Genomic DNA, 144,179 nt, shown 5'->3' with positions numbered 1-144,179 from the left:
GTGTAGCACATCTATTTTAATCCATTTCATGCTAAGCATTTTGATGACTGTAGCTCTTGGACCACATGAGAGAGTGAGAAAGTCAGAGGCTGTCCATCATGCACCGCAATAGTGTATGTCCATATCATGTCCCCATATCCTGTTATGTGCCTCTGTATTTTATACTCAACGATATATCCCAGTGTCAGGACACGAGGGCAGATAGACCTTTGATCTAAGGAAGAGTGACTTTAACTCGCGGTCCATGGCACCTCCAGAAAACAGGTGGAGGCGCAGCTGCGGAGCTGCGCCCCTTCCTCCAGCCCACTGCCTCCACCAGCCATCATCCCCTCTGCCTGTGCTGCCTCCTCCAGAGAAATTCCCCAGTGGAAAGCTGCTCCCCTAGACGACCACCCTCTTCCTCCACCTTCCCCTCCCCAGAAGGGAATCACCTTTGTCCCCACTGCAAGGCAGTGTCTGGGGGTGCTGCTGCTGGCACTGGAAGCTGGTAAAAGTTGGAATGCCTTTCTGCTGACAAAAATCTCCCTCTCGTCCCTCATCCAGGGCGTTGGTGGGGCTGCAAATTAACTGGCCAAGACTGAGTAAAGAAAACCTACAGCCAGCACCTCGCCTGTGTTTGCAGGCTTGTTTATGCCACAGCGCTGTGCAAAGAACTGCTTGAAACCTACTGGTAAGGTCTAGCCCTGGAGTAGGCTTTCAAATATCTAATTATCTCTTTTCAACCTCCTTCTAAAATACTTCATTCCTAAATTATGAAGAGGTTTAATAACAGCTTTCAGCTTCATTAACTGTTTTATATACCTGGAATTAAGAAAGAAAGCAAAAATCTTGATTAATCTTCCAGCAGCATTGTCTAACACAGCATAGGGTTTATGTCCGTGTTAAAGCATTTTTAAGAAGTCAGTTTTTTACAGTGCAACAAAAGACTTACATGAAGTCGATGTCTAGTATGTGAAAATAGAGAAGAAAATATCCCATGTGTTCCTCATATTGCTCATTCTTAAAAAATTTCAGAGTAGCAATTTGGCTCATGAGCGCAGTAATAATTTCAGTTAAAGGAGAACCTTTTAAAATTACCTGAAAACTGCAGTTTTGGTGTAATGCATTTTAAACATTTCTATCCACAGTCAGAATTAAACCTAATAGCCATTTTGTGTAAGAAAACAATTCTTCTTCTGATGTGGGAATGACTTTAGCTGAGTTTGTGTAGTGTTTTAAAGCACAGCAGCACAAGTGATTGTCACATACGTGACTTCTAAAGCTTCTTGTTGCCACCTGTCACCCCTCCATTTCCAGATGTTCAGCACAGCCTGGATTCCTTCTCAAATAGTGTGGTTTACATGAAGAAATATGAACCTTTTGTACTCAAAAGCCTCACTCAAGTCAACATGCATTTTGGGTGCTCAAGGAACGGAAAATGAGCAAATTATGCGCTGCCATTTACCATTTAGCAAAGTGGCCGATCCCTTTAGGATCAGGGTTGACTTTCAAGGACATTCACCACACTATTAATGCTGTATGTGAACCAGATCAGATTTTAAGACGTTTTCTTTGACAAGAAAATGAAGATTAGAGTAGCAAGATGTCAAAATGCATGAATTGTGAATTATCGTTAAATATTCCAGTGAAGCGACGTGAATAAAGACAAGGGCGCCTTGCTACTAAAAATAACCTCTTGTTTTCAACATTGATCTGCAGCTCTAATGAGTGTTCAGCAGTTTTTTAGTCTATCAATTTTTAATTCTAGCAGGTTGTGCCAACCTCAGATAAGAAAGACGCACTCTGACTTTTAGACATTTTTTTTTCCTAACTTAGCTATGTTTGATTTTGGAAACAAAGTATTTCCCCAAAACCAAAGGCAGACCAAAGGCAAGCTATCACCTTGGTGTTATGCAAAGCATGAAATCACATTGCAGAAAGAAGAGCCCCAGGGAGCTAAAAAAGTGCTTAGTGTCAGGACCACTTCAAACAGTGTGGGATCTTCATCTTGCTGTATTATACAAGTGGGCTTTCACATGTAAATCTCTGCTACAATTAAATTAATATTCTCGAGCTTAATTCTGATCCATTCTCCTTTGCTTAATAAAGGACTAATTCCAATGAAGCCAAAGGAATTACACGCACGTAATTGAACTCAGAATCAGGCTCCATGCATGGTTTAGGATGGTTTTTAGGTTTGGGGGGTTCTTCAGAGCCTGCCCTCCCAAACTCCTCCCTGCTTTCTCAGAAGCTCTAGCAACATTCAAAAAGGGCTTAAAGTGAACTTGCCAATGGGCAAACAAATATTTGTACTTGTACTCTATGGGGGAGAGAGGGAACCTGTTCACTTGGGAGCTAGGAATATGCTGAATGTCACAGCTCATAGTTATACAATTCTTGTCCTGCATTCTGTGGCATGTAGCAGCTGTTCAAAGCTCCCAAAAAGTTGTAAGAAATTCACTCTTACCAGTCTTGTTTTTTTGTTGTTTTTTTTTTGTTTGTTTGTTTGTTTGTTTTTTACAGTGTACCACTTTTCCAGCACCCGTGTTCTAGTTGAGTAAATAAACAAGACAAAATGGCTTTAGAGAAATTAACTTAATAGATGTGATTATATGTAATTATACATAATATTGACTAGATTTAATTCCAGAGCATAGCAATCTTAGAAAAAGAAGTCCTCTTATTGTCCGCATGACCAGTTCAAGAGGAGAACAACAGGGAGATAGCCCAGCTCATTCTGGAGAAGCGTGTATTCACCTAGTGGTCAAAGGACATCTTCTGCTTCCAAAAACCTATTCAGACCCGCCACAATCACAATGACAGCAGTTATGGAGATTTTAATGATGAATAGAACTTATTCCCAGAGTCCATTGGGAATTATAGATCTTCAGAGGTCAAACTGGTCAACAGACACCTGTATCTAAGCAAATGAGTGAAGCCTTTATCCTGTGTTGTATGTCTACAGCTACACCTGTGCAAGAATCTTAGCTGTCCTAGGGGGTCTCAGATTGCACTAGACCCATATATTTAGACATCTGAACCCACTCTAGATTTCCTTTGACTATAAAGACTGCTTAAGCACTTCAAGCTCTGGTAGATACCTATGTGCAAACACATAAATGTAGTTATGTCAGTCTTTATCTGAATCCATCCCATTTCTGTCAACTTCTACGCAGAATAATGTTAACTACTCTGTACCTGAGTGACTTATATTTCTAGTGCTGACATAAAAATGAAAGCTGCAGTTGAATGCTTTTAAAGAAAACACAAATTAACTTATTTTCAGCTCTTCTACCTCCATTTATGATCAAATGAGGACCTTCAAATACGAGAATTGTGGTGGTATTTCTTCCAGACACAAATTTAGAGTAGGCAGGTGTAGCTTGGGTAGTTGCTGAGGTGATCCTCTGGCACCTGTTACTAATTGTTCAGGTTGCAATTGGATAAGGCCCCCATATGCTGCACAGACCTCCTGTGAATCCCATTCTAGGTCCTGTTGCATTCCCTGGGCCAGGCAATTCGATGTTGAATGCTCTTGAACCTAATTTTTCAGGCATCTAGCTCTATCCCTCTCAAAGAAGGGCCTAACTTGGCAAAATCCTTTAGGACATCTGCATTATACCTTTTGGTGCCACATCACACGATATTGACCCAACCATCTGCTAGGATGCAGCATGATGTGCCGCAGCTTAAAGAGGAACTAAGTCAGGAGAACAATGACCTGTCCTGTAGGTTGTGAGACCGTTACAAGAGGTGAGACCTTTACTTCAGTCACTGGAAAGGTAGCAGTCGCTGAGTAGAAATGGAGGTAATATTTCTGTGTACTTTTGGAGAAATGGGGTACGGAGCTCTCAGCTTTCTTTACAGGAGAGGGCAGAGGAGGTGCTCTCCCTTCACCCCATCTTCACTTCACCGCTTATCTCTCCCTCAGGAATTTCATCCACTTAAACATTTGAGAAAATAATATATAAGCTGTTGTCTTTAGTATTTACTTCTTGCCACTGCCAAGTGTTTTTAATACCATCTTGCTGTTTGGAGCGTGCTAAGGATATCATTCAGCCCTAATCAAATAACCACAAGCTTCCCAGATGCAGAAAACTAAAATTCAGTGATTTCAGACCATCTACAGAAACAGCAACAAAATATGAATTTCTTATTATCGAAATGATTGATTTTATCTGATTGTCACTTCCCTGCATGTTAATTTTGATCCGGTTGGGAAAGTGAGTGGTTACTGAGGCTATTAAGCAAACATTCCCTGAATCAAAACAATAGGCTAATTACTTCTTGAAGCATATGGGTTTTATTATGCATGAATTAGTTACTAATTCACCCATCCTGCATTTTAATATTCAGCTAGCAAGCACAGATTGGTTTTACAGAAACTTTTATGTTTTCCAAATGTGAGACCTTTGCTACTTACTGAAGGGTTCTAAACAGTAGATAAATATTTCATGAGACTGTGGGAAAAGCATCTTGTTTTACATTTTTTAAAGAAAATTGTTTATCGAGAAGTGGAATAAAACTGGGAACTGAACCATGTTCTCCTCAAACCCAGCCTGGAGCCTAGGGGTAAAAAAAAGGAGAACTTGCTTTAATACATAGTATAATTTGCTGTTGTCAGAATTTAAAGAGCTGCACAAGCCTCAAGCCAGCTCACTCCGACTGCTCCCCCCTGCAGAGAAGGGCAGGCAATCAGCAGTGACTCAGAGGGTGCCTGTGAAAGAAATGAGCCGTGTCTGTAACCAAGAGGAAGAGGAGGAGGAAGAGGTAGGAGGTTACAGGGAATCCTGTCTCTTTACATCTCGGAGAGGAAACTGGAGCTAAGGGGCTCCAAAAATCCAAGAAGCTGGGTCTGGTGAAGCAGGGGAAGGAATGACTTGGAGTGACAACCCCCACTTGCTTTTACATGAAATATTTCATTTGGTGCTGGAGAAAGTAACTGTAAATTTTCTTGCCGTTGTCACATAAAAGCATGACAGCAACGGTAAAGGGCAGGAGATTAATAAATGCTGACTTTTTGTAGGGACACAAGCTTCCCAAAACCTCCTGCTGCAGTTCTTCCCTGGAAAACAGGTAATTCCAGAAACAGCTCCGCACCAATAGAAAATGCAGCTGGTTTCTCCAGCTACCTCCAGTAACCCCCATGGGGGGTAAAAGGCAGGAGATGACCACCCCTGGGGCCAGAGGTGGGCTGGTGACACAGGTCCCTCCCAGCCACACGTGTGGAGGCAGCTCAGCCTGCTCGCGTAGGGCTTCTTGTTCTTCTGCATCGTGGGGCATGGAAGAATGAGACGCAATGAACCCAAATACAGAATCAGGATACAGCCAGCTAACTTGGGAAACCTGACAGTAATATTTCGTCCCCATTATGGTGCCTTGAAGATCATTAATAAAATTTCATTATTTAGAATAACTGTGCTTTGTACCGTGTGTTCCTCAAGAGGTGTTTTAAATCTTAGCAGTGTATCTCTTTATCAAAGTGGTGTTGAAATCTCTTCAAGTCTCTTTGCTGAGTTTCTAGTTACAGATTTTCAGGGACTGTGAACAGTGTCATGCTTCTGTATCATCTCCTTAGAACAGGATGCTTAATAAATCACAACTGGAAGAACTGAGCACTTGTTAATAAGCTGTAAAAATTAGTAGGGAGCGGGACCTCTCAATCATCTGTGCCCTCATAACTTTACTGCACTCAGAATCACCTTTTGTATTTTTTTTTCCTGAAGTTCAATGGAAGATTGTGGAAGTCCTTAAAAGACTGCAGGGACTGGCGAGAAGGATGTGCCCAGGGTGACTGGCACACACTGTTATCTGACCAAGGCTGGGTGAAATAACATCCACCCAGATATTTTTGGAGGGGGAGCAGAGAACGGAGCTGCCCGAGGAACAGACTGTGTCCCGTTCAGTCTCACGTTGGTGTAACTTCTCCTTCGGGTGTTGTCACGGGGATAACCTTGGCCAGCTCCAAGCACACAGATCTCAGCCTGAGATCTACAGAAGATGCTGCCTGCAGCAGAAACTGGCCTGCAGCCCCTTCCCTCAGCCTGTTGGGGAAAGAAAAAATGGGTTGTGTAGAGCAGGATGTCTTACTGTGCTCTGCAGATCACACCACCTCTGGGTCCATCGCCTTTGGATGAAGGTACACAAGAAGTTCCGTGTCAGCAGGGGATGCCACCTTTCTAGCATTCACAAATTGTTCTGAACTGGAATAAAGGAGAGCATTTTTAAATTTCCCAATAATAAATTGTAAAATACTGTATTTGGGATCAGTGGAAAAAATATTCTAAATATATCCCTTCAAATTTTATATTGCAAGAAATACGCTACATACTTAATAGGAAATATGTGTACGTTACTTAAATGAATATTTAAATCTAGAAGTCCGGATTGCAGCCTAGTAGCTGAATGTATTGATAAAGTCATAATGAAGTATTTTGGTTTCTCATTGGAAATATTAGAGAAATGGGTTTACTCCCATAGAATATTTTTGTCAGTTAAACTGTGTTTTTCGTTGCAAGCTGGTTCTTCAAGAATTCTCAAGCAGCTTTATCTATGGCAAAAGGTACATATGGATTAGAGATACTGCTGATGGCCTGAATTTCTCTCCTATATAAACTCATTTCCTGTACCAGGCTGCATTTGAAAAGAAACTTTTATTTCACAATATAAAATAATAGAGAAAAACTTCAGATTAAGAGAGATTATTTTACTGCTAGAGCTGTTAGAAAATAGATTGATGTGTTGTCAGAGTGAAAAAGAGACCCAGAGAGTGAAAGCTAGGGCTGAAAATGTCAGACTTAAAATAAACCTAACCAGGCAAGCTGAATTTCAAATTGTTCCATAATGCTACAATGACACTCTGAGCAATAATTAAGTTCTCTATTGTTTGCATTCAGAGAAGAATCTTTTAATATCCTGCAATTTATCACTCTAAAACTGAATAGCAATATAATTCTCTTCATTTTAAATAGAGCTGTAATTGTTAAAGAAATGGTAAAATGCATTAGGAATTCACTCCAAACTGCCAGCATCATTATTCTTGGGACAGGATTTGGTAATTTGTTGATGGGATGTTGAGATTACAGCATTAGAAGGCAAATTCTGAAGGATTGCTAAACAAACTCTTCCCAGTGAGCAGAACAGGGACCCTCAGGCCTCTCGATGGAGGTCTTGGGGTCTCTTTGCTCCATCTCCTTCAGACACAGAGCGTTTCAGGGTGAGGGTCTGCTCTCGCTTACACTTGTGGAATATTGTGCTTATTTTAGTGGGGTTATCCCAAGCATGTGCTGGTGTAACTAGGAGCAGAACTGGGCCCTTGCAGCCCGCTTAAGATAAACCATAATCTTTTTTAGCACAGGATTCAGTGAGCTGGAGACGAGAAACTTTGCTTTCCTCATGGAGGAAGAAGAACATAGAAAAACTGAACTTCTCACAGTGAAGCAGCAAATAACTGCTTTGCCTTGTCACCCTGTCGCCCTGCTCTGTCCCTCAGCCCACACGGGCCATCACTCATCCGAGTGCCAGTGTCACAGATCTGGTGGGGTAACCACATTCATCTGCTGGGGCAAGCCTGAGATGGTGGTCCTCGAGGGACTTACCAGAAACTCTAATTAATGAGACCAGAGGTGCTGTTCCCTATTATTCCTCTTTCTCATTATTGTGCCTTAAAACATGAAAAGCATCCCTATTTGTTACAAATCTCCTCCTGCTCCTGGCTAATCATACAGTTTAAGGCTGCGAGCAGCACAGGTGGATAAGAAGAACTTCCACCCTGTACATCTGCAGTACCACAGGTTTCTGTATTCCAGTGCTCGCAGAAACTTGGCTATCCTACTGGCTTCAGAAGCTGATTTATTACTTTCTCAGAAAGAAAAGCGACATAGTTAAGAATGCACAGTAATTTGCTGCTCTTACAATCAATCAGCCGCAGCCAGCAGTGGCTGTTGTATTGACAGGGTGAAAACACGAGCCCGCTGCTGCACCAGCCCCGGGATTTCTTGCTGCGATCTCATCAGCCTGGAGACAGGCGTGAACATTGCCAGCCAAAGTCCCTGTGGAGCTCCCGCAGATCCAGCAAAGAGTAGCTGGTAACTCAAAAGGCCAGCAAAGAAGTCTTTAACGCTTTCTTAGTAGCCTTCAGGGATGCTGTCCTTGCTCAGATGAGCTGGAGCTTGAAACCTCCAAAAACCTTGCAAAAAAAAAAATGGGCAGCTGGGAGCTGGTGATAAGAAGGGATTGACTTTAGAGGGACCGAGAGAAGGGAACATTTTATTGTGAGTGACTTACAGAAAGCCTTGGGGAGAGGGAACAGGTTTTCTGCTGTTTTTTTTTATCCCAGAGGGTGTGAGTTGAGACAGTGCAATGCAGCATCGCCTGGTCACCATCACTGGGAGTCCTTGGTCCCCAGGACCACAGATACCTTGGTCCTGAGGACCACAGACACAATACTTCCCAATGCTCCTCCATCCCAAGGGGACATCTGAAACAAATGCCTTGCTTGTTGCAGTGGGGACCACCCCATCACATCTTCCAGCTCACTGAGACTGAGTTGTGTTAGCATGAACAGTCACTTAGTATCTAACATAGGTCACAAATGTGTTAACCATCTAGCCCAAACCATAATATCAGATAACCTAAGTGGGCTGCCCTCAGATGATCGGCTTAAACCATAAAGATATTTTTAACCAGGACACTTTCTGCCAACTGCCCTATAGTACTCAACATTGTTTCATGGCTATCTTCTCTTAACCTTCCTTCCTAACACAGATCTTGTAAAGTCCCTTTCAAAATGGGGTATGACGTCTTTTCCTTCACTTATACTCGATCCTCTAAGCAATGCTAGAGGCCACTGCTTACCCCTAAGGTCAACAGACGCAGTTAGTTGGCATCCATGTAATTAAAAAAACACACTGTGACCGCATCCCAGTTGCCTACAGGGAGAAGCCCCTGGTTCATGATGCCTTTCAGACCACACCCAGAAATCCTTTGGAGGAATTCTAGCTGGCCTGTGATTATTCACACCGCATTTTTATTATTTTGTTATTAATTTTGTAGTCTGGAAGTAGCCTTCTGTAATTCAGACAGACTGCACCTGGTGCACACCTGTGCAACCTTCACACTCAGTGGTAGTTTTGGTACAAAAGTACTAAGAACAACTCTGGTAAGGGATCATTTAGTATATTTGAAAGTTTTAAGCAATTAAAAATATGGACTATAAAACCCTTTGCACCTCATGTTTTCAGCATGAGTCTCATGAAATCTATAGCAGTTACCCTATACTGTCCTTATTCTTAAATGAGCTTACTGAGAAATAGCAGTCTTAGAGTCACCTTTCTGTGTGATGAGAAGCAGTTGAACACAGAGACCACTACTTCTGACAAATCTGGAGAATGAGTTGTCTCTATGCAGGCTAGAAACAGTAGTCTCCTATGCCAGCATGGCTTCTCTTTTTCTCACCTCTGGGTTTTCCCAAATATTATAGTGCATTCTCAAGGAATTTTATTTTTAAAAAATGGAAAATTCAGGGGAGATATCCTGTTGTGTTTTTTTGTTTGTTTGTTTGTTTGTTTGTTTTTTTTTCTTGGTTTAGTTTCTTGCTGGATTTGTAATAGTTATCGGTTAATGCATAATATTCTCTGAATAGGTACCAAGGCACCATGGTGACGTTTGTGACATGAGACCCTAGATAAGGAAAACGAATTTGAAGCTGTGACAGACTGAAAGGTCTGTTAATCTGCAGGAAAATTATATCCTTGCAAAAATATCGTAAGTGCAACATTCTTGCTACAGGGATAACATCACCCCTACATGATCCTGTAGGATAGTTAAAAACCTTCAGGGCAGACATACTTCTCAGTTCAGCCTCAGCTTTTAGAATATTTGCATATAATAACAAAATAGTTGCAAGTGAATTCTTAACAAAATTCCTGATCAGTGCCGCAACTGCCTTTGTATTATCTCAGAACAATCTCCCCCAAAGCAGACATCCTCATTTACAAGTACAGAAGACATTTCTCTAAACCGCAGCAACTTGAATGCATCATCTCATTCATCTCTGTATTCCTGATAAATGAAGTCTAGACTACCATTCAGGGGGTGGGGGAGAAGCTGCCTCATGTAATTAGCTGTATTTAAAAAGTGATTGTAGACATTGGGACTAGGCAGCAGGAAAAGGCTCTTACTCAGGCTGTGCAATAAAGGGCAATCACATTTCTGAAACATTTGAGCTTCTTGTCTCGAACTTCATGAATCAGCTTTTTCATTACAACCACCAGGGAGACCGATGGAAATTTGCTATTCTGAGCGGCTCACTTCTTTGCTTTGCACTGAATCGGACACCCCCCAAAGATATGTGCTTAATTTGATTAGATACCAAATGAGGCTTCAGGTTTTGCCCACGCAGGTGGTGACAGAGCCAGCGGATTTTAACCACAGTTTAAAAGGGGGCTCGACTCAGCTCTGCTGGATTAGTACCCGCTAATGGGGGATGTGGTTTTGTCAGGAGCATTTAGATTCACCACATGATGTTTGCTTCAAATCCAGCCAGGCCTATTTTACAGATTCTTTCTGTCTTCATGAAAACTACGCTGGCTGTGTTGAAACCGAGAGGTCTGAATATTCAAAACCATTTCCCCGGGCTGTGAGTGAGGGGCTCCTTGGCAGGAATGAAAGGCACAGTCTAGCAGCCACACTCTTTAGAAGTTTCGAATCTAAATGATCCTCCAGTTTCTAAGAGTGCTTTCATGCAGAGCCACACAAGAAAATATTTTGTAAAGGAGGACAGGGATACAAAAAAACAAAAACAAAAACAACAACAACAAAAAAAAAAAAACAAGTAACCTACCACAGTGTTCATGCTACTTTTAGTAAGTAGAAGTGTGACCCTGCAAGGGTTGGATTCTGCTCTCAGCCTTATTTCCCTCCCACCATGAAATGCTATGAATCCTGTGATGATCTTCCCAATTCCTCTCCTAACCTCGGTTCCTCTAACTTAAAAGGAATGCTTCCACTAACTTCAATGGAGCCATTAAAGAGAACAATATAATAAGTGAAAGTGAGGCTTCAAAGTCTGAATTTAATTTACTATCTTAATAACTTTGCTTTACTGTGGAAACCAAGGGCGAAGATCCCAGTCTATTACATAAAATCTGCCCTTAGCATTTCTATGCCAAATCAAAATCTATCAGGCCAGTTTAATCAATGAAAAACAGACTGATGGGATGGTTAAAACAAATAACTTGCAGGCATTCATCTTTACAACTCAGAGAAATGTAAATGTACAATGGTAAGTGTCTGGTGAATGTTTTGACAAATATTCTGGAAGGAAAGGTAAAACAGGAAAAGAGACAGCAAAATGTGGTACAAATAATAATAATAATAATAATAGTAATACCATATGCAAATGTTTACTGCTGGACTTTAGACAAGGCCGACCCTTAAAAGACAGCTTCTTGATATCAGTGTTATTTGAAAGTCTTTAGCATATCCCTTAAGAGGTCTTTTTTTTAAAAAAAAAATAAGTATGTGTATTGCACAAATCCCTAGGAGAGCTGAAAAACAGCAATGTCTGGAGTAAGTTATTAAAATAATTTTATTGTCTGTGCCTTGTGATGTCTTACTGCTGGCCTGAAGCCCCAGGTATCTCAGCAGCTTTAAACACCTTCTGTAAGGTGCTGCAGCCACTTCAGGGGTCCAGCAGGCTACCAGCTATGGTATTTGCTCCTGAGGCAATACAAGAGCTCACTTCACATTAGCTTAACTGAGGGTGCTAAAACTTTCCAGGATGTAAAACAAAACACTGGCAGACTCCAAGTAAATTGCACTGTCTGTGCTGATAAGCAGGCAGATTTTGCTAAGTGCGTGGTCCCCACAGCCGGATTGCCAGCACTCCTAAAGTACAGCGGCCGTGTAAGGAGCTGTGCAGAGGGAAGTACTAGGGGGGACGAAGCAGGGCTGGTTTGCTCCTCCTCCCATGTTCTTTGAAGCTGCAGAAGCTGTCCCCGGGGTCACCAAAGCCAGAAGATATTGTCTCACAAGATGAGAAAGTCAGTCTTTGTGTTCCTTGGGAAAGAGACATTTGATTCAAGTGACTAGCGGGGCATGTATTCCTGAACCACTTGGGATATAGCTGATGTTCTTACCCGTTTTGGTAACACCCTGTTCAGGGGACAATCAGATAAAACTCAGCAATATGCTGTAAAAGCCTTCACAGAAAGCTTCACTACAAACTCCCAGGTCTCAAAGGAGCACTTGTTATCAATCCTGCTCCAGCAAGGAGCTCGGTGTAACTGAAAGGGCCACCAGGGGAAGACCTGGCAGCCTATGGGAACAAACATAGGGGTTTTACCCAGCTCTCACACAGGGATGGAGTTATTCAAAGGACATGTAGATGTGGTGCTTAGGGACATGGCTCAGTGGTAAACTTGGCAATGCTAGGTTAACTGTTGGGCTTGATGGTCTTAGAGATCTTTTCCAACCTAAACGATTCTACGATTATATGAACTATTTCCACCATTTCTCCGCTGGCACAGCTCTGTAGGGACTTGCATATTTGCCCTTGTGTCTTGGAGTCTTGGAGCCTGCCCTCATATCTGCATCGATTGGAAACCATTAGCTCAAATCCAAAGGGAAAAAAAAATCTTCTACATATCTGTGAGATACAAGGAAACATATATACTGTACGGTTTGCTTGTTTCATATGTCATTCTGCCACATAGTCGGCTCAAAGACCTGGTAGGAAATAGAAGCAGAAAAAAACAGGTACAAGACATCTCTAAATAAGTCACTCTGAGGCAGAGAACAGCAACTAGACCATTGGTTAGAAAGATACTATTTTCAGCTGCCAGCTATAATTAAACTACTCACTTTCCTGAGGCAGAAGATCACAAGCTTCCTCTACAGAAAAAGGTTTTGGTTTTTAATTAAGTTGCCAAGGAGCTGCTCTCACAGAGAAGTCTGAGAAATATTGAGCTTGTGGGATTGGCGTGAGGCAGTTAGAGACGTCCATGTTTCATGAGAAAAGCTATAAATTTTAACAAGGACTTAAATAAGCAGTCTTTCAGATATTTCACAGGACCCCAGAGCACTGAGGTGGGCAGGGACCTGAGGAGGCCCCGGCCCAGCCCCTGCTCCAGCAGGGCCACCCAGAGCAGGGTGCCCAGCACCACGTCCAGGCGGCTTCTGAAGGCCTCCAGGGAGGAGACCCCACCGCCTCTCTGGGCAGCCTGTAAATCTATTTTTAACCTCTTTTCCTCTGCTTGCTGTGGACAAATAAGCAGCACAGACATTCGAGTAGCGATGCTTTGAATTCCTGTAATCTGCTGTTAGTCATTCTCTCCCTTAGAGCATTTTCACACCTTGTCCAGACGAAGCGAGGCCCATCACCCGTAGGAGCCTGCCATGGCACACACATGGGGCAGGACCCCACGGCAGCCAAAGCGGCCTGGAAGGAAAATCATGGTATTTCAGCCAGGAGAAGCATGAGCAAAAGTCTGCCCCTGGGCAGGGCCTGTCCCACTGGGACCAGCTCTTCCAGTGCATCACCCACCACCTGCAGCAGCCACCCTACGTCTCCCCGCCACCTCTTCTCACCATTGCCTGCCGCCACCACGGGCAAGTTACTACAGTGCTGTCATGACTGTCATGACTGTGCTGCAACACCACGCATGATGATCAGGAGCCCCTGAATGCCCCTGGGCAGTAAGTAACATAAAGCAAGGCCACAGTCCGCATTGCTGCGTTTGGGCAGGATGCCACGTGTAAACAGGGAGGGAGAAGGAAGACACGAAGACAAATACTACTGCACAGATCCACTGTCACGGGCTGCTGCCAACGTAATGCTATTTTCACTCTCTCCCCCCACTCCCACCCTTCATTATTTACTCTGATTTTATTGTTCATATCTATAATTGCACTGTTCTCCAAAGCATTTGTCTAACAGCCATTAAGCTAAACAAAGTCGTGTTATCGCATCGCAGTGTTGGTGCCTTGAGCAGAGCTCTGCAGCAAGTTCAAAGATGGGCTCCCTTATGCCCCAGCAATTCTTCCTTTTCCAGTAATGTTTAAAGTATATAATTATGTGCCAGATAACGAGTTACCTTATTTGACATTTGAGAAATGCCAGCATTATGCTTCCTTCCGTGCTCCTGCAAGGCAGGAGGCATTTCTGTGAAAGGCTGAAGGGGAGCTTGGTGCTGCTGCGGCCTGGGGGGCCGCTGGCATCGCCCCTGAAGGCTGCTCCAAGCCTCCTGCATGGCACGGGGGGCAAGGGGGACGCTGGAAGCGTGTTGCAGGGTTGTTAGTAGGCTCTGCTTGGGGAGGGGCAGAGCACAGAGGCTTACCTCCCTAGAGGGTGGGTTGGCACAAGGTATGGAGCACACACCAAAATGAAACTGGGGCATTTCTGTTAGGGATTATCAAATTTTTATTTATTTATTTATTTATTTTTCCCTAAGCAAAGACACCATATTGCATTTCCAGCAAGAACAAAAATGTTTCCCCTAAGTATTTCCAAGAACTCCCTTGTTTTTCCAAGGAAGCATACATTGCTAAAAAATATGCTGTCTTCCAAATCCCAAATAAAACTTTATCCTTTACCATAATTCAGTCAGTCTTTCTGCTTCATTTTTCCCTCTTAAATCCTTTCACGTCCCTTCCAGTCCCCACCATCTTGTACCTGTATTATTCCAACTAAAGTTGCCAAAAGTGATGAGAGCAGTCAGTACATCCAGTAGTCCTGTATGGGACAGGGGCAAGGAGAGCATTTTATGTTCTTACTGTAGGTACCCTGAGTTCTTGACCAGATCAGCCCATAGGCACCTTGTGGCTGGGAAAAGCCAAAATGTGGACCTTGCAGTTCAGACATAATTATGAGGCTTGATGTGGTTTTGTTTTTATTAGAACTTAAACCTCCAGAGAGAGCAACATTTGTATCTCATTATTTCTCTCCTTTCCTATCTCATCCCCGTACGTACAGGTTTCCTTCTATGGCAGTGCTGTCAATCACCAGGAAAAGAGAAAAAAAAAAAACAACACTGCAGAAAGAAAAGACATTAATTTTTCTGTAAACCTTTACTCACAACTCGCTTCCCCTTGGCACTCTGGTGAGAAGTGAGACAGCTTGAATTATCTAATTGCCCATGCATTCCTTCCTGCTTGTGTATTTTTAATACTTTCTATCTCTAAATAAAACTCCAAAGAAATTCAGCATACAGAGCGCGTCCAGTAGCCATCTGATTTTTAGTGCTCTATTTCTGAAGACTCTTTTCTGCCTCATGGATTTTTAAATACACATTGGCGTTGAGTGTCTGGAAAAAAAGATGACAGCTAGAACCCCCTAAGTAACCATTTGCTGCCAGACACAGAAACCTTGTGCAGAGCTTGTACAGTGGTGCCCTGCACCCACCAACCCTAAACAGCCAGGGAATTAAGTGGCATTCCCTGGGCTAGGGCTCATTTACAAAGAAGGAAAACTAACCACATTTAAATCCTTAAAAATGAGAGGACTGCCTGGGTCAGTTGAAATGCCCCCATCACCCAGCATCTTATCTTCACCATTGACAGCCAGTGATGGGTGGATGGGATTGAGGAAGATGAGGTGTGTATACATCAGATATTCTTTCAGAATCTGTTTGTGGGCTTCCCGAGCCAGAGGCTGTGTCCAGATGATTCATGTTTAATAGTCCCTGGTGGAGCTTTCCTCCACAAATGTGCATAATTCATCTGGAACTGACTTCTTGCTGCTTCCACGACATCCACCAGCCATGGCTTCCACAGCTCCAGCTGTGTCGTAGGAAGATGCCTCTGTGAGAGCTACCCAAAAAAGTCACAGGAGGGACTACTAATTCTTGTAGCGTACATTTTGCCTCCCTGCACTTGCATCTTTCCATTTTCTACCTCCATTACATCCTTTCTGAGACCAAGGGAACACAGCCGGGTGCAGCCAGTGTTTGGGATGCAGGGACATCACCGACTCACAGCAGCTCACTGACCAGCTCAGGTGTGTTCTCACTTTTTTCCCAGTAATCCCTAATGCTCCCTTTGCCCCTGAACCTGGGTACGAGCCCTCTCCTGAGAGCTAGCAGCTAAGTGAGAGCCGCTCACTGCGTACTTGTAGCCAGGGCAATTTCCTCCCCTGCACGTGCCTTACCATTATTGACACCAGTTTTAACCTACCATTCCTTACCAGGCCAGCCACTTCCTGGAAGAAAGCCCTTTTCTATTTGAGATGGAGGCACCAGTTCTATGGATGCTTTCGCAACCCACACTGGAGGATGCCTGGCTGCTGTAAGCTGTTTACATCCCTGCAAAGTGGTGAGTGGCTCACAGAGGGGACACCCAGCCAAGGGCATCCCTGCAAGAGCTCCAGGAGCAGAGTATAACCCCGTGCTTTCGAAGAAGTGAAATAAAGACAGAAGTAGCTGCACTTCTCTGCTGCACTAGAATGAATAATAGCCAGGTGAATTTTGTTTTGCACGTTAGTTAAATTATTTTAAAAAAAAAAAGTCACTGTAAGATATAATGCAATACGTAGGAGAACTAGCAAGGGGAAAAGAAAACATTTCTGTGAGCAAATATAAATCCTGGGAACTGCAGACCCTGGCAGCTATAATGGCAGTAAATTTTTAAGATGGTTTTAGAAGGTAGATTCTCTACATGTAAAAGTCAGGTTCTGTTTAATTATTAAGGTCTCTGTGGAGTAATGAGAAAATGGAGGGAACAACCAGATATTTAACAGTGCATAGGCGCTGGGACATAAAACATATGCAGTAAAATAAACTTAACCCTATGCATGTGTGTATGAGCACTTGTGTGTGTGCTCACATGCATTAGCAAGTCTATCAAGACTACGTTCATATCCTACAAAGAAAGCATTTCACTTTATAACTTGTGCTGGCAATGTACTTTCCTATCATTATTGTTCAGCACTCAGGCACTCCTGGGCAAGGAAATTAATAGTGAGGCAGACAACAGACCATACCCAGGCACGCATGTAAATAAGCCTTATACTATTCATACATAAGGAAACGTGTGTTACAGCAAAATGTACTTAGTCTGAGCCACCAGAATTTAAATTTAACAACATTCGTGTCTTGATGACCACAGGTAAATACCTTTTTTTCTATATAGCATGTAAAAGTATAAGGAATATTAGCTCAGAATGACGTTTAATAACGGATCCATGTTACAGCTCCAGAAGGCAATTTTGTGCATGCAGTTGAATATAAAAAGACTAATGCCATAATTTACTTAACATACAGGACTCCATTTGCAGCACCATTTGTCTGTACTGTATGAGCTTGTGTTTTGTTTCTGAGGTTGACATCAAAGGAGTTGGAAGTAAAATGCTGTAGTGCATTTCTTTCTGCTTTTTCACAGTACTGCTCTGTTCCTATGAAGTTAAGTACTATAAAAATTTTAATCTGATTATAATTAATTATATTATTTTGATTCTAAATGCCGTTATACAAATATTTATATGGAAAAATTCAAAATGAGAATAAACAAAATGGCTGATTTTGTTCAGAATTGAATTTGGTCTCTTTCTGGCAAAATAAATTGATATTTTTCATTTTTTCTTGTTTTTTCCCTTTTGTTTGGGTATTCATTTCATTTTTTTCAATAGAAAAATAGTCTAGTTACAGCCTATTCTAGCTATTTTTGTTAAACATAGATACTCATTTGACTAGATCTAAATAACTTGCTGAACTAAGTAAAAGACCGGAGATTTAAGGAAATTGTCTCCCTGAATTTAATTAGACATGCAGGCTTCCTCTGGAGGTCTTCAGAGACATCCTCCTCTCCACTAAGTGCTTTCTGGGGTGGCTTCACTAGACATCTATGTTTTAGGTGCAATTTAAATGCCCAAATTATACAGGGCACTCAAAGTCCACAGTAACCAAGAGGCCCAGTATTAATAACACGGAAACGTAGTACACCAGTAGAGATGACTGTGTAGCAGCACTTGGCCTCACGCCATGGCATTTTTTGGACCTACTGGTAGAAACGCAGTCTGTATATAATCCTGCGCTGACATTCCTGAAGGGACACTGGTTCATGGGATATCTGCAGATCCAAAACCCATTTTTCTCTTCGTTTTGGAACTGTGTCTGCTGTTTGCAATAGTCATACCTCCCTGGATTTCCATGAATTTCTGCATGAATTCAAAGATTCAAAGTCTGGGTGCCTAGTTGGCACCCTGTGCTTGGCCACTGGAAAGAAAAAAAAAAAGGGGAAAAATAAAAGAAAAAATGAAACAAACAAAAAACAAACAACACACACACACACAAAACCTAAAAAACCCTCCACGCAGCAGGACCTCTAGTTATTGTGCTAATCAAAGCCAGCACTGTCAAAGGACCTGCTGAAAGGAGACTTACGTACACATCAAGCCTGCCCCAATTAAAAAATTGCTCATTGCCTAATTCATTAAACAGTAGGAAGTAGAAACGAAGCTTTAAATTTAGCAGAGATACTACTGCTAATTATTAACCACAGTCTCTCATTAAGCAGTTGTCTGTCATTCTGATGAACAATATGAACAAAAGAGGATAAAATATAATCTACTAATCAAATCGTAATCTAATCATATCCAATCGAACAAGCATGTGGTCATTTTCTCAGAAGATCAACTGGTGGCTTTATCTTGCAATTGCTAATTAAGTGGGGCTTTATGGCTCGAAAATAACATGAATTATTTCCGTATCACATTCCTTACTGTCACAAATAAGGAAGGAAGAGTACTCGGCACTTGAACAGAAAGCACTGCAGCAGGATGTAACTCAGTTTGCTGTCTTTGTGCTCCTTTATATGATAAAGGACAATTATCTTCACAGGAGCAAATCTTGCCACGTGGCTCTGTCTGGACTGTTCTCGCAGCCCTGGAAGTTACTCTGTGTAGATGTTACACAATTCATTGCTCAATGGGCTGGCTTCAAAAGCGAATTTGAGCCACTCTTATCTGCCATACTCATCAAACACAAAAAACCAGATCAATATCCAATTGCTCCATCTACGTAGGTAGCAGGATGTTTCAAAACCTCTCACGGTTGTATTGAGCTCTGTGATTTCTCCCTGTGAACATAGAGGTAAATGCTGTCTTTGTGAACCTCAGGGTAATAGTTGAAGGCAAAGTTTGCACTTATCACCAAAATCAACTCTTTCACAAGGAAATGTAGGGCTTTTTTTTTCTTTTTTCTTTTTCTTTTTCTTTTTTTTTTATTTTTTTATTTTTCTTTTTTTTCTTTTTTTTTTTTTTTCTTTTTTTCTTTTTCTTTTTTCTTTTTTATTTTTTTTTCCCCTCTGTAGGACTTGAATCAAACTGAATCCAATGGATCAGTCTTTTCTGTTGTTATTTCAGTTTTTCTACTTAGCTGTGCAAATCTTAGGTGGTTACTGGGGAAAAATTACACTTTTTGATCGCTGTGAAATCCTGCCTTGGCTCGGCTAAACTCAAAGGATTCCTAGCAAAGGGCATTCAAATTTGGGCTTCCATCTAAACATCTGTTGATGACTGCTGTCTTCCTCTTAAGCCCATTACCACTGTGGAAATGAAATACAGAAAGTCCTAGCACAACAAACCATGCAAGGGTAAAAATGGCAGGATTTAACTGATGCAGTTGTAGATGTTTGAAAGTTAGGTGCCTACATGTGAACTAGTCAGCCATGCTCACTTCCCAGTCAGTTGCAGAGGGTAATTCATTTGACCTTAATTGATATGCAGATATCATCATCATTTGATATGAAGATACCTTAAATTGAGAGAAACTGCTTTCTGGAGGAGCCTGTTTGTGTCCAATGAATATAAAGAGGGTCTCAGTTAGTTTTGACTTAGATAGCCATCTTTCAGGCAGATAACTAAGCAGAGATAAATGCTAACTTGTATCTGCCATTCATGGCATAAAGATAATATCATTTATTGATATCATCCGCAGAATGTAAGAAGTCACCGGTCTGGGTTTCAAGCGTGTACATTATTTTCTAGGATCCCTCCGATCGGGTCCTTGGCACTTGACAGAAGTGAGCTTCACTCGATTGTTTGTTACATTGCAGCACCAGTGAAATTCACCAACATTCGAATCTGGGTTTCACAATATTTTGGAATTTTAACAGGTAGCTTAAAAAAAAAAAAAAATCTATCCTGTACTGTTTTGTTTTACAATTCTGAGCTCACCACAATTCAACATTTCCTGGAGATAATTAAGGGTTATCCTTTTTCTTTGCTCCAGAGGTTCATTTTAAGACAGATCCAAAAAAAAATGTTTAAAAGAGCACTGAAGATGTTCTTTTCCAAAGCAGATTGTTAATTAACCTTCCCCTTTTCAAAGCTTGTTAAAAATTGCACTGCTCTTTATGCTAATTATTCATCTCTTAACCTGCCATTTAATTCTGTGCCCTTGGCCTTGGGATTGAAACCTTCATCCTCCCTTGGCTTGCAGATGGATCAAAGGGCTGGTCCTTCAGTCCTTTATATCTCCCTCCTAGACCTGGCTACCAGGAAGATTCTGAAAGCTTCTATGAGCTGTCAGCATTTTCCCTTGTTACTGCCCCTCTCCTTTATTATCAGTGAACTTCAAATGTTTATTAGTGTATCACCTTAATTTGTATTAGATTTTTTGATCCTAATTACCATAGCAACCTAGTACAAAGCTATCCAAGAGGTAACATATTCACCTTGTCAGGAAAGTTCCATGTAGTTAAAGAACTTAAAATGAAAGAATTTGTCTTCAATTACCTATTACAAAAAGATTAATCTTGGATGTTGCATTCCAAAATTAAGATATTCCTACTCCTTTGCTCTAACCCGTTAGGAGTATGAAAGGCCTTCCTGGTCTTCCTGGTCTGTTTCAATAAAAAGGCAACATCAGCTGTAGAAGACAAGTGAACATGACCCCGTTAAATCTTAAAGTGTGCACACGAAGTCCAGTTTCCTGGAACACACTGGAAACAGTACAACACGGCACCCACGGGAGACTTCCCTTCAAATTTAGTCCTCCACGTCCCTCTGTTAAATGCTTGAAATTGTTCCCCTTGCTGTATGCCCTCTTCATCTGGCACAGCTGAAGCTGGAAGGTCTCGTCACCACTGGATTTATACACGGCCCTGAAGAAACAGTGCAGCCTGACCACATTAGCTTGCGATTGACTTTACGATGCTGCCCACAGCCTTGGGAAGTAGCTTCTTTTTGTCTTTGATGGTCAATAGATAATGGGATATTTAACTATGTTTTCCATTTAGCCTGAAAGTGTTACCACAGTTCTTCAGCTTTCATAACTTTTCAATAAAATCGTATTTGACTTAAATAGGCAGTCTTTCGGACATTTCACAGGACCCCAGAGCACTGAGGTGGGCAGGGACCTGAGGAGGCCCCGGCCCAGCCCCTGCTCCAGCAGGGCCACCCAGAGCAGGGTGCCCAGCACCACGTCCAGGCGGCTTCTGAAGGCCTCCAAGGAGGAAGACTAAAAGACAGTCATCCTGACTTTCTGCTTGGCCTCGGTGGCCCTACTTATAATTTAACACAATAACCACTGGGTTTTTGCTCATAAAGGAAGGCAATTACCTGGACAAATGTGGCTGTCCCTCCATCTGAAATAGCTGCTCGTGCTGCTGTAGCCAAGGGAGAGGCACGCAGAAGTTCTGTGCTGTGATTCACCAGATATACTTTAGGCATCTGCATTAAGATGATATGAATCACATCTCAAAACTGCCTGTTTCTCACCACAGAGCTGAGAGTTGCTTAAATGTGATTTAAATGTATATTTGTAGGCATCTACGCTTGGCCAGACGAAAGCCTTGTAGAGGTAACATCTACACTAATGATGTAAGTAGTGTTGGGGCCCCTTTTCTGGGCCTGCAGCCAACCAGTGTGAGTGGACCAAGTAAATGCTCTCTGAGCCTCCAGGAAAGGCTGGTGATGTACAAAATGCCCACTGGAAAAAGTCCCCAGCCTGCGATTGCTCCTCAGTTGCTCTCCTGAGTGGTTTGGGGGATTGCTAGCTGTATGGGACCAAAACCATGTCAAGGGCTTTTCTAGCAAGTTAACAGTACGGACAATCAAGTTCCCAGTCCTTGGTCCACCTCTTGGCACTCTTTAATTTACTTGATGTACCCTGAGTGTCCCAGTCAGTCTTTTACACAATTAACCTGATATTGTGTTTCTCCTTCTGCTTTAAGTTCTAAGAGTTATGATCAGGAAATTTTAACATATGCATCTTTTTTTTTTTTTTCCCCCCTCGGGACATCTAGAAACTTCCAGAATCCTGCCTTCTCACAGACTGTACTGCTTTGTTGAACTGCTCAGCTGTTAAAGGACATCTCTCTTTATCTAGAATTAAATGTTTATTTGTGCCTGGAGAGAATGAGGTGCACATACAGACACAGGGCATTACTCTTTGATGGCCTTTCCACGCAACACCAAATCATCGCCTGTGGCAGATATTATGTGTTCTCCAAGACAGGAACCAGAGCTCCCTGTCCACACAAACCTGTCACTGCTCACCCTATCTGCAATGAGTCCTTCCAGCCCGTTGTACAAGGAACAGCTTCCACAGAAGGGGCTCAACAGCCTTCTTTTCATCCAGAAATGCACAGCTCAATGGCTGCAGCTTGTCTTCATGGGATGTAGGTTTCAAGCTCCTCAGGCAAAGAAAAAGATTGAATAAATAAGTTTCCCATATCCTGTTTTATTGCAGTGTGCGACCTAGCACTTTGGTTGGCCAGAGGTCTGTAGGGTATCTGTTAAATCTGCTGAATTACTGGATCTATTGACAGGCCATGGGCATGAGATAAACACTACGCTGCCCTGTAAAACCAAGGCTATTCCAGCATGCACAGAAGAACTCCAGGCAGCTGGTTGCAGTACTGTAGATAACTGAGTTGCCTGTGGAGCTCAAGCACCAGCATCTCTGGTAGCACCCACATGGGTTTTTTGAGGATTTAGGCTGTTGATTCTTAAGATTCGTTATTTTTACATAGAAAGGTCTAAGTCATCTGCAGAACACAGTTTGATGCAGCTGTGAACTGATATTGGAGTGAACTTTACAGCAACACAGTTAATTTTTTGAAGGAGGCTAAGGTAGACCAGAAGCATGAAGAAGAAATGGGAACATCACACAACCCACCCACCTATCCAGTATCATTTCCCCCTGCTCATGATGGTGTGCAGGGCCCACAAGGACATGCCAAACCTTAACGATGTATTTAGAACCATGGCATCTCTGCCTGCAAGCAGTTACTTGGCTATGCCTTGAGGGTGCAGGTGATTCTGGCCCACTGTTTAGAAAACATGGTGTTAGAATATCTATTACAGTGCTTGATATTTGTATAGCTTGACGTTTGCAAGCAAGATAATTTGCACATAACAGACATCTTGGTGCAAAGAAATATTTCATTTAAAATAGAAATAGAAATCAGTTCTCTTAATTCAAAAACATTCAATTCTCATACCTTCACAGCCACATTGATAACTTTAGTTCTTGCCTGAATTGTGGTGTATCAGTCACCGTTATGTGCCCTGAGCTCTGCAGGGATAAAATCATTTTTTTACTTGCTGGCTATTCTTGGATATGACTTTTTTCCGTTTTTTTGTGTATGCCTTTTACTTTACTCACTGGTAAGTGCAAGTAGCATGCTGTATCTTTATTCATTCGACAAAAAGGCTTTACTTTAAACAAAGAAATTCCTATTTATCATACATGTTTGGCATGTGCAGACTTACCTTCCCTTCAAATGAAGCTAAATGCTGAGCTCAGAGATGGTCAGTAAAGTTCATTCACTGTCATAGATCCTGAGCTCCAGGGGCTCAAGGAAAAGTCAGCATTGCACATGTGCTATAGAATAACACTGATGCAACCAAAACATTTGTTATAACCAGTCATGTAACCATGTGCTGAAATCTGTGTTGCAGCTGAAAAAAAAAAATAAGAGCTATCTCCCATGCTTTTTTTTTTTTTTAAAAAAAAAAAGACTTGACATGAATCCAGTTGTGCTCTTATCTTAATGGGAATGCTCAGTCTGTGCAGTGAAATATGGGAATGGTGCCAGAGATAGGACTCTACGTTGAATCCTTGCTGCCTTTGCACACAGTTTTTGCAGCTTTGCTGTGAGTTTAGGAATAGAACCAACTGACCGGGATGGTATATACTCCAGAACAGTCAGGATGTGAAGCAGGAATGGAAAAAGATGTACTTCTGTTTGGTTTTAGTGCCCCTGACCACAGAGGTAAGCCATGGTCAGAGCACGGTTCATGGTCCCACTCCACCTGCAGTGACCAAGCACTGGGCTGCCCAACAGGGACTCCTAGACAGCTCCTCTCACAAGGTCTGTGTGCCTTGTTATTCCTTTTCCCATTCAACACCCCTTTTCACCACCCTTGTACCTCTCTTTGTCTACCTCAGCTTTCTCACAATAAACCCATCCCTAAATGCTTTTTTTGTTGTCCCCATTTTGCTGTATTTTTACCCAAATCTATGTTGATGCCATTACGTAGGTCACCTTGGACCTCCATAGCAGCATTACTGACATGCTTCCCTGGGCACTGCTGGACTTGCAAGATTTTGTTCTGCAAAAGGCCCCCAGCACTCCCTCGTGTGTCCCTCCACTTATCTGTGACGTTTGGCTATTTCTCACATAGCCACCTGTGAAATCCAGCTTTCCCTCACGGTGCAATCCTTAACTTTTGGCAGGCTTTCACGTTGTTAACTGTTACCATGCAGCATTTAGCACATCACACCCTGCAGTTCTCCGCATCCTGCTCAAGGAGCCTCATCTCAGGCCAAGGTCTGGTCGGTGACCTGCAGTCCTAAAAAACCACTTTACTCACAGAAAGGTAAGCTCATCTTGGGCCAGGAGCAGCTGATTATTTTTTACTGAATATTATTTGGTATTTATTTCTTTTACTATGAAATTCCAAGGCTCTCTCTTCTAGGAAATAGCAATATTCTATTCTATTCCTCTTCAAACGATGTGAAGTCCTTTGCTAATTAATAGGTGAACTTCGTCCCTGGGAGGATGACCAGTGTAGTGGCCAAGCACGAAGGAGCTGGTAACATTGTCACAGCAGATATTTCACTGAAGTCTGTAATTAAAGCAGAAAAAAATCCCTTTAGTTCATACTTTTATGCTTAAACTTTGACTCCATGTCTCCTACAGAAACTCTTCGGGGAACTATTAAATTGTCTGTATCATATTTTTAGAAAAATATTCCCCCAGCTATTGCTAGGGAACAATTTTAATTTCTCCATCTTGGATTTTAGTCTCAGCTTTAAGGATTTCTCCTATCCACCTGCAGCCCAGGCTACATGCATCCTTAGACCACTTCTCCAAATCGAGATGAGCTTAAAGCACACACAAGAATGTGACCTTCTTACATTTACCTGCCAGGAATCCTAAAGAAATTTTTCTATGCCAGGAAAAGCTCAGATTTGGGAAGCATTCTCTTTCTGGCAGGGCAGAGCAGCAAGCTAACAGTCTTCACTGTTCTGAAACCTCTCCTTCCACACCAAGTTCTCCCACGCTGCCCTCCTGCTTGGCATCAGGGGCTTAAGAAGGGAAGAGTCGGGATTTATCCTCCACCTCATTAGACACAACTCATTTGCCCGATTCACTGGCTTATTGTGGGTGCAGACTCTGTATCTGCACACAAGACTTGCACTGGTCTCTCTTAGGAGGAATGGAAAATAGGACTAAGGCAGGGGGATGGAGGCAGTGGCTGTCTCCAAGCCAGCCAAGCTGCTGGCTCCCGTGCCCACCTGTCCCCTCTGGAGAGCTCCCTTCCCCAGCTCCTCACAGCGTGTGCAGGATGAAGTGGGATTGAATGACAGCTCTTTATTTTCCCGTCTTTAGAGCCTGCATTAATGAGATATGCAGATTAGCACACTAAAGTTAATTATTTTTTGACACAAACTAGGGAAGATGAATCACTGATGATTAAAGCGAGTTTAAAGTCTCTCTTTGCATGGCTTATGTAAACCAAAGGGGAAGCGGCAGCGTCTCACAGCTCTGGCGGGGCCTGAAACACCCCTGAGGGAGCAAGGGTAGGTGTTTCCATGGGCAGGTTTCACAGCCATCAAAATTTCAGTTCTCCACAGCAGAAGGTTTCCAAAACTGAGCAGTTTGCCATATGTGGGCAAAGTATCTGGAGAAGCTAATATTAAACAGAATGGGCAGGAACCCACTTGCACAGGCTTCATCTACCTGAAGGTTAGATGTTGCGTTCACCCAGGTTCTTGGTGTGCTCAAGGAATAGAAATATGCACCTCACCTGACCTATCTAGATATCTGTCTTGGTATGAAATCAGTAGTCATCTCTCTTTCTTAGCTACAAAGGCACCCTGCATCTTGTACGTAACTTTGTCATGGAGGTCAGGCAAATGACTCCCGTAATAGATGGTTATTTTTCTGCATTTTTTCCTCTGGGCTTTTCTAATCAGAAAGAAAAGCACCTAAATAAATGGTTTTAAAAAATGGGTTTGGATCAAGTATTTCTGGAAAATAAAGTTATTGGTTTTCTGGAAGGGAAAGTTTCACCTTGAAATTTTGCTTTGCCTCCTGGCTCCAGAAGCCATGTAAGTGTACCTACAGGGAGTAAACAAGCTATGCTGAAACCTGTCAGACTGTTTATTTGAATAAGTTAAGCTAGAGGCACTTGATTTTCTGGAGTGGCTTCATTATTAGAAGAATCCATGATGCAATGCTGTCCCAACTAGTACTTTCATGGATAATCCTTGGGTATGCTTTTGGAGTAAATACAAGCCAGGCATCAATCCAGATGCAAACAACATTTTTCAGAAGCTAAAGAGCTCCATAGTGTGGTAGTGGCCACAGCAGGCCAATTGGCCTGAAGGCCAAAAAGGGATCCAGATTTTGCTCAACTTACTGACAGAGGTATAACAGCAGTGCATCAACAACCCAAAGCAATGGAAACCAAAGAGTCGCAAGCTTCCCTCAGCAGTTCTGGCATAATTATATTGAACTTCATCAATTTAGTCGTAAAATGGGGAAAATTTGACTTATATGCTTAAGGATAAAAATACGATATGAAACTAACCATAAATTATTCCCCTCTTTATCTGTCTTGTGAAGTCTAAGCTCTGGATTTTGCATTCCCTGCTGGTGTTACTATTTCCACGTGCAGCAGTGTAAGGAAAACAACCCGATTTCTTTCTGAGCGGTTTAACAGAAGTATCCCGGGCAGGTTACCATGAGAGCAAAGAGCCAGGTTGCAACCCCGGAGCTGCACAGAATCAGATGTTCAAATATAGGCTCTAGCAAGAGTGGCACTTGTACAAATTATACATTGCCTCTTAATCATACGTATGTGTGGACAGACCTTTCATTCATCTCACTGACTTGTGGGGCCAGCTGGTATGTTCTTATTGTTTATTTCTTATGAGGCACCTCCAGAGGCTAAGGCCGTCAATTTTAAACTTAGGGATAGCAGACAGACATTGAAATCCACCATCTGCCTCCTGTATTGCTGCACCATCAGTGTGATTTCAGCAGCTTTAGCTGTACAAGAGCTGTGAAAAACAGACCTCTCCTTTATGCCCTGAAGCCTTGGCACCGGAGCCCCCCTGACCTGGGCACAGCAGGCCTGGAGGCTCACCTAAAACCATAGCAGTGGCAAACTGAGGGACCAAATCCCACTCACAGTGCAGCAGCCCGTTTGCAGCCGAGCAGCATTCTGGCAGGCAGCTCTGCAGGAAAGAATCTCTGTGCTGACATCTGATGAGACTTCTGAAAACCAGCGTTTTCTTTCTCTGCTGAGCATTAAAGATCACAAAGCTCTTCAAAACGAGGGTATGCTCAGCTGTAATTTGTCAGGTTTTCTCCTCTGCCCTGTTGAAGGGCGGCATACGGATGGCTGCTGACCTGAGAACTGTATGGCTATGGAGTTCTGTTAAGCCCAAAGGTGAATACAGGCCAATAAACGCAAAATAACCATTTTGTGATCAGCCATGGTATTCAGGTCTCAAGCAGTGAAATGTCCTGCAAGTTTCCTTCAAGACTGTGCTCCAATCAGTATCAGGGAAAACCAGCTGAGTACATAAATATTCTCTCTACATCCCCCCCAAGTAACTCACAAAAGCAAAGAAGAGCACTGTGTTCCTCAAACTTCACATTTCACAGTGGCAATACGGATCAGTCCTGGTAATTACATGCACATGAACCTTCCTACATGGTTAGTGTCTCCTTTGAATAGAGCAGAGACGTTCTGAAGCAGTCACTGACGAGCACATTCATTTTCATGAGTCTTCCTTTTGAATCTCTTAGCATCCATACAGGGCCCTGCTCGTGAAACAAATGTTCTTCCACATTCAAGAAATCACTTGCTACAATTTTTAGCAACGTTGTAAGGACATGTTCTAACATTCCCCTTCATTATCACGTTGTCAACCTCCGAAATTAACATTCAAGATCTTATTTCTCTGTCCTAGACCGAGCTGACAGAACTCATGGGTTTTAATTTGAAACATCGCCCTCTTCTCTGCAATTAAGTTAATTTCCCTAAGTTGGGTGAAAAGGAGAATGTCACCACTCACTCTTACTCTACTATCTCCGTTTCCCTTACACCTGGCGACACAGCACTAACATTTGCCTGTTAGTGGAGTGTCCCCATCAAGTATCAATGACCTTACGTGACACTGATGGTATTAAGATTAGTAACAGGAACTTTAAGGTGGGTTCCAGTGGAGAAAGAAGGGAAATGTCTGGATATGAGTGCACCAGAATGAGTGGAAGAAGTGGAGGTGTAAGAATGGCAGGTGATGGTGGCACCTCAGTTAGAGCACCATCAAGATCATCGAGTATTTACTACCATCAGCTTGTGTACACTTCACCCTTGGGTTGGGTTGGTTCTTGGGATAGAGCCTACTTTGAGTCTAATGCAAAGATTCAAGCCTTTTAAAAGGTGATGGTGAGAAGTTGAGGAACAGGAACTTCCATTTAAGCATAAGAAAAAAGTTTTTAACTGAAAGGGTGGTCAGACATGGTGGTTGTGGGGTCTCCACTCAAAACCCAACTAGACAAGGTCTTAAGCAACCTGTTTTGGTTAATCCTGCTTTGAGCAGGGGTAGGGAACTAGGCAGCCTCCAGAGGTCCTTTCCAGCCTCAAGCATTCTGTGATTCTAATGGGGCTGGATCCTTAAAATCCCCCCTCAAGGAGACAAAGGACCATGAGTAAATTCTAAGGACTGAGGTGAATCACGGTGGTGTGGCAAAAGATCAAAATCACCATCAGCACCTGTGTGCAGAAAAGCTTATCCAAAATTATCAAATGTTTACCAGCCTAAGGAGAACACAGGAATCGTAATGAATACTCAGTAACCGGAGTCCTCTCTGCATTTTTTTTTTCACCACAAAGATTCTGGACCATGTCTTGGAATTCTTTCCACCACAAGGAATCGTGTCCACCTGATCCATGAGATCACCTTCTCGGTGCCCGAATGCTGGACAGGGTACTAGGACACCTGTGTCCTGGTGCTTGAGACCACACGGGTATGAGGATGGGAGCAATTGTTTTATTTTGTAAATATTTTTGTAAATATAGAAAACCTTTCCCTCCATATTTACAATAGTGTTCCTACAGTGTTGCAGTGTTGTTTCCTGCAATGATATGATGCAATAAGAGGCAGTGTGATCTTTTTCTTCTACAGGAGCACTGCAGAATTCAGTGCATGAAATGTGTCATTTGCTCAGCTGGGATGAATTAATAGCATTTAACTCTTGACCTTTGTTCGTTTTTAAACTACGGTTGTCTGCTCGTCTAAAAGAGATGGACTGGCTCAGACGGGAATTTATTTGCAGAAGCTCTAGGAACTTTATTTTAACCCAGGTCAGTTTAGACTAGCAGAAGGAAACCTTCTTGCCCTCAAGTTACATCTACATTTACTTAAGACTACCCAGTAAAAAAAAAAAAATATGACTCACTAGGTCTGATCTTGCCTCTATGACTTTCCAGTTGAACGTCAGCAAACCCTGTGCAACTTATGTTAGCACGGTAGCTCAGTTCTGCTTTTGGTGTCTTTGATCAAGATGTTGAGGACTGTAGGATTCACTCCCCTTCACCCCCTTTCAGTCTTCTCCTCCTCCCTTGATCTCGGCTCCCCAGCACACCTCCCCTGCACGAACAAACAAGCCTGTCTGGGCAGAGCCCCAGCTCTACAGACACAAACTCAAAGCAAAGGCAAGCAGCACCATCTGCCAGCTGCTCCGGAGCACTGCAAGGAGCAATCCTGCGGCAGCAGTGGGTGACGAAAGATCATTTACCCCCCCACACACTCCCCACTCGCCTATAATGTCCTGCGTTAAAGATACCGGCTCTTGTGCCATTGATTCAGTGAATAACTCAAACGAATCAAGAATTTTTTAGGTGAAATACACAAAACTACAATGTATTTTTTCCAGGAAAAATTAAAATAAAAAATAAAATAAAAAATAAAATAAAATAAAATAAAATAAAATAAAATAAAATAAAATAAAATAAAATAAATAAAATAAAATAAAATAAAATAAAATAAAATAAAATAAAATAAAATAAAATAAAATAAAATAAAATTAAAATCAAATCATATGCTAGTTTAATTTAAAAACTTTTGGGGAAAATGTCTCAACCCCCACTTGACCATAGATAATCAATATGCCCTTGTCCCAAATGGTCCCCTAATTTCTCTCCCAGAGAATAGCTCTAAAAAAGAGCATGGGGGAGTCAGTAGTCCATCCTTTTCTTCCCTCCCTCCCTTTGCCCAGATACATCCCTTCTGCTGTGTGTATCTGGATGAAGCTGTTCCCCTAAACAGGTGGAGCTGGATAGAGATTTTCCTTTTTTTTTTTTTTTCCTATTTATTTTTATTTATTTACTGGGAAGCAATGCATCTTCTAGTAGCACACAAACAGGTCAGTTAGGAAAACAGACACCAGGACTCTTCTGGACTTGACCTAAGTCACCATCACAACCACCACCACCCCCAGGAAAGCAGAAAAAGAGAGAGTTCTCCAGACCTTTGTCTGACAAAAAATATAAACACGCCACAGATCTTATCTGCCAGAAATGCCTCTCCTCAGCCTGCTTCTCTGTACAGTAAAGATAATTAGCTTTCTCCGGAATGGCATCTTTTAATTAGTGACAATGGGAGGCCGAGTCAGAGGAAAAGATAAGTTGCTCTGCATGCAGCCTTGTAAACTCAGGCACAGCAAACACGTGGCAGAGCAAGGGCTAGGAGCCAGCAGGATCCAACCACTAACACAAGGAAAACACATTCCTTGTCAAGATGCTTAATACAGATTTCACATAGTTCTTCTCCATACTCCTAAATACCATCAGTTTAGTCCAGACAGAGTACCAGCTGGTGTCTGGAGATAAGATGCTTTGATTTCTTGCTTGTAGCTTGTTGTCACTCAAATGAGAAACTGCAGAACGTACAAGGCAAATGAACCAATAGTTGAAAAATAAAGGGCATCACTCCAGGGAAAGCCTGGATGCCACCTCTTAAACCAGGAGTTATAGGCAGGGAGCAGCACTATCAGTTAGGACCTTAGGGTTTCTAGTCATATAGGATTCACTACTGGAATATTAAATAAAACAGAGTAGCAGAAAATACCCGTGGGTATCTGGGACAATTAGCTTCTGGTTCATCAAACCAGCAGCCTGGGCAGCTGCAACACCCAAGACCCTGAAGCTTTCATCGTGGCTCTGAGTTCTCTTCCTCCCCTCTCATGAGTCTTTTTGCACTGGAAGAGTTCAGGTGAAACTGGTTGCTGTTTCATGTTAGTATCTTTCTTGATAAATTCTGTATCTGTAATGTGTTTGCCACAGTAGCAAACACGCAGTTGTTTTACAGTATGTTGCGCCTATTTGTTTGTACTACCCCACTCACTTAGCCAAAGATCTGCATTTATGTCTCTTTATAATGATGGGTGGTGTAATAAAGACAGGGATTGCAGTGTGACCTGTGCATTCGAGTAAAATATAGTTCTAATGCTAGAAATGCTATTACTTTATCTATTTTGAGGTCCAAAGAAATTGTTATTTCCTTATGCTGATCAGTGTAGTTATTTATTGCCTGATTCTTGAATAGATTTCTAAACCTATTTCAGATGCAGACTGGCTGCTGGTAAGATATTGAAAAGATATTTGATAACACACAATCATCCAATTCAATGGAAGCTAAATACATCTTGCCTTTAAAAGCCTCCTGCTTTCCAAGGACCCAAGCAGTCTGCTATTCTTAGTGCTGGTCACTGCTGCTGGCTTGTTTTTCAGAGCATCTGAACGTGGAGCAAGGACACTTGACTTGAAATAAAGACAGCAAAGTAATAAATACACTGCCTTGCTGCTAAAGGGTGATCTGCCTCTCACCTTGCCTTTTAAATGCCTCTCCAGCCTGCTAACAGCACTTTGTTTCAGGTCACCAACTTTCATGCACGGTCCTGTGACATTCAGACACTAGCAAAGGCACCGAGCTGGCTGAATGCTGATATAAGGAGTAATAACAGCACATTGAAAAGAAAATCAATCTGCCAATGAATAGCATATACACACTGAGCTGGAGTGGTACACAAAGATGAGCTTCACACAGGTAGAGTGTGAGGACAGAAAATCAGGCAGGCTAGATTACTTATAGCAACTCTCTGAAAGGGAAACCCAAATCACAGCTAGGCAGTCCCCATCAGGGTGTACAAGTGACATTGTATTTCATCACCAATGCCCTCAGTGGCAGTAGACCACTGCCCTTTTTCACTGCCAGGAGAGGTACAAAACAAGCCATCTTTACAGCAACAGTCATGCCGTGAGACATACTTGCTTTTCTAAGTCACAATTCCCTAAATTTTCCCAGTTTTAAATACATACAAGAAGGCAATACTTGGTCTTGCAGTTTCTAAAAAAGAAAATAAAAATAAAAATAAAAATCAAGCATTCCTGAATTGAAGCTTCCATTTAGAGCTGTCAGTGTTTCTATGTCCTATTTGGTTTGCCTCTTAGAAAGAGGCTGTCGGGCAGCACTGGTCATGCCTCTACACCTGTTCCTCAAATATATATGCTTCATAAATGCATCAACATGCCTGCATCTTGCCTCGCTGTTTCTGGTCTGATAGGACAACTCAGCCAAAGTGTCATCCTTCTGGTGACTCCCAAGGCTCCAGTGCTCATTTCCACATTGATTTTACTGGAAAATTCTTCGGTTTGGGCATCTAACAAAGTACATTTTGGTCCTGATTCGACCATTCCCTCTATATGGGATGTAACCAAGAGCAGAACTTACCTAGCAATACCAGTGTGGATCCTCACTAGAACTTTTAAAACAGTAGTTAAATATTTTTTTTTTTTGGTCATTCTCTTATAATCCTGCAATTGAGAGTGCAATGCAGGAGAAGCAATGTAACAAGGAGGTTCCATATAGCAGGTAACAAGTAACAAGCTAGTATATACCACAATTTATTACTGCATGTATGAAGATTATATGTGTGTGTGTACATTTTTATGGTTTTTAATTTATTTTTAAATGCTTTACATAGCACTCATGCAGACATGAGCCTGCCCTATAGCTCTCACTATAAGCTCACAAATCTTACGGCAAATGAGGCTACGAGCAAAATAGAGTGCATAGGAGAAAGTCACAAGATACTTTATGAGACAAATAACTTTTCTTCTATTTTCCAACATATAACATTTACATATTCTCATTTTATTACCTCATTTATCTCAGTATTAGCTGCATAATGAGTGACCTGTACTATTGTGGTCTGTTGGTTTGTTGTTTTTTTTCAAGTTTGTTAACTTTTGCAAATTCTCTGAAACTCAACAAGTATGCACATCCATTCAAGTCTACTCTAATGTTTTCTTGTCAGAGATTCACCAGCTAAAATGATTTAGAAGCACTGATTTCAACACAAATTTAGGTGTTCTTTGGCCAGTGGTCAACCTAATCTTGGGTGTTGAGAGAAAGAGTCAGCCCCATGCAGCTGAGGCAGGGTAGAAGAGTTTATGTAGCTGACAATTTGTTACAACAAAGGAGTTGCCATCCATAATTATTTTCTTAATGTTTAGGTGCATTACAGAGCTCTTGTGCCTTTCTGCCTTCAGGGGGATCCCAGGGGTGTCCCCAGGCTCACAGGCTCACAGACAGGCATGCAGCAACACAAGCTGAGCGCAAAGAGCTTGTAGGAAATCATTACAAAGGTCTTAGTAGCGAGCACTGCTGCTTTCTATTGTACAATGGTCTTGTTAGCACTGAAAGATGCCACCAAAAAGGACATATTCCACTCCAGTCTGTCAAGGACATACGGGCATATGCGGATTGAGAGATGGCACAGTGGCATCTAGTGGGTATTCGTTGTACTAGCTGGCACCCGGCCATAATCTGTTCATATTTAGTCTCTCCCCTAGCTCTCCTTCTGCATTCATATACACCAGCAAAAAAAGCCATCCATCACCTGCATATTTGTACTACAGATTTTTTTTTTTTTGGCATTTGTTTTCGTCTACCTACTCAGTGTTTATTCATTATTTAGGAAATAGGTAATTCCACTTCATCTTTCTAAACCTCCACCACTTTGGTGCCATTCTCTACAACAGTTTAAATATATTGGCATTTCTTAGCAAAGTAATTCCAATTTTTCATCACGGTACAAATAAATGCAGGTTTATATATCATTCAGCTAGCAGAGGAGTTTTTGTTTCCCATTAGCACCTCAGGCTAAGAAATTACGAACACTTGGTGGTAAGTGCCCTGCATGAGCTTTTGCCACTTCCATTCCCCAAATAATCACCTTCTTAATGAAAGATGGATAAGCATTTCAGAATGCAAAAACAGCAATATGAAAACAGGTCAAAAAGCCATCAAGCTCTCTATCTAGGAAGAAGATAATAAAACCAAAAAATAGATCCATTTTCCCAGCACAGTCTCACCCCCCATCATTATGTGGTTAGGGGACTTTCCAAGACAGAGTTTATGGCCAACTAGTCGGGAAGGAATTTTCTTTCCATGACTTTGTCCAGTCACTTTTTTAATCCATTCAAATTTTTACCATTTTTAGAACCTCCCCAAAGAACCATTTTTGTTGTTGTTTTAAAGGGGTGGGTGCGTCATCAGACATCTGGGTAGCAGAGGCTTCATAGCTCCGGGGATGGACCTCTTGCGGGCACAACCCACCACACAAGGATCTGGAGAAGGCCAAAGGAAATCCTTCCGAAGGATACTGCAGTCATGCTGCTTCTCATGTGGCCTAGCTGAATAGTTGGTGACTTTCTACAGCGGTGTGTGTCATTTGCTATCCAGCTCTTTTGTTATCAGGATATACCCTAAGAAAGGAAACATCTGGCACTGGAAAATATGATTCATCTTGCTGTTATGCATAAAGAATAAACCTTATGCTTGTGCACCATGTAACGTGAGGATAGGAAGCTAGCATGACCAGGTCAGACTATGCGCATTAAATTTTCAATGCCATTTTCAGAGTCCAGGAGTGGTTATAAAATGGCTGTGTGACAGGCTAATCCCAAATAAGTTATGGTACAGAGAAAGAACATGGCAGGTCCTGTTGAGGGCCCAGATGACCATAACAGGACAGACTTCGGAGAAGAAGGCCTGGATCTGAAAAGGTGAATGCTCCATTTAAATAATAGAAGAGGAAAGGTGGCTGATCCCAGCTGTGGCAGGGATATGGCTAAAAAATATCTGCTTTAGGATAATGTTGAGGCCTGGTAACTGATTTCCCATGAGAAAGGTGAACTAGCATATTAAAGAGGTTTTCCTCCTTGTGATGGCCTCAGCGTGATCAAGGCAAAAGGTCTCCAGACCTGAGGATCACAGAATCACAGAATCATCTAGGTTGGAAGAGACCTCCAAGATCACCTAGTCCAACCTCAGGATGTCAAAGGGAAGGCTCCCAAGGCACATCCACACCTCCCTGCTGGGTAGGGTCCCACAGAGAGCACTGGTGCCCTGTGCCAGCTGTTGGCATGACACTGCTGCAGGCTCTCAGCAAGCCACAGGGAACGTGGCCTGGACACACACTGTGGAGAGATTCCCTGCAAGGGACCCCAAACCTACAAGTCCTGGCTGAAGCCCTCACAAGGCCATTTAAGGGTTTGCCCCATGTCTCATTAATTAAACCCAGGAAAGTTACCATGGCATGATGGTCCAACCCATACTGCTCACAGCTCTGTTTTTGATGTGGATTCAGGCGAGGCCAGCCAGAGTCTGAGGTAGGAACAAGACCTCTGGGTGGATTGTGTGTGGTCATTGCCCTCTGCATGCCTTCTCCCAGTTCACAAGGACAGGCAGGTGGGAGAGCGGGGAGCAGCAGGCTCGCTAAAGGATGTTCATATGAGGCTTTTATTGGGATACGTGCAGGGTTTAGTGCTTGTTCAAAAATCAGAAAGGGGGTTGGACTCCAGCAGATACACTGGCTTCACCTTGCTCCTGGGAGAGGAGGAAGGGTCTGTCCTGTAATGACACACATATTCAACTCACAAAGTGAGCTCATGTCCTGTGTACCTAATCCTGGGACCTGTTGAATCTCTGAACAGCAGATGCTGGAGCCTGGAATATTTGTAGGGCTACACCCACCAGTTAGTGAAGGCCCCTCAACACTTTTGCTGCCTCCATGTCTTCCCCTCCTTCTTTAAACGTGGTTAGTTCTGGTCATGTGTATTAAATTATCCCAGTAAAAGGCTTTCTTCCAACTTCCAAACCCTTGTCTCAGTCTCATCCTAAGCAGAAAATTAGCCTCATTAAGTAGACAAGAGCTTGTCTTAAGCTCCATCCGTTGTTCCTGCTGAGGCCTAGTGGCAGCTCTCTCACCTCTGTTGGAAGCAAAGCCAGCCGCTTCAGGGAGCAACCTTATCCCTACCTCTTTTTTCTAGCTCTAAGGCTTCCCCTGTTTTTTTTCTGTCTCCAATAAAAGCTTCTGTCTAGTAATTAAAGGCCACCAAGATTAAAAGCATGTTAATAGCACAAATGAAAAATGCTCCTTTGGGTGAGCTTTGCTTTACTGCGAACTGCATTCCAGGAGCCCTCAACTATGTCTCAGATTTGGAGTTAGGAGGCACCCAAAACTTGTAAAGCCAGAATCCCTGCACTTTATACTCCTGCATATCTGCCAGTGCAGTAACCAGGTGAGATCCCTGGGATACAAGAATATTTCTCACATTTTTTATCATTAATCCTCCTGCTATCCGGTCTGTACAAGTGCTACATGGACATCGCAAGGAGGGAGGACAAAACATCCATGCATCACAGCTGGGGCTTAGCTTGTAAAGCTCTGTAAAAAGGATCTGCACTAAACAATCTGTCTGGTATTGGCTTGGCAACAACAGGGTTATGCAAAACTGGGAAATGACAAAGAGGATTCACTGATACGTAGCACCCAGGCTTGTATTACGTGGTTACTTGCTTCAGTGATCTCTAGATGAGATTTTGCATAAACCAAAACCAAGATAGAAAGGCAGAACTGTTAGTAAAATCTGCCTTTCCGTGTCAGTAAAGTTCAGGTTTTCTCCCATGACCAGGAGTGGTCAGACCACAGCACAGTAACCCTGGCAAAGACATCTAGGTCTGCAAGCATTTTTACTACCCTAGACTGGAAAAACCTCATGGTTTTACAGTGGACCTTTAAAAGCTCTTAACAGCTCAAAATCAGAGGGCTTTTAACTTCATCCCACTTCTACCATACTGATCCCTGAAATCAGACTGAGATCATTTTACACTAAGCTCATAGCTCATCCACAATGGCTGAAGAGACTTTCACAAATTTCAAACACTTTTTAGGCAGGGAGGTGCATAAAATTGAGCTGGTAACCCAGCTTCTCAGCACTTCAGATACAAGCGTTCTCTAGGTCATTTTTGGGGGGGAAGTGTGTTCATTTGGGTGATGTACACTCAGATCATGTACCTCAGCACACAGCTGCAGCCTGTGGACACACAGAGAACATAAGCCAGGTCTCCCAGTCAGGAGCCTTGTGAATTTCTTCAAACACTGTGTTTAATTTCTCAGGTAACTGATTTCAGGTTTTGTATCAGCTGGCTCCTGCACCCCTGGATGCATCCATGAGGCCTCACAGACTCAGGTGTGGAACAGTGGCTGATATATCACCGTGCTGACCTAGGAAACCAGCAAAGTCCCTTCTAACCCTGCCCCTGTAATTATGGATATATTTTTTAAATATAGGCCCAATAACTTGCCTCATGAACCTCTGCAGACAAAGTATCTTTCCATTATTCACCTTTTTATGTAGCCATGAATCACATCAGCTTTATTGCCAGCAGTATCACAGTAGAAATTCATGCTGCAATGGAGAAACAGCACTGAAATCTCTTTCAGAGACACCGTTCAAGTACTGGAGAGTGTTCTGTCTTCACTGAGGTAGAAAAGCCTCATGCAAACTAAAACCCTAAATGTACTGTGTCTGAATGCAGCTGATTCATCAAAGAGCCTGCACCCTTGTCCTGTTTTCATCAGTATTTACCACTTTACTAATATTTGTGTTAATGCAGGCATTTTCAGCGCTACCTTATGTGTAATTCCAGAATACAGATAAAAATGTTGAAAAGCTGATGGTGTTTTGCTGGTGTATTGTTTCCTAAACTCACAAGGAATTTACCAAGTCTGTAAAGATATGTGTTAAAAGTTTTTTTTTTTATTTGGCAATAGGTACTTCAACACGTGCTTCTTAAGTGCTATAGAAATGTCAGCCATTCAACTTACTGTTGAACGAATGAAATACAGACATTCAACTTACTGTCACATGATGCTGATAAAAAATCAAATGTACTACCTCTATACAGTACCTTTTAGAGACAAAAGAGACCTTGGTTAGAGCCAAACCAAAAAAAAAAAATATATCAATTTTCTCTGACAATACCTATGTACCATAAAACTATCCTTTAATTATTTCCTTTTCTTTTTTTTTTTTTGAAAATTTTGCCTGGAGCTAATGTCACACTAACAGCTTAGTAGTGCCCCAAAGCGTCATATTTATTTTTTTAATCACACTGGTGGAAATGTATGAAGAACTTAAAAGAAATACTTCTCCCTTGGTAGGATGGATGGTCTGCAGAGCAGCTCGTTTGATTTATGTACCGGTGAAGTGACTGCAGAAGGCTGCTACTTTCACTTATTAGCCAGCATCTCATGTAAAGAAAAGACATTTTGCTGCCAATATAAAAAACTGCCCTAAAATGAATGGCTTTTTCACACAGATTCGGAGTAATAAAAATAAGAGGTGAGGTATGTGTTAACTTAAGAAACAGGAATCATCACTAACATGCATCTGCCTGCTCTGCAGGCTGCTCTTACACGGTTGAAAATGCCAAGATGCCAATATTATGCAGCTATTCTGATTAAAAGTGCTTTTACATCATGCATTCCTCTTCCTCCATATCTGAAACAACTTGATTTTGACAATGGCTCTCTGTTCTCACCACTGTGCTAAGTTTCATACTCTTAAAAAGCAGGACTTGATAGCATTGAGAAGTGCTACTTGTGTCACAGGCATGCGGATGTGGAAAAAATTTAGACCACTTCAGATACAACTTCTGATACTTACTATTTCAATGGCACATTAAGTTTAGCTACTACTACACTAGAAATCCACAGCTCACTTAATGGCTGAATCTTAGCTCTGCAGAAGCCTTTGTCTGGATCTATGCCCACCAACAACATTGCCTCAAGCTACATACCCTCCTGTGGTGTGCAATCATTAGGGAAAAAACATTCAGCTTTGTCAGTCAGTTGTTTCCAGAGCTTCTGAACTGGGATGCTGATTTTTCATACAAACTAGCTATATTAATATCATGCTGCTGGACTTAAATTTTTCATGTCTCTGTTGGATGCAGACAGGCTATGCAGGCTAAAACAGTGCTCTTGTCAGCAAGAACCAGCCTTCTCCTTCCCTGCTTTTCTTTCTGTTGGCCTACAGCAGATTGTGATGGATACGCTCAATGTCTGCACTTGACATAAATCTTGCTTAGGTTATGAAACACAGTAGGCCTCTGTGTGACTGTTCCTTAACCTGGATAGCTCATTAATAACAGAGCACCTGGTGAATGCTCATAGCCATGACCACAAACAAAGGGGGGCACAGCCCTAGAGTAAGTGACCATTGAAATCCCTGATGGGGAAATAATGAATTGCATGAGGTCAAGAGGAATATAAGTTTGACTACAAGCCAAACATTTTACCGTGTAAATATGCCAGTGAAAGAAAGCCTAATTTGAAGTCTCCCTGCTGAAGCAGTGGGCTGCAGTGATCTCCCCTTGGGCAGGGATGCCTCTCAAAATTACCCCTTGAGGTTGAGAGATCCTTACTAACCACGTACGTTGACGAATGAAACTTTAATTTTTAAAGCTGCCCGATTTATGCCAAGATTTAGCAACTTGAACATGCAGTAGACTAATCACTGTGATTCTTGTCATCGTAACGAATTAATATCAACCTACTTACTATAATAAACAGAATTACTACTATATCATTAATCAGCTGTTTATTTTCATCAGCTTTAGAATCATTAAGGCTGGAAAAGACCTCCAAGATCATCTGCTCCAACCATCACCCTACCACCAATGTCACCCACTAAATCATGTCCCTAAGCACAACGTCCAACTTTTCCTTGAATACCCCAGGGACGGAGACGCCACCACCTCCCTGGGCAACCCCTTCCAGTGCCTGACTGCTCTTTCTGAAATGACTCCTAATTTCCAACCTAAACCTCCCCTGGTACAACTTAAGTGTTGAATATTGCCTGCAGGTAGAGCTAGATGAATTTCTACTTTTACACACAAGCTTGCGGCTTGCAGAGAACATTTTGTTGAATCTGCTTTTTGCAGCAAAGCCACTTGGGCTCCCCATTCGGGGACTGGACTAGATGATCTTTCAAGGTCCCTTCCAATCCCTAATATTCTCTGATTCGTGAGATTTAGCCTCACCGCGAGGCTCTACAAAGGGGACAAAAGCTGCTGCCTTAGAGCCTCGCGTGGGCTCTAACCCATGCCAAGACCCACGCCCACTCTCCCAGCTCTGTAAAGGAGAGGCTGCCCCACCACAGGGCGCTGAGCGGACATTTCCCCTCAGCCCAGCCTCGCCTCCCCCCCTCACCCCAGCTCCTCCCGACGCGGCCTCCCCCTATTGGCTGCGCCGAGTGCGCCCGCGCCCGCTCCGCCAATGAGCGGCGGCCACGGCGGGGACAGGCGCGGGGGGGCGGGGCTTGCCGTGAGGAGTGGCGGCGGCGGAGGGAGCAGGGGGCAGCCATGGGGGCGCGCGCCGCGGGCCGCCTCTGGTGGGGTAGGAGCCGCGCGCCGGGGGCGGGCGGGAAGGCGCTGAGGGGAGTGGGGGGGGGGGCCGCCATTTTGTGCGCCCCCCGCCGCCATTTCGGGGAGCCCCCGGCCGCCATTTCGGGGGCCCCGGGCGGTCTGAGGGGGGCTCCGGCCGCCATTACGGGGGCTCCAGGTGGTGGTGGGAGTCCGGGGAGGGGTTGGGGGCGTGATAGGAGCCCAGGCAGCAGCAAAAAAAAAAGAGTGTTTTAATTATTTTATTCTACTTTTAAAAGCCACTCTCGTTTCCAGTAACTTTTTTTTTTTTTTTTTGTGCGTGTAAGCGTGTTATCTTATTTTTGGATTTTTTATTTCTAACTTGCCTGGTTGGCCTGAGTTGGGATACGGTGCCATAAGGACAGTAGAAAATTAATACATGGAAGCCACAGGGGGGAGTCGCAGGGGAGCTGCTCTTCCTCTCCCACTCCCTCTGTTGCTGGGCTGGATAAATCGCTAAATCCTCTCAGTGGTCCCCACTGCAGCCCTACATGCAAGAGCTGAAGGTAATGCTGAGCGGGTGAGGAGAGGCTCTTGCTCCACTAGAGTGAATTTGGGCCTCAGGAGGTGTGGGTGTCCTAAGGAGGGAGTTTGCAAAGACACCCCCCAGCAAAAGCTTTCCTGCCCAGCTCCTCTGGCTTGGAACTTGGCTTTTCAATGGGAACGAGTAATAGCACTGTGGAGCCGCCTTCATTGGTTTCACAATGCTCCTGGCTGTGTAGTTTGCTTACGTTAGAGAGCAACTTCTGAAATTAGATTTTCTGAGGCTAGTTGTCCCCGTAAGAACCAAGCAGTCAGAGGTTTGCATTTTCCTGGCTTAAAGGGTTGTAGGAAAATAATACTTTTACTTTCTAAAGATGAATTAAACCGTGCATGTTTCACAATAGAATGGGAAATTACATTGTTGGTTCATGAGTCATAGTTAAAATAAAAATCAAAACACAGTGGTATGCGACTAGGTAAATTTCACCATGCTCTATCTTCTGTAAGTTCTCTTTGGGGTATTTTTTGCATGAGGTAGAACTTCTCTATTTGAAGTGCCTGGGAACTGACAGAAATGGCTGGGTGAGCTCTGTTCGGTCTCTGAGTGTATTCTGCCATGGATCTCTTGGGTGATGACAAAATATGCTGGGTTAAATTTAATCATCTCTTTCCATTGTGGGAAGAGCTTCTGTTGAGAATGGCTGTGGCATTCAAGTAGCATTATTGCATCCTTGTTTTCTTATTCTGCCCCAGCGGCAGTTGTTACTGTAGGTCACCGTAACATGCTGTGACAGCCACATACTGCCCTAGAAGCCGCTTGATCTGTGCTGATGAAGTGCTGCTTGTGTGTGGGCAAACTGAAGGGACAGAGCCAATCTAACATGGAAATCCGGTGGTGGAAACCAGCTGGGATCACCCTAATAGAGGGCTAGAAGATCCTGTTGGGGGGGGCGTGGATCACTCAATAAGGTGCTGGTTTGCAGTGGGGTGATTCAGTCCTGACCTCTGGCTGAGCAACCTGAAAGATGTTTTTTCTTTCTGCTTCCCTCATCTGCAGACATGTAATGAAACTGTCTTTTCTCGAGCAGGACTGTTAAAGCGTAGGTGATGCTGTGCAGTCTGCGTGCCATGTGCTGCAGAGCTTTGCAGCGCTGAACCATATCTTCCTCACACGTTCAGTCTTGCAGAGAGACAAGGTGCAGCTCGCCATGCGAGTTATTAACCACTTGCAAACTAGCCAACTATTTTTTCATTAGTTCCGACTTCAGTGTCTGAGCTTTTACTCCCCTGAGACTTTGGTGGATTAAGAAAATCTTCTGCTTTATGGACTTTGTTACAAAGATGCTTGTCTTTCAGAAAGTCAGGTCTTAATCCTCTGACAAGGTAGAAGGAAGGATTGTGAAGCTTTACATGGAAAGTCTCAAGTAATAATAAGATAGAGAAGTGACCAGAAGCAAGAAATGTTTTAACAGAAACCTATATCCTTGTGCCTTTTCAATAGCTTGTTTTTTAAGAGTGCTGAAAGTGTTTGAGCTGTTAACCAGAGAGATTTAGCTGTTGCTCTCCAGCCTATTGCTAGAGAGACAAATCAATGCTAGATTAGGATCCTTGTGAGCAAGAGTGAAGGTAGATGCACTACCAGTGTATCAGGGTCTGTCCTAAAATCAGTGTAACTGCACTAACTCCTGCATTAAGTGGTCCTATGAAAGATGTGTTTGGTAGCGCAGTCCACTGAGTGCCTGTTGTGCAAGAGATGTAGGCAGTTGGCTTAGGAGGTCCTGTGAGAAAACTGAGAAGGAATTCTAGCTGATCTTGGGTGTCCACGTGGAAGTCCTGCCTGTCTGGAACCAGCAGAAGTTAGGGTTGCAGCTTTGACCGAATGTTCTCTAGACATCCTCAGCTTAGCAGGAGTCCACCTTGCTGTAGGCACAGAGAATGTATTACATGATCCTATTTAACTGGGGGCGGGAGGGGAGACTGCATATGTTGCCTTAATTTCTGTTTCGTCTGGTGAAGCTGGAGTTCCTCACCCTTTTTTTTTTTTTTTTCTGCTGACGTGAAAGCTTGCTTAGGGGAGGGGAGATGATTTAGCCATGGAAACAGGAGTGCCATAAATGGTCTGTGGGAATGCTGATTGCTTTGCTTTTTGTTCTAGGCACAGTGAGCTGCACGTTATTCCTGGCAGTTAACGGCCTATATTCGGCCAGTGATGATGTGATAGAGCTAACACCAACCAACTTCAACAAGGAGGTCATTCAGAGTGACAGCTTGTGGCTCGTTGAGTTCTACGCCCCATGGTGAGAATTACAGCTGTGTACTTGCTCTTATCTTGGAGGAGCACTGCAGGAATCTGGTGCTGATCAGGGTTTCTTTCATTCATTGGCAGTCCAAGTATCAACTTGGTGGCGTCATGACTAGAAAATAGTTGTAGTTGGGGTTCCTTTTTCAAATGTCTTCACTAGAGAAAAAGGGAGGAATTAGTCTCAAATTGGCAAACAGGGTGTAATGATGAAACTTCATGTGCCATTTTACCACCTCAAGTTAAAAGGCCCCTTACTTATTTCTGTCTTAACCTCAATCTAATGTGAAGCACAGAGCTGAATTCACACTTAAAATTTCTGTTGAAAAACAGTGCCTTTGTGCATCTTAATTTACTGTCCCTTTCTCCCATCCTGCTCGTGTCCAGAGCACAAAGTCTCTTCGTCCTGCGTATAAATTCTGATCATGCATATTCCATCTTTGCATGGCTCCTCTGCACTGTTGCTGTCCAAAGCTTCCAGGCCCTGAAGAAAGGGGGCTTTCATTGCACCCCCTGACAGCCTCCGTACAGAGAGGTTTAGGTGAAGGCCGACCTGCTGCCTCTTCCTAGTGCTGTTGCAGCTTGCCGGGCCAAACAGTAGGACTAAAGTGTACAGTAGGTATCAGCAAATGGCTACCTCCTTTTTCCTACAGACCTAGGATGCCACGATTATACACTGGCTGCCAGTCAGCTGTTGGGCTTCTCCTACAGACCCCTCCAGGAGGTGGTGCACCAAAAATCCTTGCTAGTTAAGGAGTTACCTCTGGAATAAATCTTTCAGTCCTCATCACTGATCTGTTTCAGCTTGCATCAGATGGGATTGTGTGTAAATCTGGATTTTGGTGCTCACATTTACATATGTGTTTGGAAAGCCAAGTAGCTTGTAAGGGGGGTTGTGTGTATTTGTATATATGTATGTATCTATATAATATATATATGGAGGTGTGTTGTTTTTTTTGAAGTTGTCTGAGCAATAATGTGATGTGGCATAACCTCTTCCCCTCTTCATGGGTAGAAATCCTTTGGTTTGCAAACCGAACAAGGCTGCTTTCTGCTTCATGAAATAGTTATGCAATCAGAATGAATATTACTGTTCTGGTTTTTTTTTTTTCCTTCTGAAAGGTGTGGTCACTGTCAAAGACTAACCCCTGAGTGGAAGAAAGCTGCAACAGCATTAAAAGTAAGTTTTAACTTTTCACAAATGCGTTTGTCGCAGAGGACTAAGGAGAATTTGTCTGTCGTCTGGCTTGGACACATGGAGGCAGAATGGAAATGCCCCGAATCATAGCACTTTAATTATACTTGTCCAGCTGCAGAAGTGGCACATAAAAGGTGGCACACAGGCACTTAAAAGTTCACTTTTTCTAAAAAGCCATTCAGTTGTAGAGGAAGCAAGTCGATTTTGTCCCAGCAAGTTTCCATTACTGTTTTCCAGGTCTGCTTTTAACAGCATCACAAGACTTTAGAATCCAGCCATCTCCCAAAATAGCGCGTTTATCTTTTCTTCCTTGCTGTCCTGTCCCCTGCTATTGAAATACAGGAACAGCGTGAACTGAGTATTTGAACACAGCTTTGTAAGCTGTCGGTGATGAGTATTTCTTTCATTATGGAAAACTTAGTCATTCAGTGATCTGATGAGCTCTTTCCTACATAAAATATATATTCCTTTTTTTAAGAGGAAAAAAAAAACTTTAAAACTCAAGATAAGGAAAGAAATGAGCATACGAGGTGTTCCCTAGTTTAATGTTTTTGGGTTACAGCATCTTTCAGTGACTATTTTCTTAGCTTCCTAATAACTGTCTCCAGCATGTGCAGAGTATAAACTGTATTAAATGACTATAGAAGGCTTGTCTTAATTTTTGTTTTTACTTCATAGGGTGTAGTGAAAGTAGGTGCAGTAGATGCAGATAAACATCAGTCCTTGGGTGGACAGTACGGCGTCAGAGGGTTTCCAACTATCAAGATATTTGGAGCCAACAAAAACAAAGCGGAAGATTATCAGGGTAAATGTGATCCTCTTTCATCTGCTGCACACCTAAAAACATCCCTGAATACAGTAATTATGTTAGTGCTGTCTTGCGTTGTAGTTCCTCCCTGTCTAGTGCTTTTAGTAATGGGGAGAGACAGGTGTGTGGGATTTGTTGGCTGAGTTGTGCATGTTTTAGTTCAGGCTGCGTGTCCCATCAGCAGTTCTTAGTTGATGGAGGTTGATGGGCAGCTCCAGAAAATTGCTGCTTTCCCATGGTTTAGTGGAAGCTTGCAACAGTCACCGCCTCCATCAGATAAGGTGGATGTTTGAAAAGCAGAGTGAGAGTGAATCCTGCTGCTTGTGTTTCGAGTCAACAATGTCCCACCACTGGTTCTGTATCACTCACAGCCCAGTCTTGCTTATACTAAAGAATTCCTAGGGAGAGAATGTGTTCCTTAAATTTACAATTCAGTCAGTGGCTGGCCTTTAGACTGGCTTTTTGGTGTTCTAATCATTCATTTTGCTGTGTTGCAGGTGGCAGGACAAGTGAAGCCATTGTTGATGCTGCCCTAAGTGCTCTTCGGTCCCTGGTGAAAGACCGTCTCAGCGGCAGAAGTGGAGGATATAGTTCTGGGAGACAGGTATTTGAGAAAACGTGTGGTTTTGCTTTGAACTGGAGGCTGTCCAGTGCAGGAGGCTGGGGTTGTGCCCCCTGTTCTGTGTTCACGGCATAGTTGTGAAGGGACCTTTGGACGTTGTGTAGTCCAGCCTCCTGCTCAATGCAGCATCAGCTAGAGCAGGTTGCTCAGGGCAGTGTCAAGGCCTGTTTCGAGTATTTCCAAGGACAGGGACTCCGCAGAGACTGCGCCCCCTGGGCAACCTGTGCTAGTGTTTGACCACCCACACAATAGAAACATTTTTGCATACTCTTAAATGGACTTCTTGTATTTCAACTTAGGCCCTTACTTTTTGCCTTTACACTGGGCATTGCAGAGAAGAGTCTGGCTTTGTCTTTGCTCCCTCCCACTCAGTTATTTATATACACAGGCAAGGCCTTCACTGAGCCTTCTCTCTTTCGGGCTTAACAATCCCAGCTCTCTCAGCCTCGTATGTCAGATGCATGAAGCCCTTAATCAGTTTTGACCCCGGCTGGACTCGCTCCAGTGTGTGTGCATGCCCTTCTTATACTGGGGAGCCCAGCACTACAGATGTTCCTCACCAGTGCTGAGTAGAAGGGAGGATGACATCCCCACCCTGACCTTCTGGCAACTCTGCCTAATGCAGCCCAGGAGGTTGTTGAGCTTCTTTGCCGCAGAAGTGCTCAAGTTCAGCTTGTTCTCCACTAGGACCCTGAGGAAAACCTGCTTTCCAGCTAGCCTGTGCCCACACGTGATGGTGGGGGTGGGTTGTTCTTCCACAGGTGTTTCTCCCTTTGTTGTACCTTGAGGTTGTCCACTTCTGCTGACTGAGGTAGCACCAAGTGGCAGCGCACCCATCTGGTGCGTCAGCCCTTCCTCCCAGCTTGGTGTCATCAGCAAATTCGCTGAGGGTGCACTCCATTCCGCTGTCCAGGTCACTAATGAAGATGTGGGACAGTGTGGTCCTAGCGTTGGCCCCTGTTGTGTAGCAGTGGTGAATAACGATGCTTTGGGCTGGTGATTGCAGTCCTTTGAACGCAGCAGTTCAGCCTGTTTGCAGTGCAGCTCACTGTCTGCTTATTAAACCTACGCTTTTATCGGTTCCTGAAGGAGGATATTGGGGGAAACTGTGTCAGAAGAAGCCTTATGAAGTCAAGACAGGGGACATCCACTGCTCTGCCCTTATCAAGAAAGGATTAAGAGAGATTAAGGTGGTGTTGGAGCCTGCTTGGCATTGGGGCCACTGTTTGCCTGGTCCAAGTCTAAGCTAGGTGGATGAGTGATTTTTTTGCTTGTTCTTAAATTTGGTAATGTTCTGCTGTAGTCATCTTGCTGGATTTCTCCCTGAAGGTAAATTGAAACACTCCTAACTCATCCTACAGTTTCTAAATAGTGGAGTAAGTCTTTTGACATCCTCAAGTTGGCCAGATAAAAGGCTTGGGTGGACTGCACCTTGTGGTGTGTATCCCACTGGCATCTTCTGTACAGAAAGCAGGGCACAGAGGTGGCCCAGGTGGGCTGTGGAGGGCCGCTTGTTCTTGGACTGATCTGGGCGTGAAGAACTGGGGAAGCGTTCCCACATGTTCCTGTTGTCAGTTTGACCCAAATGCTGTTTTTAAGAGAAGGTTTTCTTGCTGTTTCTTGAAAGTGCCATGGGAATAGGCTGCATATATTTGTTGTCAGTTCTAAAATGGAAAAGTTGTATGACCTAACACTGCCTGTTTTGTATCTAACTCAAATAAAGAGCGTCTGGTACAGCGTGAGGTGGGAGAGCTTGTGTGGGAACCCATTTTGGTTGCTTCTTATGTGAGGGTCTGTTTGTTTCTTACAGAGCCGAGAGAGTGGAGGTGGAGACAAGAAGGACGTGATTGAGCTGACTGACGACAGCTTTGATAAGAACGTCATAAACAGTGACGATGTGTGGATGGTGGAGTTTTATGCCCCGTGGTGTGGGCACTGCAAAAAGTAAATGAGATTTTTTTGTTTGTTTTGACAATTTGGTTCCTGTGAGTGCTTATTTTTGTGCAATATGCTTAATCCCCTGAAAGGGATCTTAGAAAAACACACTTCTGATATACCTATAAGGTGTTTTTCACCAAAAATGTGTGGGCTTCTCCAGCATAGGGCACCTTCGGTGCTGTTCTGGCTGCTCTCTCCCTTAGCAGTAAACTCCCAGTTACCAGTGGGAATAAGATTCAGAAGTTTATTAACCTCTTCACTCCCTCAGATGCAGGATTTGAGTCTAACTTTTAATAATCCAGCTGGCTCTTACTCTGCAGGTTTCTCTTTTCCCTCTGTGTGATGTACGCTCCATACTGTTGGTATGAGGTATACTTTTGCTAACTCTGAGAGGACTTAGAGCACTGATAATCTTTTGTTTCTCAGTCTGGAGCCAGAATGGGCAGCTGCTGCCACTGAGGTGAAAGAACAAACCAAGGGGAAAGTAAAGCTGGCTGCGGTAGATGCAACAGTCAATCAGATGCTGGCGAGCCGGTATGGGGTGAGTGTGCCTTGCCATGGTTATAATTTCTTTTCCGTCCCTAGTAAGTCAGATTTCCCTTCGATCTTACTGAACTGATTGTAGCCTGGCACCACTCAGATGTTTTGTTCTAAAAATGTTAAGTGACACATACAATTTTTACACAACTCATTCGTTCCTGAACGTCAGTAGCAATATAAAAGGGGTGAGAGGAAAAGAATAAACCCGTTGGTTGCTGATGAAAAAGGCTGTTCACTTTCATAGCATCCTGAATAGCCTTATCACTGTAGTGAGAGGTCTCTCCTTTCACACTTGTATGTTGTCTGGGTGTCTCCAGAACACACATGGGTGGCTTTGAGCCGTTTATCAGGGATCACTCCACCAATGCTACCCAGATCAGTTTGCTGTGTGCCCGAAGCAAACTGGTAGTCTTGATTTTTAATATAGTGCGAGGGAACTTAGTGTGCTGCTTAGTTTCCAAGTAAGTGCATGTGGCTGGCAATCAGCAAGAGCACTGAACAAATTGTATTGGAAGTGTAGCAGGAGGGAGCTTAAGGTTTTTTTCTTTTTTTAGTTCTGTGTTTTTGATTTTTCCACATAGGCACAGTGCTGTTTTGCCAGAGACTTAAGTGGGGGAAACTAATGTCTAACAGATATGAAATTATGTCTAATAGATACGAAGGGTTATGGTAGTCCTCCTGTAATTAACCTGCAGTGCTTGGTACTTCTGAAGGGAGATGGAAAGCTTTGCTGCTTCATCAGTCCTAAAACTTGAAAGGGTGTTTCAGCTTGTAAATAAGTAGGAAGCTACAAAATTGTTAAAGTTCAGTTGTAACATGTTGTGAGACTTGACTCATCTACATATTAAATCTCTTCTTAATTTGGAATACATCAGTGTAACAGATGTCTTCCACCACAGATGACCAGATGTACTGAGTTGATGACTTAAACTTGTCTTGCAGATTCGTGGATTTCCCACAATTAAAATCTTCCAGAAAGGAGAAGACCCTGTTGATTATGATGGTGGGAGAACCAGATCTGATATCGTTGCTCGTGCTCTGGATCTGTTTTCTGATAACGCACCGCCGCCTGAGCTCTTGGAGGTACCTCTACATCATTTTTTTTCAAATTGCTTTTCCATTATATCCTTTGTAGCATTTTTATAGGACTATGTTGACTGTAAATAAAGCCAAAGTATGCTGCTTTTGTACCATTTTGAGGCAGAAATAGTCGAGGATAACAATTCTGACCACTTTGCTTTCTGTTTTTAATTCTCACTGTGAATCTGCTGTTCCCTAAAATATTTGGAATTGGTACAGTGAAGGCACTGACAGCACTCGTGCCAGTATGTCTGAGCCCTCCCTTGGGGAACGAAGGAAAAGTTGAGTATAGAACAAGATGGTAGGGTTTTAGCATCTGTATGCTCTCCATTAGGAGTTGCATGAAGATTGACCCAACTTGTGGTCCAAAAGATTCTACGCTCAGTATGGTGATTTCTGGTTTTGGCTTGATGGGGGTAGAATTGAAATGGTGATCGAGATCAGTTGTCTGCAGAGTGGGGCATGTGCACCTCTGTGGGTGTGCAAAGACATTGAGGTATGGGAAGAAAAACTCTTTGTACAATTAATGAAATAAATAAAAATATATATGTTCTTAAATAGTGATTATTTCACCCTTATCCCATCCATTTTAAATCTCTACTGTGTTTATTTTATTATATGCATAAGGTATTAGTAGAATAACAGATATGTTACTTGTATACGTATATTGGGGCTGTGTGCTGAAAACATTTTTTACTGATAGGGTGCAGAGTCAAAGTTTGGTGACCACTGATCTACATAAATGGATTGATTCCTTTGTTTTTTAAGGTGGTAGATCAAACAGAAGTGGTATTGCTCCATCAGATGTCAGTTAAATTTCCTTGTATTTAGCAAATGGTGCTCCCTGCTGGCTCTCCTTATGCTAACAACAGTGTGAATGGGAACTGCAGGCACAGGCATATGTCTGGGTGTGCAGTCTGCGGTGATTTGCGAAGAGCCCAGCGGTTTGTTTTACACAAGCCCTGGTTCAAGGGCACTGATTCGGAGCTAGAAGTGGCATCTTACTGTGCTCCCTCCAAGCCTTGTTTGATACTGCTTAATTTGCTTCAAGTCCTAACAGAAAGCTTTGTGAACTCTTTGTAATTAGTCGTACCTTGGGGGACGAGTGAAGTAGGTGGGGCTTGCAAGCTTTTGTGTTGTTTCATGTGCTTATTACCTGGTAGGATGGAGTCAGTGGGTTGCTGGAGGGAAGTGCGGACACAGCTGGGTAATCAAAAGTCTTTCATTGACTTTGTCTTTCTTCTAGATAACTAGTGAGGATGTTCTGAAGACCACCTGTGATGCTCATCAGCTGTGCATCATTTCTGTCCTGCCTCATATTCTTGACACAGGTAAACATACAAGCGAGCAGTCTTCTATACGAACTTGTCCATTAAAGCATGTAGAAATGTTTTTTAATTTTTAATTCTGTCTGACAAACAGGAGCTTCAGGGAGGAATTCTTACCTGGACGTCATGTTAAAAATGGCTGAAAAATACAAAAAGAAGATGTGGGGGTGAGTGGCATTGTGGCTTCATCTTTTTGGAAAAGATGCGGGCATTTTTAGAGGTAATCTTGTATGGTAGTGATTTATCTGCAGAGAGTTGTTCCTTGTTCTGGATCCGCTATCCTGGTATTTCACTAACTGTGCTGGGGCTGGAGGTGGCTTGTGGCTCTAGAATAAACGGCTGTATTTTTCTTGTCTTCATGCATCTCTCAAGCCCTGCGTTTACAAGAGATATCCAAGCATTATGAGATCAGATTAAGCATGTTTTGCTCTTATCATGAATGCTACAGTATTTTAGGGCAATATTTTGGACTGATGGCTAAGTTTGTCAATGTGACTGGCATTCTCGAAAACTATTAGCAATTTTTTATGTTCCTGAAGGAGCAGGCCAAGCAGGTTCAACCTCTTTTTTCCTCCTCTCTAGAGTGCATGTTGACTTCTATGGGAAGTGAGAGTTGTTCTGACACTGACTGCTGTGAAAAAGGGGCAAAACGGCTTGAAAGCCTGGAGGAAAAATGCTGAGATGAGCTGGTTCCACAGGATCCTCAGCAGACTTGTTAAGCATTAGAGGAACTGAGACTTGACCAGTGGGAAAATAATACTGGGTGAAATGTTAGTCATCCAGTCTTCGGCCAGAAACCCTCTACAGTGGGACCTGGGCAGCACTTTGTCATGTTTGAGATCTGTGACTTGAGCCATTTTAAATGTTGCTTATTATAAGCTAGAGTGCAGCCATTTGTTCAGGCTGGCAGCGTTGTTCTTGCCTTAGAATGGCTTATGTGGCTGTTCCGATTGACCGGAAAAGTAGCTGTGAACGTGGGGCTAGACTAGAAGTGCTGCTGTTCAGGAGGGGCTTGCTTCTGTTGCATGGCTCAAATCTGGGACCCCGCTATTCCCTGCTGACTGGAGTAACAAACGGGGATGGGTTGGCACTGTTGAGGGCAGTTCAGAGCCCAGTGCAAACTCTGCAGGGTATGTGTGACTCTAAAACAATTGCAATACTTATTTTTAATTATCCATTATCTTACTTTTTTTCCTCAAGGTGGCTGTGGACAGAAGCAGGCGCTCAGTCAGATCTTGAGAGCTCTTTGGGGATTGGAGGCTTTGGATATCCAGCAATGGCAGCTATTAATGCTCGGAAAATGAAATTCGCCCTTCTGAAAGGATCGTTCAGTGAGCAAGGGATCAATGAGTTTCTCAGGTATTAAATCTTTATTTAAGTGAGTTAAATCTTTCAATATCTGGTGCTGTGACTCTCTGGACCAAAATCAGGCTGTCATGGATGAGATGATACTTGCACAGTTAAATATAAAAGGCATTCACTGGAGAAAGGAAATGATTTCAATGGGATTGCAATTACTAAAGCAGTCTACATTTGTGTAACGGACAGGTACCGTCAGGAAGTTGGCTGTTTGGAATTTCATGGTAGTTCTGCAAAGACTTTTGAAAATAGCTTGAAAACAGAAGTGAACTTTGATCTTGAAAAATTCTGTTTCTCTAGTAAGCTTAAGTAAATTGGGATGTGGTAATCAATGCTGTTTAATTCAAATGGTGTGATCTGATTAGTAGTTGGGAAGTTCCTGATTTGGGAATTGCTAGCAGTGTCATTCTGCAATGATATAAACGGATCTAAATCGGTGCTGTTGAGGTTCTTGAGGTTTTATCTATTGCTAGTCATCTTTCTGGTCCTGTGCTGTGTCTGATTTGTCACTGAAAATGCAGAAGGGTTAGCTCTTCACCTTTTTAATGGTTAAGCCTTTTGAGCAAGCATAAACCAACAAGTGCAAGATGGGGTGCTTCACAGCAGGAGCTGGTTTTGTAGCCCTTGTAGTCAGTAGAGGCTTAAGAGTCCACTTAAAAGAAACTTGATCTCGAGCTGTTCTAAGGTAGAGTTGAACCAGACTGTTCAGGTGGATGGACACTGGAGAAAATTCTTAAAATTAATTTTTACTTGTCTCATCTCAGGGAACTATCTGTTGGTCGTGGCTCAACAGCACCAGTGGGTGGCGGAGCTTTCCCTAAGATTTACACCGTTGAACCTTGGGATGGCAAAGATGGTGAGGTAAGAAATGCTCTCTCTGTAAAAGCGCTGATGCTTTGCAAGGTTCAGAAGTGACTGGGCAGAATAAGAACTAGTAGTGTGAAAATTCTTTAACAACTATAGCAAACCATTTTGGTGGTCTGGCGGCAGGATTTAGGTAATGGGAAAACAGACACCAGGTTGATTGTCTGACACAAACACGGCACTCCGGTCTGGCTGTTAGGATGCAATCTGAAAGTTCAGTTACTTGAGAGTGAAACATGTTCTACTACCCATGACGAGCAAGGAAGGCATGTATGCATGCAAGACGCAAACATTATGGAGATTTTGGTTCTGCGATGTGCTGACCTTAATACCAAAGTCTTAGTGTTGGAAAGCTCATAAGGTAAAGCCCCACGCAGTGACTGTGTGCTTATTTAAGGTTCAGCACTGCTGTAAAAATCAGTTACTACCATGCTTTGGTCAACTTCAATGGAATTAAAATATAGAATATGGTGGTAGTTCTGTTACATGGTCTATTTGTATTTGACTTTATCTGGAGTATATATAATTAGTAGAAAATATCTTTTTTCTAGTCTAAACTCTGATCAGTTATCCGTTGCTTAATACCACTGAGTTCTTAGGAATGAAAGATAACAGGAGGGAGCTTTACGTTTAGGATGAAGGGAGGATCTAAGTTAGTAATGTTTTGGTGTTGTGTGCTGACGCACACTTGCTCAGAATTCTTGCTTTTTCACGTTTTCGCAGCTTCCAGTTGAAGATGATATAGATCTCAGTGACATCGATCTGGATGACTGGGATAAAGATGAGCTGTGAGATCTTCAGGAGACTTCTTTTCTTGGGAAGAGTTTGCGCAGCAGTTTGCAACCTGGTTCACATTCAGATGGATATTCCAGTGGCCTTTTTATGGAGAAGTAGCACACGACACACTGTGCTACGTGATGCACTGCAGCAGTGAACTGTACGCAACTCAAGAAAACATTGCAGAAATTCTATGAATTGTCATAACCAGTAAACTTGATTGTATTCTGTGTAACAAATATTTTGAGGACAACGTGGATTTTTTTTTCTTTGAAACATCTTGGGGTTTATTTTGTTGATGGTGTGCTGTTCGAGTGTTACTGAAGGCTGTTAGTGTAACCAATTTTAAATGTGATTTTTTTTTCTTTTCCATTGAGGTGGAACCTGGTCAGCTTCTGTTTCAATTAAAGAATAAAACAATATTTTTGACACACAGTGTTAATCTTGTACAGAGTAACAGAGGTGCACATGGTAAAAGCTATCCTGTTTTGGATGACTCTTGAAAAATGACTGGCAGAAGAGAGCCTGGGGAATGAGGGAGTCCTAAACTTTACCTCCTTGCTGCGAAAGGTCTTGGCAGTTTGGCCTCAAGCTTGGTTAGAGAGACAATCTTAGTTTAAATGCTATTTAGTCTTCCTTTTCCTATTCTTTCTCAGGGGGTTTCTCTTTCTTTGTGCCAGACTTCATATGGTTGATAGTACAATGGAACTTGTGTTGCTGCTGCAGTGGGAGACACCATCCAGTAGAAAATGCTGCTGAACTGGGAGCTGGTACTCCTTTTTTTTTTTTTTTTTTTTCCCCAGGATCAGCAGTGAAATTAATCCCCATTTTAGGGCATGAGGTGCTAACAGTAAAAAACCAAGGTGCTGTCTCCAGCAGATTGGATCTGATACTTCTTCACTTCCCATCTGGCACTGTTTGGATTTGAAATAGCAATTTCCTTGCAAGAGGAAGCAGGATTGGGCATGGGTATAGTTATACTGCTGCTTTTTTTTAAATAAAGACACTATTACATTATATTGCTCTCCATGTCTTGTGTGTCAGTGTCTAGTAGGGTGACCCTCATGTGATCAGCTTGTTTGTAAGTACGGAATGAAGGAACTGAAAGTTCCCATCCTTTCAACGAAATAATTTAAAATGTGGATATTCATGATCTAGTGGTGTCTGTAAAGGATTGCCCTTAGTTCGTTCCTCTGAAAGTTGATGTAGTAACTGCTGGCAGCCAGTAATAACTTGACCACTGATGTGGGGCAGGAGCTGTGCTCCAACTCAGGTCGTCCCAGCAGATGAGCTCTCCTAATGACACATTCTAACTGAAGTGTCTTGGCAAAAACTAAAGCTGTGATTACTTGGGCCTGTAAGTCATACCACAATAAGGTTCAAAGCAATCCTGGTGAATCTTCTTAAGTACTTCTGTTAAATTAGAGAAAAAAGAAAACAAAAAAACTTGGGATCCTGCTTTGATGCTTTTTTTCCTGTTTTTTTTTTTTAGTTTTTGTTACAATACCAGGACTGTACATGCCTAATAGACCCATCAGCCACCACACATTTAAAACTGTTTTATTTCCGGTCCAGTAGAGACTCCATCTTTGTAACTTACCAACAAAATAATAAATACTACCATAGTACCTCCTGCCTCGGAAATATATTTCTGTAACACTATGAACAAAAGGTGTTTATACTGAAGTCGCTTAAATGTTATTGGAAATGTTAGGAAAATCTTATGTGGTTATCCTACAGCTTCTTTTAATTTGACTTTCAACAGCTAACGATTCTTTCATCATAACATTAGGGTCTTGAATAGGTTAAGCTTGAGTGATTTATTTTTTTTAACTGCAGTCAAGAAGACTGAGGTCAATCTTGAAATAGACATAAGGATAGTATTCTTGATTACTCAGTTGTAAACCGGGGATGTCCATGCCAGGCTGCAAAAGGAAACAACACGACTTTAGTACCAGTAAAGAAAGCGTTGCACTGTTCCAAGCTAACGTGGATTGCTTTTTGCTTTGCTTTCTTAGGTGGAGTGGAGACATACTTGCTGTGCTTAACACAGGGAATTCACGCAGAATCTGGTGTTTGCTTGGTATTTTTAGGCTGTCTAATGCCGTTAAGCGTTGAGAGGTCACACTCGGTTGCAACTTTATGAACGTGTACTGCAGCATTTCTGGGTGCTTCAGCTCTAAAACAACATACTTCTTTCCCCTTGGTTCATGCACTGGGAATCTTAGGCCTGCCTGGTCTTATGTAGTTTTAAGCTTTTGGTTTTAAGCCATTGGGTTTCCAATGGTTTATCCTAAATCCTTCGTGCACTCAAGATGTGGGGAGGGACAAAGCAAGTACTGCTGCCTGCGGAAGGCCCAGGTTGAGATGTTTAGTCAGTGACAGCCGTTGACAGGGCAGGGAGCTATCGTAGTCCTAGTGTTCGTTTTGAATTATTTTTGTTCCTTGTGTGAAAGCTTATAGAAGGCATGAAGCTTTTCACCTGAAGAAACTGCCATAACTGAGCAGACCTATTTCAGCCTGGTAGCTGTTAACGTTGGCTGCTCCAATGGAAACTGTACAATCTCTGTACATCTCCACGATAACCTGCCCCTGCCTGACGCCCCAATCCATTCTGTAGCCACCAGAGGCTACAGCTGTATCCAGGGATCCTGACTGAACTGCTACAGCACATGCAGTTGTAGCCTAAATACATACATCCATTATGCTTGCTGCTGCAACTTCGTCCAGGTGTTTGAAGACCACGTTTAGGACATCTCTCAGGCGCTTTACGGACTTCCTATTTGGCTGCAGCAACATTGCTTGGAAATTCACCGGGAGGCCGTACCTTGGGACACATCAACACACAGGGTCATTTCCCAGGAGGGGGCACAGCTTTCCACCCCCGCCTTCTGCCTCGGCAACTCGTGGTGCACCAGTAGCTAGCATCTGCAGCGCACAACCTCAGTGGTGCTGTGCTGCCTCCGTATCTGGAAGCATTTTCGTTTTGAAGCCATAAGGGAACTAAACGGTGTCCTGTTTTCCCTGTAAGTGACCCCAAAGAACCATATCAGCTTTGTATGTCACCCTTCTTGCAGTCATCTGTGTCATCTCCCGTGAGCTCCTGGAAATGTGTGCGAGGGATGTTCCCTCCCATGAAGGAACAGCTGCAGGAAGCGAGCTGCACGTTCTGACTTCTCCAGGACTCTGCCGGCACTGCACGCGTACCCACTTACCTCAGGACAGATTCAACAAAAACTCTCAAGGCTTTCACGTGAATCCAAGCCACGAATGCTTCACTGAAGTTCACTTTCAGCCAGCGCAGTAAAGGGCCCTGTGAGAACAGATGTAACGGTACCGTGATGCCCTTCACTACCTGAAGCTGCTCCATAGCTAACACCATCGAAACCACCATGGGCTGCTGAGTTAATTCTCAGGCAACCCATTATTGGCTCCCAGCTTATCAGAAACTCAAGTAACCTTGGGCAAAAGGCAAATTCTGTTATGTATCCTATGCCTTGGTTTTCAGTGCTAGATAGAGCTCACAGGAATCTGCTGGAACCATAAAGCCATTCCTGAGACCCTTACACACACACCAATACCAAGGGCCATCAATACACGGGCTATCAACTTGATGTGCTACTTACGTATTGCTGTTTCTTATCAGAAGCTAATTTCATCAGCTCTTCCTTTTCACATTTCAGTTCCTTCTCATCAAAATAAAATTCTCGAACCATGAACCTGTAATTGAATGACATTTGCTCTCACAAGCCATAGTCCAAGCAATATGCACACTTATTCCTTTTGCATCTGGAGAAGCAGGATTGGGATGTTTAAAGGTGCTAGCCGTTTAGCCATCTAAAGTATCTGGAGGGTAGGAGCTGAAGTAACTCCCAGAAAGCAAACTTCCTGCTGTCAGAGAGCAGGAAGAACAATTCCAGGATCTGCAGTTTGGTGTTCAAAGAAAAGAACTGCTCTATCTAGTCACAGCTCCTTCCCTCCCCACTGCCTTCTCAGTGGCTTCAGGGCCAGCAGAAGGCCAAACAGCAAAGTCCTAAAAAACAGCAATGATTTCAGCTGTACTGCATAGAGAACAAGTGTTTTTAGCCTCATCATCTGTTAGCCTGACGTGCCTCGCAATCCGTGACTGCCTACCTGTTCTCCCTGGCTTTAGCCTTGAAGTCATCCATCACTTTTCTAAACAGGGTCACAGTGAAGAGTCCTCCCTCAGCATCCTCAGCGATCATTCTGTGAGAGGGAAAAAAAAAGCTGCTGTGATTCGACATTGCAAGCCTCTTGTGCTTTCTGCACCTTCCTTTTGCAGTTCATTCTTTCACTTATGGTACTGAACAACACACTGCCTTTCAAGACCTGCTGTAACCGAAATAAAGAACAAAGACTTTACTAGCACCAACCACAGTACCTCCAATACAATGGAGATGACTTAAGTTGGGAAGTCATAGGAGAGGACAGCCCATGACTTAAGTTTCTGAACCCATTATGGTACACATACATTCTGACTGGCTTTTTTTCCCCATGTTTCCTAATATGTCCCTTCACTTACATGCACGTGTGTTTTTACAACAGGCAGTAGCACACAGCTTTCCTCTTTCTGTGTGCTTTCTGCTTCTTCCATTTCAGCTAATATCACTGTCACCTCTTACGTCCTGGATTGGACCTCATGTCTGCCTTGAGCTGAGCAGTGGAATATTTAATTCCTTGTAAGGATTTTTTACTCTAGGTGAAAGGATTATGCAAATGGCAGTACACTGGATCATTCTGTTCTATTGCAGAAAACAATTCCAGATGCAAAAATACTGTTTGATCTCTGTAAAAAGTAGTTTTTTTTTAAAGTTGTATGTGATTACGTGTGTCTGAATTACGCCTGGGTTATCGTAACTAGTTTTTTGCCTCTGTTATACAACGAGCATTGCTCATGTGAGTACTGCAAGTGGAAAGAACTAGATTACTGGAAAAGGGAACCACATGCTAATTATAGAGAAAAAATAGTTGATGTTTTATTTTTTCTTTTAGCTGTATTTTCCTTCAAGGGTGTATTTTTTTTTTCAAATGAGATTGGGCAAATCTGTATATTAACAGGGAGCCTATATGTTAGACAAGTCATTCTTTAGCAACTTGAGGGACTGAAATACAGCAGGGATCTCTGAAGTCAGCCAGGACCTTAATTCGGAATTTCACTTACTTGGTGGAGCGAGGCACTACCATATCAGAGAGGGATTCATACGTCTTCTGCCACTGTATGTAGCTTGACCTTTGAGCACAAAACAAAGCAGAGTAATTAAATACTGTACAGTTGTAAAAAAAAAATGTATTGATAATCATAGTTAATTAAGGTAATGGCGTGGAGTATGAGCTCTTCATGCTGGGTTATGTGATAAAGACACATAAAGCTTCTTAGAATCATAGAATCATTCAGGTTGGAAAAGACCTCTAAGGTCATCTAGTCCAACCTCTAACCTAAAGTCCACCACTAAACCATGCTATTAAGTTCTAACTCTACATCTTTCTTGAAGACCTCCAGGGACAGTGACTCAACCACTTTCCTAGGCAGCCTGTTCCAATGCTGCACAACTCTTTCAGTGAAGAAATTTCTCCTAAAATTCAACCTAAACCTCCCCTGGTGCAAATTGAGGCCATTTCTCCTCATCTTATTGCCTGGTGCTTGGGAGAAGAGCCCAGTCCCCACCTTGCTACAACCTCCTTTAAGGTAATTGTAAAGTACAATAAGGTCTCCCCTAAACCTTCTCCGAGCTAAACAACCCCAGCAGCTCCTTGTAAGACTTGTTCTCTAGACCCTTCATCAGCTTTGTTGCCCTTCTTTGGACGTGCTCCAGCACCTCAATGTCTTCCTTGTAGTGAGGGGCCCAAAACTGAACACAGTGTTTCAGGCATGGCCTCACCAGAGCCGAGTACAGGGGGACAATCGCTTCCCTGGCCCTGCTGGCCACACTATTTCTGATACAAGCCAGGATGCTGTTGGCCTTCTTGGCCACCTGAGCACACTGCTGGCTCATATTCAGCTGGCTATTGACCATCCTTCTATCCTTTCCTGTCCTAGTCACCAGCTAGAGAGATGTTTCTTCACTGTTACACCGCCAGTCCTCATGTTGTGTCTTGGGATGAGGAAGGGTCTGAAGCAGGAAGCTGAAGGTGGGAAGAACGAGGCTTTTGGCACACACGTACAGGCTGTCACACGGTGTCCCATGCTCCAGGACCTCCATGCATGATGCCTCTGGTCCGTGGGCAGGTGTGGTACATCTGGTGCGCACAGACCCAGAGCTGATCTGGTGCTATGCTGGAAACACGGCAAGTGCCAGCGCTCAGAGAACAGGGTCAAGGGAAGGGTGAGTTTGCAAAGTGAGACATCTGTTTATAGGGGGAATCCAAAAGAACATGCCAATAATAAGCTCAGCAAACTTACTTCAAACAGGTTTTCATAACGTGTTTTCCACAGACAGAAAAATGATGGTACTGTGTGTGTGTTGGGATAGGGCTGTACTGAGAGGACAAGTTCTGTGTAGGCTTCTAAGAAGGACATCTTGTACCTTCACAACTGGTGGTGATAGCAACCATCCCACACGCAGGCACTATCAACTACATGACCAGCAGAGGCCCTGTGAGTATGACAGGTCTAATTCCTTTTATAAACTGGCTAAGCTCCAGTAAAAATCTGTTCTTCTGTTTAGTTGGTTGCTGTTTTTTTTTTTTTTTTTTAACTCCTACTGTTCCTACCAGGAGGCCATTTGAGAACCTGCTCTGTTGTAACAGCTAAAAACCTACATCCCGCTTCTGTCCTGCTGTGAGTTTGGATCAGTTTGTCTCTTTCTTTTGTGCCAGCACCACCCTTGGCAGAAACTGTTCTCTTTGCTAAGAAATCCACCCATTCCCCAGACACAGTGAGGATCAGCTTCCCCAGCCTGATCCGGTACTGACTGGATCCAGTATTTAGGTCCGAAACTCAACACCGCACCTGAGCGCACGTGCCCACGCTATTGCCTTACTTTGGCACTACGACCAGCAGCGTGATAAGGTACTCAGAATTCAGAACAAAGTCTTCTTTATGCACAATGTCTGCTAGGGTCCGAGTCAGCAGGTTTCCCCTAAAGTGAACAAGACAAAGAAAAAAAAACACATGACATTAGCAGGAACCCAGCAGCAGCACGCTGGAGGTATCATGCTGTAAGTATGGTTGCCAACAGTGCATCCTGGGGTAGAAAAGCATCAGGAATGCAGTGCCTAAAGGACACATCTATGCTTTTAAAATGGCCATTTATTTATCTTTATTGTACTTAATAAATAAAAAAAATAATACTAATTCCAGCATGTCATCAACTAGCACTAGTTTATCCTTTTCCTCTATGTGAAATTACACCATGCTGCTGCTACCGTTTTTATAGTGAGGGTGTAGGTGGCTGGAAAATGCTCCTCTGAAGTCGCCACCCCTCTGCCAGGCAGCACCACATCTTGCAGGAGGCACCTGCTTTTCTCAAGGTTGCCTGTGGGGCCGTGCGTCAGACACAGTGAGCAGTGTCAGTACTGATCTAAGCCACCAACACAAACCTGGCAAGCCTGGACTGCAGAGGACAAGCTGCCCCTCACATCAGCGCAGGGAGATTACCTCCAGCTGAAGAACAGTGGAAACAGCAATCTTGTGCACAGGGGCTGTGAGGACTGCAGGAGGTGCCTGCTCACAGCCCTTTTGATCACCTGAGAGCCCCCTGGGGCTGCGCACCTAGTAAGTGCAGACAGCTAGGCTGGACATGGCTGGCAAGAACCAGAGGGAAGAGAGCAGCTGCCCTCCCTCCTCCACTGGGCAGGAGTGAAGAACGACCTGAGCCAGTAGTTTTGGGGTTGAGGCCTGCTGTGCCAGTTGGAACATTAACTAACTGGCCAGTAACAACTTACTAGATGTTTGTTAAGCCCAAGCTAGCTGGCACTGGTGCACACCAGAGGCACCAGCATTCAAAAGGTGGACAGCACTGAAAGAGGAAGATGGGCCTGAACTGTGAGGTCTCAGCTCTTGTCCCTCACCCCCTTGCTCTAGGTCCAGCACTGCTCACGTTGCCCACACAGAGCAGCTGCCTCTCTCCTGGGGCTTAACCTGACCTGGGAGTTGTGGAGCTGGAGAGATGCTGCAGGAACAGGCTGAGAAGACAAGAAAAGGAAAATGAGAGCTTTTTGTCCCATTAGTGCCTCCTGTCCATGATTATGCATATTCATGCAGCCCAAGAGAAACACATTTAACATCATCCATACCAAGCTGGAAGCACAGGCCAGCGGGGTTGGCTGGCAGTGATGAGGCACGGGACACAAACTCAGCAGAGAGGCCTGCAACTGTGATATGGCTCTTCTGACCCTCGGGGGCACTGCAGTCCCCGTGTTGAGCAGGTTTCCACGAGGGAGAGCAGCATTTTTTGACAAACATTCTGAACCACTCCCTTGAAGTATTTTTTTTTGTGGTTTCTGGTTGGGTTCAGCTGAGTTGGTGCCTGACTTGCTCAGTGTGAAGCAAGCAGAACAAAATTCCAGCCACTCTGCAGTGGGGGGGTGAGCCCCTTAAGGAGTGGCACATATGAGCAAGTGTTGGATGAGGGCTTGCAGAGCATCTTTTAAGTTGCTCTAAATGTACCACTTACTGAAATTTACTCTTCCCCCCGGTGATGCCCTAGAGAAAATCCAGATTAACAGAACTGGTATCAGCAAAATCCAGGTAGCAGCGCATAGGCAAAGATCATAAGCAACTGAAGGCGGGAGAGAGAAGCCCTGGCAGAGACTTGCAGAATTGTGCTAGCCCTTGCCTGGACCAGCAGAATGAAATAAAGAGAAGAAAAATGAAAGTGGGATGCTAGTGAGGTAGGTACAGCAGGGAAGGAAACTAAATGCTTTTGCCTGGAATATTGTAGTCAACTTTCTGAAAAGCATTTGCAGAGCTCCCCTAGGAAAGAGCTCTGTGTTGCAAAGGAATCTACCAGTTGACTCAGATGATCTGATTTCTGACTCCCTGAAATCTCATTAGAGCAATACAGTGGCATTCAGTTTTGACCCTTTCCCAAGGCTGTTTGCTCCCCCTGCCAATAAAATCATATTAGGAACTGCAGTCTCCCCCGAGCTGATTTTAAGACCAGCTACCCCTCAGCTTCCCCTGCAGCTGTGGATGTTCAGCATGTCCCAAAGCCAGGCACTAAATTTGCTCCCATCAGAACACACATGGTCCACGGGACAGAAGTGGATGTGGGCATGAACTGTCCTCAGCTGAGCCATGCAGCACTCCAGAGGTGAACAGACACATGCTATACTTACACAGTTTTTTTCTCCAGGTTCTGCAAATTTCCTTTAATGTTGTTGTATGCCGCTGATCGGGTCTTTAGGTCTGTTTCTATTTGAGTCATTTGCTAAAACGAATTTAAAAAATGTGAGTCAACTAGGTGCTTGAGGCATTGTCCTCCTGCTCCTCCTTCCACCTCCGCCCTGTAGCAAGGCAACAGAAATGTCAGCCCCCCGCAAACCAGCTGATCATGGCTGAGAGGGAACCCACATCACTTCTGGGTTCTGCAGGTGCCCTGTGGCAATGGGCCCTGCAGCCAGAAGGACTTGGTTAGCTGTTACTGTGTGTATCATGGGTGTGCCTAAGGAGCTAGTTCACCATTTCATTTGTTATCTACATCAAACAACAGACCACTCCTTCCTGAATAGACTGGCAGTGTGAGCAATTGTTCTGACCAGCAGTGTGTTTAATTTAAGGTAAGGTCAGCGATTTCACAAGAAAACTGACATGGAGAATAATATTATTGTAATATTTTATTGTTTCTATGTAACTGTAAAGGGACTAAAATGCAGAAAGCGTATCAATATGTCCTAGTAAATTTGATAGTGACATATTTATGTCATCAATAGGTTTATATACTTATTTTATATATATATATGTGATCAGTGTTATTACAGTAGCAATTAAATTGACTGATTCAGTGCAGTGCGTTTCTGAGCCTGCTCCTGTTTTGCACCAAAGGCAAAACTCACTGACTGCCATGATAGGAGGGACCAAAAACTATCAAAAGACACGGCTCCCCATTCTAATATCTTCTTGCAATCTGGAGTACAATTTACCTTTGCTAATGCTTCCGATATATTCTTCAGTGGCTGCTTTATGGGGTATTTGGCCATGTCCCACTCAAACCGGGTCAGGTAGCTGATTAGGTCAACTGAAAATACAAACAAATGTATTAATGCGACAGCTTACCAAATAGGTAATAAGAACTGGGGTCTTCCCTCGCTACAGCCTACACATAACCTTGATTAGCATTAGAGATGGGTGTGAACCAGAAGCTCCACTCTGAATCCTCACAGAAATTTGATCAAATCTGCACAAATCATATGTCCAATCTAATCAACACCCCCAAAATAAGAAATATTTGAAACAGAAATCTTTTTTTTGCACTACTCCTAGCAGTACAGAGCAAGCATTACCATAACATTAGCTGTATCAGCAGGGCACAGCAACATGCAACCGTTCCTCACAGTAAGAGCTATCAGAAAAGTATTTTGCTCGCAGGATCTGCAGTAACACTCAGGGTTACTGAGAGTTTGAACAAAGATATTCAGAGCATAGCTGATGTTGCCTATCTGTGATCCGGTCAAACTCTCACTAGAAATCAAACCAACCCAGATGCGATGGGGAATTCTTCACTCACTGTGCACACAAAGCTCCCCATCTCACACAAAGCCATACAGTGTTTCTCTATGTGGTAAATCCAAATAAATGTCCAGCCACAGCACCCTACATCAGAAATTCAAAGCAAGGCCCTGTGTGCATGCAGCCCTCCAAAATAAGACAAACTCAGACCGCTGGGAGCCTTGGTGTCTTCCAGAATTAAGGGGAAATGATGCATATGACATCCCCTAGAAGAGGATGGCACTGCTTCACTTCTGAAATCCAAGGCTCCTTAACCTCAGAAGATTAAGCTTGGCGCATTACGGCACCAAGTTAAAATTCTCCTCCAGCAGCTCATGAATTCAGACAACTCCTCACCTACACTGAGTCCTGAGAGCCCTTAGGATACCACCCACACCCCCACATAGTGCTCTCGGGCAGCTTTATGGGATGGGATAAGCCCACACACCCTGCCACAAGAAGCAGAGGGGCTGGGATCTAACCTGCAGGTTAGGGAAGGGTAGAGAAAGGAAGCAGGCACGGTCTCAGTGGCCAGACAAAGATGCCAGAGGCGCTGTCAGCTGCAGGATGGGCTTCCTTCCAGACCAGCAAGGATGGAGAATATCTGGGAAGCTGCTCTGGGGAGATGGGAAGCAGAATAGGATCAAGGTGCTAAGGAAATTAGGGGCACGCTGGGGCTGCTCAGTGCTCTTCGGTGCCTTGTCCAGAGAGTGAACTCATTCCCACAGCGAGGTCCGAGCACAATTTCTTGTGGGATGGACTTCCAGGGTGTGAGGAACGCTGTATGAATTGAAATGCATGAGGAGGAATGTGGAAAGGTGTTTAACTGCTGTACTGCCAGGCTGAGGGTGCTGCCCTGCCTCGTGTGACATCGAACACCCTGTCAGGAGAGCTCTATCCTTTCCATGGGCTTCTCTCACCCCACAACAGAGTCGGTTTACCCTATTAGATTTCCAAAGCATGGAAAGTCTTACATTAGGAAGAAACCAGCTTCTTATCAAAGGATAAACTGCCCAGGAGGCAGACAGCGTTGGCGTGACCACATTCTCCCTCCCTTTCTTTGCAAACCACAGCTATGTAAATCTCTCACACATCCAAAGCACAGGAGTCATGAGGCAAAGATCCAGCCGCTCCTGCCAACATCTGACCAGGAATTGGCAAATCCTCCAGCACAGGGAGTGTGCAGGAGCGGGGCAAAGCTGCAGCAGGGCTGCTGCATGCCTCATCCTCGGGCAGTGCTTGCTTAGACCTCCGGAGAAGGGGCAGGGGCGTCAAAACACCTGAAGTTCACAGGAGCACTTAGAGCACAGGGTATGTGACACAGGGATTTCAAGCTGCTGCCTCTCTTCAAAGCGCTCTTGCTTAGGCTTTGCTGAATTCAGTGGGAATGAGAGGTGCAAAGAGCAGAGTATGGACCTGTTCTGCTGTGCAACAGTGCATTCACAGGCTCTTTAAAGACAATCACCGATGTATTTATAGCTGCAGAGATATAAAAGTTCCCTAAAGACATACACGTGTCCCTTCTATCCCTGCATTCCTCCGGTCTCAGCAGAAATCAGGTGTCAGGCAGTTAAGCACAGCGTGAGTCTTACCTCCCATCTCACAAGCCTACCCCTCAGCAGAGCTCTCAAGTCGCTTCCCTTCTCCAAGAGCTCTCCCTGGTGCCCACCCAGGAGAGATGCCTCCTCCCCAGCGTGCTCACAGCTGCCCAGGAACCCCACAGCCTGAGTCCTTCCTAGCTCTGCTTCACTCACCCAGCTCTAGGCAGCAACTTTAACAGCTTTCCCTACAAAATGCTGAATTCTTCAAAATGGTTACGCCTCCCGTTTTGCTTTTTTATCCATTTCAGTTTTGAGCTCGTTATAAAGAATGGAGTTATTCCACTACTAACCACATTTTAAAATTATTTTTGGGTCAGCGTAACTACAAAGGGAACAGAATTTGCTCTAAATCTTTTAAGAAAAGCTTTACTTACATTTCACATTTTTGATTGTCATAAGCAAGAAAGCACTTCCTGCTATTGTGATACACTAAAATTCCCTGTATACACAAATCCAAGTTTTCCTTCTATAAGAGACATCTCTACGTGACTGCTTCCAGTTGTTGCCCACTGACATGCAGTCTGTGTGCTCACTTAACCGAAAGTGCTGTATTTTCTGTTATTTTCATTTTCCTTCACACATACCTAATCAGACAACTGCTACGCACAGCCAACATTTTAATCAGCTGGTGGACCAATGTGCTGTCAGCAGTATACACATCTGAGCTAAAACCTGACCATTTGTACGATATAACTGAAAAACCAAACCTGAATTTGGACAGTCTCATTGTCTGAAATGGGACCAGGCAGCAAGAAATCATGTCTTACGGTTTTGTTTCTGATTTCGTGACCTTTTTTAGGGTCCTTTTGTTAACCAGAGAGGGGGAAGGAAGAATTCTTACAGCAGTATTGCTGCTGATTATGAGGAATGACACAGGATTGTATTAGCACAATCCTATATATATATATTTGTATATTAAAATTGATCCATTTTTTTTAAGAAGCAGTCAGTAATATTTGAAAAGTTATACGATATGACTCACTTGGATGACCAAAGGACAGAAACTAGTAACATACACAAATAATTTCCACATCCTTCTATTACAGCACATGCAGAGCTGACAGGAAAGGAAAAGGGTGTAGAAAGAGGAAACAAAGGAAATAAGCTGAACCTGTTGTTTCTCAAGTCATAGGGATATCGTGATCAAGCTACGAGGTTGTTACTTGAGAAATCCATCGTAACCTGATCACTGTATCTCTACAACCAGACCAAGACTTGTTTCTAGCACTACTACACACAGATGCATGCTTGTAACACCACCGCAATCAGCAATTCTCAACATACTTTTCAGACATTTCATTTTATCCTTTAGCCCTGTAACAGAATAAATGGGATTATGGTACTTGTTAAGTAGTTGCGCACAGCAAATGTCAGTCTTATTTCATGCATGAAGGGCATTTCTGAAAGAACTTCCTCCTTATCCTTTACTCATACAGATTTGAAGTACAGCACTGCAGACAATCGAAGGGTGATGGAGTGTGTGCTGTTAGCTTGTCTGACAGTTAAAAGCGTTCCTCTACAAGCCTGTATGTAGCACATGTACCACATCCAGCTTCACTCTACAAGTCCAGGATGGCTCGGGAAGAATATGCTCTGCAGCAGCTCTGAAACCCACTGAAGGTCTCACAAAACGTGCAGAGATTTGTTCCTAAATGTTAACTTTGTCCTTGATACAGGCTCCCTTTAGGGCCCTGAGTACCACGCTAAGTGATAAAGCTGGGAAATAAGTTCTTGGAGGTTACAAAAACGCCACACTGAGTGCTTAGAGACAATGCAGGGGAGCACTGGCCTCCAAATTCATCATGTCAGAAGTGTCCCTGCTGTCACTGCCTGCTCTTCTTTGCTATGCAACAGCTGCCAGCCAGGGCAGGACATCACAGGGGAAACCAATGTGAAGTTGCTCTTAACAGGAGCAGCACATGCACATCCCAGCGGCTGCTGGCATGACCTAGTGAGCGCAGCTCATTCTCCCCTGAGGCTGCAGCTTATGGACAGGGCAGCAAGAGGGACTCTTACTGCAGGGACTATGGAGAACTCATGTCCTGCTGCCTGTGCCGGCCTGGGAAGTCCTTACCCACCCGACTGCTGAACAGCATCACAGCTCCACTCACAGAGAACCTACATATGCCAAGTTATCAGTGTAGGAAACTGCTCAGGCTTTGGTTGTAACTGCAGCACTGAATATAACGTGGTATTTTCGGTCTTGCTGCTCACAACCAACTCTTAACTCCCCAGGAGATGAAATGTGTCATGTTTTGGAGCCAGTGCCTCAAATGTCTACCTTTGGTGTCAGAAATCCACGGTTAACAGAGCACAGGATCTATCCCAGCACTGAGGGAGGGAAAGCAAAATACTCATGGATGCTGTGCTGCTGTATACAGTTTAGCTGTCTGGACGTGATCCAGTTCATGGAGACCAAAAAAGGTGCCAGATCATTTTAGGAATGAAGGAGGATGTCTCCTTCTTTGCTCTTCATTCCTTAGCTCTGGTGCTAGGAATATTTATTCCACAGAGGGATACCAGCCACTGGATGCTGTCCTGGAAGCAAAGCTGGAACTGGATAAAGCTTCTCTGAACTTTGGAGAAAAAGAAAAAAAAAAAAAAGGGATCTGGCCAGATATATTCTTAAGAAGTATCCCTGATTGTTGTCCGTACTAATGTGTGAGTGTTTCAATTCTAAGTGTTTGTACTCTGAAGCAAATACCAGTAGCATCAATGCATTAAGATATCCCCATTCACAGCACCTACCTCCATTGGCCAGAAGATTTTCCTGGACTTTGTCTTTGGAGTCCTCCATAACTTCTCCTATATACTGGGCTATTTTCTTTATTACGCTTAAGTGTAACAGAGAAACATTGTTAGTGAAGAAACGTCAATATAAAATAGTTACCACAATGATCTGATAAACATGGAGATCCCCAAACAAAACAATTCTGAAGCAAGGCAGGTCAATTTGCAATTAAAATGATAATAAACACTATGGCATATAGCAGAATTAAAATACACTGAATTCTGTAAACACAGAGGTAATATCATCTTCCCAGTGCTCTAGGCTTCCTAAAAATACACTGTAAGTCATGATACTTGTAGCAGAAACCAGAAGACAAGAAACCCATGTTCACAGCTCTGAAAGTGATGGAGTGACAAGACTACACACAGAACCATCCAGTCTAGCCCTGCTTGAAAATATGGTCCACAGGATGCTGAATAAACCTTTGGGGTTGCTGAGATAAGGTTCTGACTGGGTACTCAGGGGAAAACAACAATGTTCTCTTGTTTGACAGTGAGAATTTCCATCTTATTCCTCTTCTTTAGAGGACTCTCTTTCTCTCCTCTCTTTAGCATGGTGGACGAGACATTACTTTAAGATGTGTGAGAACAAGGTTCAAATCCTCCTTTGATTCTGAGCAGTGATTTGGACAAATCTTCTCCTGAAGATTTTCTCTAGACAGTTTCTTTTTTTTTTTTAAAAAAAAAAAAAGAAAAGTTTCATCACATCCCTTCAGCAGTAGATTCATTTGATCCTAGATAAACTACCTCTTTCATAAAGGCCAAAGTACATCTCTGGTTGTTTCTGTATCTTTCTGTACTCAGAAGTATTCTCAGCATTTGGCCTTCAGCTCCGTAACAGTTCCAGGTTTACTACACCTTGTAAATAAAGCTACAGCTAAAAATTGACTGCCTGATCATGACATTTGCAGGGACATGAAGTGGATCATGGGATGGTGACAAAGTGGCAGTGTGCCTTGAGACATCCTGTGACTTTCAAGAACTAAGGAAAGGGATTTCAGGTACAGATATTGTGAAAGTACCAGAGATAAGGATTCTCTGATGTGCTGCAAAGCTGATTTACAGGGCATTTAAAAGAACTAATTCCTAGAGGTAAAGATTTCCCCCACCTCCATTCCTGGGAACAAACTCACAGTTTCTGGAAAGGTTTTCCAGTCCTGTGACAGGGAGGAAAGATCAGGGACTGCCGATGCTGCCAAAAATACAGTGGTCAGAATTGCTGCTGTTCTCATGACGCCAGACAGGAGCAGTTCAGAGTCTAGGCTTGGTGCACCAAACAGAGCTGCCCCATTCCCTGGGAGGAATTTACACCAGCTCACAGCCCTTTAAGGGCTGCTCTGGTCTTCACTGTCCAGCTGCAGACACTTAGGGACCCCATGCGGGCTGGGTGCTGCTGGTAGAGGACTGTGTTTTGCCCACACTCAGGCTGAGGGGAGAGTGCAGGGACCCACCAAGCCGTTCTGCGTCAGCTGCCACCTTGCCAAATACTTCTGCAATTTTCAGCTGGCAGATGCAGCTGGTTTTCAGCTCCTTCCTGATGCTCAGGGAGCCCAAAGGAACTTGGAGCAAAACAACGCATTGCAGGAGGCTGAGGATGTAACAGAGAAAGCAGCCAACATGAAAGCATATAAAGCAGTGATTTTTCCAAGGGGACTGAACTGTTTTAATTACAGGTGAGTGCAGCTGGTGGCTAACCTGATAGCTGGGAGACGGTCAGCTTTGGTCTCTCACCTTAGAGACTGATGGTGGGGCAGGTATGTGCTCTCATGCACCCTACAGATCTAGTTGCCCAGCCAAGGCTTGGCTCCCTGCCCTTCCAGCCCAAGTGCCGCAGGGTCCCCTCAGGCAGGGTATGGGCAGAACAAGTTGGGCCAGAGAGATGTTCTCCTGCCCCAGGTTGGTCTCTGCACCTTGCCTTCCACCCTGGGAAATGCAGCTGGGCCTCACTCACCTAATACATTGCCTGGGCAAAGAAAGCAAAGAAAGAGAGCACGCCCTGCGTGCCACTGATGGCTGAGGCAAAGGAGAGGAATCAGACACCTGGAGAAGCCCCGTTGACTACAGCAGCATCCAACGGTGCACAGCTTTCACGACCAGCCCTTAAAGCTCTCCATTTGATCAGGTGAATCTCACCTTGAGCAAATATCACCTTCAAATGCTGTGTTATAAAAGGAGAGGGTTTCAAGCAGACTGCCTTTAAAAAGTAGTAATAAAAACCTGTAGAGAGAAAAGCTACAAAAATAACTGCATGTAGCTTATCATTATAGCTTGGAAGAACCACACATTTTGCTTGTGAAAATGCTGCAATGTCATTACTTAATTAAAAAAAAAAAGTCTATTAGTCTTTAAATGATGCTGTGTATTAACTGGCACTAGCAGCTAGGTCTCCAAAGGCTGCAGGCAGCAGAAGCCCTTCAACTTCAGGCTCTGCAGATGTTGGATCCTGGAGAGTCCCTGGGTAAGAGTAAGGGAGGGGAACGTCAGCTTTGGAGAGCACCATGCTACCTACCATACGGTGACATGGAAAAACACTCCGCCTCCTGTGTAAATAAATAATAAAAGTACATGGAAACAGTAGATCCTGCAAACTCTTGCCCCTTCTCTGCTGTCCTGGCAGGAGGCAGCGCTGACAGGTTTGTGCTGCCTGGCTTTACGGGCAGTTTTGTTTATCTAGCAACAGTGCAGCAGGTAGCTAGCTGCCACAGAGGAGCAGGAATGTAAATGCTCAGGTCATTTAACAGCCTTGTAACCCTCTGGATGCCATTTGCTTCCACTAAGTTCAAGTGCTTGGCATTTTAACCCTTGGCTTTCAATTCATACTCCAAACCTTTGGCATATATTTAACACTAAACACTTTTGGACTTCCTGTACATTTGTGTTGATTACTCTCTGCTATTGCTCTCCTCTAACTCATTTTTCTTTTTTTAAAGCATGTTTTTATTATTTTTAAGTCTTATTGTGTCTTCTTGATTAGTTAGCTCAAAGAAGACAAATAGGAAGAGTCCTTACCTCAGTAGCTTACACTGCAAAAGTTTCACTGCCTCCTTTGCTCAGTGCATATGCGTGTCATATGGTGAGTGTCACTACTGGCACTAAAGGGACAGTTACTGGATTAAAGTGGCATTCAGCTTGAACAAGGAGCTATACACTATGTTAAAGAGTTAAGACAAAGGTAACAGTGGGAGACAGTGAGCCTGGGAAGCTCATAATGATATATCGAATAAACTACCCTGTGATCTTTCACTGATCCTATAGCAGGCCTTGCAGAAGTCCTAATTCAGCACAAAGTCTGGAATTACTTAAGCCCTTCTGAAAATCATTTCTGCATGATTTTTACAATGCTTAAACCAAGATCACACAGTTTCTTGGCTATCTGCTGCCCTGAAATAGAGAAATCTTGCATTAGAACAGGTAGCTGCTATTGGGTCTCTCCAAATTTACCCCCATTCCCACTTTTTTTCAGCATACGATTCTATGGACAATCTCTGCAGTATGAACCAGGGACCTGGACATGTTTACAAAGATTTCAGGGTAGTTTTCCCTGCCAGATGGACAGAGTCGCAACAGAGGAGGTTTTATTGATGAATTAACTATTAAGCTGGTCTCTCCTGCTAAAAATTCCTGAAAAAGCAATTCTGAAAAGATCAAAATTGCATGTAACCCAGGGTGATCAAATCATCCTAATTCAGTGCTGCTGTGAGTACCAGTAAAATCATTACACTGTCCTATGGAGAAATGTGTTCTGGCAGACTTATTTCTAACCAAACTGCCTAACATAAATGTAAACAGCTTATATCAGTGTCCCTGTAAGCATTTGCATCCACCAGACGAAATTCACGAAAAGTACCAAGCATATTTAGACAAGCAACTCCTCATCAGTCCTGGCTGGGGGATAAAAGGCAAAAAGCCTCAGAGCTAACATATGCCTCTGTGGCCAAGACCACAGCCATATGTGAGGTATGCCTCCGAAGCTAAAAAAGAAAAGAAAAGAGAAGCAGCAGCTTGTACTTTCATTGCTTCCTCAACAGAGCCTACTCTGTGCCATGAAGTATCTCAAAACCTGACATTTCCTCAGCTTGCTATTCTCTATCCTTTGTACACCCAGGTCAGTTTGGCCCTAACGGCAAACTTGGTGATGATCAGCAAGGAGATCACGCAAGTCTTTGCATAAATAGGTTTGATACAACATGAGTCAATATTCTGGGAGTTTAAGAGGCTAAGAGGGAGAGTCCCAGATTTCATTCGGAACTTACTGCTTAGAACTCCTACCTCTGGTTGGAAGAGAGAAATCTCAAGAAAAATATTCTGAAAAAAAGAAAATCAGGGAGGGCTTCATATTGTCTAAATGTTGCTTTATTAATTTGAGATTCCAGATAGGGTCAAGGTTGCTGTATAAAATAAAATAAAGAAACAACAATTTTTAGCAGTTTCCCTTTGAGAAACAGCTTCCCTAGTATTGCCACTCAGACATCACCGTACAGACAACAGTTCCACTCTCTTCATGCAGCCAGGTTTTAAGAAATAGCCCTTTCTCTGTGATGACTCTGTGGCAATTGACAGAAGGGTTAAACAAACCTATCCACTTCAGTCAGGTTGTAGTCTGGGTTAAACTGAGTCAGACTGAGGTGAACACAAGGACATACCATCCCATAAAAACAATGTCTGTTTCTCATTTGTAGGTAGTAAATAAGTTCTATTTTACCTTTCAGCAAAGCTATCAAGTTTTCCCAACTCATCTGACAGACCAACAAGAGCATCCAGTGTCCCCACCTGTGCAAGAGATGAGAATTAGGTGAAAGATACACAAGTCTAAGGCTTCTGTTGGCTTTCTTAGGGACTTTGACTTGTATTTAGCACGTGTGAATTCAACAGTTTTGCAGAATTTCATTCACTCAGTAGAAAACAGAAGCAATTCCTTTTCTCAAAGCCCAGGGTACAAAAAGCCTTTTTCAATGAAGGAAAAGCTGTATATGACAACAAGATTATACATCAATGTTTTCCTTCCTGTTTTCATTCCCGAATGATCTTGTAGAACATACTGGCCTTTTTCCTGATAAAACACTGAGTAGAAATGTGCCCAACATACATACAGAACAAATCTGATGTACTGAGAGAACCAAGCGAAGCAGTATGTATTCAAGAGGTTCTTCATTCTCATTCTTTCCTATTGCCAAAGACTAAGCCTCTCACAAAGACATTTCCTCCAACACCAACATCTGCTTTTGGTGTGACTCTGTCACTGTCACAATCCTATGTTTAGGATGTGATTGTATGGTGTTACAATATATTGCCGAACCTTTTCTTGCACTGTTGACAGCTCAACGTTACGAAGGGTCAAGCTGAAGGAAAAAAGGAACAAAAAAACAAATTTTACATAGAACAATTAGCATCTTCAGATGCTGCAAACACTTTATTTCCTCTAACATTAATGGACTCTCACCAACGCTGGCTGGGTTGGTGACTGTAAGGCGCACAGAAGGTAAAATCATAGCAATCTCTGGGCACATGTAAAAAGCAGCACCTCCAGTCTGTAGCATTCATGTGCTAATTCAGTAGGTTATTTACTTGAGAAAAGGCCACTATCCCCTTTCATTTGCATCCTTATGTAACATAAATAGCTCAAATTATAACCATTAACAATCTTTCTGGATTAAAGCCAGATCCTGGATGCACTAAATGTAGCTTTGTAAGTGATGGGTGATGGCAGCTCCCCAGGGAACCAAGTTCTACATCTGTTGTAGCTCCACTGACTTTAATGAAGCATATTTGGACATTTCACAGCCGCAAATGAAACAAAAATAAGGTGAAAATCTTATGAAAGAAGGATTAAATAAGGCAAAGACATAATAAAATCAAGGTTTAATACTCTCCCTATTCATACGATGCTATGAAGCTGTTAATGTAGTTGAATATCCACACACATCTATTTCCCATAGAGAAATGTGCATTATAGGACTGTCTTCTCTGTCAGTGGTCTTACTGGCATGGTTCTAGATACTTCACTACTCCCTGTGCATTAGTGATCCAAGACGTATAATGCTGTATGATTGTCACAGCTGGAAGCAAATAGTACACCAAATGCAATACATTAGTTATTTAACTGGTCACCCTCACTCCTTACACATACATCCTTCCAATGCAAAAGTCAGCTTCAGGCAAAACAACTCCTGTTCCTTTCTGATCGATTTTCAATTGACTGAACACAACTCATTCCCCAGTCGCAATCCTCTTCAGCTCTCTGCACATTATCCCAAATGAAAAATCCCACAGAAATCTTTAGTCCTGTCTGGGGCTGTTTCATCATCCATAACTAAACCGCTTCCCCGCTTACCTTTAAGTCTGGAATATGGAATTTGCTGTTGCTGGACAAGTTGGATTTCAGCGTCACTGTATTCATTCTCTCCCATGCCTGCAGATTTGTTTTATCTCCTGGGGCAGAAATTAGCCAGAACTCCGACATGCTGATATTTCCCCTTCACTCCTGGTCACTGTAGAAACACAAGGCAGGTAAGAGGCTAACAAAGTCCCGCATAAAACGTGCTCTTCCCTAAGAACTGACAGAGTTAGGGTGAATTACTGATTTATTTTTTGAAACACTAGTACAGTGAGTCACCCTATGTCTCAGACTGAACTGGAACACGACCTTCTGCACAATGTCACAGAGAGAGCGCAGCAGTTCCTCCTTTCTCAGGGCTGTTCCCTCCAGTTTCTGGACGAGGAGCTGAAGCTTCCTCCTCCCCTTGTCCCTCCCATGCCAGTCCACCCGCATCGCTGAGCGCAGTCTCCATCGTCGCAGGGTTTGTGGACTTTGCTGACACCCGAACATCATGCAGGACTTCTGCTTGATCAGTATTGCCTCTCACTTCTTCGGGCGCTCATAGGCAGATGTGGAAACAAGATGTAGGAAGACTGCTGAACTTGGAGGCTGCAAAAGGCGCCACTGGAATATTGCTCTCCCTGTGTTTTCCCTTCCAGCTGGACAGGAAGGAGCAGGAGGAAGATGCGCAGAGATGCTGTCAGCAGAATAAGACATAAAACAGTTACAAAAACCGCCGGCCGACAGCTACGCCGCGGTTACTCTGTGAACAGATCGGAGAAGCACAAACCACACGCGGAGATCCCCAGTTCTTCTCCCGGGCGGCTCTCCGGGGCTCCCCTCCCGCCGTGCCCACCTCCTCGCCCGTGTCCTCACCAGTGTCCGCTTCCTCCGCCTCCTCACCCGTGTCCCCCCTCACCGTGCCCACCTCCTCACCCCGGCCGGGCGCCGCGGGGCGGGCGCGGACATGCTCGGTGAGGCGGCCGGGGCAGGGCCGGGCCCGGCGGGAAGCTGAGGCGAGGCGGCGCAGGGGGGTCCCTGTTGGCAGAGGCCTCGGCGCATTTAAACTCGGAGACATAACACGGATGCCACTCGCTTTCAATAAAAACTGACTTGAGCGAGCCGGAAGGACTTGGAATAATTAAATTCTGAGGCAGCTTCTGTTTCTGGGGCTGCCCTGGGTGGTTTATGTAGCAAATGCTTATGCAGCCTGTAAGGTGATGCTTCGTTGGCAAAATACAGTCGTGGCTTTTAGTCCTCAGTCTTAAGTTTGTCATAAATTGCCTTAAATTTGCTTGAGACCTTGGGAGTGTTTTGTAGCTCATCTGGAGTAATGTTCTGGAGACCCTTTTGAACTAGATGTGCTCTAAAGGAAAGGAGCATCTAAATACCTGAGTACCTGCCTGCGAGGGGCACCTCTGCAGTTGGGAATTCAGCCTCCTCCTAGATACTACGTGGTGCATCCAGTTCTCATTTTCTGACAGAGTGCTCTAATCACCGTGCTGTCACTTGGGCAATCTTTCCTGTACAATCATAGAATCATTAAGGTTGGAAAAGACCTACCAGATCATCTGGTCCAACCATCAGACTACCACAAATGTCACCATGTCCCTAAGCACCAGGTCCAACCTTTCCTTGAACACCCCCAGGGATGCCACCACCTCCCTGGGCAACTTGTTCCAACCACCTGTAGTTCGTGTTTTACTTTCTTTAGCAGACAGTGCATTTTCCTCTGGACCTATTCATGTTCCTATGTACCAAACATAAACGAAGCCCCACAAGAAATTGAATTCAAAAAGGATGGCCCTTGTTTTTCCACTTGATCTGTCTTAAACTGAGGGCATTTGAATGGCTTGGTCCAGGCAGTTCTGGTCATGCACAAACTCAGACCTCCTGATGTTTGCAATTACTCTAATTAAGACCTCTAATGGGTGTGAGTTTCTCCGGCATGAGGTAGAAGCAGCTGATAGGAGAAGTTCTAGACATGGACAAGTCTGTAGTCTTAGACATGGATAATTCCATCTAAATTATGCTTCAGGTAGCTCATGTAAGAGTTAAGGTTTATAGGTTTTTTACATTAGGCAAGACATACCATCAGGATTCATCCTCCTTAGCTTTTTTTTTAACATTTTAGTGGTATATAAAAAGAAATACTTCTGTGGAGGAGGAGAGTCTCTACTAAAAGCTCTCCAAAAAGAAACACAAAGACTTGGAGTTGAAATAACCATTTCACTTTGTCTGCTTGCTTATTTGGTTTATTCTTTTTCCTTCCCGGGGTAATTAAAAAATCAGTGTTCATGATTGTGATTATTCTAGTTCTTTTCAAACATGGTGTCCCCTAGGGCACAGCAAAAGAACTTTAGTGAAGTTATATATATATATATATATATATATATATATATATATATAAAAAATAAATGTGTCTGTCATTCATAGAAACAGTGATTATTTTTTAATCTTCCTTTTTGTTGTTGTTTCACTGTACATTTCATTTTAATAATGAAAACTAATTAGTTCAGGTAAGTACATCATATATTTTAACCTACAGAATAGTGGCCTGAAGGGTGTAGAGGTGTAGTAAACCTTATCATCTAGTTAAGGCAGTTCTTCAGTTCCTCCCCATTTCAAACTAAGTACAGAGTTTGCATTAGATCTTAGCTGTAGTCTCAAGCCACAGAAATGCTTGGCATGATTAATTTTAGAAAAGTTATATTCTCATAAGCTTCTTAAGGTTAGAATTGTGTCAGCTGACACTAGTGCTAACAGATGAGAAATGCTATTTGCTGTAGTGGTGCTAGCTGTTGGGGATACTTCTGTATGCATGGATATTATAGGGAATAAGGTAACATCCAAGCTGAAGGGTTGTCAGATTTATGGATTTTACAATTCAAGCTATTTCCTTCCTAAATGTTTTTGTAGATGTTTTGTAGCAATGTCACTTTTTGGTTTCTTACAGTTTCATATGTAATCATTTGCCTTGGTTCCTTTTACTATAGTGAAAAATATTATGCTACTTATTGATTTGATAGGAAAATTTCAAGGAAACATGATGTTGATGCCTAAGCAAAATAGTACTGACTGTTTTCTATTACCACATTTTCCACTTTTATTCTGACTTTTTAATCTCCCCCCACCCCCCATTATAAATTTTTCAGTTCCGGATGAAGCAGCAATGAAGGTAGTGGAAGGAAGGATCACGCAGCGACATAGCTCCTACCACGGGATACAGGAGTGTGCTGCACACTGCTGCTAGCACAGCTATGGTAGCTCCTGTGTCCCCTGCCATTTCCCTAGCTCGGACTGTGTGCTGTGCCATGTGACCTCAAAGCCACTTCGTTCCCTTGTGATCATCATGTGTCTTTCTGTTCCCTTTGATCCATCAATGCAAGGAAGCTTTGTGTGACTTTGCCTTTCTCTATGTTTATGAGTACTTCTTCATATGTCACACTAATGTGCAAAACACAGCCTCCAAATAGTCGTTAAAAGCATTAATACCTTATTTGAAATATCTCCCCAGGCAAATTTCTCTAAACAGGTAATCAAACTTAATTGCCTAGACAGTTATGACATTGATATTAATGGGAAAGCTTATGTTTTAAGTATTGTCTTGCAAAACAGCAACCACAGAGCTGTTGTTCTCTATAAAACAATTTATACAGCTACTACATATATTATCTGCATAGTCTTCCAGTAATGTCTTTTTTTCCCCCTGCTTAAAAAGAATCTTTTAAAATCCCATTTCCTAGTCCTGCAAGTGTATTACTGTAGTAATGTATTGAAATTAGTATAAAGTATCTCAGTGAAGGAACTCTTAAAATGACTTGATAGAGATAGTAAAACAGTTATTTAAATGAAAACATTTCCACGTATTTTAGGATTAATATGCAAATTATTTCTCTATTATAATTCCTTAGCTGTATGCATTTATATACTGAATGGACATTGTGTAGTTACCATTAAAATTATTAAAACCAGTAAAGATTACTTTCAGTTTGCTTATCACTACATTGTTCCAGAACACTGTATCTTGTACGTCACAAGGTAATGCACATAGTAGATTCTGACACTAGAAGAGAAAAGAAAAAAAAACACAAAAAAAATTATTTGCTCCTAGTTGAAAGCATTCTCTCACACCTATTTGCAGTCAGCATACCTCAGCTATATTCATTGAACTGAAAATCTGAAAGTAAATCATTACTACTTGCAAGAAAGATTCATTGTACATATGAAGCAAAAAGCTTCATCAAAGCTTCAACTGTATCATTCAGAGTTTGATTTTTTGAACTTATCTGTAGTAAGTGTAACAAGCAGATCTGCTGCTCCAAAGTTATCTGGACTGAAACTTTAATAGTCCATGTTCTAGTTCGTCTTTTTACCTTTAAACTTTCTAAAAAGTCTTAAATGTGTAAGATTTATCACCTTTGCCTGAGAACTGAATTTCTGAATTTGTCAAAAATAAAATCTAGAAACTTGAAATAAAATTTAGCTTCCTGCTATGCAGCCAGAATCTCTGGATTCTACCAATCTTCCATCTTTTTTCTTTTTTTTTTTTTTCTTTTTTTTTCTTTTTTCTGCATTGCGGTCATTGAAATGCATCTGGAGGACTGAGGAAAGGATCGGGAATCTTTGGGCAGCCTCACCAAAACAATGTCTAATAGTTCCCCAATATATCAGAACCTCCAGGATTTGTACCTCTAAGTTCTTTGTCGGTTCAGTCCTCCTGACCCTACCCTTTGAGGTGTCACTGTGTCACATCAACCAGCCGGGTCAGGATGTCTGGAATTCCCTAGGGCATCCTGAACCGCACGAGACACTTCTCTGTGGATAAATGCATTCAGCTTTAAGTGCCTACTAATAGCTAGTAATGGTCTAAGTAATTAGACAGTAGAACCTAGGAAAAGATTGAGCTCACCCCGAAGTAGACACCTGGTGGCTAACGTGCTACATTGCTCCTCAGGCATCATTAACTGCATTCACTAGGGATGAGATTCAGGTGTGAGCTTCTAGTGCCATTTGAGATGTCCTTGCACGTCTTGGCTGGCCTCCAGGTCATGCTGCAGAAGGGCATGGGTTTTCCGTAGGTCTTGTGTCAGCCCCATCTAGGTGTCTTGGATACCGTGCAGCATCTCAAATGCCTCTAGACAACCTACATTTAAGCAAGTGAAGACTTAGCTCTCTGAAACGGGAGCTTAGCACCCCCACAAACACCTATATGTTGGTGTGTTGATATTGCGTGAATCTCAGCTATAAGACCCTCTAATGATATGAACAGTTCCTTCTAGGCATGATATTGGTACTGTCGTTGAAATACATCATCAAGGGAACATCATACAAAAGATTTACTTGACACAGCTTCAGTTCATAACTTGTAGCAGAATTATGTGTTCTTGTGATACAAACTCAGTTGTGATTTTAATTGTTTCTAGAAAACATACACAAATTAGATACATATGATTTTTGTCTTAGTTGTTGTTCCTGTAAGCTAAAATAGGAATGGTATTACTTTCGCATGTCCAGTCTTGTTCAGACGGTGATGGTACAAAGCACTAACAACCTGCTTTTTTATGTTTGCTTGCAAGATGCTGCTCAACCAAATTCTGGATTGATTGATTTCCATCGATAGTGGGCAGGGTTCGCTGTAGGGCAAGAAAATCAATCTCCTCAGCCACAACTGCACAGGCAGCTCCTACCTCTGCGATGTGGCTGTGCGGAATGCCAACACTTCGGGCGGAGAGCAGCCGCTAAGCGCTAAGGCGATAAAATGGGATTTTGCCTAACAACTCCCTCATTCAGCGATAACTTATCTAGACTTCGGGGGGGGTTGAGGATGTCCCCAGTCCCTCCGTACGAGCTGTGGCGCGGCACAGCCGCCACACAACCCCCATCCCCACAGCAGCGCCCGCCTCACGGCGCACTGCTGCCGGGTTAAAGCAGCAGCCCGGAAAGCCAGCCGCTTTCCGCTTCCTCTCCACCCGGGAGGAAGAGGCGTGCGAGGCCGTCGCCATGCAGGTTTCCAGCCTCAACGACGTGAAGATCTACAGCCTCAGCGCCGGCAGGACCCTCCCGGAGGTGAGCGAGGGGCCGCCCCCCAAGGGCCGCCCCGCGGCGGGCAGGGCTGCGCTCGCCGCCCGCTGTGAGGGGGCCGAGGCCCGCCGTAGCCCCTCGAGTTGTTGGCCCCCGTGCTGCGAAAATAGTTGGGGTGGTGTTTTGGGAGCGGCTCACAAACCTGGCCTGACCCCCTTGTGTTGAAAGGGGAGGATTTTTAGCTGAAAAACGGTTGTAAATGTTTCTTATATTAAAGTACAGTTTGAACACGTGTGTCTCTATCTTTAGGTGTGCTATTCTACAGATTCTTAAACACTAATTTTTAAATGTCTTTAAGAATGATTGAACTTGCCACTAGAATTTTTAATATAATTAAGGAAAAAAGCCTAATGTTCCAGACAGATCCTAAACTTCCTACATTTTCCGATGTGATAGGCCTTAACAGTTCTCTGGGTCCATTACGTGTAATAAACTTAACAGTGATTGATGTGTTTCTGTACAGTGGCTCTCAGACAGGAAGAAAAGAGCGTTACAGAAGAAAGATGTGGGTGAGTTTCTCCATCACTTGGTCCTCAGTACTACTAGGTGGCACATACATACATGACACACAAGTCCAGAAGCAGGCCGTTAACAAATACAGGACAGTTACGCATAACTCATTTTAGTAAGTGCAAATATAAAGCTATAGGTAACGTTAGAAGGCCATACTTCAGCTTCCTACGTAGTGCTGTGTGAATAGTACATTACCACTATTGTTTTAAATTTCTGGCATTAAATATTGAGAGATTGTAGATCAAACTGAAACGTGATGGATGCATTCATGTGTAGTTCATGATAATGTCTGACTATAGACTCCTTTTTGCATTTTAAACTCAACTTAGAGTGCAGGAACGTCATCGTTTTAGGCTAAACTTGTTATATGGAATATTGTTATATTATATTATTATCTGGAATATTGTGTCCAGTTCTGGGCCCTTCAGTTCAAGGAGAGGGAACTGCTTAAGAGAGTCCAGCAGAGAGCCACAAGGATGATTAAGGGAGTGGAGCATCTCCCTTACGAGGAAAGACTGAGGGAGCTGTGTCTCTAGCTTGGAGAAGAGGAGACTGAGACGTGACATTATTAATGTTTATAAATATGTAAAGAGTGAGCATCAGGAGGATGGAGCCAGGCTCTTCTCAGTGACATCTAATGATAAGGCGAGGGGTAATGGGTGCAAGCTGGAACATATGAGGTTCCGCTTAAATATGAGATGAAACTTTTTTATGGTGAGGGTGACAGAACACTGGAACAGGCTGCCCAGGGGGGTTGTGGAGTCTCCTTCTATGGAGACATTCAAAACTCACCTGGACGTGTTCTTGTGTGACCTGATCTAGGTGTTCCTGCTCCGGCAGGGGGCTTGGACTAGATGACCTTTCAAGGTCCCTTCCAATCCCTAACGTTCTGTGATGTGAAGTAAAATACGGCTATTAACATGCCATAAGAAGCATGGTATAAAACAACTAAAAAAAAGGCATAAGTTTAACATGATGATGGAATATATTATACAACACTTTTGTTGTGTAAAACGTGTGATACATATTCACTAATACTTTATATAATTTGTAACCTAATTACCACCTCAGAGTAGACATCTCAGGATGTCTATTAGACACCATATTAATAGACACCATGTTTTGCACGGTGATAGTCTGCTTCTCAGTGTTAGCAAACTTTATTATTATTCTTACAGCGTGTGGTAAAGGTAAATATTTAACTATCATTTAAAAGATCATGAAAGAAATTCCGTGTGTTCAATGAACTCCGCATGCTTCTATAAGAAATCATTGTAGTTTTTTGGACTGGTACAATACTACTAGCTTTAAAAATAATTCTATTTTTTGCTATTTCTTTTCTTTGTAGATATCCGTAGAAGAATTGAACTTATTCAAGACTTTGAAATGCCCACAGTTAGCACAAAGATTAAGGTATCAAGAGATGGACAGTATATTATGGCAGTTGGTGAGTTAACTAAGGGTCCCTCTGTAGCAGAGGCCAAAAGTACTAGAAATTTTTTATTGCAGAATGATTTTAATATTTCAGGTAAAATTGATAGAGTTCACTGTTTAAATAGAGCATTGAGTGGAGTTTTGGAAGCCTACTCTTAAGATGTGATAGAATGAATGTTTTGATAGTGATGTTGTGAAAGGCTTATTTTTAAAATGCAGATACTCTTCTATTTGTAACACAGCTGAACACTTAAGTTCTTAATTATTTTTATTGTGTGTTAATAAGGTTGCTTTAATAACTTCTGAATGTCGTTGTTTGAGTATTTTTTTAAAGGATGGAAGATTATGCTATATTTTATAACTGAGAAAGTAGGATACTAACATGAATACTTTAGTTGGATTTAATAGCACAGAGAGACTTGGTCTTTCAGACTTACTGGAAGATATTACTAAGTACTGTGTGATGCATTCAGCACAAGAAAGTACATAGAAGGTACTTTCAGACACCAAAGCCAAAAAAAAAAACAACAAAGAACAAAACAGGCTTTTTGGTAATACAACCTTAGGGACTGTTTTTCCAGTTTCTGAGGCCTTGTTAAGATGAGAATATTTACAGTTGAGATGCATTAAAGACTGTATGCATAAGTTTTTGGTTTTTTTTTGAATATGCTTTAGTGTTATCTTTTTGTTCAAGTGTTTTACTAAAGATCAATTTGTTCTTTCAGGAACTTATAAGCCAAGGATCCGCTGTTATGATACCTATCAGTTATCCCAGAAATTTGAAAGATGTTTAGATGCTGAAGGTTAGTATAAGCTATGGCTGCTAGTGCATGATGTATTTCATATATAATTCAAGTTGGACTTAAATAGAAATTTCTTTCCCTGTGCTGAGGGGACAGATTATATTTTGGAGAAACACAAGAGTTTAGAGTAAAATCTCACCTAGTCTTTATCTCTGTATTTTTCCTTCTTTTTCTATAAAGTTCTTTCCTCTGTTGGAGCTGTATGAAGAGAGTAAGATCTACCCTGAGCCAGTAAGTGTGGGGCTCAGAGAGTGAATGTGGCTGAAGGCTGCTCTGTTTGGGGAGTGCTGTGTGCTTATGATGGTTAGTTAAGTGTCCAGTTCTCTCTTTTTTTTTTTTTTTCTTGCCTCTGTGAAGCAGTAAGGTAGCAGAATGCACTGTGGTTGCACCACTGTTACTGAAATGAATTCTCATGTTTTTCTGCTGGAGCCCAAGCTAGGTCAGTTAGAATAAAGAGAATTCTCTTGGGTTATTTTTTGGTTGGCTGGTTGTTGGTTGGTTGTTTTCTTTCTTTTTTCTTTTTGGAAGCAAGGCCTAAATGGTAGCATGGGGAAGGCTCTAACTTCACCTTGTTTGGGAGTATTTTGGAGGGAGAACAACCGTGGTGGTGAAAGCGAGAAGTTATCTAGACGATGAGAAGGGAGAATCTGCTGAAACTTGGACTAGGGGAGGAGGTCAGAGCTGCCTCAGCTTTGCAGCTTGAATTTTTATGGTGTATAGTATTGGCGGTGGATTTTGTTTGTTATTGTTAGATCAATGGCGGAAGACTTGAATCACTACTGAGAAGTGGAATTGGTCTGACTAATATGTGATGTAAAAAAATAAAAATGAAAACTACTGAATTAGGTCAGGGAAAGAGGAGTAGAGCATGGTAGCGTTTCCGTACGCGGTGCCTGAGTACTACAAGGAGTCTTGTACAGTAAAGAGAAGGTGCTACAGAGTAGTATGAGGGGAGACTGTAGGAGAAGCTGGGGAGAGGAAGGTGTGGCAAGAGAGACCCACTTGGAAAGAGAAGTCACTGTAATAGTAAATGCTTGCAGTTAATTAGAACTTGAAGTTAATTTTTCCAAACTGGCTTCTACACTGTCAAGTATGTTTAGCTTGAATTGTAGCATGGAGTCACTTCAGGTAATCCTAAATGAGTTACCTCATTTAAATGGAAACAGTTTAGATGAAGCAGCTACTCCCTAATGTTCCTGACCCACCTTATTTAAAACTAGGCAAAGTTCAATATGTTGCGGTCTTCGGCGTAGATAATAGCTTTTAAATTTTGGACCCTTTAAGCTTTTTCTGTGGAAGCTGACTCCTTAGAAAGGTCGTGCCTGCAGATCTGCATGTAGTACATCTGACCCCATATTATTTTTTATCATTTTTGACAGTTTACCAAAGATCCATGGACCACATGCTCACTCAAAACCATTTCATTAAACGTTCCCTGAGCCAATAAATACATGGTTGAGTGTTGTGTTGAGGAACATGTCAAATGTACAAGAATGACAAAAAAGATTACAAGATGCTTCATATGTTTCTAAAGTTTTCTAAAACTACTTACTATTTTGCAAATAAAGTTATATAATTAAAGATTTTATCACAATGTCTGTATTATGCATTGACACCTGTGGGGAATACTTATATGACTAAAGGTTAGAATAAGTGTAAATATTTTCAGGATATATGCCAATGTTTGCAAATAAATTTGCTTACTTAGTTAACTTGAAATTCTCTTGCTCTCTCCTCTAGTGGTTACATTTGAGATTTTATCAGATGATTACTCAAAGGTATGTTTAATGTTTTCAATGTATAAATGAGAAAATTGTGTAATATGTATATTAAAATATATTTTCATATATAGTAAAGGCAGTCAATCAAGAACTTTTGGAACAGATTTAAAAAAAACACAAATCAAACAGGATAAACATTTTTTGTACCTTTAAAATGTTTTTTTGTTTTCTTTACCTCTTTGTATTATAATTTGCCTTACCACTTTTAAAGTCTTTTGTCTGCAGTAGAGAAAAGCTTCAAATAATTATCTATCCTATAACCAAACTAATGTGAAAAACATAATTAGTTATTCTTGCCGGGGTAACATTTAGTTATAATTGCTTGTGACAGTAGCCCACATACATCTTTTTTTGAGAGGTGGGATAGGTACCACTGGGTTAGATTGATTTGCTGTAGAAATGATAATTATAAGCATACGAATGAGGCAAAAACTGGAGGAAAGTAATGTCTTGTTTTATGAACTCCTGTACCTGGAAGAAACAGATGAGTTCTTAGAACTGTTAGCCTTTTTCAGGTTCATAGTTATCAATTCAAATTTTGTTCAGGACCCAAAAAATGTAAAACATTGTACCAGATTGCCTCGTCCTATAAACTTTGCTCTGTTGATTCATCAAGGTGTTATGTGTCAAATGAAATACAAAATTTAAGCACATAATTCTGCTCTTTTCATTAGGACAAGACATTTTTAATTTGTAATTGTATTTCTTTTTTCTTAGAAGAGACCTTAGCATTACTGGTACAGGCTTGTCATAATAAAAATTTTCATTTAATCAGAGGCATTATCATCTAACCTTTTAACTCTAGTCTTTTCAAAGTTTTCCCCTGTGAGTTTTCCAAGAATGTGTGTGAACTCAAATGGATGAAGAAGGTGACTGATACAATAGAGTAGCCTCCTGCCTGTCTGTGAGAGAAAGTTTCTGGTTGTAAAGACCAAACAGTTATTTGAGAGGCTGAGGAATGTATTCTCATTGTGTTCAGCAGTCTTTTTGACTGATTGCTAACAGTAAGGCTTCTGTGTTTTTTGAAACTGAAATTGGTATTGTATTTCAGACTGAAGCCCTTTCTTGACAACCTTAGCTTCAATTTCATTTTCCCAAAACTTACTAAATAGCTAGAAAGAAAATTAATTTCAGGTAGCTGTCTTAATTTTTTAAGCATGGTAAAAAGAGGGGATGGTATTTCATTAAAAATATAAAAATATTCATTGGAAGGGGACATCTAGGGTTCATTTAATGCTCGAAGCAGTACTTTTGCCAGTAATCTCAAAAACTGCAAGCATTGAGGTTCCACAAATTCACTGAATAAATTGTTGTAATGAGCACTGTGTGGAGAAATGAAAACACATCCTCCCCAGTCTGCTCCCACTAACCTCCTGAGGTATCATTTTGAGGGTTGTTGGCATTTTCACAGTGAGAGCACACTTGGTTCTCATTCATGTTGATATCCATAAGGCCAGTTACATTTCAGTGCTTTCCTAAAATTAAGACTTGGACTAAGTCATAGGAGAGAGTGATATCTTTATTAATGGAGCTTTGGCTGTGGATGGTGAGAATGAAGAAGTACTAGTCAATTCTGTTATTTTAATAGAAATTATTTTAAGTGGGTTATGGTTAACCTGTGTGAGCTTGGAAAAATCCCTGGAGGCTGTGTTATGAGACAAGTTGAGGAGCTGCAGTCATCTGCTTTTGTATGTTTCAGTTCTTTCTGTTTCATTTTCAGATTGTCTTCCTGCAGTGTGACAGATTTGTGGAGTTTCATTCACAACATGGCCATTACTACAGGACAAGAATACCAAAATTTGGTAGAGATTTCTCTTATCATTATCCATCATGTGACCTGTATTTTGTAGGAGCAAGGTATTGATTACATAGATTGTTTTGTTTCACTTCTGTTAGGAATGTTTTCCAAGAACAGCATGAATATTAAAATAGCAGAAAAGTTAAAAATGTTATTGAAAAAAATAGCTGTTCTTTCCAAATAGACACTGTGTATGAAGAGTAAAAAAAAAAAAAGTGGAAGTCTTAAGATTAGTTCAGTTTTTCTTTGTTTTAAGACTTTCAGTCTTTGAATGATGTGTTTGCAAATTTTATTGACAAAATTACAATCAGTGTACTGTTTTAAAAGTGTTTGACATCTAAGTAAGGAAAATGAGATAGTAATAAAACAACCAAGATAGAAAAAGCGTTAGAATAGGAGTAAAATCACATATAATTAACAGAATTTGTGAGAAGACAGTAAAAATAAAATGAGATCTTCAAAGTCTGAAGCAAATTGTGAGAAAAGCTTTTAGTAATCCAAGCTGTAGTGTAAACTGTAGGAAATTTAAGGATGTTAAAAAAGGGATTAATGTATCTTTTCTGTGGCAAAAGAGTAACTGATAGGATACTGCACTGTAGTAATTATCATTGGTGAACATACACATTATCCTCTTTTCAGTATTTGTAAGAGAAAGGAGTAAATTTGATCTATTTTTTTTTTTGTAGTTCTGAAGTATACAGGCTAAATCTGGAACAAGGAAGGTTTCTCAACCCCCTGCAAACTGATGCTTCGTAAGTGTCTGTAATGCACAATGTCCGTCTGTCTTCCTTCCACCAGGTGGAACCAAACTCCTAATATGCTCTCCATCTCTAGTATGTCTGAATATTCCCAAATACGTTGCAGAGTTGAAAAGGAACATATGCTGAGCCTGAGCCTGATTTTATTTTGTGTTCTGTAATTCTTTGTTCAAGTTTTTACGTTTTCAAACATTCACAGAAGAAAACTCAATTAAAATTGCTTAATATAGACATGTAATAGGTATTATATAACTTGATCTTAAGAGCATTTCATTAAAACTTCGCCATTACTGCTCAATTTAGTTGTCATATAGAGGTCTGCCCACAGGTTGTGTACTTTCCTAGACATGTCTTTGTCCTTCTGCTCTTGGGGTAGCCCAAAGAGATGCATTTTTTTTTTTTTTTTAATATCACCAACATGTGTCTGATTCTTTTGAAAACCATACCGTAGCAGGAGCTGGGCCACTTTTGTGTGGGGAGAGGCAGATGAGAAGAACTGACTTGAGCGGATAAAGTGGCTAGTTAGTGAGCAACAGCTGATATTCAGTGGGTAGGAGAGCTTATGGGAAGAAGCAATATTTGGGCAGGCTCTACTATATAAACTGAGTAGCAGCAAAAAGAAAAAGGAGGGTGGGGGAGAGTCCTGGACCGGGAGAGCTAAGTCATAATGCATGAAATCTGAATCAGGGAGAAGAAACTTGAAGATGTGAAAAGGGTGTGAGGCAGGGGAACTGGATGAGTTATAGTATTATACGTGGAGGTCTTGGAATAGAAGGAGTTGGAATTTTTTGGGATGAGTATAATCAGAAATATTTGTATTTTGAAAGAATTGTTGGAGAAATAGAGGGCTCCATGTTGAGCTGTTGAGGGAAAAGAGGACGGGCTGTTTATCAGAATAAGTTGGAGATGTATGCTTCTAACTTATGTCGTCGGGAAGACCTTTTGATGTAACTGAGTCATTTAAGACTACAGTGAGCAGAGCAATATATCAAGGCTTGGTGGTGGATGGTGGCCATGGGCAGAGGATTGTAGAATCATTCAGGTTGGAAAGAACCTGAGTCCTACTCAAGACATGGTCAACATTGAATTCAAATGAGTTTGCCCACAAGGTCTTGAAAGCTCTGAGTATAGAAATTCCAGAGCTGCTTTTGGCAGCTCATTCCAATAGTTAATTACCCTCAAGGCATAAAAAATATTATCTTTACATCCAGTTGGAACCTCACCCATCTCAAATTATCAGCACTGTCTCTGATTTTCTCTGATAGCTCAGAATTCTTGATAAACTCCTCTTAAGTATGAGAATCTGTTATTAGGTTGCCATCCGCACATGCACTCCCTCCTCCCCCCGCCACTTTTGCTTCTCGAGGCTAAACAATATGTGATTACAGAAATCTTTCTAGTTACATTATTCTGAGGTCATTAAACTTACTCATTTTTCTGTTTTAGAGAGAATAATGTCTGTGACATAAATCCTGTACACTTCTTGTTTGCTACAGGGACAGCTGAGGTAAATGTTTGCATTCCTTTTATTAAAAGGGCAGCAGTGTTTGTATCTCTTTAATATTGGTTTGCATGAGGATAAGAAGAAATCACAACAGGAACCTACGTAATTAATTTGATCTCATTTGCTGTGTTAAGTATAGATCTGTTAAACAAGATGACTTTTTAGAGTGTAGTGAAGATATAATTTCAGAACTGTCTTCGTTGCTGAGATGCGTCAGATTTTGCAGATGAGAGAAAATAGCTTTGTCTTAAGAATGTAGCTATCTGTAGAAATTAGCTAGCCTCTGTACCCAGTTAATATTGGAAAACTTAGCATTAATCATTTTCATTCAGATTACATTTGTTTAAATACATAATATGTATTTAAACATATATACATATATATGTATGATAAAATGTATGGAGCTTATATGCACTTATTAGTACAACTCATGTCAAACTAGGGAATTTTTTTTTTGATTAATTATTCATAGATGGAATAATTCATAATTGTATTTAAGCACAATATCAGGTATTTGTTTCATAAGCTTAAAATATGTTTTCTGAACTGTTCAGGGTAAAGTGGAATGCTGGGATCCTAGAACTAGAAATCGAGTTGGGCTGCTGGATTGTGCTTTAAGCAGTGTGACAGCAGATACAGAGTGAGTAAAGGCTGCCTTTTCAAAGTGCATTCTTCTGTTTTTGTTTTTTTTTTTTTGTTTTGTTCTTTAAGTTTTGCTTTTAGAAACCATTCCCATTTTGCATCAAAATCTCTCATTGCTAGTGTGAATAGAGGGTTTTCTTAGTCACAAAGAAACTGAGCCATTACTGCTCAGATAAATAACTAATTTTCTATGGAAGTTGTGATTGGAAACAATTTCGCTTGTTGAAGTAGTATTTCTGAGTGGTATCTGTAAATTAATTTACAGTAACTACTTTAGCTATTTTTAACATTTAAAAAATATTTGCATCAGTTATGGAAAGAATGCCTAACTGTAAGCATTGTGCTTTGCAGGATAGATTGTTTACCATCTATTTCAGCGCTGAAATTTAATGGAGCTTTGAATATGGCTGTTGGAACGTCTACTGGGCAGGTAGATTTAACTTCTTCTGCAACAGTTCTTATGAGATCCTTTTTATGCAGTTGTCAGTCCAGGTCTCTTGTACATTGAGTGCACTTAATGTAAGATAGATATACAATAAGTATTTTTAAGACCATAAACTACATGTATAGTGCAACGATAGACATTGACAAAATTAATTTGCAGTTTAACAAATGATCTTGTTCTTCAGAATTACTGTAGGGTTGGCTTAAAATCATTGCAACCTCCAACCTAGGTAACTTCAAATTCTGCAGTTTTCTTAAGACTTAACAGTCAATTATGTGAGGAAGTTACAGCTTTTTTAGATTCTGCCAGTGCCATCTCAATGCAAAATATATGCTGTATCTTGATGGTGGCTGAAGAAGCAAAATTAATTGTCTTTCAACTACTGTTTTTTATGTCTTATCTTTCTATAAAAGATCATTTTGATTAATTTCTGCGTCGTTGCCATCCCATTTGTCAAGTGGAGTATGAGGGTTTTTCTGCCATTTTTTCTGCCATGTCCTTTCATGGGTTTAGAAAACTGTAGCTTGTTGAAGACAGATGCATAAGCAAGAGTTGTAGGTGTCATAATGTTAGTATGTATGTCAGGCTAACTTTATTGGAAATTATCATTTTGTTTAGATTATATAAATATATATATTTTTTCCCCAAAATTATTAATATTCATACTTGGCATATGAAAGATTTGAGGTCTTTCTCAAGTTGCAAAGGAAATTTTTGAGATAAAAACACGGGTTTCTGGAAGATGGCCTGTACTCTCCACTTCTCTAAAAGAATAATTGCATTCTGTGGTGTTTTGCTGAGTGAAAGCGATACTCACAGAATCTAGAAGGGCATCTGAAAATTTAAATCTTGTGAGTGAGAATAATGCAATAATTGAAGAGTGAAAAATTAGTAATAATTAAGAAATACTAAGAGTCTTGAAAATAGTTCATTTTTTTCAATTTTAATTGCAATAGAAATTAGAAGGACTTTAGAAAGATGGCAATTTCTTGAATTCAAATTTAACTTTTCTAGACTGAAACATTTTGGAGTTAATATATTGTAAGAATAAGCAGGGCTCACTTAGTAAGTCATTTTCAGAACTTGAAACGATTTATTTTATGGAAATCCTGTCCATGTATTTAAACAAGCAAGCAAACCAATCTGAGTTAAAACATTAGTGAAGGCCTAGTGTGTGTGATTTCCTCTTGATCTTATAATATTGTAAGTTTAATCTGTCTCTTATTCTTCAAGGTTTTATTATATGACCTCCGGTCTAGTAACCCATTAATAGTCAAAGATCACCAATATGGCCTGCCTATAAAGTCAATTCAGTTTCAGCATCAGTTGGATTTAATTATCTCTGCAGATTCTCGAATCATAAAAATGTGGAACAAAGATACAGTAAGTATTTCTCTGCTGCTGCATTCAGATCTTTTCACTTTTTTTTTTTTTCCTTCAACTTGAATAATGAAGCTGAAATTCAGGGTGGGAAGTTGGGTTTTTAATGTGTCCTAATTTACATGTTTTGCCTTGTCTGGCTAAACAGGCCGGTATCTGGGAAGGTATTTTACAGCCTGTCAGGTATAAAGATAGAGACTTCAGGTTTTTTTAGCTGTTTGTATATGTCTGCTTAAGATGCTTCTTTCAGTAGAGGGATTTAAACACAAAGTATCTCAGCCATTGCTCTAGTTTGTATGTTTCTCAGTGTGCTTAGAAACATCTGATTCTGATTTTTCATCAGAGAAAAATTGATCATTTCAGTTCTCTGCTCCAAAAAGGGCAGCTTCAATGGTAGATCAGTTTATGAAGTGTTAAAACCAGGTCCCGCTTGTTTTCACAGAAATTTATTTAAATTTTGGATTTATTAAATTTTGGATTTATTTAAATTTGGATTTTGGATATTTAAAATTTGGATCTATAATATCTGCTTCAAATAACAATGTGTATTATGCTATATTAATGGATCAATAGATCCAGTTTCAATAGACAATATTTTTATCCCTGTCTTTTGCACCTATAAGTGAAGTTGCGATCTAATTAAGACTTTCCTTTCTTACCTTATGCTATTCGTGTCTCCGATCAATGCAGCTTGCACAAGGTATCTTACCCTATAGATTCACAGTAATACTACTGTCATTTGGTTTGGTCTAAGGGGCTATCATTAGTCATTCTAGTCCTTAAAACTTGCTCCATTCTGTATCTATGCTTTTCTAGCTGTGTAATGTAACAGTAACATATCAGGAGCAGTAACAGTAGTTTAGAGGCACTTATTCTCTAACTATTTCAGGCAGTCATTTCTCTATTGTTGTATTTCTTCATGAACTTTCAACAGCCTCTTTTTCTGTGATTGCAAGCAGTTGTGTTTTTTTTTTTACTTTTTATTGTTTTAAAGGGCAAATAAATTATTGGTTATTATTTAAAACATCTGCAGTGGCCTCTCTTCATTTTTCCTAGGTATAGATATTTTCCTCACTGAGAATGAAACACTAAGGTTTGTCAGGTGGCCTCTGCAGTGGGAAAAGGGAGGGTTTCTTACCGCTGGAAGGCAAAGATAGCTTTGGACTCCTTCCTAGAGTATGTTCCAGCTGGCTCCACCTCTCCCAGATGTTGGTTCTTGACTATCTCTGGCTGGGAACCAACTGCAGAGGCAGACTGCGGGGTGGAGAGCATATGGCTTTGATACCAGAATAGCCCCATGCTGAGACGTGCCTTGGGGTGGGGAGTATGAGGCTTTTGTCTGCTAAGACTGGCGTGGGGGAGGACTCTTATTAATCATCGGGGAGAGACCAGAGGTGGGTGGGGTAACAGCATATAACTGGGAGGGAAAGGAAGGGCCCAGAAAGGTAGGTGGGATTGCTGCAGGGAAAGAGAAAAGAGGAATAGGATGTAAATTTGCTCTGTTCCTGTCCCTCGTTTAGAACCGTGTAGGCATGTACTCTCATGCTTCAGATTCTGTGGCCCAGTTGTTAGACACACTTCTTTAACTGGCTGTATTGCATCTTGGCTTACAAGAGCACCTGTATTTTGTCTGGGTTTTTCAGACTCTGTTCCAATTCTTATTTTTTTTAAACGTTTCTTGCTTATACCATTTTCTTAACCATTAAAACTTCATTTTTGACCTAAGCTACATACCAGTGGATACTTTTATTATTTTTATATAATTTTGTGTTTAGACCTCTTTAATACTGAGTTTGTAATTTACAAATAAAGTGCTGAGCCATATTTCATTTTAGGTAGACATGTGCAGGGTGGAAGAACCAAGCTCCAGAATAAAATTCCACTCCCCATCCATCATTTCAGCTAATGTACTTAAAAAAATGAAATTACTTAAAACTACCGTATTCAGACTTGAACAGAACGAGGGTTGCACTGGCAATGTACCAGGAACTTATGGACCTCATCCTCCTTTTACATAAAATAAAATGAAGCTGAACTGACATAAATTTTCAACACAGAAGTGTGAGCCAAGAAATCAGAGGTGCCACAATACATTGCTGTGTCCTCGATAAGCAGTAGACAGCACTCCCGTGTAAAAGATCTGATGGGAGACAGAGCACAGTACGAGGTTCCTATGTTATGATCAGATACTTTAATAACATTTTATTGTTCTGCAAAATCTCTGCCATCTTGATAACATCATATTTCTTAGCTTCTATAATGGCTATTCATAGTGTTTATATTTACTAAATTTCATTATATTGTTTGGAATTCTTTATAATCTATTATCTTCCTTCAATTACAGGGGAAGATATTTACTTCAATGGAGCCAGAATATGACATCAATGATGTCTGTCTTTATCCAAATTCAGGTACATTAGATATATTAATGTCTTATTAAGTTCAAAAGGGAAAGCGTGTGTTAACCCAAACTGTGGTTTTCTTATTTAGGTGATGCAAATTAAGTCTACTTTTCTCCTTATGATAGAGCTAGGAAAAATAGTTACTTGCTATTTAGTGTCATTGTTTTCTCTTCATCTTTATTAAATCGAAGACCCTTTGCAGTTGGAAGCTGTTGTGCTGTCAATTGAGTGATTGACCTCTTTTGCCCTTTCAAATATCTTAAGTCTCTCATAAGAGAAGGAATTTTGGCCTTTTGTCTAGGCTAAGCTCCAGATCAGTTAGAGCTTGCTTTCTAGAGCTAGGAAAAAACCTCTTTACAACGAGTTTACAAATTTTTACAAGTGTTTATGGCCATTTGATCTTTCCTGTTTTTTAGTTACAGTACTTACTGTGCCCTAGTTAAGCTGGAATACTTTTCTTTGTAAGTGTAGAATTCTAAATGCACAGATCTGCGTTCTTCTCAAATTTGGTGTGTCTCACGGCACTATGTTTTGAAGGCAAAAAAGAGGTCCACTTTTAACTAGTTTCCAGATCCTACTTAGTGAGGAAAAAATATTTTACACAGTGGTGGTTGTATTGTGTAAAATATTTTTGTGTGTACTGCACTAAAACTTTTAATTTTTAGTTGCTTAGTTCTGAAGCAGTATGACACCCATTTCCTGTTTAGAAAGCAGCACTGAAAAAGATGAAAGAAAAATTAGGAAAAAGAAAGAAAAAGAAAAAAAGAAAAAAAGAAAGAAAAAAAAGAAAAAAAAAAGAAAAAAAGAAAAAGAAAGAAAAATTAAGATGTCAGAGGACAAAATTCTTGATCAGAGAATGCCTGTGTTGCACTCTGCTATTATCTTAATTTCAGAGAGGTAGCAGTGAAGACAGAGCGACTTAGACTTTGATTCATACCAGCAGCTCAATTTCAAGATTGTAGATAAGTGAGATTTCTAACGAGTTAAAACTTATCTTGCCTTTTCTGCCAACTTCGGTTAAGAATGTCTTTTTTTTTTTTTTTTTTTGGTAAGATGAGAACTTAGTATTCAAGTTCTGCTGAGATGGTAAGCCTTTTTGACTTTATGCAGCAGCAGCAACGTAAGGGTCTGCAGGATCTTGGTGAAATTACTAGCTCCCTTCCATGCTGCTCAGGTTTACCCCCCTCTGAAAAAGAATGGTGTTAACAGTACTTAGCAATTGGACTGTTTTTTGTTTTTCTTTAATGAGTCTTCAAAAAATGTATCAATAGCATTCTAATTTGTGTTCCATATATTTGTTTTTCCCAGATTAATGTGCCAAAAATACTTTAGGCAAAAAATTGAAGCCTGCCAAAAAGGGAGCTTATGGCATGGTGCTGAGGGCGCATCTTGCGTGCTCTGGTTGTACGCATGAGTTCTTCTGGGGGTGTTGGAGAGCAGCTGTGTAACAGTGTGGGCCGTGCAACGTGGAGGTAGCCAGACCTGGTCCTCCCTCTTCCATAGAGGCCACAGGAAGAGCATTACAGAAAAAGGTCATTGAAGTGACTTACATTTAGCATCTCATCCAGGTTTCACCTTTGAGCTTATCGGTTTGATCCAAATGAGAGTCCTGGAGTGAAGTAACATCCATGCAGCATTGATAACGAAGGGGTCATGATATGGAGGGAAAGACAACTAAGTTATGTAGAATCTTAGCATAATTTAGAAGGGACCTCTGGGGGTTGTATGTTCTCTGCTCAAAGCAAGGCCAATTTTTAAGTTAGATCCTACTTCAAAGTCTGGACAGGTTGCTCAGATCATAACCAGTCAAGTTTAAATATCTATAAGGATGGATGTCACACAGCTACGGATGTTCTACAGTCTCTGTGGTATGTAGATGTAGCTCAAGTGCTGATTTGGGCTTAAATGATTTTTGTGAGACTCTGCAGGATGAATCTCGGAGCACAAAGAATTAAATGCACCTGTCTATTTAATGTTGCTTATGGGACGTTGGTTTTCTACATGTCTGATCGCAGTCATCTAGAGTGTGCATTGCAGTCCTCTGTTCCATGTCTCCTCACGAGTCAGTTTTGCTTTTTCTTCTTTGTCCATGTCTTTAGGGAGGGCAGGTTTGAGGTCTTTTGGTAAGAGCTGTTGTGGGCTGAAAATTAGGTTGTAATTTATAACCCTGCGAAGGCAGAGGGGAAAAACTTGAAGGTGTTTCAGTGAAAACGAAGAGATTTAAGGTGAGAGGTGGTGCATTCACGTTTGTAATAAATACTGTTTCTACAAAATTTAGGATGCCTGGCAATGCCTCATGCAAGTTCAGAATGTAAAGAATGATTACATCTGAACATCTGAAAATAAGGAAATACTTCCAGTAATACAAATGTTGCAGCTGAGGAAAGCAGGAAAGGCAATAACATTTAATTGATAGTACGAGTGTAGCTCAGTGTTGTCACTGGGGTCTCAGCATTCTCCGGGCACCTCAGGATGTTTAGAAGCTGGAGTGGCACAGCAAATCCCAGGACCTTTGCCCAGTCTGTGCTTAGACTTCATGTGAAACTACTGCTCAGAAAGCCTGTAACCTAATCCTTCCCTTACGCTCTTTCATTCCCTTAAAACAGCTCTGCTGTTCATCAATGCATGGAACAATACACATTTACCTACTTAATTTCACTGATGTGGGTCAGAATTCAGAATTTGATTCATGAGAAACACACAGATTGTGTTTCAGACTTGAAGAGAATAATGTCAGAAATGTCACAAAGCAGAAGTCATTGAACCTCCATTTAGAATGCTTTTCTTTGGGGAAAATTGCTACCTAGTACACGTAGATATTTTACTTTTACATTTTCTATTTATAATTTTATTCTAATAGTTGTAATATTCAAGTTTTTGTTTTAAAAAACACAGAAAGCAGCTGCTACTTCATATTAGTTGCAGCCCTTTTTTACGTAAAAACGTCTGCTGCATGTGCAGTAATGAAATAGTTTTAACGCTGTGTTGTCTCAGTTACGAAAGCAATAAAAAATGGAGAAGTGAAACCATTTTGTAACAACATTCTGAAATACGGTAAGATGTGGATCAGAATAATGTGAATTAATCTTTCTCAGTAGCTGTGTTTCTGTTTTTTTATTGCTTTATTTTTGTTTTTAATTAAATTATTTCAGCAGCCATTTTCAGTACTACTACCTTCTGTGGGAAGCAAACCCTTTTGCAACTTAACAGTGTTTTCAGTGTATAGAAATTTGTACATCATTTGTTTCTATTATTGTAAAATTATTTTTTTACAGGTAAAAAATTTGCATTTTCTAAAACATCCTCTCCCATTTACTACCGCTTCATACGCATTTTTTCATTTCTTTAAATGAATGATACTGTATTATTGATCACTTTCTATATGCAGTCTTATTAAAATGGCTTCTGTGATAGAAGAGTTCTCGTTTATTTCTCTTTTTAAGTGATTGCACTAGACTGCTGTGTAGTTTATTAGGGTGTGGTCTCCCTTCCCGTAAAAATTGGTTAGAAATAATGAGCTGAAACAATGAATAGTGCACAGTAGACTTCTCCCTTCACAGACTTGTTCCTTTTTTTTGGTTTCTGTATTTCCCCTTAATATACACCCACCCCTGTACTGTTCTGAAGACAACTTTCCCGCCTTCAGTTATTGGTGGAAGACTCCCAGAGAGGAGGTTTTCCCGTTACTGTCACCTTTGAAGCACCTGCAGAATTAATTTCTATCGGTTTATCTCTAGTGATTCATATTCAGTCAATGGAGAAATGCTTTGTCTCCTGTAGTAGTACCAAACACGCTGATAAGTTAAGGGAGCACAAAATTTATCAAAATATACTGTGAATTCTTGCTTTTTCCTTAAACTGCTTGTAACCATTTCCAGGTTTGGTTTTAAGCCTCAGTTTGCTGACTAAGCTTTCACAAATTTCTTGCTTTGCCAGGAAAGCAAGCCCCCTTTTTTCTAACATTAAAAGTCTAGCTGCATTGTGTATTTTTAATAAAAAGGATTAGGTAGGAAGGATTACTCCACCCATGTTAATTGCGTTCCTCTAGTTGGGTGTAAATTATATTTCTGCCCTCCGGGTATGTGGTAACTGCCCCAATTATTCATAGTCTCAATGGCATATGTTACTTCTGGATCAGAATGTTATCTAACTTGATTGCTCTTCTCTTCTTCCTGCTGCATCTTCTTGTATTACATGGTGATCACCTATGCTGGAAAGTCGAAGCTGAATTAAAAGTACAGGCCAAATGTCCTTAAAAAGCTCTTATGGAGGATGAAACTGAGAGTTTCTGATTTTGAATGTATACCAAGTCCTGTGACAGTTCCAGATATTCCATCGATTTTAATATTTCTGCAATAGTTCTTTTATATCCAGAGTATTCACAGCATTCCCTAAGTATATTCATAGATATTTCAAATTTTGTTTGTCCCACCTGGCTAATAATCACTTGCATTTGAAGCCACAATATCCTGCCTCACGCTTTGTGTTGACAATCTACTGTTGATTTCCAAGATGAAATATGAATAAAGCAGCAAACCATATTATGATTTATGGCATTGTTTAGACTATAGATGTGTGTTTAAAAACAAAGCAAAACAAATCCCCAAAACCCCCTTGTGTTAATAACACCGGTTTATGCCCAAGGTAGGTTTTAAGTAGTACTGCCTGGATTTCTTCTAAACAGTTTTATGGGATGAACTATTAAAATTTGTTATGAAAATTGGCAATCTGCAGGTGGTAGAACTTTGTTGTTTAAGTTGTGCTGAGAATTTTTTAAGATAGAGAACAAAAGGCACAAATATATAGGAAATTAAGCTTTATTAATTGCACTATCAGGCTTTTCTTTCCTAGTCCTGTGTACAAACCTACTTCATGTGAATTAAATACTTTGTGTGTTTGTGTGTATAGATATTTATATAAAGTAACGTTATCCTCTTGTGACCAACATTTTTTAACGTGGAAATCTCTTTTTAGGAATGCTAATGACTGCCAATGAAGCCCCTAAAATGAATATCTATTACATGCCAGTAAGTAATGCAAATTGTTGCTGATACTGCTCTTTTAAAACTGCCAGTAATTTGGTGCCAAGTCAGGTTTTCATGTTGGAAAATGATTTCTGCAGATTCCTGTCTAGATTCTGTGACTTTTCATGATAAAGTTAAGATAACCATAACTTATTTATATTATATACTGAATTATTATTTATAAAAACAAAAGCTTGCAATGTCTTTTCCTAACACTTCCAGAACTGGCTAATGGCAGTAGGAAGTTCAGGTAGAGCTTTGATGGGGAAAAAATTGCTTTAGATAGCTAATGAGAAAAGAATTCCTAAAAGGAGGCTGTATAATTTGCTTTTGAGGTAATAGTTTTGCTTTGTTGAAAAATATTTCATTAGCGTCTTTAATGCCATGACTGTATCACTGTATACCATGGACTAAATATTCTTCTGTGTCCTGACGAGGAAATACTGTGTGGTTTTGTGCGTGATTCTTAGCAGTAGTTTCTGCTCAGTGCCATACTTGAATTGGAGCTTTTCACTTGAGAAGCTTTTCACTCAAAAAGCTTAACAGTTAAGCGTGCATTTTCTTCCTGTGGGTTGATTTTAGGGAGACTTAACAGCAGGCCTTCTGGTGTTAGGGAACTCCACAGAAAACTACACCAGCATTTCACTCTAGGTTATGTTTTTGATTCTACAGTACACTCTAGGATTTGTTATGGCCTGGAAGGAGATAAATAGTAGGGGACATAAGCAAATGTTCCAGGCAGAAGAGCAGACTGAACTCCAGTATTATGTACACCGCTCCATAAGTCACTTTCTTCACATACTGGACAAACTGCAAAATTTGTTAATTTTGAAAAATATTTTAAACTATATAAGTAGCTAACAGAGAGAAATTTTTGCATTCCAAGAAATGTACATTTTTATACACCAAGTTGTTGTGTGTCGTTTATATCAGGTGGTTTTTCAGATGGAAATTGTCAATTTCTTGAACCCATTTCTAACCATTTTGTTTACTGGAGCTGTTCCATGCTTGAGATAACAATGGTAATAGGGACAACAAATATTTTTGTATTTAAGACCAAGCATTAGCTGTAGTTAGAAGCTGAACACACGGTGTTTCTATTTATCTTGTTCTTTGTAAAGTTTAAGAAGAGCTCTCCAAGCCTTTATCTATCTTCCTTTTAATTAGGGGATTGGAGAAGACAAACTCCCATAATTTCAAAGTCTGTTCAGTTTTTAAAACTTGAATAGACTAGTTACTGAATTTAAGTAATTCAGATGGAAGGAAAAAAAACCACCTGCATTCCTCCTGTCACTAAGCCTATGGTTCAGCTTCTCTCTGGAAATTGAGCATTGACGTTTTTTTGTGCAAGTATGCATGATATATGAACCTGACTGGTATAGCACATTAGAGGTACATATCCAACATTGCCACTTAGCCAAAAAAATATTTCAGACTTGATTTGTCACCAGCAATGGGTGTTGTCGGAACTTGTTCCAGCAAGTATTATTTTGAATATTCTTGCACATACTATAAATTATTTTTTGCTCTCTTAAAGTTTCACTTTTGTAGAAGGCTCTGTGAATATTGTATGTATGTTTCTGAAGTCAGATATGGATTTTTTAGCTAATAAACATTATTTTTGATCTCAGATTACGTTTAACAGACATTAACTACAAACTTAAATACTGCCTAACATTGTCTATTATTTTTGTGGAGTACAGGCTATTCCCATGAAAATCAACATTATGCTGTATTCCTTTGTCAGTGTTCTTTGATTATGGGTACCTGAGTCCACCTGAACTTCTCTCAGTCATACCTTTTTATGGGTTTTACGGTCACAGTGACACATGAGCATAAAAGTGGACCCATGATTGATTCCCAAATGATGAATGCTAAAGCATAAATACATATAAGAATTCTCCCTCCTCTTTTTTTTAATGCTGTTGTGTATAAAGAGAACTTAAAGTTTGATTTAAAATGTACTACCCAGGCTACATTTGCTTTTGAATAAGCTGAACTTCTCGAGTTCCTGTCAGTGGCTTCACATCTGAAGGCTGCTGAAGACATGTTAAGTATTGGCGTGATTTTTTCATTCAAAAATCTATTGTTCGTTGCAAGTGAATATTTTCAGATAGTATAAAAACATGGAATATTAATTTTAGACAATAGAAAAGCCAAAGATAGAAGACTTTTTTTTTTTTTTGAACAGAAGTTTCACACTCTGCTAACTTGCTGTTTTACCCCATTTGCCTTTTTCATTTTGCCCAGCAAGAATGAAAGGTCTGGCACAAATAGTATTGTGTAATTGAAGGGTTACTTACTGCATTTCCTAAAAATCAAGTATGTAGCTCACTAAATCTGTTTTTGTTGGCTTTTTTTAATCTCCTCTTCAAATGAAGAAAAAATAAAATGGAGAAGTCGTGTCAGCCTTAAGCTGCTCCGGGGCATTTGTTATTAAGAAAAACTCAATGTTATTAATGTGTTCATTTTAACGCTTCTATTCCTTGATCTTTTGGGCTAGTTATTTGAGCTCAGATGCACACCTGTCCTTTGGTTTGTATGTCAGTAGATTATTAAGACACATTTTCTTCCTGTACTTGGAACTCTGAGTAATTTCCTTTGTACAGACAAAGATGAGTTTAGTTGTGTGCATTTTTGGAGCAAAACTAAAGAACTAATGATTTGCTGCTTTGCCTGATCTCTTTTCACAGAGAAGTTTTCTGGCTTTTCATAAGAACCATTCACCATTTTTCCAAAGAACAGCCTAATTTTCTATTTGTTTGTTTACTTTGAAATAGACATGAATAACGTTTAAGATGTGTCCTGTCTTTTTGAGATGTTGACAAGAACTAAATTACAATTCTTATATTCCACAACAGAATAAATGCCTGAGGGAAAAGCTCCAGCTATGGAGGACAGTTGTGTTTCAGAACTATTGGAAGTGCATTTTTGTGAACAGGATTCATCTGATTGCCCCAGCACTTACTGCCCTGTAGTGCTAGTAATGATTGCTCTTTAAGTCTTCACTGGAACAAGGACAAGGCAATATCATGGTGATGGTTGAGGTAGATGCTTAAATTCTTGAGTGTATGGTGCTGTACTGTAGCCCTTCTAGTTTGAAATGTTTTTTTCATATTTTGTAGAAGAGGTGCACAGAAGTCTTACTGCACAGGAGTGTGCATCCCCATGGCTGGGTGCAGACAGACCCAGAATCCTCTGTCCTCGATTCAAGTTGGCCAGACAGCGTAGGACTGTGCCCAGCCTAATATACCCGGCCTCTCAGCAGGTTTTATTAGTGTGGGCACAGTGCTGTGCTAACACAGCTCTATGACTTCTGAACTGGAGCTGGCTTGTGTCTGGCTAGCTTGGAGTACGCTCTGACTGAGCTCATGTCTGAATGAATTATCTGTCTACGTGTGCCCGTTCTCTCCATTGTTCATGCCAAAGCTAAATTTCCATTGCAAACCTAAAAAATGACTGTCTCTTGAACTTCAAGATTATGAAGGAGTTGACAACAGCTATCATAATATTGTCTGTAAATGGCGTGCTTCAGCTTTCACTGCAGGATTTTCAACAAGATAGGTATGACATTTGAGACTAGGAATGTCTGAGAGAACTATGCTTTTTTTAAAAAAAAAAATCACAGCAGTTGTTCCTTTAGTATGCAAACTATTAGAGGGAAAAGAAGGTGGTTTTTGGTTTGCTAGAAATGACAGGCAGATTTGGTTTTAAACAGCAAGAAGTTGCCTTGTGCAGCTACCCAATGCAGAGGATGAGTAAAAGGCAAATTTATTGTTAAAATGACTGCTAAAATGAAATGTTTGTTTTACGCAGGTAACATCTTGAGTGGCTTAGCTTAGAGACTTTGTTTTTGTTTTATTTTGTTGGGCTTTAATGAGGGCAAGTGCCTCTGCCTAGAATTGGGCTGTTTGCCAATAGTTTAATACTTAACTTGCAGTTTATGCAAACATTTGGAACCTGCCTCTTGCCAGCTGGCTTCCTGGTACCTCGCTTTGAAGTGTGTCTCGGGAAGGTTGAAATGAAAGTTGTATGTGCCCTGGGATACTTTTCAGACTACTGACTCAGAAACGTCAATTGAGTCAATAGTGCACCCAGGTTCTGCCCAAAGAAATGGGAGGAAGAAGCTCCACTGACAGAAGGTGGTTTGATGGACTGGGACCTAAGATGAGCCAGATTCTTCTAAATTTAAGCTAAGCTGTCAGCTTCCATGACATGTAAGGTTCACTTTCCAGGTTGTACAGAGAAAAGCCTACATATTACCTTCTGGATCCTTTGGGAAGAAAGCAAGGGGTATATACATGATTTATTTTGAGTGTTTACTACTGGTTACGGGAACATGTCTGATCTTAGCACAGACATTTCAAACCAGTCTTGTCTCCTTTATTGGACTTGAAACTTTGGGCTACATATACATACTGAAACTGAAACTTGCTCTATTCATTAGGCTGTTAAAAGAAGAGAGCAATTAAGACTGTAATTAATTGAGTGTAATATTCTGTGTTCTGGATGTTTTTTTACTTTCCTGCAGTCTTGGCAGAAAGCTCCCTGTTGAGGCTAGAAGCAATGTACTTTTGGTGTAGGGAAGATATTAAGCTCTTTAAGAAAAAATAAATCCTGGAGCGTCTCTGGCTTCTTTTCAGGTGGTTTTGGAAAATCATTTGATACCCTAGTGCTCTCCTAGTTCAGGGCTGTTGGAGTTACAAAGTGGAAATGTTTCAAGGGCAAGTATTTCTTGCCTGCTCAATGATCCAGTTTCTCCGAGAATATCTTTATAGTTAAGGTCTGGTTTCTAATACAATACCCTCTTTGGATGTGTAAATCTTTTTATTGCTAGAAATATTTATGACCTTTGGCCTCCTCAAATTGGGTGGCTTTTCAACGAAACCAGCCATTACTGGTGGTACTTTCCCTTCGTATGTGCTGTTTTAAATAATTTTATTTCTCCTTTTTTTAGATCCTCTACTTGCCTATACGAATAACAACTTATCACCATCTCTTTGTTGATTGCCCCTCAATAATGCACATTCTTTAAAAAAATCTTAATTTTAGGGGAAAAAAAAAAACAATTTTGAAACCTGTAGGCAAACCTGCAGGTTTCCTTAGTAGTTACCTGAGATAATATAATCACAGATCCACAGATTAAGGCACCAAATTCTACTAGCTAATATGTTTTTATTTTCTAATTAAATGCTTTAAATTTAATGTGCTTTATATTAGATGAAACAAATCAGTAGATGGAATTTATACTGAGGCAAATACAAGTGAAGGCAGTTTTATTTTATACCTTAATTCATTCTTTTTATTTCTCTCTTGATACTAGTTTGGGACAGTCCCGGGTTATAAGTTAAAGATGAACATGGCTTAGTTGGATTGCAGGTTTGCAGATTAGCTGCTACGTGTGATTGAATTTACTGAAGAGATTTTGTCAGCCTGGTGCAGAGTGCTATCAACTGGTGCTGTACAAGGGGTTGTAAACATTGGATATTCTCCTTACATTCATTCCTTCCAACATTCTGTTTTTCACTTAAAAAAAAAAAAAAAGTCTGAGAAGCTTCTCATGAGGCATGTACCACACTTAACCTCTATGGTCGTGACCTTTCACAACAGTTCCTTGCTCATTCTTTCATTATTTGGGGATCTGATAACTCTTGTCCTTTCTTTCTTGGGTCTTCGTACGGTGGGGATGCAATTAGAGGCGAACACCTCCCCACAGGTCGGACTTGAGACCAATGCTGTGTATTGTCAGCCTGCATTCGAGTGGTTCATGGCAGCAGCTTGGAGTTGCATCGGAATCATCTAACCTGAGTTTTGGCCTCAGCATGAACAAATGCCATGAAGTAAATAATGCAACTGTTTTCGTATTTGTGACTGGCATTTTGACAGTACTGGAGCAGGTTAGTGTTAGCCTGTGAGATTCTGATTTCTTTTAGGATGTTTTCATGTCTTATTGGCAGTATTAGGTCACTGTGAATTAATGCTGCCTCAACTGTCTTCTTGAAGATTGTATGGCGAGGGTGAATTTTTTAGAGTTGTTCATCTGCTTCAATGTAACCATTACCTGAGAAATTTTATGTAAGGTGGAAAACAACCATAAAACTGAATTGCGCAAAGAGTTTTTTTTTCTATCCAAAAACAGTGTTTCATTCCCTGGGGGTAAAAATTAATAAATAAATAAATAAATAAAAATAATAAAAAAGGTAAAATAAGAATGCAGCAGTTATGGCATACAATGGGAAATGTTGGTCTTAACCATAGTCTTATTTTTTTTTTCAAGAACTGCAAAATGTCTAGAAAGCAGAGATATTGTGGCATCACATATTACAGTTGTGCTTTGGGACCGTGAAGGACAGTGGTGTTGAAAGAAAATTTTCCATTAACAAAAAGACAGTTCAGTGCGGCTTTGGCCTTTAAGCTAATTCAGAATCTCGGTGTGTCATCCTTCTAGAGCTTGGTTTTCCATTCAGAACATTCTAATCCTTTATACGTAAAATCATGCAAACAGTATAAAATAGAAGGCGGCTGTCTAATGAATGATACATTACTTATCTCGCAGTACTAACAAGCTTAGGAAAAAATTGTTTATCCTGACAAACAGAAATGTGAGCTTCCTCCTTTTAACCTAAACACTTTCAAACTGAAAAATAACACACTGGGCTTAGTCCCAACAAAGGATATCCTCCGTTTCCCATGCGCTGGCTGAGAGAAACGACCGCTTTTCACACATACACAGAAGAAAAACACCAACGTGTGATAATTGGAAAACAATTTCTGATCTTCCTGTAAAATTTGCTAGAGATGTTTTTGGTGCTGCTGGTGTAGTAGTTCAACATCGTGAATAGATTATGAAGGAGTATGGGCTCTGCTTCCTGCTCTTATGGGTGATAATACGATAGACAGCACTTGTCCAGTTTTCTTTAATAGGCAGCACCATATCACAAGTAATGTAAAAAAATATATATGTATATAATAATTTCTGAGAAGGAAGTTTTATACCCTACTAGGGTCTGCCAGCATGTTATAAGAATTAGTGGGTGGTCATGTTTTGTTTTGTTTTTTTTTCTTTTGGATCAGAAAAGACAATGTGAGAATTCTGTGATAATTTCAACTAAATATTTCATATTTTTTGAAAATAGAGTATCATGGCTTATTTGTGTCATCCTCTGGCTGAACTCATTAGTGAACCAAAGAGTGTGTTGAGTTAAAAAAAAAAATATATATATATACAAAAGTAGTTTAAAAGCTGTGAGGATTTAGGATTTCTATCGCACAAAGCAGATAGATAAATAAAGCCAATCAAATGTATGAAAGCTAGCATTAGGAAATAATTTCCTTTGAGTAGGACGTATCTATCAAAGCATTTCCTAAGTTAAGTAAAGCTTTGTGCTGAAATAGGACTCTGGAAGGAGTAGACTGGTTCACATTGAAGGTATCTCTCTGGAGGAGCTGCACGTTCCCAACAGGTAGCTGCTGTCCCGTTCCTGGATGTTGCCTGAGTAAGTGCCCAGACCAGCCTTGCTCCCAGCTCCGCAAAGAGCAGCTAAACTGCCCCGAGAGGCAATTATCTCATGGATTTCCAGTAGCTCGTCTGTTACATAAGGTAGAAGTGCAGCCTGACTCACCATTACTTTTTTTTTCTGTAGCATCCCTCAAATTTCCTTAAAACACAGGGCATGCTCTTAACTCCAGTACAGTCAGTTTTGTTTTCATGAATTTTAAGATATTTACACTGTAAAAGTACTTGCTATGTTGCTCGTATTGCAAGAGCCCAGCTGTTTGTAGTGACCTAAGAAGAGGCAAGTCACCACGCAGGGTGACGATTGAGAAGTTTCCTGTGCTGTCAGAGAGACAGACAAGATGGCTTGCCAAGATTTTGCATTTCTAGCTTATTCTGAGTTCTTCTAACTTGTTAATTTAGGTTGCAATCAGTGGCTGTTGCATACATACTAAAATCAATGTACGTGTCCCTCATCCCTCTTAGTTTTGGAAGTGCTGTCCGTTGTAGGCCTGTGTCCTTACTGTTACAAGAGATGCTGTTGTATTTTGAGATGCAGGTTTCTGACCTCGTTGGAACAGGCAGGACCACCTTGGAAGCTCTTCCTTGTAGTATAATAATAAATAATAATAATAATAAAAAGAATTTCAGGGCAGCTGTAAAGTCTCACACCTGCCTTATCTGTCTCACCCCATCACAACTGTAAATGGTGCGGGAGAGCTCTGTGAGGGATGTATTATTTGAAGAATATTGTGCTAGTTTTTTTATTGTTGTTAGACTTCATGTAAAATGTGGAGGGCACTCCTATTTGTCATTCTTCTGTGAATTTGGAAGTAGTACTAATTACTTCAGTCCTTAAGTATTTTGGTTAGTGAAGCTTGAACATTTCACAGACTGTGGAACATTTCTCAAAATCCTGGAATCCAGGAGGAATTCTTGTGGGAGGAAAGGGTAAAAACGGGTTTAAAAAAGTGATGATTGTAACATGCTGTCAGATTAAAAAGCTTTAGGAATATTTAAGCTCACTTTCTCTCCTCTGTTAAGAAAACACTCTGCGGTGCCGTGCCAACGAGGTGTCGGGATTCAGTCTGCCAGGAGCGCTCGGCTGGTGGTCGCAGGCTTCCTTCTGCTCAGGGTGGTGGCTCGGTTCCTGCTGGTGGTCGTGGAGTTTGTTCGAGCTTTGCTTGCTGATCCAGCTCTCTAACCAGGCAGGGTTCAGGGGTGGTGGTGTGTTTGGGGAATTTTGGGGAACTTCAGATTCATTACCAGCTGATATTTATGGGATAGTGTTTGAAGCAGATCGTGCTTTGTAACACATGCTTTTAGAAGCCACTCCTCCTTAGCTTCATTTGATTAGGTGACTTAAAATGAAAGTAGTGGGTTCTTGCACTTCATTTTTAGTTATTGTTCTTCTGACACCAAATCTTCTCAGTGCTAATTGTCTCGAGACCATAAAAAAAGCATACGGAGTTTGAGAAATAAAGAGATCCATAGCAAGAGTGACTAGTGTTTATCTTTTACTTGAGTCAGCATGTCAGAACATGACAGGGATATTGATGAAAGCATTAGGCTGCTTAACTCTTAATGCCACTGCCGGTAACTGACTTAAGAAGCATCCCTTTTTCTTCCTGTCTAGTGAGAAAGAGAAATATTGTTGATTTCATTTACAGTTTTAAGGAGTAATTTTCTGTCTTTGCTGAAAATTTATTTGCTATTCCTATCCTGGAGGGTGCTTTTTTTTCCTCAACATTACAAGCAACAGGATTATTGCCTTCTTCAAAAGGTGGTGGCTTCACTGGGAAGACAGTCGTAGTGAGAACAGGCCTCTGGCTGGTTAAGTGACTAATAACTGTCAGATCAGACAACATGAGATTAAACAAGAACACAAAAAAACACCTATGAAGCTAGACTGTTTAGGATTAGAAAAAGAATACTTACTATCTGATAACTACCAGGGCAGAAAGATTTAGTATCTCATTCCTAGAAGATGTGTGCAAGTTCCTGCAGCAGTTTTTGTTTAACACTGGAAAGATCTTAAAAGCAGCATTTCCTTTAACATGCTCTCTAAGGAGTAAAACCTCCAAGTGGTTGATTTGGCAGCTCCCATAGCACAGTGAAAGGTAGGAAAACCAACCTCTCTCAGATTAGTGAATCTGCCAAAAATGTCTGGATGTGCCGGAGTTGGGATGAGAGAAGAAGCCAATTCGTTGTATAGTTCAGTGAAATTTATGAGTGCGTGGGCTTAAAACCAAACGCAATGCTGTTGTTAGTAACAAACTGGAAAAGTAAAAAAGTGCTATTCTGTCTCTTGGTCATAGCTGTACTCCAGTGAGCTACTTGATGGCCGTAGAAGTTCAGTTATTGTAAAAGCATCAAATCCACACTGTATAGCATAGGGTAAATGAAAGCATGAAATTAAGAAAAATGTAAGTATATGGGAGATTTGTTTGGAGTATATTCCCCAAACCCATTTAATTTAGAAAATGAAAGAATTTTACTCAGTAAATTAAGTGGGATTACTCATGAGATGAACAGGGCACAATTGGAGCTGATCGTGGAGTGTTCATAGGGGGAAAAGCAGAATAGAAATGAATGCCAGAATAATATTGAAAATCACGAATTGTTTGGAGCACGCTGGTTGCTGGGGGAAATGTACTGTATATGGAAACATAGGAGACAGAAACATAACGAGGTAACGTCATCCCAAGGCTCTTTTCTAGCACAAGCTAATCTCATGGCTTCCCTGAAGTTGTTGGCCTGGACATACCTGAAGCCCATAAAGCACAGAAACAAGAATGGAGAGATGCAGTTTTTCATATTTGCAAGCTAGAAATAATACATCGGGGTTTTGAGAGCTACAGGTTGCAGTTGATGTAACCTTGACTTGTACAAAGGCATAAGGAGGTATTCTTTCTTCTCTTCCCTTTTCGATGCATGTGATGGAAACTTTTCAAAATTATTACATATTGAGATCTGTCTAATTCTTAAAATTAGAGAACAAAACATTAAAAACAGTACTCTTAAAATGAATAGTAATTAATTACTCATGTAATTGCATTAATTAAACCTGGCTATGCAATTAGGGAGCTAATTATGTTGAAAACGCAATTGCACATTTCAATCACTGCCCACACCCTGGGGATCACCCAGTTTCTTCTCCTCCCTCATTAGACCTTCTGTAATCTTCCTCTCCTGTTACATGGCATAATTGAAGCTGAGAATATGTACACACAGATGTGCATTTGCTTTCTGCAGCAAATGTGTGGCTAAAAATGTAAAGTGATTGTGTGCCATTTTATTTAAAATATATTTCCTTTTGTCTGTCTCCTACAGGTAGATTATACATGACTCAATGCTTTCACATACATAAAATACATCTAATTTCTAGAAATTATAATCTAGAAAAGATTTTTTTCTTTGTTAAACTGCTTTAAGGCATTTTTTTTAATGTTAACAGAGGAATGGAGGAGCTTTCTTGGGTCATGGAGTCCCAGCCTATCTTATCACAGGCAATCAGATTGTATAATCTTTTCCATGAATGTCAGATTTCACCTTAAAATTAGTTGGTTTTTCCTCGTTATTTCATTAAAAGACTGTTTGACATTCACATCCACCTGATGTTCAGCTAACCCTGTGCTGTAACTGTGTTAACTTGAATGTACACAATCTTATGTGAGCACTGCTGCTTCACGTATCATCCCAGTAGCTTTTCACTGTGCTTATTAAACTTTGCATTCATGGATCCTGAACATGATTGCCTGACGTTGTACAAGATACCTTCCCTGAGTCATTATCCTTATCCTACACTAATACAATGGCTTTAAGACTACTTTATTGTCTTGTGCTCAGATAGTATCACTTTTTTCCTCTTCTGTTGTTTACATCAGGTAGTAATTGGCTATAAGTTTCATCTGATTTGCAGCTTTTTTAGTTTTCAAGGTAGCTGCTTTTTCCACTGAGAGATTTTGACCCTTCTTTTCAGGCAGTCTGTAATCAGTACATTTCACAGGCATCTTCCCACTATATGTGGCAATCATTAGTGAAAATGTTTAATACAGTAGTCCTTGAGCTTCACTTGTAACCTCCTTTCTGTGCAGTAATTCCCCTTTCAGCATAAACTATTTCTCATTAGCAAGTTCCTATCATGCCTTATGGTGTATTAAAATTATCATCCGACTAGTAATTTTACACAGTACGCTGAGACCAGAGCTCTGTTGAGGACCTTAAATACATGCTATTTTTGTTGTAATCAACATTATTCAAAAAGAATGGCAGTGAATGATTTAACTGTAGTAGTACATTTTTGCTACCTGGTAAAGATCTTACAGCCTAACTTAAAATCCGTAGAAGATACAACAATGAACAATTCCAAGATTTTTCAAAGAAGGTTTTATTTTTAAGTTTTGTTATGAAAGAGCAGTGATACAATGTATTTTCATATTTATTCGTTGGTAACCCTATTCCCATAGGTATGGAGCGATACAGCTTTACAGTGCTAATTTCTGTGAAACTGCATGTTGCTGTCTAAGGAAACCAGTGTTTCTGCTTTACAAAAGCTCTCTGGAAGCTCTTAAGTGTTCTGCTGAATGATGTCCACATACATGTAGTTAGTCTTCCAGAGGAAATTTAGGCAATCTAAACTTGGCAAATTTAGTTTAGTTATTTCAAATCTGATCTGGGCCGCATATATAGCATTTTTGCATGTTTTTAATTGCTAAAATACTTCAATAAAAAATGAGTCAAACAGCAGAAACTCCTCCCAACACATTTTTGACATTTTATTTGCAACTTAGGAGCTAATCACTGCCTTGAATGAAGTATTTCAGGGGCTTAGTCATTAAAGTCTTGAAAAACTTGGATTTTGGAACCTGTTCTGACTCCCTGAGAAAAGACCAACTGTTTGGTTCAATTTTGTCGAATTTGTCCCTTTAGTCTTCAAAGAGATGCTTAACAATACCCATTTCTGTGTGAATTCATAATTGTTTCACTTAAATCTCATGGCATCTGGCTGTAGAATCTCCTAAGCATCCCGGGCTGCTTTTAAGTTGAGTGGGTTACATGCTTAATGGTAGTCAGGATTAGACCCGGTCTTTTGGTGGCTCTGCAGAGCTGGCTGACAAATTGTTGAGTGGCACTTAGAAGTGGATAAGTGCTGTCTGGTCTTCCAGATTGAAGATAAGGAACATCTGTTGTGGGTTGGTAATAACACCCAGTTAGTCCTAACATTTATTAATTTCAGGGGAAATACAAAATGATGACAGAATATTTTCTACAGAAGTGCTCAGGAATTAGGCACGATCAGAAGTACGGTGTTTTACAGAGCAAGATAAGGGGTGCTATAAAACTTTTACTTTAAATGTCTTTTAAAATAGAACACAAAAAGGGTGTTTTTTGAAGTTACTTTGCAATATTTTCAAAATATTTGTCAGATTTTCTTTTTCCTCCTCCTTTTCTTGAACAGTTTGGCCTTGCCATATTAGCAGCTTGTCAACTCAGATGAGTCGCATGCTTAGTTACTCATCGTACATCTTCTGTGTCTAGGGTAAATAAATAAAGACGTTCTAATATGTGCTAACAAAAGTTCGGTATTTGATGGCATGATACTGATAATTAAGAAGTATGCATCCATACTTCCCATGGTTTGGTGTAACACATCCAAGGCAACATCAGGCTATCTGCATTACTTGTGCTGAGGGGCGCTACAGCAGGCCGGCCCTTGTGCTCCGTGTCTCCTGCTCGGGCCTTTCCCTCGTGTGACCCAGCCACCACCCTTGCCTCCCAACACGGTGCCGGGACGCCTGGCCCTGTGGTGGAGGATCCCTGCCTCAGTCCTGGCACAGGTGGTAGCTCCGGGCCCTTCAGGAGGAAGGAGGAGGAGGAGGGAGGGCAGGAAGGATCCCACCCGGCCTGCTGGCTCCAGCCTCCCGGCCAGGCCCTTCTGTTGATAGACAAAAATATTTTCAAAGACGGTCGTCTTGACTTTCACTGGAAATTGTCGGAGATTGTTTCAAGAAGTGGTAATTCGGCTGAAAATGGAATCATGAGGAAGATTGTAAAAATATTGTTTTGATTGCTGTTGATGATGATGTCTGGCTTCTTAGCCGAAGAAATATTTGAGTGTGAGCCAAGTTTAGATGTGCACTCATTTAATAATGATTTTCCCACTAGCTATACGTAACTTCTCTAAAACTTGCAGAGAAATCTATTTGTTATAAGTATGGTAAACGTGAGACCTGTCAGTTTAGTTGCATGTGATTACCTACATTTAATCATAGAATCATCAAGGTTGGAAGAGACCTCCAAGATCATCTGGCCCAACCATCCCCCTACCACCAACATCACCCACTAAACCATGTCCCTAAGCACCACGTCCAACCTTTCCTTAAACACCCTCAGGGACGGTGACTCCACCACCTCCCTAGGCAACCCATCCCAATGCCTGACTGCGTTTTCTGAGAAGAAATGTCTCCTCATTTCCAACCTAAACATCCCCTGGCACAACTTGAGGCCATTCCCTAAAACTTACACCCCTACAAAATACTGTACTGCGTGCTGTGACCATACCAGCATCAGCTGGCAGGGTTCCCAGTGTCTGCCTCATATGTGTTTGCCTGGTGCAGACAAATCCCCTGAGCTGTGGAGTTTGTACCTGGCTACAGGGACAGCAGAGGCTCACATTTCACAGGGGATGAGTATGTTGGTAGTGGATCACTCTGCAATTGAAGCGCAGTGGCATTTTAAGCCCGTGAAGAATTTACAGTTGCAGGGGAAAGAAATTTCTTGTTGATACTTTTGGCACTGTGTCTGGTATCGTTTGCCTTTTTTATTTTTAATTTTTGTCCTAAGCTTTAAAAAATGTTCCCTTTTAACATACCAAGCAAAACTCCTAGAGGTTTCCTAGAGGTGTTCTGGAATAGGTAGGCAAGCGGTTTCAGTAGGGTGGGAGAGAGGGAAACGAGGCAATAAAACTTACACAAACATCTCTGTAGGGTTTTCCTTTTTCTCAGTTTACATGCAAAATTTGAATAATGGCTCAACTCTATATTTTTTCCTGGTATTCTGCCACAGCTTTTTTCCGTTAATTATCTCGCTTTCCCCCGTGTTTTCTATGCAACTTGCTTTATAGATCATGGAGAAAATTCAGGTTGTGTAATTTTTAGGTGTTTCATCACTGACATTTTGCCATAGAAGTTTTAATCTTAGTATCGGGTTTTGAGTACAGGAATACATGAACAGTGAGTGGAGTTACAGCTGAAGAGCGGATAAACTGTTTTCCTTTATTTCTGAGACTTCTGCTTTAATTATTTTTTTAAAGATTTACACCAGTCAAGATCACATCTGGGGATTACCCTAATTGGTTACAGTTGTTTGAATTCTAATGAGTAATGTGCACTGTGCAAGGCTTGAACAGATAGTGCCACAGAAATGGAAGTGATGAAAAAAGTTTATTGAAGCGATAGAGATCTTTACATAATGCGTCAGCAAGATGGAATGAAGGGGAACTTTTTATTTAATTGGAATGGAAGTGAGTCAAGGATTCTCTAATCTCATTTCTAATAATCTTCAGCAGACAAATTTATACTTACATTCGATTACAGGAAAAGTTTTGTTAGTTAATAAGCAACTTGTTTTTTTTTTGTTTTTTTTTTTTTGTTTGTTTTTGTTTTTGTTTTTTTTATTACAAGAAGGACAAACAGTTTCATCCAAAACACAAAAACAGGTAAACTTCAAAGATGATTCCCCCAGTCCAGTCATGTTTTGATGGTCTGCTAATGAAGCACCGGTTACTGGTTTCTTCAGTGGCATGAAAAGCAATAGCACATTTAATATTTCTAGAGTGCTTTGTTATTAATATGAAAGCGTGACATTTAGATTTGAATTGCAACCATTACTATTGTTGTTTTGTGATTTGAGTTTTTCATGTGAATTTTTAGCGAACAAAATGGAAGCCTCGTTAGAAGTCCCACTGCAGAAGTTAACTGGCCACTTTACATCCTAAAATGTCATCCGATTTGCTCTGGAGAGAAAAATGTAATGTTGGATTTTTCCATTCTGCTAGTTCACCTACTAAAATAATAATGCTGGAACAGTTGAGTATGTCAGCGTGCATCAGGATAGGGAGGAATTTCAATCAGAACAGCAGGAGGGAAAAGTTAAGGGAGATAATTATTGACTTGGGAAGTTGGAGGAAGCATACATGGAAAAGTAAATTGATAGTGCAACGTAATATTGTTCAAATAAATCCTTTGCCTCATGGTGGAAATATGCAGTCCTTTTTTAATATTTTCCATTATTTGTCCATATAGTCTGGATTTTTTCCTTGAAGAAAAGTACGTGAAATATACCTGTGATGTTCTGTTTAAAATCCTGTTCTGCCCTACTTATTTTAATCAACGTGATTGTGTAGTGAACTAATGAGGTCATGGTCCAGCTGTGCTGTACAGATTAGTTGATATCTATTGCCATTAGTTAAGTTGTTAATTGTATCTATAATGTTTAGCTCTGAGCTTTTAATAAATTAATTGGTCAGATTAGGATCTCTTGAAACAGTTGAATATGAAACCTCTCAATTGTTGGTCTCAAATAAATTACCTGCATTAACAGAACACTTGCATAATCGATAGTACTCCTTATTGGTAATGTAAGCAGTAGATTTAACTGTGTTCTCTAACGGCTGTTGTTCTTAAGGTGTATTTGCTTTCAGGGAGATTCATTTATTCTTCCAGCACAGCAGCTGAGAGCCTAACATTAGGTGTTGTTTTTTTTCTGTATCTATTTACAATTTTATACCTTTCTGTAATATCCCCAGGTTTTAGGACCTGCCCCCAGATGGTGTTCCTTCTTGGACAACTTGACTGAAGAACTGGAAGAGAATCCAGAGAGCACAGTTTACGATGACTACAAATTCGTGACCAGAAAAGACCTTGAAAATTTAGGTAAAATCTCTTTAGCTGACTTGTTTATTCTTTTTTTTTTTTTTTTAATCACACTTGCAAGTTTATTAGTTCAGATGTGACTTATCAGTGAGAAATGCGGAGAACTGTTTGAAATTTATTGGCAGTAGTTTCTTCCAGTTATCTTGGTTATTAGTATACCAGACTGATGACTTTCTGTTCTTTGGTTCCCAACCAGTGCAACACTAGATGTTTGTGTTGAGAAATGATTCACCTGCCAAAGGATACCCTAATTGAGTGTAGTATTTTCCAGAAAATAAAACTCCATTCTAGGGTTAACGGAAAAATGGTTTTGTGGAACTAGAATACTAAAAATGACATAGCAGAGAGAGTTAGCATGTTTGACTCAAGGCAGTTGATTCTTTTTCGTTCCATTACATATTTTGATTGTAGTGTTTTACTCCAGTTTAATTCATTTACCTCTGAATATGGCAGGACAAGGAGGAGGTCTTCCAAAACACCTGCCTTTTAACTTCTGAAGGAGGTGGTCTGAATGTAGCCCGTAGATCCCTATTCAAAACTTAAGGGAATTAGGCAGTGTAGTGTTATCAACACAGAGACTTGACTGGAAATAGTTCTTCTGCTTTAAATTCACAATAACTTAGTAAAATTCACTTCCCCATAAATGCAAGCTTTCAAGTGAAGAACCAACTTAAGTTATATTTTGCATTTCATACATCAGTGTTCTTTGTATAGTACTCGTTATTTGAAGTACTCTTATTTTGGAGTATGCAGGACGATTGTTTCCTGGAAACAGTTAAAAATAACATAAATAAGAACTTTGCTTTCTGAGATACACGGAACTTTCTCTCTCTCTTTTTTTTTTCTTTTTTTTTTTTTTGCCTTTTAGTTCTAGAATAAGATTAATTTTTAATTTCTAAAGATTTGGGGGTCTGCAGAGGATATTTTTCTATAAAAGGGTTCCCTTTTTCTCAGTTTTGGAATTTTGTGAAGATACGAGGAAGGACAATCTGACAACTGTTCAGTATTTTCATTCTTACTCTAGGTTAGGGCATAGGGTGACAGTTTTATAACCTGATGTGGTACTCTTATTTCTTTCAGCACATAGATTCTTCAAAGATAGGGACCCAAGATGAAATTCTTTCATTTATAACTTCAGTATACCACACAAAAAAAAGCGCTTGTCAAACATGTACAGACTTTCCAAAAAAAATTTTTTCTTTGTAGACTTCCTATGGTGCGCAGTACATGCAGGCATCTATAAAAAGTGCATAGTAACATGTATTATGACAACAAAAATGGATTTTGTTGCTCCAAAGTAGCTAGGATTTCTTGCTGGCCTAACTTGATTTTTTGTGGTTTTACTTAGTCTTGATGTACTGGATGTGACTATCAGAGAGATTGATGTGTTGCATTGGCAGTGCTTGTTTGTCTTCAACTGAGTAAGTGAAGTGGCTAGCTTGGAATAGGAGTTCTTTATCTGTGAAAGCTCTTTGAAATCCTCTGTAATTTTTTTTCCCAGGCCTTGCTCATCTCATTGGATCGACACTGCTCAGAGCATATATGCACGGCTTTTTCATGGACATAAGACTTTATCATAAGGTAAAAAATGATGCTTGTAAACTGTTGCTCTTAACAATAAAATGTGTTGTTATTTTTCCCACATAGAGGACTGTATCCTGTATTAATGATATATATTTTTTCCTTCTGCTTGTTCAAAGGCAAAAATGATGGCCAACCCCTTTGCCTATGAAGAATACAGAAGAGAGAAAATAAGACAGAAGATAGAAGAAACACGTGCACAGAGGGTACAGCTGAAGGTAAATCCCATGAACAATGAATATGCTTTGGAAGAACTATTCATAAAAAATAGTATATTCTTAAGTGTATCTCAGAAATGTAATTACTTAGGATTTGATTCTGTTTATCATTAGAGACAAAAAGTAAAGTTAGCTTTAATTTATAGAACTTTTTGAATGGAAACATAAAATTCTCATGCATATGAATCCCACAGATGAGAAAGTCTGATACCAAACTGTAAAAGAGCAGCTCTCATCACATTTGCTGCTTGAGCAGATAACCCAGAGGTAAAACTTCCAGTTTCTGCTTGCCATTGAACTAAATGACTCAGGCCATTGAAATGCAATACTCTGGAAAGAAACATATGTAAATAATATTGTGTTTATACATGTATTCTCTTTATATTTATATTCTTTAGAAACTTCCAAAAGTCAATAAAGAGCTTGCACTCAAACTGATTGAAGAAGAAGGAGAAGAACAACAGGTTGCCAGAAAAAGGAAACAAAAGGTAAGCTTTTGTTTTAAAGTCTTCCCTAACTAGGAACACAGAAATAATAATGCTTATAGTTACTGATTTATTGTTACCTGGCCAAATAGATTCAGAACTCTGTTTTCAGAACTCTGTTTCTTGTCTCATAAATAGCTTACTATACTAGGTGACTGTAAAGTGGACTTGTGTGGCTGGAGCACCAAAAAGACCATGTAATAACCTTGTCATCTATATTAAAAGTTTAAAATGCTGAAATACTCCCTGTTGAAGATGATGATGGGCCTTGTAGGAGTCCAGAAGCTAGTTAAGTGCAGAATTGATATCAAAGCTGTTCAGGGAAAAAAAAAAAACAAAACTTTTTTTCATTTGTTAGTATTTTAGTGCAAGGTCTGCACCTGGGCAGGTCTGCACCAGGGCAATTCCAGACAGGAATACAGACTGGGAGAAGAACTCATTGAGCGCAGCCCTGCAGAGAAGGACTCGGTGGTTCTGGTGGACGAAATGCTCGATGTGAGCCAGGAGTGTGCACTTGCAGCCCAGAAGGCCAACTGCATCCTGGGCTGCATCAACAGAGGAGTGGCCAGCAGGTGAAGGGAGGTGATTGTCCCCCTCTACTCTGCCCTTGTGAGGCCCCGCCTGGAGTGCTGCATCCAGATCTGGGGCCCCCAGCACAAGAGGGATGTGGGGCTGATAGAGTGGATCCAGAGGGGGGCTACAAAGATGATCAGAGGGCTGGAGCATCTCTCCTGTGACGGAAGGTTGAGAGAGCTGGGGCCCGTTCAACCTGGAGAAGAGAAGGCTCTGGGGAGACCTTATTTGTGGCCTTTCAGTACATAAAGAGGGCTTGTAAAAAAGATGGAGAACAACTTTTTACAGGGGCAGACAGTGATAGGACAAGAGGTTTTTAACTCAAAATTCAAGATTTAGATTAGATGTTAGGAGGAAATTCTTCACTCAGAGGGTGGTGAGACACTGGCACAGGTTGCCCAGAGAAGTTGTGGATTCCCTATCCTCGGAGATGTTCAGCGCCAGGTTGGATGGGGCTTTGGGCAACCTGGTTTGGTGGGAGGTGTCCCTATCCATGGCAGGAGGGTTGGAACTAGATAGTCTTTAAGGTCCTTTCCAACCCAAACCATTCTATGATTCATGAAAGGCATGTATTAGCTTCATGTGGCATCCAATGAAAACTAGTGTGATTCGGTTGAGATGGTTAGGAACCATGAACTACTGAAAAAGGAGGTGGTGGTAAAACCTTAGATGCAGAATTTCTAAGCCAGCGTTGGAGTGGAAATGAGTTTAATAAATGGGGAGTGATTTGTCTAGGAATGCAGATAGATGGCATCTCAAAATACATTAAAAAGAGTACATTAAAATGTGTGGCCTGATTATTTTCCTGAAATGGCTCTAGGAGTCTTGTGAAGATCCATTTATTTTTGGCTTTGAGATTGAACTTCTAGCTTCCAAATGAAATTGCAAGTCGCATGTTTGCAACAGCTTCTGCACTTGAAATTTACACTTGTTTCCTCTATCTTTTTCCCCTACTTTGTAGGTAACAATGAAAATATAATGCTGGGGTGTGTTCAATCTGCTGGTAGAAGTTTGGAAACGTTAAATTATAAGATCAGCTTTTATTACAAAGAGCTATGTATTCAATTATCTGAAACAAGGACAAGTACTCATACGAACTGTAGTTGTAGTTTGAACTGTTCTTAATTCAACAGTAGCATAATTTACATTGGGTTCTTCTTATTTCCAACATGAATGAAACTGCCTTTTCCATCCTTTATGTGAGGGCAGTGAAGAAATTGTAGTAAGATGTACAGAAATACTTACTCTTATATATTTACAGTAACACAATAGTAGTATTGTATGAAGACATGTTTACTCTGATAATTTGTTTTACATGTTGTAGAGTCATCCTGATCAGGCAAGGTATTTGCCTCAGAGGTACTTGTAGTTAGTCAATGGATATCAACGTGTCTCCAGACTAGCTGGCTGTGAATGTATGACATACATTAGCTCAAAAATAGTAGTAATTGTGTATTTATGGTGTCTGTAGTGTGCATAAAAGCCTGTCTTGCTTACAGGTAGCTTAGAATGATATTTATTTGATCTTTGTGAACGTAATAAAGTATAATAACCATAAATCTTGATTTATGTGACCTGGAAGGATAAAGCAACTGATACTTTGCATTCCGTTTTTGAGTTTTGTTTAATTAAAGCGGTGTTAGGTATTTTTACCAGTGTCTGTTTTGATATTTTATAACTAACTCATGCTTCGATTCTTTTCCAGAATCTGCCTAGCCTTCTCAAAGATGATCGTTTTAAAGTCATGTTTGAGAATCCAGATTTCCAGGTAGATGAACAGAGTGAAGAATTCAGGCTACTTAACCCACTTGTTTCTAAAATAAGCGAGAAAAGAAAGAAGAAACTAAAGCTCCTACAGGAACAGGAGGCAAAAGAACAGGTAAAATATTTTCCTTTTGGTGTATGAAAAAGATGTATTTTTACCTTTGTGTTATTCTTTCAGATTTTTTTACCCTAGAAAGAAGGAAAGAGGAAGGGAATGCAAGAATGTCTTACCAGATAAATTAGTTAGATGTAATTTATAATATTATCATCCAAGTTTTCAGGTGTATGTCTACATGAATTTAGGTTTGAAAAACATATAATATGTAGGTGGAGGTAATTTTTTAATATTTCTGCTTCATTTGCTGTTAGTGCTTTTGTTCAGGTTTTAGATCTCTTCAAGTGAATCTAAGTAAAAGCTGACATACTCTCGTTGCAGAAATGGTTTGAAAAGAAAATTAGTTGATGATTTTTCATTTTATTCTATTTTTGTCTGCAGGAAGAGGAGGAAGAACCAGAAGGAAAACCGAGTGATGCAGAAAGCTCTGAGAGTTCAGATGATGAAAAAGGTTGGGTTGAAGAGGTCAGGAAACAGCGCAAGCTTCTACGCCAAGAGGAAAAAGTAAAGCGGCAGGAAAGGTTCAAGGAGGATCAGCAAACATTACTAAAACCTCAGTTTTTTGAGATTAAAGAAGGAGAGGAATTCAGAAGCTTCAAAGACTCTGCCAAAAAACAAAAATTAATGAAGTAAGACTAAAGTTCCTATTTTAACATCTGGGGGTGGAATATTCTCAAGTATGTCTCTAGAGTGCAGGCCAACGGCATTTTGGTTAGTTAGCATGATAGTCTTGGAAGCACTTACTAATAAGGCCACATCTGGTGATTCAGGGATATGACTTAGAGGGACATAATTGTTGAAAGTCTTTTGTTATTGCTAAACAAATATAACATTTTAAGTATGCCAGAGAGACAATGCAAATGAGATGAGTAAGAGATTCATATTCTGAGCCTGATTTGGGCATCCATTTTTTTTCACTGTCAGTGAACTGCTGCTTACACAAATAACAGCACTGATGTCTCTGAGACTGGTTATATATTACTCCACCAATGTCAACATGAGGTTGACATTTTGGATGTTTTTGAGCTGACCCTCTAAAAGGCTGTCTAGTACTGCATGATCAGCCACTATTGGGGGGCAGGTTCCAGGTAGTAAAAGAAAAAAATCATTTGGTCTGGGTATTTTTATGGCGTCCAGAAATTTTCAAAAAATGTGCCATCCTTTTGTTGTCAGGTCTAACTTTTTGTTTTTATTTTTGCAATGAAAAAAATGGAGTCAGTTTTCTTATTTGGATTTCTTTAAATTGTTGATCAACTGAAATAATTGGGTACTGCATAAAGGGCATGCTTATCCTTTAGGCTTGCAAACTAAAGGACTTGGCTTTGAGGTGCTTAATGCCTGTAAATCTCATTGACTTTTTTTTTTTTTCCAGAGGTGGGTTTAGGCCTTCAGAAGATGAGATTTAATAGCCTTTTATTAGTTGGAGAGCAGACGCTTTTTATTAAAACCTTGAGGGACAATAGGTTCAAAGTTCTTGCAGCACATTGGAGGCAGAGCAGAACTTTGACTAATGTTGGAAACAACTTGCTGTGTTAGATGGATCTCGTAATAGCCTTTTTTTTTAAATTTAGAATAAAATGGTACGTTCAAGGTGAATAACATATATAATGGGGCTGCTTTTTATGTCAGTAGGAACTGATAATGCAGCCTAGATGTTTCATGCTGGACTTTTGCTAGATATACATAGAGAAACATGACAAAATTCAGCCTTTCTCTTAAATGCTCAAGTTTTTAACTAGAGTTACCATATAAAATGGTCTCTGAGCATTACTGGTACATTGTTCCTGCAGTAGTCTATGATTTCTAGGTTGATAGTAGTTCTGCAGAAGTGATATTTGTGTTTACTGTTGATCAGCAAATGTTTACACACACAGGGTTTTCCTATGTTCTCTAGAGTAAATATACCCATTCATTCTGGTCTCTAGCTTGCTGAGATTTCTCCAGCATTCTTCTGATTATTTTTCTTTCTATGTTATAGACGATGATGCAGCTTTTTCCTTTTGTCAGTTCTTCTGCTTTGTCAGAAGGAAAATAGCCATTCTGGACACTCTGACAGAGAACACTGTCCTAGGAAATGTCCTAGGATAAAGATATTTCTCACATTAAATTCATAGTCGTGTTAGAAAGTGACTTGAAAGGAGCCTGAAAGAGCGGTCAAATGGCACTGTGTTCTCACTGACATTGAAATACTTCCCTTTAAAGCAGTATGGCTGCAGCCTGTTGCGCTTTGTTCTTTTAGAGAAATTGAGCTACTGACATCTAAACAAAATTCTCAAGGACTCTCATTTGAAATATTAAGATTTCATTTTGTTCAAAACATGTGCAAGGATACAGAAAGTTAGGTAAATAAGCCAACACAGCTATAAAGAAGAGAAACATTTAGAAAAAAATAATAGTGACACAGAATGAAGTTAAATCTTTCATCTGGTGTTCAGTGGGAGAAAGATCATTCCTTCAGCTAGGAAAAAATGAAATCAAATACCACAGTCTTGTCCAGTGGATGGAAGAATATCAGTGATGACGTAAACCATGGAAAGATCTTTTAAAAGATTCCTTTTAGGGAAGAGAGCATCTGTCTTAAGATTCACAGTTCTGTGCAGAATATTTTGCAAGATATGATGTGTAATTAGGGCTGCTTAGGTTAGATATCCTCTGTGCAGTAGTAGCACAGGTGGGATGTAATGTAAAATGTTTAAAAAGGGGGGGGAGATTTAAGACAGAACAGCATGACAAAAATGTGACAGCACTACTGCCTTTGTTTTTCTTTGAGTTGCTGTCTCTGAATTGTCTTTCCCCCCTTAATTTTTTGGTCTGGGCAGTAATTTCTGTACTCAGTGACCCTGTTTGGGCTCATCCAGGCATTGTTCTGACTATGTATACTCCTCAAATTCTGGGAGGAAACTCAAAATTAACAGCAGGTGTCCATTTGTTGTACCAGATAGCTGATACGATTACAGAATCATAATGACTTAGTCTCTGTTGAGACCTAACCTGTTCTGTTAAGCATTTTTACACAGTAGAATTTTTTTGATAAAAAATACCTAAATAATGTTTTCTGCTGGCCTTATTCAGTGATAAGTAGTCAGCATAAAAAATAATTAATTCAGCTAATGTACTGAAAATTGGAAAGACTGTAGTGGCATGTACAATCTGGTGAGGCTGGCATGTTTGTCTTTGATTTGATTTATTCAAGCAATGGAATGATGGTCTGTGACCAATGTAATTAAGTACCTTAATACCTTCACTATGCACTTAATGGCTAGGTGTTCTTTTTTTTCTCTAATCGTATAATGTTCTACCTGAGGAAACAGTTTATGACTTACATAAAACTGGGTGTTGCTTTTGACATGTTCCTGACTCAGCACGGCTCCAAGCCCAACTTCTAAAGCAGGGGTGCATACTATAAATTTCTTAGCAGACCAACAGTCTACGCATTTCTTTGCGCAGGAAAGCTGCAAAACTTAGCCATGATCGTAACAAACACCTTGTCTCAAAGCTGTCCACATTTCTCTTCCCCCTTTTGTGTTCTTATGCTTACACGTGAAAACCTGCTGAACATACTAGTAAAGATGCAAAAGTTTTATTTGTTTACTTTCTGTATAATTTCCTTGCATAACAGCTTAAAAGGAATACATAAAAGGCGAGGGTTTTTATCAGTGTGCTAAGAGCTCTTTAGATTTTCTTGATTTCCCTTTAAAATCTTTGTAATTGAAATTAAAGCACGTCAAAACTAAAAACTGCAGTAATCCTACTTTGCAAAGTATAAATTAGTGCTTACGTCTTCTGAGATGGGCAAGAAAGTCAACAAAAGCCAACAAAAACATAGCAATATCTAGGAAAGTCAGCTAAAGTGTCATGGCAGGAAAGGAAAAGTCCTGGAAAACTCTTCTCTTTTGCTTTATAAGGAGGAAAAAATGAGTGCCTGGTCAATTTTTTAATTTTTTGGTTTTGTACTGAAGGGTGTCGGGGAAGTTGATTTTAATAACACTCTTAAAGGAATCCATTGGATAAATTTGTTGAGGGTGATGTAGGAAAAAAAAAGACCCTAGCTATTGTAAGTTTGTGTGCAATTCACTGTGATTTGGGTGTGCACATCTTCAGATAAGCACAGCCATACCTGCATTCACTCAGTAAAATAGCAAACCGAAAGCATTTTCCTGATATCTCCCTATTTTAGTTTTTCTCCTGACTGAAGCAGTATCTAGGCAGTCATGCTAAATAATTGCTGGGTAGTAGCCATATTTCTCTGGTGCACTTTCAAAGGGGAGAAAAAATGGAACTCCACTTGTATGTAGAAATCCCACCACGATGTCGATGACTGATCTTCTGCCATAGTTAGCTCTAAGGCTTAGCTTGTCTTCCCGATTCACACAGATGGAACAAGTTTTTACATGTACTGAATGAAAAATATACTACAGAAGAAATACAATCAAAGTACCTAGTCATGAGAAATAAAGTAATTCTTGACAGTAATTTTTCATTGTTAATCTGAAGAGTCTTTGTTACATAACTGGCTCATTAACCAAAATTCTGCAGGCTTCAGAGGCTTCGTACATGGGGCACAATCTGTGAGCCTTTCATCCTTAGAAACTCCATTGACTTTGGGTGGCTGCTAATCATGTGTATTTTTATGACAATTTATTTTCCACCTTTCCCTTAAAGTAAAAATTTAAAATTTTTAAATTTTAAAAAATTTTAAAAATTGCAGAAATGTATATGCTAGCATTCAGCTAATGCACGCACTTTAAAACTTGTCCAAAAAAATGTTTCTTACCCCTCTTCAGAAAGATCTACCTAATAGCAGCATCTCAGTTTGCAATACCTAAATTCATTTACAGTTAGGTGAATGCCTTCTGAGTGTGTCACAGAGTAAGTTTGGTCCTCCCAGTGATGTCGTGTTCTCAGATAGCCTTGCCTACTTGTAGGCACTAAATTACAGATGAAGGATTTGCTACGGAAGGAATCACAGGTAGCGTTTAGCAAGACTGGATCGAGCAAGTCCCATCTCTGTCTGCCTCACCCCAGCGCTGGAGGTCCTTCAGGTCCTTCGAGGTCTTCAGTCCTCGGCTGCTCCAATTTACAACCCCCTTACTGAAGTCAAATTTGGTGCCTGAGACCAAATAACTCACAGAAACTGACTGATGAGCACCATGCAGGGGAAGGTGTACGCTCATGTGGCACTCTTCTGTGGGGTCAGGTTCTCTTTTTTTAATCAGACTCACTTGTTTACGTTCTTTTATTTAGAAAACGTTGTATTATACAGTTATGGGACGCAGTGTCTGAATAATCGTTTTTAATAGAGCTATGTAGATTGTGTCGGTGAAGTCATGATTCATTCTGCGAGGAATTAATTTTAATGTATAGCCAAGATTATCTCCTTCCCTCAAATGTGTTTCTCAAATCAGAAATTATAAGTTATTAAGCAAACTGGGTATATTATGCTTTAAAGCTTTTTTTTTGTTTATATCTGTTACTGCAGCTGAATACCTGATTTTTTTCTGAAATGTCATAGAAAACTATAGCAATAGTAGGGTGTGGTCTCTTTCTCAGCTAGAGGCCTGATGCTTTTTTAGAAGACAATGAACTTTTCAGTAGAAACATTTTTTAAATTTATGTAAACAGTATCTGGAGGGAATGATTTGAGCTTGTGTTTCTTCTCTGTTTACTGAGTGCTTATTTTTTAGACATGGCATTTCGGGGTTTCAGAGAAACTGAGATTAGTTTTGACTGCATTATCAGCATTTATTGTAGTAAAAAGATGGCAAGAACAGGGACTAATGTTAATTATTCTCCGCAGGAAAACTCTTGAAGATCGTTTAAAGCTTGAAGAAAAACTTGGCACGTTAAATGTGTCTGACACCACAGTAGGCAGCAAGCAGGCAACATTCAGATTAAAGAAGGTGAGATATATATATATATGTATATAACTTTTTATTATTTTATTATTTTTCTTTTAAGATAATACACGAGTAACTTTAGTTTTTGCATGAAGGAACAGGAACTTTAAAACCGTCAAACAAATGTCCCTCTTCGTTTCTTCATATGCTGCCAACTCTGCTGCTTCTTGCCAAGAGAATGAAAGCCTCCGGTAGTGCTCTGTGTGTTTATACCCTTATAACTCAGGCAGCACTCATAAAATCTTATGTTCCGGTGGAAAATACTGGCTTCCATCTTTTAATAGTTCATTCGCAGACATATCATCAGAAGCTTGTGACCTTGCCTGACATCAGTGCCAGGACTGATCAGATCTTGGTTTGCAGTTCCAAACACAATCAGGATGCTGTAGGTGACAGTTTTTCTCTTGGCTGGTGAGGTTGTTAGGTCTCAGACAGAGACCTAACAACAGACAGAGACCTAAAAACAGAGCTCCTAACCACTTTTGTCACTGAACTTTGTAGCGCAGATCACAAGAATGAGCTCTGGTCCTGTTGTACTTGCCAAATTCCACTGGAAATGTGTAGTTGACTGCTGCCTAACTACCTTTCCCAAAGGGTTTTTATTTCCTGTCCTAAGGTATTTTGTAGATCATAGACAGCTGATCACCCTATAGTGCAGGAATATTGAAACCCGTGTGTGCATCTGCTATTGTTGTAGAACACTTAGGGAATTTTTGCTTTAAAAAATAAAAGTTTTAGAATTGAACCAAGGACACGTTATAAAAGCTGAAGGTCCATATTAATTAATACTTCAGTTGACAAAATGTACTTCAGTTTTTCCTCGAGCAAGCTTTTTTTGCACTGTAATAAATTTCTCCTTACCAGTAGTCAAATATTCTTCTCATCGGTACAACTGATAATACAAGAAAATAGTTAAGTGATCACTTTAGGTATACCTGAATAAAATTTTTAAACATCCAAATTTATTGGAATAGTTCTACAACACTTGCTTGACTTGATTATTGACTGTTTCATCCTGGCTTGATTCCTGTATTTCTGGAATTTAAAGTGTGTTGGCTGTTAAACAAGTTATAGGTTCCTCTGCAGTGCTCTGTAGGATAGCTGTTCTGGGGATTTTACCAACTGCTGTAACTGATATGTTAGTGTCTTGCAGCTAAGTAAATAGGCTTGTGGGGACTTTTAAAGCACAGTCTCTTTCATAGCAGCTTTAAATGGGGAAGTGCTGAGCCACAAGATTTCTTGCAGTTGATGGTGAACAATGAACTATCATCTTTCGCTAACAGTTTTGTGAAGATTTGGGTGGGAGTAAGGAGGAAGAAAGTGGATATAGCAGTTGTTCAGAGTGCCAATTTTACATGAGTCCATCAGATATGCTACAGCTTTGAGTTTTTTAATTCATTGCTGATAATGTATATGGACAGATCTTGCAATGAATTTTTGTCAATGATATTTTGCAGTTTAGTTTTCAGGGGGTTTTAAATATAAAAAAAAAAAAGTTTTACAGACTGCCCAAGTACTTACAGTACAGAGGAACAGTGCTCCAAGTGCATATGGAGATCATTCAATTTCAGCATACTAGCTGTATCAGGAAACATTAAGTAAGATTTGTCATGACTGTTTCGGATGACACCTAGAGACAGAGAGAAACCACTTACATTTTCACGTAGTGGGTTTCTTTATCCCTACTTGCAGTGGAAACAGGAGTCAATAAAAGTCTAAAGACCACTATCTTTTATTACCATAATATGGGCATGGGTTTATTGCTACCTACAGTGGAAATCGCTCTAATTGATGGAGTATTTTATAGCATGGACACTTATCTGAGAGTGGGTAGTTCAAGTCTGCTAGTTCCAGTTTATGCTTAGTTCGAAAACAAGCCTTGGTCTTCCCAAGAAAAGAGACTTTTATGTCTGTAGGAGCCTTTTTATCTGTGTAGTATGTAAATTAAACCCTTTCAGTGCATTTTTGATGAAGAGAAAAAACATTAATAGAGCATGTGCCACTGGAGTGGAGATTTTCAATTATTTTCATGTAAAAAATGTTTCTAGAATTGTATACAGTATATCAAATACTTCCAAGAAATGCTAAGAACACATTTTAGAAAACCTGTATGTTTCAGCAAAATTAGTAATTGTCCTGTGTGTCACTTTAAAATACACTTGTGCAAATGTTCAAGGTGGTAATGCCAGTTAACCAGAGTAGGTACTAAATAGCCTGAAATTCTGGTCTACCTTCTTAAGGGCATCAAAACCTAAATTATGGATTGTAATTTTAGTCTATTGTTAGACATTGGTTTTCATCTGAAATACATGATTTTATTCAGTGCTTTTCAGTATCTTTGTCTTAAACATTTACTCTGACTTACTTTGAATGGTAATGTCGGGGGATAGCCAGAACCAGTAGGTACAGTATAAGGCAAGGTAACGGGACCATTTATAGTAGCATTTCCAGATTTCTCGCAAGGATTTCTGACTTGATACAGAAGTACTTCATCAATGAGGTGATATGTAAGTTTGCGAGAACCTGAGCCTTTTTTTCTTTCAATATTTCAGTCAGAGCAGCAAAAGAAGCAGCAGGAAGCTGAGAAACAACATCGTCAAGAGAGGAAAGCTCTTAGGCGTTCTGCTGGTCACCTCAAGAGTAGACGTGGAAGAGGACAACGGTTTCATTGATCTATGTTATTTTTTAAGGAACTTTTTTTTCTCACTTTTCATTTGGAAAAGGGACTTTGCAATAGCAATGTATTTGTATTTTGTTACACTGATGAACAGAAGACAGAACTTGCTAAATGACGTCTTAATTATTGAGAAGCTTATGAAAGTATAAGTATTGTCTAAGGGACACCATGACTATGGTATGTTGTAGACTCTAGAGTGAACTGTATTTGTGCAGAAATAAACAGCAACTGGTTATTGTGTAACCCTAGATGTTTTTGATACAAGAATTTATGTCGACAGTGAAGCTGCCTGTCTTTTAACTTAAGAGAAGTGGGTTTTTGCTTTCTGAAATTTTTATTTGTAACTTCTTAGAAACAAGATCAAGGGTGGGTTATTTTGTCTAAAAACTTACCTTTACAAGGGCACAAGAAATTTTTCTTCTGTGCATCTTGAAGTATGACATACAACCTTGTTTTTCAAAAAATGACTTTGTCTTTTGTGTTCTTGGGTTGCCTAGAACATATGTTAAGAAAATAATTTTGTATGTTGTCTTCTTGATTACCAACAGAATGCTTGTTGCTGAGAAGGGTAGAACACTTTTTTTTAATCTCACAAACCCTTCATCTACATGAGTTGTTTCCTACTTGAGCAAATAAATTAATTTTTACATTTGACCTTTTTTAAGCTTTGTGTATTGTTTTTTCGAAGGTTTTATAAATTGTCTCTTTGCTAAATCCAAGAAACTGAACTCTGGATCCAGTAAAAATCAATGAATCTACCCATCGCAGTAAATCACTGTGAGGCTTGGAGGTTCTTAAGTGTTTTGCTTTATAAACCAGAGAGACTATTAATTTTGGTCAGGTCTCTTGAACAGTATTTACCATAGAATGTAGGTAAAAATGTAACAATTATGTGGTTACAATTGAACCTAACTGGTTAGGGGGAAACCTTGCTTTTTCATAGCCTGATGTTTTTTTCTGAATCAAGGTTGATTGTCTATTAGATGTAGAATAATTGGTCACAGTTGAATTTATTTCCTTCCCTCTGATTTAATTCTTTCCTTAATTCTTTCTTTAATACTTTCCTTCTGGTTGTAATTACATTGTTCAATTTTAGAATGTCTTTTGCACATGGTATTTGCTTCTTTAAAATATGCATTGCAGTTGTCACCTCTGTCTCTTCACTCAACTAAAGGAACAGACTCTCAATACCTATTTTTTTCTCCAGATCTCAAATTTCCGCATTGTCCGTATGCTTCTTGTGCTTTCTGTTTAACACAGAACTATCTATCTATCTATTATTCCAGTGTCTGTCTCAGCTATGCTGTATATCAAGAAATACCCTTATTACTTCTATTTCCATTTAGCCACTGAGAAAACACAATGCAGTTATGGGTACATCCCTCTTCTTGGGGTCTTGTCTTTTGGTGACATTCAAACCTTTGAAATCCAAGTGAAGTGATGAAGTTTTTACTAGTGCAACATCTAGCTCCATTTTTCTGAAGGCGTGAGGTTGTCAATCATCCTTCAGTTCACACAAAGGATGTTTGGGATGCACATGAAATGGTGTTTAAATATACTAGGCATAACCAGTGAAATGCCTGGAAAGATATAAGATAATTAGAATATTTTAGGAAGCAAATATGGAAACTGGAAGACAGGCTTAATGCACTGAGAAGCTTATTTGGTATAAAACATACTAGAAAATAGTCCGTACTGTTTGAATTTTGCAAAGCACTGCAGGCTTTGTCTGTAATTGTGCAATGTACATAAATTGTGTGTGTGTGTGTATACACCATGTATAAACAGTACTGCTATAACAAATTTAACTCGAGATCGAAGTGTGAGGAATGGATACCAGTCATTCCTGGGAGTAATACTAGAAGACTGGAGATCGCAGATGGTATTTGTGAATGAGAACGTTAGAGTTGGCTCAAGAATCTGAATATTCAGGAATGGCATACGTAAACTCACCGCTTGTGATGTACCCTATTGAGAAGGGAGATTGTACTGGGTTGCAAATTCTGCTCGTCTTTGCCCAGGATGGTTCTTCATGCAACAGTTTCTTCATTTGTGCACTTGATTGCCCAGGGCTTGCATGAGATCATGGTGGAGTAGGGCAACTGTGTGAGATGCAGGAGGTGCAAAGCTCTATGCAATCTCCATCTCAGCTCTAACTGAATTTGTGCTCTGCTAGATGACTAGTGGCTGATGTAGATTTTGAAAGACCAGAGAGAATTAACCAGAAACAGGTTTGTAGTACAAAAGGTCCATAGGTAAAAGGTCTCTGTGCCAAAAGTGGTCTCCTGCTGCAGCTATACTCCTGAAGGAAGGACACATTGTTCTGATTGAGGTAGATGGAAAACCAGCATGTCTCTAAAGCAGAAAATTAAAATAAATAAATAAATAAATAATTGAATGAGTATTTAATCTGAGGCTACTTTTTCCCATGAACCAGCAGCTTGTTAGTCAGTGATACCCACAGAAGTGGGTTTCCTAGCTTTAATTTATGAAATGTTTGAAAGATGGCAGTGTTCTTTATATACACTTCAGGAGAAGTGTCAGATGTTTGCATTTTGCTAAGAGTTGGGCCTGGTACTTCAGGGTGTCCAGCACTTGAACTCTGGAACATGGATGAGCTATTGGTGGCCTGTGCCCCGCTGCCTGATGTGCATTCAAGTCCAAGAGCTTTTCAGTAAAATAGGGATGATCAATCCTGGCAGTGACCAAGAGCAGCAGGGCACGTGAGCTGGCAGTAATGAGATTCAGCCAGCAGACTAGTCTGACCTGCCTGTAGGACGAGAGAGGTCCAACATCAAGTCAGCAGGTCAGGAGCAGTGGGGTACGTGGGTAGGCGTGGGCACACCTGCGACATAGCCTAGGTAAGGACCAAGGATGCTGCAGCTCCCAGACAGACAAAGCCTCTGGCAAGGCTTTTCAGAGCTCTTTCTTTCATGGCTCTTCTCATAGCAGTCTGATCCCCTTATTTGATCAATCTGTGTCAGAGGTGGCTTTGAGTGCAGGCAGCCAAACCCAGCAAGAAGGGAAGAGCAGAGCCTGTTAGTACTCTTAGGGACCTGGAATGAAGCATGTTCAGATTCTTGAGACTGATCAAAAGCAAGTTATTGTCCTTGAACAGCTATCTGGGGGAAGAACTGAGAGCCTCAATACAAGTTGACGTGTTAGTGCAACATCATTGCAATCACTTGACTTCATAATGCAACCAAAAAAGGCATTTCTTAGTCATTGTTCTGATTACATAAACTTTTTTTTTCAGTCAACCGTACCATTTTCCATAGTACAGGAATCAGTAGTGATCCAGTATTGCCATGCCTAGAAGCTCAGCAGCTGCTGAGATCCTTTTTGACATTTAAGGTTCCTGCTCTAAGGTAAGATCTGTAGCATTGTGGGAACACTGATTGTTTCATATGTACTGGAATTTTTGGTGATGACCAGGTTTAGAAAAGTTCACTGTAAGTAAATTTCCAGTCAGTGGTTAAACTTGAGTGAAGTACTAGCAAGAGATCTGAATCTGAAGTGTCACCTATACTTTAGTACTTCCTTATTCCACAAGTAACATAATTTACTTCAGATAGGCTATTAGTCATTGAACAGACATTGAACCAAAATTACTTGTGTAATTTTCTGTCCCAAGTGCTATTAACAAACCAAGAAGCATGCTGTGTTCCTGTGGTTGGTATAATTTTCTGAAATGGAGAGCATCCACTGATTTACACACGCAAGTGAAAGAATTTACTATACCACACGGTTCTTTAAGTATCTGAACAAAATAGTGTAATATGATTTTAAATATTCCCCTGCATAATTGCACGTGTGTGTAAAATGTATTTACACATTTTTATACTCAATTTATTTGCTTATGTATGGACATCGAAGTACGTATGACTTGAAATTGCCTACTTCAAGAGTTGTGAGGGAGTGTGTAGCAGGTTTCAAAGTACTCCATCTTCCTTCGCAGCAGCCTTTTATATTTTTGTTCTTTATGTTTGCCCTAGATGGGAAAAAGAGTAATAGACTTGAATTCAAGGAAGAAAGACTCAAAGGGCAGGCTTTCAAACGTGTCTGCAAGGAGAAGAACAGCTTGCTGGGGAGGTTGTGTGATGTCCCCTGAAAGTTCTGTGATGTCAGATTAAACAGCTGCAGGATCCACAGAGGTACAGCGGAGTCTGCTTGAGGAGGAGGAAGGGATGAGTGAACTTGAGAGGACCTCCCGAGCCTGGTGATCCTGCTGCTGGCTGTGGGGTACGAGGAACAGGCATGCCGTGTTAACTGACTGGCGTCATTTTTCCTCTTTGTCCCATCCTTCAACTGCATCACTCACTGGCTGTTTTATCTTTTTATCTCTTTCATAAAGATTAAATACTTTTTTTGGCTTGTGTCCATAGCTAATATATTTTGTCTGATCTTGGGAAGTATGGGCTTTATAAGCTGAATGAAAGCACATAAATCTATTAATAAACTTTGGCTCTTGATCATTATCTCCGTGTTTCAAAGCCCATATTGCTCAACAACTGACTCTCTGTGATGAGCTGAAGAAGCAGTCCTATCGTATCACCAAACAGAACAATTTATAGCACAGCCTGCGGAAAATAGCTTTAGCAAAGCTTGTAGTTTACACAACTGGAGCAGAAGGAATGCCCACATTTAAGAGACTTTGCAGATGGATAAATGTAAACCTTGCTACACTGTTCTGAAGTCATTCTGTCCATAAAACTGGGTATTGCTGATTTCCACACCCATTCCCCAACCTATAATTTAGGCTCTCACTCTCTGCCCCTTTCCTCTCTTTGATGACTGTGCTCCTGTTAATGGCATTTTAGTATAGCTTCCTTCCTCCTTTGTTGTTGAATCTGGCCCAGATCCACGATTTACGTGGAGCCTGTTGGCAAATTTCTATTGATAAAGCGGCACACGTTATCCTGTGTTTGTACCGTAAGTGGCATTTCTCTACAAAATACTTGTGAGCATCCTATGGTACAGACTCGTTTGCCATTCCCACATAGCAGAAGTAAGCAAATTCAGTCATTGTGATTTTCATTCACTTGTATAAGAATCACCCATACTGCTTCTGGTGTAAATTCAGAATTGTGCCTATCTGTTGCTGACCTTGTTTTTCAGGATCTCAACTTCTATTCTCTGTTTGCTTAGTGTTTCCAGTGCATTTGCAGGGAGTGAAGATTGACCCCAAACACAGCTGCTCTTCAGAAAAGAGTCGTTTTTCTCTCACCATTTGGAAGAAGCAGTTGCAGAGAGAAGTGCTGCGTTTTCTTTGACAGTTACATTCAGTTAAAGTCTAAACACTTTACAGCAAGATCAGGAATAAGTTTAAAACACTGCTGTTCCCAGCGTGGGCATGCTTTACGAGTGACATTTGGGTCAGCTTACCAATGAAGGCAAGTCCTTGTTCCCGCTTAATCACTCATTGAGTGGGGCAAAAGTGAAAATCCCATTTCCTCATTAAAGAAAAAACTAGGCAGTTGAAGTGGGAAATACCAGCCCAGCCCTAATCAAAATTTATACTCCCAATTCCTGGAACCACCCTTCCCTTCCCTACAGCGGTTTCTGCCAAAGCTGTTCTGTCTCTCCTACTTATTATCTCTTGTTTTAACATCTGGCTATTTCTTGGGGGGTGCCTGTATCTACGCTATGGTTTTTCTATTATTATCAGGATCTTTAGTAAAAATTTGTACAGATATAGCACAGCTTTGAGAATGCGCACTAAAATGGCAGTAGTGGATGGGTTGTGTACAGTCACTTGTTGGACAGAATGGATTTATATGAACTCAGATCTGGAGTGCTGGGACATCAAAGTGTATGGCGAGGGTTCAGAGAGCTGGCGTATGCTCTTGTACAAGTCTTTTGGGATAGGCAGGGGGAACGCCATTTGAAACCCCCCAAAAATCCCACTTTCGCTGCTCAGTGTGCTTCTGTACCACTGCTTTAGCCTACTTTAGTAAGGGTCTGGCTGTTCTGGGTGGGGTTGTTTGCGTGTTATCATTTTTCAAGAACTTTGCATTAGTAGAAGTGGGCCAAGCTCTTGGAGCATTATGTACAATTACATACATGTACAATTACATTACATTATGTACAATTACACGGAAAGTTCAACATTCAGAAGAGCAATTATACATCATCTTATTTCAGTAATGAATGTTAGATCCATACCCTTTACTTACGTTTCTCCTGTAAATGTATTTTCTTCTATATTTTAACCTTTGAAATGTTGCAGCTTTATACCTCACGTGAAGTGCATGCAGTGGGAGTCATAACAGACTGCTTGCTTACACGTAACTATTTTGTCTTCTTATGCAAATGACCACGTAGTGAAAAGTAATTATCTTGTCTGTAGTACATGGACTGGGGGGAAGTTTGTGACGCTCCTGCCATAGCTACTCTGTTTTCCTCCTTTCCCAGATACACATGGGAGGTTTCCCAACAGGACTATGACACGGTTGCCCTGAAAATATGAGGCAATATTTTTAAACAGATCTCCACAGCAAATACGTATCCTCTATCTGAGATATTTTAGACATGTTACAACAAATCTCTTTCGCACGATGCCATGGTAACTGCGTTGCTGCAGTTGAAATACTGGTAGAAGCAGAGAGGAGAGGGTTGTGCTCCAGCGCCTAGGCCCGGGCCTGGCGCGGCGCGGTGCGCAAGTACAGGCGCGGGCGAGGAACGTCGCCTTCAACGGGTGCGGGTCGCTGGGGACTGGTATCATCAGATTAACTGTCCTTTAGCCAGTTAAGGGAGGAAATCAGAAGTACCGATAAGTTTAGGGAAGGGTATTTTAGGAGTCAAAGGAGACAATTCTTTATTTTCCTGTGTGGTCTCACAAACCATGGGAGGCCCCAGTTGAAACTGGATGAAGGCAGAAACTGCTCCAGTTTCTGAGACAGGAGGCTATTTTAGGCATCCAGCAAGCACTTGACCTCCCTGGAGTGGTGGGAATGAAAGCTGACTTCAACGGTGGCATTTTGGATGTGGGGGTGAGACGTGGGGGATATTTAATGTGGCCAAACAAGGGAGATTTTAAGTTCAAGCAGAGCGCTGCACCTGGGTGTAACCAAGGGTGAAATAACCAAGCAGGCAGCTTGCTCTCTCCAGTGTATTTCCAAAGAAGCTTTCCTAGCCTCCCTTGTTGTGTGAAGTGTTTATGATGTCTGCTGAAGGGATTTCTAGAAAGGCACGTCCAGCAGTGGATAGATGTCTGGGCCTCTACTGAGATTTACGTTTCATCCTGGCCATGAAGAAGCAATAGACCCATCATGTCAGTTAAGATTTAGTATCGCTCCTTGCCTCTGAAGATCTTGGTAAGCAGAGCAAAGAAGTCACCACTCCCCGTGAAATTAAAGGAATTTCTCATAGAAAGAGATAATTTGGAAAAAAAAAAAATAAGACTAGCGTAAATAAAGCAGCTGGGAATGAAGTGAGAGAGACCTAGAAAATCATTTGGGATCTGGCCAAATCTTTCTCTTAAAACACTTTCCAACAGAAAAGAGCTTATCAATGCAACTGTCAAAGCTTCAAGAGCTGAAACTAATCTGTTCTGTTTTTTGGTTTTCAGTGAAGACTTTCTAGCTTTTAATTTTACCACCATTTTCTCCTACAGGGTAGGAGAAAGGGTCTTGTCCTGACCTGCTCTGTTCTTGTTTTTGTTTTCTGGTGTGTTTTTCTTTTTTTCTTTCCTTTTTTTTTTTTTGTGTGTGTTTTGTTTTGTTTTCTGTTTCCTTTTTTGTTGTTGTTGTTTTCTTTTTTGTTTTTGTCTTCGGGGGAGTTGTTTTCTGTTTTGTTGTTTTCTGGCATTTTTTCTGCTCTCTTTTTTGTTTTCTTGGTTGTTTTTCGTTTTTCATTGTTTTCTGCTTTTCTTGTTTTTTGTTTGTTTTCTGGGATTTTGTGTGGTTTTTGTGTGTGTGTGTGTGTGCGTGTGTGTTGGATTTTTTTTGTTGTTTTGCTTTTTGCTTTGGTGTCTTTTAAAAAACAAAAAACAGCAAAACCCAGTGAACTCCTCCAACCAAAACGACAAGGTTGTTGGAGTTGGCCAGATCCAAATGGTAATGTAACTTCTTTCAAACCCTTTTGTTTGTTTGTTTGTTTTTTTGTTCCCCTCTCACCTCCCCTTGACCTGTGGAGTTGCTGGGGATTAGATAATTGGGCACTATCTAATCACCAGGCCTGAGTCAGTGAGTGCTGTGCGGAGCAGCAGTCTGAAGTGCCTCCAGCCTGTGACCACTGAAGTGCTGAGCTGTTCGAGCCCTTTCTATCTTCCCTTTCTTCTGGGTGGGCATAGTTTGACACTGACAGCATCAAGAAAGCGACCAACAGCAGCTGTCAGCAATAGGTTTCCCAGACTTCTTTCAGCTGGCCAAAAATGGCTTTAGTGAATACTATTTGGAGGGCAAAATAGGAAGTTTGATAGACAACCACTTCATTTCTTCAAGATGCTGCTAGCTACTAAGTCCCAACAGCAAACCAGTTTCTCATCAGTACTGATGGTTTTGTTTGTTTGTTTGTTTGTTTGTTTGTTTTCTCCCCTAGTGCAGGTAGGATTTGTTGAGAACTGATAGGAGCTGAGTTGAAATAATGTCTTAACTACAGGAAGTTTTGCAGCTTCTGACTTTGAGTCAACCCTAACTCCTGCTTTCCATGCATTCCTTCAGGTTCACGCTGACTAACGCATTCAGGACATCCAAACAAATAACAGCAAGATATAAACCAGGCTGGAGAAGCAGATGGGCTTAAGAGTCTGTCACTGGGTAAGGTACACCTACGGCCACAGACTTCTACTGTATTAGGTTGCAGTCCCTTAGGTCACAACTTCTGTCTCTTGGCTAAGGCATTTCTCCAGATCTTGGACTGCCCTCTGGACTTGCTCAGAATTCAAAGATGTTTGAACCTAAAAGCATGCACTTATTCCTGCTTTGACCACAGCTCCAAAGTTGTCAGAGCAAGGCTGTCTGAAGAGCATGGCAAGGCCAGTGCTTTTGGCCTTCCTACAGTGCATTCTCTGAGCAGTCTTCCTCCTCCTTCTTGAAAGCTTTCAATACCTAAAAGCATGTTTTGAGACCAATGTGTCTAGAAATATCTTCAGTGTTTCAGAAAGGTACCACCCACTCCCTGAAGCAATATTTCTGACCACTGCTCTGAGGAGCATTAAACTGAACCTGTCCATAGCTGATGTTATTTTCCTCACATAAATACTGTGGGCTCTGAAAGTAGGGAAAAACTGACCACCAGGCTCAGGGAAAGGAGGGCTAAGCCCGAAGTTAGAAGGACAGAAATAAACAAGGGATAACAACGATGCTGAGATATTTCAGTGTCAGTCTCTCAATGCAGTGATGCATGCCTCAAAATGAAGGAAGAAATTTGAGAGCTCCTCAATTGCAAAGCTGTCTTTAGACACACCTTTTCAATGTGGATTTCAGAGCATCGAAAGAGGGAAAATCTGTTATTTTGAAGGGATTGCATGTGTTTTTACCAGGGAGGCAAGATACCGTGAGAGCTAGCTACAGTGACCATGCTCAAGAAGAAAGACTCGCTTTTCTCTGTTAAAACTTTTAACTTGGGCACATAACTAAAGCTGCCCAAAGGCAGAGAATTAATTTGAACGACCAGTACTTAATTTGTATTGGCTCTCGTGGATGCTGCTTACATTAATTACAGGGATCCCATTGCACAGGATGAACTACTACTGAATCATTTCTTAGATTCATTAAACTTAAGTCGGCTTTCATCGCACATGCAGGGCTTTGAACTGTTCCTGAATAATTTCTCAATTCATTTTCTTCAGGCTTTGATTCCAACTGCAGGTCTTGTCTTTTCCACCTACACAGCCACCAAACAACGGGGTCGATCCTTCTGCTTTGACACAGGCCACGCTGTCACCAAAGGCATTGTCACTAAAGGCATCGAGATGGTGTTGGCTGCACGTTTACTGTGACAACTGCAAGTTACTGTCTGGCTTATTGATTGTGCACAGGTCTGGGTGATTTTGGTGCGTGGAGGTAGGGGGAGGAGAAGTATATCACAGTGGGACAAGGGAAAATGTCTCTCTAGGTGTGGTGAGCTCCAATGGCAGCTGCCTGTCCCCGAACGATGCTGTGTAGAGCAGCCTGTGATTTCCACTCTGGGGCAGAGGCCCCAGCTGGAGTCATGCTCAAGTCTGATGCGTGCTTTGCACAGACCCAGTTCCTGGTTGCAAACAATCTCCCAAAGAGGAAGGAGGATGCAGGACCACACTGGAGGCTCTGTATGACTTTTGCGGTTCCCTCTCTTCACGCCCATTCCCAATGTAGGTGCTACAGTGGGTCTCAAAACAGGAGATGAGATGAGGACTGCATCCCAGAAGAGGAAGGTAACATTTTCTGAATCCACGGGGCAGTTCTGTTCAGAGCCCTGTCTGGGCATGAGGAAGAGATTAAATTTCCATCCATCCCGATGGACAAGACTTTTTGCATCTTTGTTCTGATTTCCTGACAGGCCGGCGTATCATACATCTAACCTTCTGGGTCAGCAGAGGAAGGAAGAGGGTGAAGTAAGACACTGAAAAGACACTGAAATCATTATTAACAAATAATAGGGGCTAAGAGGAAACGCACCCTCATGCATAAATCCCCCTTACTATAATAGCACAGGTATATGCTGATATTGCTGTCCAGACTGTGGTTGCCCCCAGCCATGATCAGGCGAGGCATAAGGTGATTGTTTCCTCCATGGCCGCCATGGCAGCCTTCTTAACGTGTTGTGGGGATTATTGCTAATGCAGCAAAGACATTTTTTGGCCCTGAGTCATTGCTCATGCTATTCAGCCGAAATTTTCATGAGAGTTATTTACTAGCAGTTAAATGCAAATGGGTTCTGCCTTACACGGAAGGCAGAAAAAGGTACATTCCCTGCTCTCTGAAATTTGTGATCTAATTAGAGATGGTAGTTGTCAAAACATCTCTGTGCCCCAGTTGCTGTTACTAGGGATTTTAACCAAAGGCATCTCTTTCTCTGAGAAGGTACAATACTGAGGAAATACCAAAACCGAGGAAGGTACATAGTGTGGAAAAAATAAAGAATCTTTAAAAATATTTTTAAATAAATAAAACAATTTACTTTTTTTCCCTTTTGTTTGAACTTCTCACGAGCTGAGGGAGATCAGCAGAGTCAATTTTTTGTGGCTTGTGCCCTTGAAATTGTATGGAACCCACTCACCAAGATGCCACATTCAGTAACAGATTGGGTCTGAAATGCCATTGTTGTTTGGGTTTTATATGCAGAACGCTTTGAATTTTCCCCTGGGGAATAGGCTCAGTATCTGTAGGTGATTGCATAGGATCACCTACGTTGTTATAGGATTAGACAAGGGCAATGGGACTGCAAACAGAGTGTTTGGGGAGAGGGGAAAACCCTATGAATGCTTGCAGATTCGGACGGGTTGGGACTTCAGGCTTACAGTGACCTTTTAAAGAACTATTGCAACACTTTCCTTTGAGCCGTGTACAGTTACGGTATGGTCCATGTCTGATGAAGGTTGTGACACTTGTTTCTTTCTACAGCAGTAGTTTCTGACTAATAGTCACCTAGCTGTCAGTGGCATTTGTCTTGGGGACAAATTTAGCTGAGTATGGGTTTTGTGCCCTTGTGCCTTAACTCCTGTGCACTCGTCCGGACTGGAGGAAACAGTGAGAGAGCTATTTCATTGACATCCACTTTGTGACAACACTCTTGATTTTTTTTTTCCATATTTTTTATTTTTTTAGGCTTCTTTCATAACTGTTTAAGTCATCTCTTTTCCAGACTGAAGTTGGAAACCATTCAGTGACTCCTGGTACAGAAGTTGCCCAATATCTGGCATTTCTGTAAACATGCAAATCGTGCAGCGCAGTTGGTTTTCTGAAAAGCTATTAATGAAGTATTTTCCCTTTTGCTTGGAAACTAGGCTTGGTTTCTCTCAGTTGTTATGGGAGTAAGAGGAAAGGTCCTCCTCGGAATTGGTAAGTTATTATAGATAAGAGGAAAGAAAGGGTAACAGTAAATGGGCAATGTCCCTGCCAGAAGGAGGGGAGCAGTGGGGCTTCCCAGGGGTCTGTGTGGAGCCCTGTGCTCTTCCTTGTATATGTAAGTGCTTTGGGGAGATAAATTATCACCCAGGAAAGTCAAAAGTAAAGAAGACCACAAAGAACTGTAAGAGAATTCAGCAAACGTGGGGAGGAACCAAGGTGACAGCTGTCACTGTGGCACGCTGTGACATGAGGGTGGCATGTCAGCTATGAGGAGCTATATGGACAGGCAGGAAAACGCTTTGCTGCAGAGACACAGAAGTGAGATCCACACTGGTTATTGGTACCCAGCAAAGATACTGTGACTGGAGAAGGTTCTCTGAAATCATTGATTTCAGCAATAGACAAATGTTATTGGAAACAGAAGGAAAGGAAGAGAAAAAAAAAATATTGTGCCATATACAAACACCCAGTGCTACTGTACCTTGGGTGTTATGTTTAGTTCTGGTCACCTAACTTTAAGAAGGGGCATGGTACAACTGAAGAAGAACAAGAATTTCATAAGAGGCATTAAGAGCTTCCTTGCAAGTACAGATTACACAGTGTGGGACTAATTAGCTTGGAAATAAGGACAGCTGAGCAGACATGCGATAGAAGTCTATAAAATGGTTTGAATGTTTTGTAGAAGACGAATGCAAAACTATTGTTAAATATTCTTTATATGGTAATATCTGCGTGCCGTCAATGAAATTACCAGGTAGCAAGTTTAAGACAAACACGTGGAGACTTTGTGTGTCTGATGTATAGGCACATTGTGGAGCTGGTTGTTTTAGGCTATTATGAGGCCAAATGTATTTAGCAGTCCTAGAAGGGGTGAGATATGCTCACCAGTGATAAATGCTTGCTCTACCTGAGACCCAGCTGCCACCTCCAGCTCACAAAATCAGTGATTGCCCGAAGCTGGGAGCATGGATTGAGAAAAATATCACTCTGGCCTTGTCCTGTTTCTTATATTCTTCCTTAAATGATCTGCTGTGGGGCAGGTGACAGTGGTCTGTGGGTGTTTGTATGCTGCTGGGAGAACACCGAAGCACTGCATCTGTGCCGGGGAAGGCTATACAACTTTACGTAATCTTTCCAGTGTTACTCTCCCTGTGGGGGCCGAGCTGAAGTACACCAGAGCGGACTTGCCAGGATGTGACTCAAAAGCCAGGCTAAGCCATAAGCCGGGGTTGTAGGCGTTGGAGTCAAAGTTGTGCTGGTCTGCTGTGCTACCAGCAGCCTGCCCACGGGTGCACGTGGCACAGGGAGGTTGCTTTGAGCCCTGGGAGGTGGGAATTGCAGTCACTGAGCCCGCAGGCCTGAGCTGTTGTTATAAGGTCACAGCACGGGTGACGAAGGCCCAGATGAAGCACCTAAGGAGCAATTTCACAACGCATCTGACCCCTGATCTTTCCATGGGAGAAAGGACAGCACAGGAATGGGCGTACATGACAGATGGCAGTCTCATCCCTACTGAGGCAATGCCGTGGGGAAGCTACTGCAGGCTGAGTCTCCCTCCCGCTCCCTCTCTGCAAAAGAAACCAATCGTCGTAGATAGCATTGAATATGGACGGGTATCAGACTATGCTGGGAGAAAAAGACAAAAAACAAAAACAAAACAAAAACACTGAGTCATGTATTTGCAGTTATGGAGAGTAACTGAGCTCCCAAGTTACTCAAAGAACATAGCAAGAACTGGCATTTGAAAATCACTACCTGCAAGAAAGGGTACAAGCAAACAGAGCATTTCTGTATATGCCACCTCCTCCTCTCTAAAACTGTCTGAAGATTTATGAGCTTTTTTTTTGCCCTTTTTTTTTTTCTTCCTAGGGTCTTGCTCTGTGTTCCTCTGGTATTCACAGATGAGTAGGACTGACAGGAGGA

At 41.0% G+C, this 144,179-nt stretch overlaps 3 protein-coding genes across 5 annotated transcripts; 2 read left to right on the top strand and 1 right to left on the bottom strand.

The window, feature by feature from the left end:
- Positions 1-41,105: 41,105 nt before the first annotated feature.
- Positions 41,106-55,009, top strand: PDIA6 (protein disulfide isomerase family A member 6). The gene is made up of 13 exons (XM_066994932.1): positions 41,106-41,256; positions 43,921-44,062; positions 45,187-45,244; positions 45,941-46,067; positions 46,568-46,674; positions 48,503-48,636; positions 49,057-49,171; positions 50,113-50,253; positions 51,497-51,581; positions 51,673-51,745; positions 52,779-52,937; positions 53,702-53,798; positions 54,525-55,009. The coding sequence occupies exons 1-13, from the start codon at positions 41,223-41,225 to the stop codon at positions 54,591-54,593; spliced, it is 1,341 nt and encodes a 446-aa protein (XP_066851033.1). The 5' UTR covers positions 41,106-41,222; the 3' UTR covers positions 54,594-55,009.
- On the bottom strand, positions 54,619-81,784 carry ATP6V1C2 (ATPase H+ transporting V1 subunit C2). Of its 3 annotated transcripts, XM_013172624.3 has the most exons (14): positions 76,831-76,953; positions 76,282-76,651; positions 75,970-76,126; positions 74,341-74,408; positions 69,597-69,682; positions 64,683-64,777; positions 63,879-63,970; positions 61,580-61,678; positions 59,761-59,829; positions 58,713-58,805; positions 58,205-58,298; positions 57,794-57,891; positions 57,276-57,405; positions 54,619-56,503 (listed from the first exon to the last, which is right to left on the bottom strand). In XM_013172624.3, exons 3-14 carry the CDS (start codon positions 76,096-76,098, stop codon positions 56,408-56,410), a joined length of 1,149 nt encoding a protein of 382 aa, XP_013028078.1. In that variant the 5' UTR covers positions 76,099-76,126; positions 76,282-76,651; positions 76,831-76,953; the 3' UTR covers positions 54,619-56,407. The 3 variants fall into 3 exon arrangements, with proteins under 3 accessions (XP_013028078.1, XP_013028080.1, XP_047927282.1); XM_013172626.3 differs by lacking the exons at positions 76,282-76,651; positions 76,831-76,953 and adding an exon at positions 81,645-81,784; XM_048071325.2 differs by lacking the exon at positions 76,831-76,953 and having other exon boundaries at positions 76,252-76,427.
- Positions 81,785-81,845: 61 nt separating this feature from the next.
- Positions 81,846-130,922, top strand: NOL10 (nucleolar protein 10). The gene is made up of 21 exons (XM_013172620.3): positions 81,846-82,023; positions 82,502-82,547; positions 83,900-83,998; positions 84,711-84,788; positions 86,529-86,566; positions 88,290-88,426; positions 89,054-89,119; positions 90,572-90,632; positions 91,184-91,269; positions 91,623-91,701; positions 92,950-93,099; positions 95,441-95,507; positions 100,473-100,525; positions 116,827-116,953; positions 118,455-118,534; positions 118,654-118,752; positions 119,151-119,240; positions 121,516-121,689; positions 122,071-122,318; positions 127,487-127,589; positions 130,139-130,922. Exons 1-21 carry the CDS (start codon positions 81,958-81,960, stop codon positions 130,256-130,258), a joined length of 2,067 nt encoding a protein of 688 aa, XP_013028074.2. The 5' UTR covers positions 81,846-81,957; the 3' UTR covers positions 130,259-130,922.
- The last annotated feature ends 13,257 nt before the right edge of the window (positions 130,923-144,179 follow it).

This window comes from Anser cygnoides, chromosome 3 (assembly GCF_040182565.1).
Source record: "Anser cygnoides isolate HZ-2024a breed goose chromosome 3, Taihu_goose_T2T_genome, whole genome shotgun sequence".
Taxonomy (NCBI): Eukaryota; Metazoa; Chordata; class Aves; order Anseriformes; family Anatidae; genus Anser; species Anser cygnoides.
Note: the sequence above shows the minus strand (reverse complement) of the source record. Positions and strands in the feature narration are given on the sequence as shown.

Bases quoted from the DNA above. Each gene is read 5' to 3' on its own strand.
- PDIA6 (XM_066994932.1), top strand. From the start codon at position 41,223: ATGGGGGCGCGCGCCGCGGGCCGCCTCTGGTGGG. The intron at 46,675-48,502 runs GTATTTGAGAAA...TGTTTCTTACAG, and splicing joins GATATAGTTCTGGGAGACAG to AGCCGAGAGAGTGGAGGTGG. The intron at 48,637-49,056 runs GTAAATGAGATT...TTTGTTTCTCAG, and splicing joins TGGTGTGGGCACTGCAAAAA to TCTGGAGCCAGAATGGGCAG.
- NOL10 (XM_013172620.3), top strand. From the start codon at position 81,958: ATGCAGGTTTCCAGCCTCAACGACGTGAAGATCTACAGCCTCAGCGCC. The intron at 82,548-83,899 runs GTGAGTTTCTCC...TTTTCTTTGTAG, and splicing joins GTTACAGAAGAAAGATGTGG to ATATCCGTAGAAGAATTGAA. The intron at 127,590-130,138 runs GTGAGATATATA...TCAATATTTCAG, and splicing joins CAACATTCAGATTAAAGAAG to TCAGAGCAGCAAAAGAAGCA.
- ATP6V1C2 (XM_013172626.3), bottom strand. From the start codon at position 76,098: ATGTCGGAGTTCTGGCTAATTTCTGCCCCAGGAGATAAAACAAATCTG. The intron at 64,778-69,596 runs GTAGGTGCTGTG...TTGTATTTTCAG, and splicing joins AAATCTTCTGGCCAATGGAG to TTGACCTAATCAGCTACCTG. The intron at 63,971-64,682 runs GTAAATTGTACT...AATTCGTTTTAG, and splicing joins TATCGGAAGCATTAGCAAAG to CAAATGACTCAAATAGAAAC.